At 42.4% G+C, this 144179-nt stretch overlaps 1 protein-coding gene across 1 annotated transcript; it reads left to right on the forward strand.

Annotated features, from left to right (window-relative positions):
- The first annotated feature begins 27154 nt into the window (after window positions 1–27154).
- Window positions 27155–98164, forward strand: LIN54 (lin-54 DREAM MuvB core complex component). The gene is made up of 14 exons (XM_089669997.1): window positions 27155–27244; window positions 33144–33750; window positions 38350–38464; window positions 44721–44869; window positions 49695–49850; window positions 53015–53228; window positions 57891–57964; window positions 59154–59351; window positions 66381–66472; window positions 67512–67583; window positions 77715–77817; window positions 78074–78211; window positions 80962–81164; window positions 90250–98164. Exons 2-14 carry the CDS (start codon window positions 33154–33156, stop codon window positions 90449–90451), a joined length of 2313 nt encoding a protein of 770 aa, XP_089526123.1. The 5' UTR covers window positions 27155–27244; window positions 33144–33153; the 3' UTR covers window positions 90452–98164.
- Window positions 98165–144179: the final 46015 nt, after the last annotated feature.

The following is a 144179-nucleotide window of genomic DNA, read 5'->3' on the forward strand; positions in this document are numbered from 1 at the left end:
GGTGAGAGTCTGATGTGAGGAGGTCACAAGAGCAGCGTCAGGCAGGCCGGGTCGGTAACAGTGGTGGCGGCATGGTACAAAATCAGCAGGCAGAGGAATAAACAGGTCACAAGCCGGGTTCGCTAACTGGAGATCAGAACGTGCGGGGTTAAGCAGGAGAATGGTCAGACAAGCAAGGGATCAGAGCAGGAGACAGACAGCAAATCAGGGTCAGCAACAAACAATCTACTAAACAGGAAACAGGTAAGACCATATGGCACTTGAGCATTGCAAGAGCTGGGTTTAAATAGGCCACCCAACTCCTGACAGGCGCTCCTGGGTCCTAGTGCCTGCCCGGTGCCGTCATTGGTGACAGGCGCGCCTGGGTCCTAGTGCCTGCCTGTATGTCTTGTCAGGATTCTACGCATGTGCAGATTCGATCGCCGAGGCGATCTTCCCATTCCCTGACAGTGTGTCACAGCAAGGGAGGTATGTGGCGGCGCTGCAGCGCCAGAGCGGCGTCCTAAGCGAGAAGTATCTGAATGAAGCGAGATTTAAGGCTGCAAAAAGCCGCAGTGTTACGGCGATGCGGGGTCCGGTGGAGGAGGCCTCCTCGGTGGAGGAATTGTCGGGGGAGTTGCTGGTGGAAGGCGAGCAGGGGCAGCCTGAGACCACAGCACCCTCAGAGGAAATGGCACCTAAAATGGAAGACAGCGTGGTCGCAGGATCATCAGAGTCCCTTCCCCCTGGGCAGCTGCCTGTGGATTGGGGGACCCAGGTGGAGGAGGCAGAGATGGCGGGCGGATTGCAGTTCCTGGCAGAGGCGGTTGCAGAGCTACGTGGAGCCGACTTCAGGTTTACGTCCGAGGACTCAGAGGAAGAAGCTGAAAGTGATGTCATCCCCCGCAAGCCGGCTAAGCCGGTGGTGAAAGAGCATGCTGCCTTTGTCATGCTGCAACGCATCCCCAAGGACGTGTTGGCAAAGGCAGGGGAGCCACTGGAAGGGGAGAAGGAAAAGGTCTCTGCTGATTGTGTTGGTGAGATGGTTCTGGACACTGGGGTAGCGGGTATAATGCCTGCAAAATTGTCTGAGGTGCAGGTTAGCCCTACAGTCCTGGCTAAGGGTGTTTCCCCTCCGGTGGTGGTCCCACTAGGCCCCGCCCCTTTGGGGGGCATGGTGACCTCTGGTGTGCAACCAGCAGGTCCCCCGGTTTCTCCTCAGGGGGCTCCAGGTTCTCAGGTCTAGGCTCCTGTGGGTCAGGCTCAGGTGGGTTCTCCTGCTGGTATGGGTGGTCCCCAGCCCCGGGCTACCCCAGGTCATGGCTCATCAGCGTCTGCCCCTTCAGTTGCTGCTGCTGGTGTAGTGGCTTCCCCTGGTCATGCCCCCTTGGTGTTGAGTGCCCCTGGGGCTAGATTGGGGCTCAGTTACTCTGCTGCAGTTAGGGGAGGTCAGGGGTCAGTGGGATCGGCCCGGGCAAGGGCAGGTAACCTACTCACTTCCGCCGCAAGGCGAAATGTTGTTCAGCTGAAATGGTCAGGGGAGGGCCCCCCCCTTAGCAGGAGAGAGGTCATAGACCGCATATTAGAAATGGGCTTCCGTGCCGTGGATATTTTCGCATTTATTGCTCCAGTTGGTACTGGAGAATATGACGTGTCCTTCATGCGGCCGGAATTGTTGGACCTCTTTTGGCAGAGGTATGAGGCCACCTTTGTCACCAGCCCTAGGTGGGTGGGCTTACCCCGAGGCTCGTCTCTTGCCAGTCCGATTAAAAAAATAACGGTGCTGGTGAGAAATGAATCCATCCCAGCATCAGATATTGTGGTCTGGCTAAGCAGATATGGGGATGTGATGGGGCCCCTTGGGAAGATCAAGGATGAGAGGGGAATATGGACAGGTGGGTGGACAACCACCGTCCGCTTAAAGGTGGTTGGAAATGTGCTCCAGCACATTCCCTCTTCCGCTTTTTTAGGGAAGGACCGCCTGATCATTTTTTATGCGGGTCAGCCGAGGGTCTGCCACCGGTGTGGGGGCAAGGGGCATTTTGTGGCCACCTGCCCCGTCATTAGATGTTCCCTGTGTCAGGAAATAGGACACCTGGCCAGGGACTGCAATGTCATCCGATGCAATCTCTGCGGGGAGCTCGGGCATTCATACAACCAGTGCCCGGAGGCCTTCCACAACCTTCCGGTGGGGGAGCTTGAAGCAGAGTTGGATTGGATAGATGCTGAAGAGGCGGAGGCGGCATTGGAGAGAGCGGCTTTGGTTGCTGTGGCGGCCCTTGTGAGGGAAGGGGAGGTTTCTGTGGCCCCTCCTGTCTCTGTCCCCCCTGTTTTGTCTACCCCTTTGAAGTCCCCTGTTGTTCCCCCTTGTGTGCCGGTTCCTCCTCCCAGGAGTAAGAAACAGCTGAGGGAGGCTGCTAAAGGGGCCGGGATGGTTGAGGCTAGGTCTAGTCCCTCAATGTCTGCTCCCCCCATGCTCTTGCCGCTGCGGCGGAGTGGGAAGCCCGGTAGGGAGTCCCAGGAGTCCCAAGGTTCTGCTCCAGTAGGGGCTCAGGTGGAGGAGGGGTGTTCCCTGGTGGGTAGGCGGAGTAAGCCGGTTTTGTCCTCAGCGGGGTCGGTGTCCTCTTTAGAGATGGGGGATGTGGCCCTGGGGAATAGGTTTGGGGCTTTGTCGGGGGTCAGGTGATCCCGCTTCCCCGATGGAGGACGAGGATGCTGGGGGGTCTCTTAAGAGAGTGAGGGACCCTGCCAAGAGAGTCAAGAGGAGGATTAAGAAACGTCCCTCTCAATTATCTTAATGGCAGTTCCCGCTCCGATAAAGGTGGCAACCATTAATGTTGCCAGCCTGAAGTCTGTAAGTGCTAGAGAAACAGCCTTATTTTTGATCAGTGGGATGGAAGCTGATATTTTCTTTTTGCAGGAGACCAGGTTGCCCACCTTGGCTGATGTCCATCTGGCCAAGCGTGAGTGGAGGCGTGGACCCTCCTACTGGTCTCTTGCGGCTGAGCCTTACAGCGGAGTTGCGGTGCTTTTTACCGGCATGGTAACGTGTCGGCGGATAATTGAGGTAGAGATCGGAAGATGTCTGATTCTGGATGTTCTTGTAAGGGGGCATGAGCTCCGTCTCATTAATATCTATGGCCCACAGTCCAAGTGGGACAGGAAGAACCTCTTTGCGAGGATTAAACCTTACCTCTTTACATCCCGGCTGGTAGTCTTTGGAGGTGATTTTAACACCATTACTAGGCCCAAGGACAGGAGAGGCTTCACTGACAGGCTGGGATATGATAGCAATTTTCTAAATGCTATAGTCAGGGAGGCAGGTCTGGTTTACGCTTGGATTCAAAGTGTCCCAGACGGCACGGGTTTCACCTATAGGAGAGGTAATAGCCAGAGTAGGATAGACAGGTTTTTTTTGAAGGAGAACTCTGCCTTCTCGGCACCTGAGTGTCGGGGCGGTGGAGTTTTCCGATCACCTTATGCTATCTGTCACCTTGAATATTTCAGACATGCCGCTGAGAGGAAAGGGCATCTGGAGGATGAATTCGTCTCTGCTGGAGGACGAGGAGGTGAGACGATCTTTAGAGGAATTCTTTCAGGCGCAGGAGACGATGCTGGATTTCTGCGGCAGTAAGTCTGAGTGGTGGGAGCTCACCAAACTGCGGATCAGCAGGTTTTTCAAGGCCATTGGTAAGAGACGGCAGTTTAAACAGTATACCGCCTACCAGCGGTTGCGGAGGAAGCTCGACCGCCTTGTTTCTAGCGGTGGGGATTCGGGGGCAATCTCGGAGGTGAAGCTTCTCCTTAGGAAACTCCAGTATGATCGGCGTGCCTCTTTGGTTCTGGAGAGGGATTATGGGAAATACCACTCACCCGACCCTTTCCAGAATTGCAAACAGAGTGCAGCAGTTAAGACGATCTCCGCTCTGAGGGATAGTACAGGGTCCTTGACTAAATTCAGGTCAGGGATTTTGGAGGTCTCCAGGTCCTTTTATGCGGATTTACTGAGTGAGAAGCACCTTGACCGGGCAGGGATGTCGAGCTTTTTGGAATCCACGCCTGGTCTGGACAGTGATGACCCTCTGGCGAGTTTGACTGGGGAGATTACTGCAGAAGAGGTGTCCAGAGCAATTGATAGTCTGGCCATTAAAAAGACTCCTGGGCCAGACGGTCTGACAGCCAAATTTTTTAAGGCTTTTAAATCCCGCCTGGCACCTCGTCTCCCGGAAGTGTATAACAGCTGTCTGGATGAGGGATCTCTCCCTCCTTCCATGAGACAGTCTGCAGTTATCTTCCTGTCAAAGGGTAAGGATCCTTCGGCTATTGAGAACTGGCGCCCCATCAGCCTCCTCAATGTCGATAGAAAGGTTCTGGTGAAGATCTTGTTCTGGCGCTTGTCGTCAGTGGCAGACAGTTTGCTTTCTCGTCAGCAGCATTGCTCGGTCCAGGGCAGGAGTACCTTTACAGCGGTGTTAGTTGTCCGAGAGGCTCTGGAGCGATGTAAGGCTGAAGGATGGGGAAAGTACTTGCTGGTGGTGGATCAGGCAAAGACCTTTGATCGAGTTGATCACAAGTACCTCTGGCATCTCCTGGACCGGTATGGTTTGGAGGGGAGGTTCATTGGCTGGTTGAAGACATTGTACCAAGGGGCAGAGAGCTTCATGTTGGTGAATGGTTGGGTTGGGCAGCCCTTTGAGGTTGGATCTGGGGTGCGCCAGGGGTGCCCGCTGAGTCCCTTGCTCTATGCCTTTGCCATCGACCCCTTCGTCAGGAGGCTAGATGGCGGGGCGGTGAGTGGGGTGGCGGTGGGTGCCACTGGAGATCCGCCTTTGAGAGTTGTGGCTTATGCTGATGACATTTCTGAGGACCAGAGGAGGTGCAGGAGGTGGTTTCAGTAATGGATCAGTATGCCGAGGCATCAGGTTCCAAGGTCAATCAGGACAAATGTGAAGTTCTCTGGATGGGTAGGGAGGGTGAGAGCTTCTCACTCCCGGACACCTTCCCGGTGCCTCAGCCGAACATCAAAGTGTTGGGCATCAATTTTGGCTCTGCTGATTACAGCAAGCAAAATTGGGAATCCAAGCTGTCAGATGCCGAGGTCAAAATGAGATGCTGGAAGGGGTGGCGGCTCTCCTTGAGGGAAAGGGTTGATTTGATCAAGACTTTCCTGCTTCCAGTCTTTTTGTACGTCAGCTTCGTTTGCCTCTTGCCAGAATCGCTCTATAAGAGGATCTATAGCTGTTTCTTCCAGATGTTATGGGGGAATCGGCTGAACCTTGTCAAGAGGGACGTGACTTACTCATCCAGGCGGGAGGGTGGCCTAGGTATGGTCAACCCGGTGGTCTTTTTCTCTCTGTTCTTGAAACATAACTTTGGTAACATGCTGGCAGAGAGACCGCCTGCATGGGTAGGACTGTTCCGGATCTGGTTTGGACCCTTTCTGCACAGTTGGGAGAGTGGCGGGCCAGTGAGAAGCCTGCGGGTCAAGCATGGTAAGCTCCCGGCTTATGTGGCCCCGTGCCTGAAGTTACTCCAGCGGTGGCATGTGACTGCGGAGGAGGTCCGGTCCCTCCCCAGGAGGCTCCTGGGTGAGAGGATTGTGGCATCTGCTTTCCATGCGCCGCTGGCTTTGAGAGATTGCCCGGGCCATGTTATGAGGGAGAGCTTGCGGTTGATAAATCTGGAGCGGATCCCCCTGAAGTTGCGGGACCAGGCCTGGCTCGCCTTCCATGGCAGGCTCTACGTGAGGGGTAACCTGAAGTACCGTCCTCAGGATGACCGTGGTTGTCTGAGGTCGGAGTGTGGGGGTGAAGTGGAGACTATGGACCACTTCTTGCTTCAGTGCCCCTTTAACGTGGAGGTGTATAAACAGGTGGGAGGGGCTCTGGGTGTTCCTTTCCTCCATCGCATGTCGTATGCGGAGTGGGTGTATGGAGCATTCGAGTGTTGCATGGGTTTTGATTTGGACACTTTGTTTTTAGTCAGCTTAGTTGTCCGTTATTACACTTGGATGGCACGGTGTCAGGTCTCCATTCGGCAGAAGGTCCTCCCTGTTCAGGTGGTGGCGAGTGACATCCTTGGTGAGGTGGGGAAAATTTGGGGTCTTGAGAAAGACAGGCTGCGGAGTAGGGCTTGGATGGAGGCGTGGAGGAACATCAAGCCTGTTGCTGCGGTCTGTTGATCTCGGGTGATGGGAACTGTCCCTGTTTTCTGCCTCTTGCACTCCCTAGCTTTTGCGTTTCGGTCTTTTTGGTAGCCTTTTGCATGGTAGGTTGTAGGGGTCAGACGTGGAAGATCTGCGGGTTCCTTAGCCCTCCCCCGTGGTGTACATAAGAGTGAGGTTGGTCTGCGTATAGTTAGGCCATATAGGCCGTAAGCAGTGGATATATATGTAAATTGCATATGGTTCAGTTTCATGTTTGGAGCCATAAAGGCCCTTCTATAATTCTTTTTTGTCTCGACCATAGAGGCCTCGTATATATCTGGTATATAGTTGTTTTTTTTTCCTCCAGGTTATGGACTTTTATGTTCTTTGTTTATTATTTCTCCCACAGGGGTCGTTGGGACTTTTTCAGTTTCTTTGTTTAGTTTTGTATTTATTTATTGTATTTTTGTACTTTTTTACTTTTATATATAAGTTAAGGATGGAAATGTATGATCATAATACATTTAACTAGCTGCCGACCGCAGATAGCCGAATGACGGCTGCATTGCGGCCAGCCAGTTCTGGGTGGACGTCATATGACGTCCTCCCAGAACACGCTCTCCTGCGCGCCCCAGGGAGCGCGCACCCGGCGATCTCCGTGATCGCTGTGTCCTACGGACACAGCTGATGACGTGATGTGGTAAAAGGCCAATCACAGCGGCCTTTTACCACGTGATCAGCGGTGTCCAATGACACGCTGATCAGAGGAAAATGCAAGTGCCGGTTCTCGGCTGCACTTTCCTCACGCTGTCAGATCGTGAGGAAAGTACTGCCGAGAACCGGCAGTTGTCAGAGCGGGGATCGGCACCGATCATCAGGGCACTGATGATCGGTGCCCAGCAGTGTCACCCGCAAGCTCCGCCCACCTGTGCCCAGCAGTGCGCCCACTAGCTCTGCCCACCTGTGCCCAGCAGTGTACCCACCTGTGCCCAACAGTGTACCCACCTGTGCCCAGCAGTGCACCCACCTGTGCCACTCTGCAGTGCCACCCACCTGTGCCCACCCACCTGTGCCCACCCACCAGTGCCACCAGTCAGTGCCCAGGGGTTGTGCCAGTCAGTGCCGCCAGTCAGTGCCGCCAGTCAGTGCCCAGCAGTGATGCCAGTCAGTGCCGTCTATCAGTACCCATCATCAGTGTCACCTATCAGTGCCGCCTATCAGTGCTGAATATTAGTGCCGCCTATCCGTGACACCTCATTAGTACTGCCTATCAGTGCCCTTTAGTGCTGCCTATCAGTGCCCATCAGTGCCGCCTATCAGTGCCCATCAGTGCTGCCTCATCAACGCACATCAGTGAAGGAGAAAAATTACCTGTTTGAAAAATTTTATAATAGAAACAAAGAAACTTTTTTTTTTTTCAAATTTTTTGCACTTTTTGTATTTATAGCGCAAAAAGTAAAATGCCCAGTGGCGATTAATTACCACCAAAAGAAAGCTCTATTTGTGAGAAAAAAATGATCAAAATTTCATATGGGTACAATGTTGCATGACCGCGCAATTGTCAATCAAAGTGCGGCAGCGCTGAAAGCTGAAAATTGGCCTGGTAAATAAGGGGGTATAAGTGCCTGGTAGGCAAGTGGTTAAATAAAAATCTCCATTCATGACAAGAAGGTTCTTAATGTATCAGCAGGACCAATATCTGTTCCTTTGTGCAAAGAGGAACAGGATGAGCACTACCAGAGCCCTACAAAATGACCTCCAGCAGGCCACTGGTGTGAATATCCCTGACCAAACAATTAGAAACAGACTTCATGAGGGTGGCCTGAGGGCCTGACGTCCTCTAGTGGACCCTGTGCTTACTGCCTGGCACCATGGAGCTCAATTGGCATTTCTCATTGAACACTTGAATTGGCAGATCTGCCACTGGCCCCCCTGTGCTTTTCACAGATGAGAGCAGGTTCACCCTGAGCACATGTGACAGATGTGAAAGCATGACCGTTTTGGTGGTGGGTCAGTGATGGTCTGGGGAGGCATATCCATGGAGGGACACATAGACCTCTACAGGCTAGACAATGGCACCCTGACTTCCATTAGGTATTTGGATGAAATCCTTGGACCCATTGTAAGACTGTACGCTGGTGCAGTAGGTTCTGGGTTCTTCCTGGTGCACGACAATGCCAGGCCTCACGTGGCAAGAGTATGCAGGCAGTTCCTGGAGGGTGAAGGAATAGATACCATTGAATGGCCCCTACGCTTGCCTGACTTAAATCCTATAGAATGCTTCTGGGTTATCATGTTTCGGTCCTTCCGACGCTGCCAGGTTGCTCCTCAGGAACTCAGTGATGCCCTGGTCCAGATCTGGGAGGAAATACCGCAGAACACCACCCGTAGTCTCATTAGGAGCATGCCCCAACGTTGTCAGGCATGCATACAAGCACATGGGGGCCATGCAAACTACAGGGTACCATTTTGAGTTGCTACAATTACATTTTTGCAAAATGGACTAGCCTGCTACATAATTTTTTCACTTTGATTTTCAGGGTGTCTTCGAATTCAGTCCTCTGTAGATTGATAATTTTCATTTCCATCAAACGATGGGGCATTCCTTACGTTCCTAACACATTACCCAGTCCATATCAGTATAGATATCCTGTATGATATTTTTCCTCATTGAGATCTGATGTGTTTCCAAAGTGTTCCCTTGATTTTTTTTGAGCAGTGTATTAAAGTGGAACTTTAGTCATAAAATTACATCCTGCTAGATCACTTCAGGCTAGCCTGTTTTGCAGGTATAGCTATGTAAAATATTAAAAATAAGTGCCTATACTGATTCAAATCCAGTAATACACTGTCTCAGCCTGCTCTGCATATGCTCAGTTGCTCTCTATTTTTTGTCACTGTACAAAAAATGTAAAGGGCGATCTGCTGAGAACCTAAAGATTTACTGTTGCTTAGGGGCACTGGGCTTAAGCAAAATGGCAGCCTCCAACAAGAAGAAAGAGGGGAACAATGCTGGAGGCAAATTAAAGCACAAATTAATTTTGGTAGCATAATTATTAATGTGGAATGTATGTTCCTTACTAAAGAACATTAAGTTGTTATAGGTAAAGTCTGCTTTAGGATTTTGATCTGCTTTAATCTTAGTGAGTGATTATTCAATCCATTCACTTTAGCTGGGTTTAAATCCAGTTGAACTTTTAAGTCCACTTTCCTTAAAGTCTGGTAAAATATCTGGAAGGAATTCCTCAAAAATGTTTCAACTGCATGTGTAGCAATGATTCCCAAAGGAGGTGCTAGATTTAACAGGCTTTCTTGCCTTCCCAATAGTGACTTGCCTTGTAGCTGCAACCCGCATTGCTAGCGGCAACAATCAGACAGACTTCTAGGCCCCCAATTATTGGCTCAATTGCCTATGGAGATGGTTTACAGGGTACCTCAAAACAGCAAAAAAAAAAAAAACCTTTTTAGTAGCAAAATTATTGATGACTCTAATGTCTCAGTGGCAGTTTAACAGTTACTAATTGATCCCTTTAAAGCTGCCACACCACTCCCAGTGTCACAGACCAAAGTAAGCCAGCAACAATCACCACCTCACCAATTCCAGCATTGCCAGACCAGCGCTGCCAGCAACAGTGTTCCTGATCGCCACCATGACAGTCCCAGTGTAGTTAGCAACAGTGTTTCGGATCGCTACCACACCAATGACAGTGTCACTGGACTAGTGGAGCCAGCAATAATGTTTCTGATCATTAGCCACACCAGTGTCAGTGTCACCACAGCCAGTGCATCCAGCAACTGTGTTCCTGATCACCACCACACCAGTGCAATGTCACATTTACTTGCCACCTGTACTGACCCTGGGATCCCACTGACTATGTTCTTGAGAGACACCAATCCCAGCCAACCCTTGAGGACAACTGCACCCCTGGAACCACAGGAAACAATTTGTTTACCATTTGTTCAGCCTTTTGTACATTTTGGCCAGTTAACATAGCATTCCTGGGGCAGCCAAATACCAGTAGACTAGGCTTGTTTGGCATATAGGAAAGGGGACTGCTATAGGTGAAGCTAATCTATATATGTGGTATAAACATACCTAGTAGGATGTATTTTGGGTGTACTTCTAAGTAAGTCCTTGCTGTATATGAAAAATATATTATTAAACTTATGACTTTATGTAAAACAATACATTTTTATTTTCTTTCCGCAAATTCCAAAAACTTGTGGCAAAAAAAATAAATCTGCAAAAGACTCACCATGCCTCTGAAAAAACATTGTTAGGTGTTTGCTTTAAAAATTTTGTCATTTTGTTGGTATTTTTTACTGTCCTAATGCTATGGGGCCTCCAAAAATGTAAAAGGTCTTCAAAAATGTAGTCAGGAAATTAGATGCATACTTTATGCCCCTTGCTTGAAGGTGCTTTTTGGATTTTTTGCGCCTCTTTGTAGCTAGGCTGCATAAAAATCTCACATGTATGGTATCCCATACTCAGGAAGAATAGAATGCATTTTTGGGTGCAATTGTAAGTGTTGCTGTGTTTTAGGAGTACGTCATTTATATAAATCCCAATATGTTACATTGCGCCTTTAAAAAAATATGAAATTATCAATTCCTAAACCACATAGTGTAGTAAAATATAAACTTGAATCACACAACTATAAGTGTAACATTAATTCAAAATGAACAAAACACTTATTAAAAAGTCCAACTCTAAAGGATCATTTCAACTCCCAAATACTAAGAGGTCTAATAGAGCTTTAGGTTCTGCCAGAGGCACTGGGGAACACCACCAATGATCATTCAGCCAAAGGTTCTCAGTCAGGAACAGCATACTAAATATTAAACATAGGAGAGAAAGCACAAAGGCTTCATGGTGCAGTACTATAAAAACACTGGCTTATTAAGTCAAGAAAAGGTACCCACAAGGTTAGACAATGAAAGAAGCCTGAGAACAGTGCTTCACTTGGTTGTGGAAGCGTGCATGATTAAGTCAGCATTACGCTCCACCCAATAGGTTTCGTCAAAAGGAACATCTTCAAAGGACTGATGGAAGGGCGGATATTTCACTATTTGTTTAAAAGGAAGAGTGCAACATATTTGAGTATATATATATATATATATATATACACATACACACACTGTACAGTATGTTATCTTATATTTGCGCATTTTATGAGTGCTGCCGCTCTGATAGTCACATTTATTTGTTTACATTTAATGTGTTTTGTTTTCCACTAAGCACAGATATTAGGAGTATCTCATTAGCCACTTGCCCTCCAGAGGATTTAACCCCCTTAATTCAACTGGTGATTACGCGGTCATGCAATGCTGTACCCAAATAAAATTGAAGTCCTTTTTTCCATACAAATAAAGCTTTCTTTCGGTGGTATTTTATCACCTGTGTGCTTTTTATTTTTCACACTATAAACAAAGAAAGACCGAAATTTTGAAGAAAAACGATATTTTTTACTTTCAGCTATAAAAAATATATAGTAATCTCAAAGCTAGTTATAAATTTAGGCCAAAATGTATTCTGCTGCATGTTTTTGGTAAAAAAATCCAAATAAGTGTATATTGATTGCTTTGTGTGAAAGTTATAGCGTCTACAAACTATGGTATAGATACTGCAATTTATGCCATTTTATGCTATGCAGCACTGCACTAGTTTAACTGTCAAAATATAATGAATATAAATAATTTTTTTTTGGTCATTTTCCAAAAACTTGTGGCAAAAAAAAAAATTCTTCTATTGATTCAACATGCCTCTCAGCAAATAGTTTGGGGTGTCTACTTTCCAAAAAGGGGTCATTTTGGGGGGTGGTGACATTTAATGGCCAGCAGAAGTTTATGCCCCACATCACTCACTCTTCTAACCACCTGAAGATCAAGCTTTTTCTGACACTTTTTTGTTCACATGAAAAAAATCATGAAATTAATTTAAACGTAAACCCCCACACATTATGCATATTTTTTTAAAGCAAACACCCTAGTGAATAAAATGGTGGGTGCTGCAATTTTTTATGTCACATAGTACTCACGCAGCGATTTTTCAAATGCAATAAAGAAAAACTTTTTAACTTTTAATGCACAAAAACACAATATATTGGGCAATTATTTAGTAAAATATAAAAGATGATGGTATGCCGAGTAAATAGATACCAAACATGACATGCTTTAAAACTGTGCATGCCCTGTGCAATGGCGACAAATTGCATATGTTGGGTTTTTAATATCCATAGGCAATGTTTTAAAAGCCTTTACAAGCTATCATTTTATATTTACAGAGGAGGTCTAGTGCTATAATTACTGCCCTTGATCTGATGTACATGGTGATACTTCACATGCATGGTGCAACCGCTGTTTACATACCGGCACAGGTTCAACGCTTGCGCACACAGGTTTGCGCGTGTGGGGAAATGGGGGGGGGGGTTAGGTTTTTTTTTTTGTTTTGTTTAAGTTATTTTGATTTTTTAAATTATTTTTACACTGTCCCTTTCATTTTTTTTTTATCACTTTTAATGCTATCACAGGGAATGCAAATATCCCCTATAACTTCAATGGGCATTGTAATATACCGTATTTGCCGGCGTATAAGACGACTTTTTGACCCTTGAAAATCTTCTCAAAAGTCGGGGGTCGTCTTATACGCCGGTACACATGTTTAGGGGGGCTGCGGCATTAAGTACAGGGGCTTGCAGGCGCTGATGTCTCTTACCTGGATCCAGTCCCACGACGATCCGGTCCAGGAAGCGCGGCGTCTCCTTCAGTTCGGCCACTGGATGTTCGTGCAGCTGCTCGGCTCCGCCTCCTCACCGGTGATTGACCGCCAGAACTGTAGCTCAGGAAAGGCACACAGGCGGCCAATCACCGGCAAGGGGGCGGAGCTGAGCGGCCCCGCGAAAATTGAGTGCCGGAGCAGCAGGTAAGTGTTCTGTGTAGAGGTGCTGCTGCAACCACATATGCTGGCTGCAGCAGCACCATACGAGAACAGGGTCAGCAAGTCTCAGTGGGAGGAATAGTGCCCCATCATTGGTGTCACTGATACCAATGATGGGGCACTATTCCTCCCACTGACACCAACGATGGGGCACTATTCCTCCCCCCCACTGACACCAATGATGGGGCACTATTCCCCCCCCCCCCCCACTGACACCAACGATGGGGCACTATTCCACCCCCCACTGACACCAATGATGGGGCACTATTCCACCCCTCACTGACACCAATGATGGGACACCATTCCTCCCACTGACATCAATGATGGGGCACTATTCCTCCCACTGACACCAATGATGGGGCACTATTCCTGCCACTGATACCAATGATGGGGCACCATTCCTGCCACTGATACCAATGATGGGGCACCTATTCCCCCCACTGATACCAATGATGGGGCACTATTCCTCCCACTGATACCAATGATGGGGCACTATTCCTGCCACTGATACCAATGATGGGGCACTATTCCTCCCACTGACACCAATGATGGGGCACTGTTCCTCCCACTGACACCAATGATGGAGCACTATTCCTCCACTGATACCAATGATAGGGCACTATTCCTGCCACTAATACCAATGATGGGGCACTATTCCTCCCACTGACATCAATGATGGGGCACTATTCCTCCCACTGGTGTGCACTGGAAGAGGGGTAGTCTTATACGGTGAGTATAGCCCAAACACTACATTTTAGCAGGAAAAGTAGGGGGGTCGTCTTATACGCCCAGTCGTCTTATACGCCGGCAAATACGGTATATTCTTTTTTGAGAAATCTGGGGTCTATCAGACTCTAGATATCTCCTCTGCTCTTACATTATCTAATATATATATATTTTTGAAGAAAACACCCTAGTGAATAAAATGGTGGGTGCTGCAATTTTTTATGTCACATAGTACTTGCGCAGCGATTTTTTTAAACGCAGTAAAAAAAATACACTTTTTTAACTTTTAATGCACAAAAACACAATATAGTGGCCAATTATTTGGTACAATATAAAAGATGATGGTATGCCGAGTAAATAGATACCAAACATGACATGCTTTAAAACTGCGCATGCCCCGTTATTGGTGTGATCAGATGCTTTCCCAATTTACAAATGGCGCTGTTTATATCCTGCGAAACTGAAGTGATAAAATGCTCATAGCTCCCGATTTCTTAGACTATATAGATGATTGGCATCATTCTGGTCTCCAATCAGCTCTATGGTCAGCTGGCAGAAACACCGACTACATTCTCAGGTTCCACCGATGGCACGGGACTGCCCAAGAAGGCCGTGGAAAGCAGCGGGGGAGGGGGGCATCATCTCCCGCTGCTTGTAAAAGCAATCCTGCAGCTAATTAGCCACTAGGATTGCTTTTACACGAAAGCCGATCACTGGCTGAAAAAAAGGATAGTAGGATGCCTGCAGCTGTAGGCATCATCCTGGTATAACCACTCAAAGTCCAGTGATGTATCAGTGCATCGCTGGTCCCTGGGTATATATGCTATGTTCTTTTTTATTTTTTGTATGTAGCCTGTGGGCTGAATGAAAAAAAGAGAAGGAATCTCTGCCAGAAAAAGTGTGTGGTATTCCCACCATTAGAATATACCACCCTGAATCCACCCACTTCTAATGGTGGGCACACATTAGGTCGCAAGGTGCCACATGCGCCAGTTTCAAGATTGTACAATTGTAAGTGTTGCTGTGTTTTAGGAGTACGTCATTTATATAAATCCCAATATGTTACATTGCGCCTTTAAAAAAATATGAAATTATCAATTCCTAAACCACATAGTGTAGTAAAATATAAACTTGAATCACACAACTATAAGTGTAACATTAATTCAAAATGAACAAAACACTTATTAAAAAGTCCAACTCTAAAGGATCATTTCAACTCCCAAATACTAAGAGGTCTAATAGAGCTTTAGGTTCTGCCAGAGGCACTGGGGAACACCACCAATGATCATTCAGCCAAAGGTTCTCAGTCAGGAACAGCATACTAAATATTAAACATAGGAGAGAAAGCACAAAGGCTTCATGGTGCAGTACTATAAAAACACTGGCTTATTAAGTCAAGAAAAGGTACCCACAAGGTTAGACAATGAAAGAAGCCTGAGAACAGTGCTTCACTTGGTTGTGGAAGCGTGCATGATTAAGTCAGCATTACGCTCCACCCAATAGGTTTCGTCAAAAGGAACATCTTCAAAGGACTGATGGAAGGGCGGATATTTCACTATTTGTTTAAAAGGAAGAGTGCAACATATTTGAGTATATATATATATATATATATATACACATACACACACTGTACAGTATGTTATCTTATATTTGCGCATTTTATGAGTGCTGCCGCTCTGATAGTCACATTTATTTGTTTACATTTAATGTGTTTTGTTTTCCACTAAGCACAGATATTAGGAGTATCTCATTAGCCACTTGCCCTCCAGAGGATTTAACCCCCTTAATTCAACTGGTGATTACGCGGTCATGCAATGCTGTACCCAAATAAAATTGAAGTCCTTTTTTCCATACAAATAAAGCTTTCTTTCGGTGGTATTTTATCACCTGTGTGCTTTTTATTTTTCACACTATAAACAAAGAAAGACCGAAATTTTGAAGAAAAACTATATTTTTTACTTTCAGCTATAAAAAATATATAGTAATCTCAAAGCTAGTTATAAATTTAGGCCAAAATGTATTCTGCTGCATGTTTTTGGTAAAAAAATCCAAATAAGTGTATATTGATTGCTTTGTGTGAAAGTTATAGCGTCTACAAACTATGGTATAGATACTGCAATTTATGCCATTTTATGCTATGCAGCACTGCACTAGTTTAACTGTCAAAATATAGTGAATATAAATAATTTTTTTTTGGTCATTTTCCAAAAACTTGTGGCAAAAAAAAAAATTCTTCTATTGATTCAACATGCCTCTCAGCAAATAGTTTGGGGTGTCTACTTTCCAAAAAGGGGTCATTTTGGGGGGTGGTGACATTTAATGGCCAGCAGAAGTTTATGCCCCACATCACTCACTCTTCTAACCACCTGAAGATCAAGCTTTTTCTGACACTTTTTTGTTCACATGAAAAAAATCATGAAATTAATTTAAACGTAAACCCCCACACATTATGCATATTTTTTTAAAGCAAACACCATAGTGAATAAAATGGTGGGTGCTGCAATTTTTTATGTCACATAGTACTCACGCAGCGATTTTTCAAATGCAATAAAGAAAAACTTTTTAACTTTTAATGCACAAAAACACAATATATTGGGCAATTATTTAGTAAAATATAAAAGATGATGGTATGCCGAGTAAATAGATACCAAACATGACATGCTTTAAAACTGTGCATGCCCTGTGCAATGGCGACAAATTGCATATGTTGGGTTTTTAATATCCATAGGCAATGTTTTAAAAGCCTTTACAAGCTATCATTTTATATTTACAGAGGAGGTCTAGTGCTATAATTACTGCCCTTGATCTGATGTACATGGTGATACTTCACATGCATGGTGCAACCGCTGTTTACATACCGGCACAGGTTCAACGCTTGCGCACACAGGTTTGCGCGTGTGGGGAAATGGGGGGGGGGGTTAGGTTTTTTTTTTTGTTTTGTTTAAGTTATTTTGATTTTTTAAATTATTTTTACACTGTCCCTTTCATTTTTTTTTTATCACTTTTAATGCTATCACAGGGAATGCAAATATCCCCTATAACTTCAATGGGCATTGTAATATACCGTATTTGCCGGCGTATAAGACGACTTTTTGACCCTTGAAAATCTTCTCAAAAGTCGGGGGTCGTCTTATACGCCGGTACACATGTTTAGGGGGGCTGCGGCATTAAGTACAGGGGCTTGCAGGGGCTGATGTCTCTTACCTGGATCCAGTCCCACGACGATCCGGTCCAGGAAGCGCGGCGTCTCCTTCAGTTCGGCCACTGGATGTTCGTGCAGCTGCTCGGCTCCGCCTCCTCACCGGTGATTGACCGCCAGAACTGTAGCTCAGGAAAGGCACACAGGCGGCCAATCACCGGCAAGGGGGCGGAGCCGAGCGGCCCCGCGAAAATTGAGTGCCGGAGCAGCAGGTAAGTGTTCTGTGTAGAGGTGCTGCTGCAACCACATATGCTGGCTGCAGCAGCACCATACGAGAACAGGGTCAGCAAGTCTCAGTGGGAGGAATAGTGCCCCATCATTGGTGTCACTGATACCAATGATGGGGCACTATTCCTCCCACTGACACCAACGATGGGGCACTATTCCTCCCCCCCACTGACACCAATGATGGGGCACTATTCCCCCCCCCCCCCACTGACACCAACGATGGGGCACTATTCCACCCCCCACTGACACCAATGATGGGGCACTATTCCACCCCTCACTGACACCAATGATGGGACACCATTCCTCCCACTGACATCAATGATGGGGCACTATTCCTCCCACTGACACCAATGATGGGGCACTATTCCTGCCACTGATACCAATGATGGGGCACCATTCCTGCCACTGATACCAATGATGGGGCACCTATTCCCCCCACTGATACCAATGATGGGGCACTATTCCTCCCACTGATACCAATGATGGGGCACTATTCCTGCCACTGATACCAATGATGGGGCACTATTCCTCCCACTGACACCAATGATGGGGCACTGTTCCTCCCACTGACACCAATGATGGAGCACTATTCCTCCACTGATACCAATGATAGGGCACTATTCCTGCCACTAATACCAATGATGGGGCACTATTCCTCCCACTGACATCAATGATGGGGCACTATTCCTCCCACTGGTGTGCACTGGAAGAGGGGTAGTCTTATACGGTGAGTATAGCCCAAACACTACATTTTAGCAGGAAAAGTAGGGGGGTCGTCTTATACGCCCAGTCGTCTTATACGCCGGCAAATACGGTATATTCTTTTTTGAGAAATCTGGGGTCTATCAGACTCTAGATATCTCCTCTGCTCTTACATTATCTAATATATATATATTTTTGAAGAAAACACCCTAGTGAATAAAATGGTGGGTGCTGCAATTTTTTATGTCACATAGTACTTGCGCAGCGATTTTTTTAAACGCAGTAAAAAAAATACACTTTTTTAACTTTTAATGCACAAAAACACAATATAGTGGCCAATTATTTGGTACAATATAAAAGATGATGGTATGCCGAGTAAATAGATACCAAACATGACATGCTTTAAAACTGCGCATGCCCCGTTATTGGTGTGATCAGATGCTTTCCCAATTTACAAATGGCGCTGTTTATATCCTGCGAAACTGAAGTGATAAAATGCTCATAGCTCCCGATTTCTTAGACTATATAGATGATTGGCATCATTCTGGTCTCCAATCAGCTCTATGGTCAGCTGGCAGAAACACCGACTACATTCTCAGGTTCCACCGATGGCACGGGACTGCCCAAGAAGGCCGTGGAAAGCAGCGGGGGAGGGGGGCATCATCTCCCGCTGCTTGTAAAAGCAATCCTGCAGCTAATTAGCCACTAGGATTGCTTTTACACGAAAGCCGATCACTGGCTGAAAAAAAGGATAGTAGGATGCCTGCAGCTGTAGGCATCATCCTGGTATAACCACTCAAAGTCCAGTGATGTATCAGTGCATCGCTGGTCCCTGGGTATATATGCTATGTTCTTTTTTATTTTTTGTATGTAGCCTGTGGGCTGAATGAAAAAAAGAGAAGGAATCTCTGCCAGAAAAAGTGTGTGGTATTCCCACCATTAGAATATACCACCCTGAATCCACCCACTTCTAATGGTGGGCACACATTAGGTCGCAAGGTGCCACATGCGCCAGTTTCAAGATTGTACAAATGTCTAAATAGTGGCACGCTTGAATAAAAATTTTCCACGTATAAGAGGTACCCCATATGGAAAAAGGATGACACCAAGTCCCAAACTATCTTACCACTACTCCCCATGTAGTCTGGGCATCCGGAGGGCTCCACGTGACTTGTGTAATAACATCAATATGCAAAAAGAAATTAATTCCTTGGTGCATTTTTACATTCTTCACTTTAATTTTTTTTCACCACATGCATTCTCCAATCACCTATTTCCATATCTCATCTAAATGTTTTGAGCCAACAATAGGTCTCATGTGGCTTCCACTTATTGTGGGGTCTCCTTTATCATGGTTGCTCTCTCTTTCTCCTTTCCACTGATGATCACAAGCCACCTCCATCCCCTGCAATCCCATGACATACATGTGAGATTCTCTCCAAACGTTATAAAATATATAGTGCTCTCCATTTAGGCAATAGTATTTTTATAAAAATATATCCAGACTCATAATATGAATAACCTCTAACAAAATGGCCACCCGCACACTTCTGGATTAGTAGCATGACGTCTCCAGCTCCTCCCTACATGTTACGTCCTCAAATTACGTGACTTTAAAAGAGAAAAAAGGGCCGGTGCATACAGGGTGCATTTTATATCAAAGTTATGGTTTAATTCCCATGGAAACCAAATGCTAATAGCAACAGCTGCCATTTGCCACATGGAAAAAAAACAAACATTCACAGCCGCTATTTGAATGGAGACCTTTCATATTAAAGAGATCCGTCTTACTCTTTGATAGCCATCTAGAAGCCCTACTCTTAATGTAGGATATTTAAATGTCCATGCCATACATATACTCCTAATGGATAAGGTATGAGAGATCACTTCCTTATGGGAGATATTTACATGCTCTGTTTGGACCAAAAGATAGTAGAGATTTGGGTACTTACTCCCAATCCAGTTGACCAATGGGGTGAAGGCTAGAGGGTAACATATGATCTACATATTTTGCAGTGGTACCTTACAAGATTATCCCTTGCCTTCCATAAGTGCAGGACAACACACTGGTGAGCTTACTGGAGAAGCCTGATCACAAAGAGATGTCTGACTGTACTCAGAAAACTAGGAGACACCACCTGCCACGCCCACAGGGAGATGCAATAGATACATAAATAAATATATTTATATGTAATTAATATGAGATATGGGCCAAAGTATGTTTTTGCCAGATTTTCCACTGTCTCTCAAAAGAACTGATCTGTTCTGTTGTGCCTCCATCAGTATGCTAAAGCCAAATGTTATGCATTATAATTAAGACTGCCCTTTGTCTTTAGAGGTGCTGTTGAATAGGTGGAGGCCATTTATTGGGCCAGTATGTCTCCATGGGTCATATAGCTTTGTCATGATAAACTGGTCAACTGATGTCCAAAGGTCCAGGTGTGATGTAAGATAGATAAGATTAGCGAATATATACTTGCAAGATACACCATGACTTTGAATAGTGAGAAAAGCTTAAATATTGTGGAAGAGTTATCACTTCAAAAGGGGCTTGAGTTCCATCCAACCACTTTCATGAGAAAGTTATGATTGTGTAGTTTGGAGTAATTAGAGATTACTATCAATGATAGCAAATGTAAGGATCTAGTCTAAGAATGGGGGAGAAAGACCTGAGAAGAGACCTGACAAGGCAGCTGACTGGAGGACAACCTGACAGCAAGACACCTAGTATACATAAAGGAGACCTGACAGGAACAGATTGGTAATACTGGAAACGCTTGTTGGCTGCTTGCCATACGGGTAAGCAGATATACTGAAAGGTCTGCAGGAGACCTGCATGGCATTAGTGATCTGCCAATCGCTGGTGCAATGCTTTACAGGCTCCTGCAACAAAAAATAATAAATGCATTTTTTTACCTGCAAAGAAAATGTGTATTTATTATTTTTTTGTCAAAAAGATGGACTTATTCTTTAAAGCAAGGGGTTTCATGACTTCATGAACACCCAATTCCCCATATTTGGTTAGTCTTTCTTCTGTGTTCCTAATGGATTGAAATCATAAATTCTACATAGGTTTTTTTTTAGAAAATTTTCATTATCTTCACTCAAAAGGTCTATTTTTAAAGAGCTGCATTTTTATTACTATACCCTGAAACACAGTGTCTGTATTTGTTCATCCATTACTTTTGATTTGCTTACTTTACTTCTTATGTGATTATACACTCCTAAGATGGTCATAGATGGATTGAATATCGGCCGGTTCAGCAGAGACTGACCATGGGCAGATGCAATCCATGGGCAGGCTGGTTGTATTAAAGTAGATCCATTGATCGACTTCAGTACAACCAGCCTGACGATTTTTTGCATATGAATACTGCTGGCAGCTATAGCCACCAGCAGTGATCATGGTGTTCTGCTGGCAGGGGAAGCTCTCTTCCAGCAGAACACAATAGCACTGTGGGAGGGATTCACCCATCAACACTGTGGTCAACCCGTGGTTGCAGGAAAAAAAATTGCATCAACGATAGCTTACATTACTGCATCTCACACACACAAAGGCCAATCTTGCTTTGCTTATTATCATTGCTATTATTGCTTTTACATATTTCTTTGTATGATTTCATGCATACTTCTATGCATGAAGGTGAAAAAAACTTGTGTGTAGCTCCCATCAGCCTCCCCTAATATTCACCTGAGCCACATCTTGATCCAGAGATGTGCCAAGAGCAGCAGCTTTCCAGGGTCTCTCCGTCTTTATTGGCTGAGAGACACCAGCAGGAGCCACTGGCTTCCACTGCAGTCAATTACAGCCAGTGAAGGAGCTGGGGGCAGAGCCTTATGACAAACAGCAGGGCTCACGAACGAGCACACAAGTGCCCGTTGATGAGGGGGGAGGCTAGGAGCACCGATGGGGGACCTGAGAAGTGGAGGATCAGGGATGCTCTGTGCAAAACGATTGCACAGGGAAAAAAAAATCCCTGATCCTATCAAAAATCTGTACTGGCTCAAAATGTTCAGATGTGAACTAGATCAAGAGGAAATCACGTTAAATGAATTGTAGTGCATTTTTGCAAACTGTAAAGCACACTGAAATCCACACAAGTGTGAACCTAGGGTCAGTATTTACTGTGTGTTTTACTAAGGGCTGTGCCGGTTTATTCCCAGCTTTACAGGGAGAAAAAAAGCAATACATCCCTGCTGTCAGGACAGAGCTTTATGTTGCTTACAATCACAGAGCTCTGTCCTGTCTTCCTCTTCACCGATTGGCAGGTCCAGGCCATCAATCATTGGTCAGGACCCGCTTCACAGCTTGTGCTGTAACTAATAACAGCACAGCCGGGGAGGTGGACACGCGTCCCCTACATGGGAGAGCTGGATCACGTATAAGATATGTGATCCAGCACAGAGAAGCCACATTGCTGCCATACTTGGAAGTGAGATAGTCAGCAAGCGGTTAGACCCAGAAGAGCAGGATCACACATCAGATATGTGATCCAGTGCACAGAAGCAACTTTGCTGCTATACTTGCAAGTGAGATAGTTGGCAAGCGGTTAGACTCTGAATAGCTGGATCACATATCAGATATGTGATCCAGCGCACAGAGGCCACTTCACTTGTCGACTGTTTCACTTCCAAGTATGGCAGCAGTTAGACTCAGAAAAACTGGATCACATATCAGATGTGTGATCCAGCGCAGAGAAGCCACTTTGCTGCCATACTTGTAAGTGAGATAGTCGGCAAGCGGTTAGACTCGGAAGAGCTGGATCACATATCAGATATGTGATCCAGGACACAGAGGCCACTTTGCTGCCATATTTGAAAGTGAGATAGTCGGCAAGTGGTTAGACTCGGAAGAGCTGGATCACATATCAGACATGTGATCCAGCGCACAGAAGCCACTTCGCTTGCCGACTATCTCACTTGCAAGTATGGCAGCAGTTAGACCTGGAGGAGATGGATCACATAACAGATATGTCATCCAGCGCAGAGAAGCCGGTTTGCTGCCATACTTGTGAGATAGTTGGCAAGTGGTTAAATGAACTTTATTGAGATGTCACAAATTTTAATTGCTGTCTGCGCACTAAGGTAAGTGGATTACTTCACACTAAGCTAATAAGTACTGCATGCAGTCCTTTTTTCCAGTGCACTGTGCCCACACGCCATCACAACACAATGGTGTGAACTGGGCACACAGGAGGTAAGGCATTTTGCCCTGTCCATATGGAGGGACAGTGCCAGCCAAAGTAGTTCCACCTTATGTTATGTGAACCAGCCCTAAACCATGGCCCTGCACAAGGCATGGATTAACCGCCTTCTGCCTGCCATATAAGGAAATTATGGGCAGGAGGCAGCTCTCTCTTTCTGGGAGGACATCATATGACATCCTCCCACTCTGTGCATGTGCACCCCCGGCACGGTGATTGGTGATGCACTGTATCCCTGGGACACAGCAGATCACCGATCACAGTAAAGAGCCCAAGACAAAGGCTCTAACATGTGATCAGCTGTGTCCAATCACAGCTGATCACGTTACATAGTTAGTCTGGCTGAAAAGACAAAAGTCCATACAATTCAACCATTAAAAAAAAGAAAGTTATAACCCTATATCCACAGTTGATCCAGAGGAAGGCAAAAAAAAGAGCAAAGCATGATCTAATTTGCTCCTGCAGGGAAAAAAATCCTTCCTGATCCCCCGAGAGGCAATCGGATATTCCCTGGATCAACTTTACCTTTAAATGTTAGTATCCAGTTATATTCTGTGTATCTAGGAAAGAATCCAGGCCTTTGTTTAAAGCAATCCACTGAGCTGGCCAGAACTAACTCTTGAGGGAGTCTATTCCACATTTTCACAGCTCTCACTGTGAAGAAACCTTTCCGTGTTTGGAGATTAAATCTCTTTTCCTACAGACGTAAAGAGTGACCCCTTGTCCTCTGTGATGACCTCAGGGTGAATAGCTCTACACCGAGTTCCCTATATGATCCACTGATGTTTTTATACATGTTGATCATATTCCCCCTTAACCACTTGCCTTCCTGAGGATTTACCCCCCTTAATGACCAGGCCTCTTTTTGCTACTCGGCGCTGCACTAATTCAACTGATAATTGCGCGGTCATGCAATGCTGCACCCAAACGAAATTTACGTCCTTTTTTTCACACAAATAGAGCTTTCTTTCGGTGGTATTTGATCACCTGTGCGCTTTTTATTTTTCATGCTATAAACAAAAAAAGACAAAAATTTTGAAGAAAAACAATATTTTTTACTTTCAGCTATAAAAAATATATAGTAAACTCAAAGTTAGTTATACATTTAGGCCAAAATATATTCTGCTACATGTTTTTGGTAAAAAAAATCCCAATAAGTGTATATTGATTGCTTTGTGTGAAAGTTATAGCGTCTGCAAACTATGGTATAGATACTGCAATTTATGCCATTTTTTGCTATACAGCGCTGTGCTAGTTTAACGGACAATTGCGCGGTCATGCAATACGGTACATAAATTAGATTTATTCCCTTTTTTCACACAAATATAGCTTTCTTTCGGTGGCATTTGATTGCCTGTGCGTTTTTTATTTTTTGCGCTATAAAAAAAAAAGGCTGACAATTTTGAGAAAAAAAAACATTATTTTGGACTTTTTGCTATAAAACATGTCCAGTAAAAAAAAATTTAAAAATCAAATTTCGTCATAAATTTCAGACAAAATGCATTCTGCGACATGTCTTTGCTAAAAAAAAAACCAATACGTGTAAATTAATTGGTTTACGTGAAAGTTATAGCGTTTACAAATGGCGAGAAAGATACTGGGATTTTTAACTTTTTTTTATACTAATAATGGCGCCGATCAGCGACTTATGGCAGTGATCAGAGACTTATGGCGGGACTGCGGCGGACATTCTGACACCGGGGGGGAACTGACCTGGGGTCACTGACATCCCCAGTGACACCAATACAGTGATCAGTGCAAAAAACAAAACACTGACACTGTACTAATGGCACTGGGGAGGAAGGGGTTAACTTTTTATTTACTGAAAGGGTTAACTGTGAGGGGAGTGTTTCACTAGGGGGCAGGGGTGTGTACTGCACTGGGGAGACATGCTGATCGGGAGAGATAAACTCTTCTCTCCCGATCAGCCTGTCAGGAGCTGACAGGGAACTGACAGAAAGCAGAGCTAGTGCATCCCTGCCCTCTGTCAGTGATTGCCGCTAAACGGCAGGACACAGCTGGTAACGACCAGCTGTGACCCGGCGACTGACATCCGCGGCTGTGATCGGCAGGACAGGTAGGGCGGTGGCGTGCCTACCTGTTTTGCAAACACACATTTTAAACCGTGGTTTTGCCCAGCTGCGCCGTCCTGCCGCCGTATTTCTACAGTGGCTGGGCGGCATGTGGTTAAACAAGGAAATGCCAATTATCAGCAGTCGAGGAGAGCCGGTAGCAGCATTCCTCAGAGGGGACATCTACACTGATCATCAGAGCACTGATGAAAAGTACCCTGATAATCAGTGTAGCCCCATCAATGCCACATATCAGAGCCATATATGAGTGCTGCCTTTCAGTGCCCATCAGTGATGCCTGTCAATGCCCATCAGTGCCACCTACCAGTACCTCCTCATCAGTGCTGCCTATCAGTGCCCATCAGTGAAGGAGAAAAATTACAAAATTTTATAACAGAAACTAAGAAATTTCCACTCTTTTTCAGTTTGTTTAGCAAAAAATAAAAAAACACAGTGGTGATTAACCAATTCAATACCGGGCAATTTTACACCTTCCTGCCCAGGCCAGTTTTCAGCGCTCTCACACTTTGAATGACAATTGCGCGGTCATACAACACTGTACCCAAACTAAAATTTTATCATTTTCTTCACACAACTAGAGCGTTCTTTTGGGGGTATTTAATCATCGCTGGGGTTTTTATTTTTTGCTAAATTAACAAAAAAAGACCAAAAATTTTGAAAAAAGAAAAAGTTTTTCTTTGTTTCTGTTATAAAAGTTTGCAAATAAATAATTGTTCTTCATAAATTTAGGCCGAGATGTATTCTACTACATGTCTTTGGTGAAAATAACCCAAATTAGGATGTATTTTTTAGTTTGTAGGAAAGTTATAGAGTTCACAAACTATGGTATAGATCTGAATATTGATCAATCCTGAAGTACTGACAGCCAATCTAATTTCTTAAGGTCCAAAATGACCCCTTTTTGCAGAGTAGACAGTCCAACGTACTTCATAAGAGGCATGGCAAGTTTTTGGAAGTTGTATTTTTTTTGTCATAATTTTTCAGAAAATTAAAAAAATTAGTTTCACTATTTTTTTTTTACATATTGTCACCAGTGCAGTACAGCGTCATCATATAACTGGCATGGTGGTGATCAGGTACACTGACTGGTGACAGTATGAAAAAAAATATATTTTTTTATTATTTATTAAATTTTTTTTTTTTTTTAAGATTTTTTTTTTCATATTTCACTGAGACCAAAGTAGTACAATGTTACCATAGTAACATTGTACTACTTTGGGGAAGTGATCAGCCATATGGCGTCCACCCGGGAATGCTGATGACATTTGCCACCCGCCATTCGGCCATAGGGTGGGCAGCAAATGGTTAAATACCACCAAAAGGTCTATATGGCAAAAAAAAAAAAAGCTAAAAATTGTGTTTGGGTAGTGTTGCATGACCGGTCATTCAAAGTGCAACAGGGCTGAAAGCTGAAAATTAGCCTGGACAGGAAGAGCATAAAAGTGCCCGGTAGGCAAGTGGTTAAAGTGCCCTATGTGAACAGGCCTGGGACTGTAATAAGTGACTTCCAGTAATTGCAGTCTCTAACAACTCCTATAGCATCTCTGCACCCATCTCACACAACACATTTGCAGGCAGCTTTCTATAACAGTTTGAAGTCCCTTTTGGTCATGAATGAAGCCGAAGCCGCACTTCACGCCCCAATATCAAGAAAGTCTAAACAGTGTACAGAGCTATGCTCTTCTGGTAAACCGTAACCATGGCCGGAGAGGAGTTCTCACTTCCTGCAAAGGGTAATGCCATTCTACACACTTATGAACGTTCCACTGTACGGAGCCTTAGCTCGCTCCCCACATACAACGTCGGTTGACTAGACTGCTAACATCCCGCTGAAGACCCAACAGAGAAACCCCCAAGCCCGCCTGACGTAACAGCCGCCCGCCCAATTACGGAAGCACCGAAAGCCTCGCGAGAAGAGACTATTTTTTTTTCTCCAGGAAGTAGAAGGGGAAAGGAGGCGGAGCTTGTCGTCCCGTGATCTAAGCAGAGCCCGGGAAGTCTTCAGTCAGCTCGCAAGCTGCTCCACAGCAGGTTTGTCCTGCGGGGGGGCAATTAGTGAGCGGAGGAGTCGGAGTAAAGTAGTAGTCGTGGCGTGGGGCATGCCTACGATAAGGGGCACGTATTTAATGAGAGGGCATAGGCTGGGGGCAGGTTGGTAATAAGTGGGGGCACGAGTGTAATGAACTGGTAGAGTGCAAGTGTATGCATGGAATGAGAGGGCACATTATTGAGGTGTTTGCTGTGAGGGGGGCACAGTTTTGGGCAGTGCATTATATGAGGGAAAGAGTATGTAGCCATGAATTGGAACGAGGATGTACAATAACGGGATGTGTAAGTCATAAGATGGCATAGTCTCTGGGGGGAGCAAGCTTCTGATGATGGGGACACCTATTCCACTTCTGAACCCCTCACCTATACCCAGTAAAGTGACTGGCTTCAAGTGATACACAGAGATGAAATAAACCCTCCTACACAAGTTGTAGCTGTTTATTTACATCTGTCTGTTTCCATACATCCATTTAAAGTGCAACATTTATAAAACTTGTTTAAGAGTTCAGAAAAAAGGGGGTGGTGAGCTGAAGTTACACTCTTGCAGAGCCCAGTAAAGAGAACTATGAGAGCTGATTGGAGGAAAGAGACACCCCCCTCCTCACAGGAACAGAGCTGAGGCTGTCAATCTGCTGGAGGTCGGATGTGCTTCATACTAATAGCAAAGGAACCAGGCACCAGACAGAAATGACACTTAGTGATAGAGACAAGTACTCATTATAGAGGGATATGGTCTGTTCTTATTTCATGTCTGAGGTTTACAACTACTGTTTGTGTCTGGTATATCGATCTGAATAAATAAAAGGTTATTAACCGCCATATAGTAATATGATGGACGCAAGGTGGTTCTCTCGTTCTCACCGCGCATGCGTGGCTCAGTGAGCACGTGGCAATTGGCAGTGCGCTGTGTCCCTCGGACACAGCGGATCACTGAAAGAGCCGAAGATGTTGACTCGGTCATGTGATCAGCTGTGTCCAAGCACAGCTGATCACATGTAAACTCTCCTCTCGAGCTGTCATGCTGACAGCTCGAGAGGAGAGCCGGTAATCGGCTTTCCGCGGAGGGGACATGTACACTGATCATCAGGGCACTGATAAGTGTGCCCTGATGATCAGTGTAGCCCCAGCAGTGCCACCTGTCAGTGTCCATCAGTGCCTTGTGCCAGTGCCCATTAGTGCCACATATTAGTGCCTACCAGTGCACATCAATGCCTATCTGAGCTGCCTTTCAGTGCCACCTATCAGTGGTGCCAATCAGTGCCGCCTAACAGTGCCATGTATCAGTGCAGCCTATCAGTGCCCATCACTGCAGCCTCATTAGCGCACATCAGTGAAGGAGAAAAATCATTTATTTAGAAAATTTTATAACAAAAACTAAGAAAAATGTTTTTTTTTCAAAATTTTCAGTGGTTTTTGGTTTAAGAAAAAATAAAAATCCCAGAGGTGATTAAATATCACCAAAATAAAGCTCTATCTGTCACAAAAAAATGATAAAATTTTCATATAGGTACAGTGTTGCATGACTGCGCAATTGTCATTCAAGGTGTGACAGCGCTGAAAGCTGGAAATTGGCCTGGGCAGGAAGGGGGTATAAGTGCCCTGAAGGCTTGTGGTTAAACTGACAAAAGTGTTCACTTCAAGTGAACCAGGGCTTCCGCTATGTCAAACAACAGGCTCACATGTAGGGGATCTACTGTGAGAAAAAAACGGAGGCTGCGATTGCGAACCTTGTGTTTTGGGAATGCTAGTTCCCTGGCTGTCACTCTGATGCTTTGAGTTCACTGCATACCGAGTTGCTGATCTGAAAGAAGTATACAGATATGGAGTTCTCAGCCTGCTAGCCTTTTTTGTTTGAAGTGCACTCTGAGGGTCCCAGTCATCAGTAGCAAGAGCGTTGATTTTTAAAGGGGCTTTTAATAGCAGTGGTCTCTCAAGGCTCGTTCACATGGGCGTGTGTCCACGCAAGGGCCATCTTTACCAGCCGAGGGGTTGCACAGGTGGTTCTGTTCATGTCATTTGGGACGCAGCGACTGCACTGACACAACCACTGCTTCCAGTTTGACATCCGTGTGGGTGGACAGCCCTGAATGCACACTGTTTGAGTTAGGAGTCATGCACCTTCACAGATGTCAAATTTGGAGCAGCAGCTGTGTCACTATCCCACTTGACATAAATGGGACTGCCTGATTAGGGTTGCTTGGAAAACTTGTGCGTCCCCATGCATGTGAATGTGACCCTTGCAAAGGTGTCCGCTGTAGCATGCCCATGCAAACTAGTCCTGATAGTTTAACAGAGAGGTAGGGCCAAATCTCTTGGCTATTTTTCTCCTTTGGGTCACAGGCGTCCACTTAGTTCACTGTACTTCTGTGACCTGTATTCAGCCGATTGCAAGCTAAAGACATCACTCAGCCAGTCCAGACTCTGGAGGGATATCAGCTTTAGCTCTCATGCACACGGGACGTTTTGATAACGCTGGTAACGTTAGCTGTGTAAAGTCATGTTAAAAACGTGAGTTTTTTAGCGTTTATCTGCATTTGTATTTTAGTGGGGTTTTTTTACAAAAAAAAAAATTTTTCTGATAAAAAAAAAATGTCCAAAAATGCCGGTTTGTGGCGTTTTACCACGTTTTTCAGTGTTAGAGCATTTTACAGCTAAAAAACTCACTAGTCCTGGGTTTTTTTCTAGCCAAAGAAGGTTGATTACAGTCTGTGCATGAATACATAAGATAACATGCTGGGGGGTTTACTGGCTGTGGAAAAAAATGTCAAAAGCCAAAAACAGCAGCTGTAAAAACGTCCAGTGTACATGAGGACTTAATGTCAGGATCCACCCAGCTGCCTGGATCAGCAGCTGGCTCAGCCTCTTCAGTGCACCGCTGAGAGCCTGAGCCAGCCATTCCCACCCCCTCCACACTCCAATGAGCAGTGAAGGGGCAGGGTAGAGTCGCTAGTTCTCTCCTCACTGAAGACCAAGAACTGAGCGATTATAGGCCTTTAATAGCTCAGTTCTCAGTGTTAGAAGCGGAGGGGGACAGATGCAGCATCATACTAATGCTGCATCCAGGGGTGGACTGACAACTCATGGGGCCCCCGGGCAATAGGGGATCATGGGGCCCCTTTGTCCTCACCAACGCCCAAAAAAGTCTATGAAAAAGCCAATGAAAGGTACCAGGGGCATCTCATGGGGCCCCCTACTGACCTCGGGCCCTCAGGCAGTGCCCTAGTGCTCGAATGGTCAGTCCGCCCCTGGCTGCATCCACCTAGGTGAGTATGATTTTTTTTTTTGTCTATCCCGCTCTTCTCTTTTAATGTAATAGGTACTTAGTCTCTGATTGTCTCCTTCAGCATGGTTCAGTCATCAGAAAACCTAAAAATGAAAACTAATGCAGCCACCACCACATCTTAGAGTCGGTTTAGTGGCAATTAATGTATTAAATATTTGATTTTGGGTTTAAGACTGACACTTTTATGTGGCACTATTTATAATATTATATGGGACCCTTTGGATACATTGGGGGCTACATTTGAGGCTCTGTTCCAGCTAAATGACAAAACAGCCAAGCATCAAGAATGTTCAGAAAAAGGCAAATGATAAAAACTTTTATATTTCTCTCAATACAAAGTCACTTTAACTGCACTAAATAAAAACCCAATTCACTAAATTTGAAACACTCAGAATCTGGGGCAGCTGTGCATAGTAACCAATCCACTTCAGCTAGTTCAATCAAAATTAGAAGCTGACTATGCACAGCTGCACCAGATTCTGTGTCCACCAGTTTTAGTAAATCTCCCCCATAGAGTGTAGCTCCTTACAGCTGTAAATCCACAGTCAGATTTTGGTCTGGCAAAACGAACAACATGTACTAGCATCTGGGTAGTCTGACAGTCTTCCAGAATGAGTAGAATATGAATGTGTTGCTTAGGTGGGGCGATGGTACAGATTTTAGTAAATTTTGCAAATGTGTCATCTTAAAGTAGTGTTAAATCCAAAACAAAAAAAAAAATATATATATAAATTATTGGAAGCGTAACTTCACTCTCTCAATCAACATGGACTATTTCTAATACTTATGCTGCTAGCATTAGTAAATAAATAGGAAAGTATACTACTTGTTTTAACCTTTTTATTTTTTTTTTTTTTTGCATTCCTTCATTTACTTCCTGGTTTCCATGCCTAGGCAAATAATGTCATACATTCCAGGAGTCTTCAGGAGGGGTGGGAAGGTTCTCAGCTCAGCCAGTGCCTCAGCTAAGGACAGATGAATTCAAGGAAGTAACTGCTACATGAATCATTTGCTCTTACTCAAGAGGGCCACAGTCAGAAATGCCAGGAGGTGTTTTTCAAAATGATTTCTTCGCAAAATAATGGAAACATGGATGGATGGAGGAGTTTGTTTCGAATATTAACCACTTTACAACCCGGCTATAGCCGAATGATAGCTACAGTGCGGTTGTCCAGTTTTGAGAGGACGTCTTATGACCTCCTCCTAGAACGTGCCCCCAGCGGCGCGCACCCGGCGCTGTCTGTGATCACATGACAAGGCAAAAGGCCAATCACAGCGGCCTTTTACTATGTGATCAGCTGTGCCCAATGACACAGCTGATCACAAAGTAAATACAGTTGCCAGTTTTCAGTAGCACTTTCCTCATGCTGTCAGAACGTGAGGAAAGTACTGCCAATAACCGGAAAGTATCACAGAGGACATCTGCACTGATTCAGTGCAGCTCCTAAAGTGCCCAGCAGTGCTGTATATCAGTGCCTCTTCAATTTCCACCAAAGCCGCCTCATCAGTGCAGCTTCATCAATGCATATCAGTAAAGGAGAAAATTTACCTATTTGCAAAATGTTATACTAGAAGCATAGAAAAATGTTTTGTTTTTTTTTCAAATTTTTTGCTCTTTTTTTGTTTATAGTGCTAAAAAAAAACAAAAAACAAAACTGGCGATTAAATACCACCAAAAGGAAGCTCTGTTTGTGTGAAAAAATGATAAAAATTTCTTTTGGGTAAAGTGTTGCTTGACTGCGCAATTGTCATTCAAAGTGCAACAGCTTTGAAAGCTAAAAATTGGCCGTGACAGGAAGGGGGTAAAAGTGCCCTGTAGGCAAGTGGTTAAAAATGAATTATAAAGCACATTGGTTTGTGGTACTCCGATGCAGTGCAGTCCCATTTTAAACATGATGGCTTCATTAGTTTTCTTTTTATAAGCTTTCCTTCATTTATTTTCACCTGCTGATTTTGCCAGTAACACCATTGCTGTTTCAGGGTGTCCTCCACTCTGCATGTAGAAGAAACAGATGCTTTCGAACAGCAGCATTGTCAACAGTTTTTTTTCCTTTTGGGACAAAAGGAAAAATAAATAAAAGCTGATCATTGTAAGCACCCCTGTGCAGACAGCTTGGTCTGTTGCACAAAGTTGAAAAAAATAGACTTACTGCTTGGATCACCAGGTGAAAATAAAGAGAAAAAAAACTCTTAGAAAAGGAAACAAATGCAGCTACCACATCTAAGAACAGTATAGGAGTACAGGAGACTGAAAGGATTATCTAAATACTGAGTACATGCATACTAGTGTTTTTAAAATTCTTTTTCAATTTAGAGATTTTTAATGAATACAAAACTAGAATGAATGTGCATGTCTACCTCACATTTTTTTAGTTTTGGATAAAAAGGGGAAAGGTTAGGTTGCTTCTCTTTTTTTTTTTTTTCCTTTCACTTTGCTGAAGCTGACCATTTTAAGTGTCCACAATTACATGAATATGTGTTTTTCACATAAAATATTGCTGTTTTTTTCCATTTCAAGTGATTGAGGTATGGAGGGGGTGGAGATTTGTCTGACCTAAAGCTTTGGGCACTAATAGAAACCCTTCTTTCTCATCTTAGAAAGTGAGACATGGATGACGACAGCATTGAAGCCATTACAATTTCCTCTCCCATTGCAGAGGAGGTGCCTATGGAAACAGAACTGGAGGAAATAGTAGAAGTAAATAGCAGTGGAGAATGCGTTAGTACATCTTTTGCTAAGGAAACCGTTCCAACCACTAGTAATCATGCCAGCCATCTGGCCGTAGTAAGTGTTGCTTCGAAGCCCAGCCCAGGACCTTCTGCTACAGCTATGAAAACTGTTCTACAAAGTGGCATACATAAATTGGGCACACAGTTGTCTGGACAAGTGCTTCTTAATAAGGCTTCTGATGTCACCTCTGGTAATAGATTTATGAAGCAGGAGAAGCTTATCGTAACAACTATAGGGAAGTCAAGCCATCCCATTGTACTGATTCCTCAAAATCAGGTGTCAGGTACACAGAAAGCCACTCCTCTCCAGCATGTAGATGGCAAAGGAGCACCACAGCAGATCAAGTTGGTTACTATTGGAAGCCGTTCTGATGTCAAGCCTGTACTGGGCATGTCCTCATTAACTTCTGCTCAACTTATTAGTTCCGCTGCCAAGTCTTCTGTTCTTCAGACACAGCAAGTACAGAACGTACAGGTAAAGTTTATACCCCACCTTCACCTAACTGCCGTTCTCCTTCATTCCTCCTACCACTCCATCCCCCACAGCCACTTCCTCCTGTACCACTACCCCCTCCCTCCTAGATTGTAAGTTCGAAAGAGTAGGGCCCTCTAACCCCTCGTGTGTTGTTTGTAGTTGCTGTACTGTTTCATGTATTGTCCCCCTCTATTGTACAGCGCTGAGCAAACCCTTTGGCGCTATATAAACTCGATGTAATGTAATATTAATGATTAAGCTATTTCTTTCTTGTTTTTTGAGGGACAGTCAAATTCTGTTGATTTACACTTCCGTCTACAGGTGTACAAAAATTATGGGGAAATTCTAACCATTTTAAATTTTTTTAAATTTTCTCAAGTTTTTTTTGTTTTTTATTCACTCAAAAGTTCTCGCTATGTTGGTGCTTGAACTGGTCTTTATGGTAGCTTTATGGATTGGCCTTTCTTCAGGCTAGCTTTGGAGTGCTGTACCTGGACTCTATTGGACTGGACGTTACGGGGCCAGTCTGGAAATTGCCTTTGGACTCAGGGTTCCACTATAGGCACTTTCCAGACTGTTATGGTAACTAATTAACCATGTAATGCTTTCCAGGTCCATAACCACGAGCATTGCCTCAATGCCTACCCTATCTCTGAAGACTCACTCTGTGAGTAGGCTGGCCCAACTGAGCACCAGGAGCTACCTCATTCTCTGCACCACTGGGTTCCTTTTTAAAGAGGTGTATATGAGCACAGTGGTACTGTATAACAGTCTGCGGGACCAGATAAAAGGCTGAGGCTTGAGGCCTGAGCAGTTGCACTGCAAGAGCCAGCCAGGAGGCAAAGGTCATTTATTTTTGTGTTTGAAGTGATGGCGGAAACCCCAGCAAAGGTCACCTTCCATTTGAGGCGTGTTGGAATTTTCCATTTAAATATAAACTGGGATCGTAAGCCCTAAACAGTATTTCCTGGCTGGAGTGAACAAACTGGAAATGTTCTGGACCCGAAGACCAGCAAAGAGCCAGGCCAGGTGAAGACAGCGCTGGATCCTGGGACAGGTAAGTGTCTATTTTTTAAACGTCAGCAGCTGCAGTATTTGTAGCTGCTGACTTTAAAATTTTTGTTTACAGGGTGAAGATCCTCTTTAAAGCGGAAATTCACTATCTCAATTAGCATTGACTATTTTAAACATTATGCTGCTAATATTAGTAAATAGATAGAAAAGTACATTGTATTTATTGTTGCAAACTTTTTTTTTACATTTCTTCCGTTACTTCCTGGTTTCCGTGCCTAGGCACATGATGTCATACTTCCCAGGAGTCTCCAGGAGGGAAGGAGGGGCTTTCTCAGCTAAGCACACACTCCTGCCTGGGCTAAGGGCAGATGGATTCCAGGAAATAAGTTAATCTGCCCTTACTTAGGATGGCTGTTGCCAGAAATGCTAGAGGGGTGTTTTTCAAAGTGATTTCTTTGCAAAATAAATCATGGAGACATAAATGAATAGGGACATTTGCTTTGAATATTCAAAATGAACAGTGTTTTTGGTTTGTGCTGCTCAGATGCAAAGTAGTTCTGGTTTAAATACCCCCACCCCCCACCCAATATCAATAAATCTTTAAAAACTACCGTATTTTTCGCTCCATAAGACGCACCTGACCATAAGACGCACCTAGGTTTTAGAGGCGAAAAACAATAAAAAAAAATATTCTGAACCAATGGACTGCAGACATAGTACAGGGGATGACCAGAGACTGCAGACACAGTACAGGAGATGACCAGAGACTGCGGACACAATACAGGAGATGACCAGAGACTGCGGACACAGTACAGGAGATGACCAGAGACTGTGGACACAGTACAGGGAATGACCAGAGACTGCGGACACAGTACAGGGGATGACCAAACACTGCGGACACAGTGCAGGAGATGACCAGAGACTGCGGACACAGTACAGGAGATGACCAGAGACTGCGGACATAGTGCAGGAGATGACCAGAGACTGCGGACACAGTGCAGGAGATGACCAGAGACTGCGGACATAGTACAGGAGATGACCAGAGACTGCGGACACAGTACCGGAGATGACCAGAGACTGCGGACACAGTGCAGGAGATGACCAGAGACTGCGAACACAGTACAGGGGATGACCAAAGACTGTGGACACAGTACAGGGAAAGACCAGAGACTGCGGACACAGTGCAGGAGATGACCAGAGACTGCGGACACAGTGCAGGGAATGACCAGAGACTGCGGACACAGTGCAGGGAATGACCAGAGACTGCAGACAGTGCAGGGAATGACCAGAGACTGCAGACAGTGCAGGGGATGACCAGAGACTTCTGACCTTTGGGGAGGGAGGGGGAGCGGGTACCTGAATTTGACAGGTACCCGCTCCCACTTCCGCGGAGTTGTCCTTCCCTCTTCTTCCTGGGCCGGCTTCTGTGACAGCCGGGTGCCCACTGCGCATGCGCGAGAAGCGCTGCGCTTTGTGAATGGCCCAGCGCCTTCTGGGACCTGTCATGTGTCCCAGAAGACACCGGAGCATTCACAAAGCGCAGCGGGCACCCGGCTGTCACAGAAGCCAGCGCGGGAAGACTGCAGCGCTGGAGCGAGGAACAGGTAAGGCCCTGCAGCAGAGAACAGCTGAGCGGCCGGCCCGGTATTCTGACATGGTGGCGGCAGAAATACCGGACCGGCCACTTTATATTCGCTCCATAAGACGCACTGACATTTTCCCCCCTTTTTTGGGGGGAAAAAAGTGTGTCTTATGGAGCGAAAAATACGGTATGTAAGAGCAAGTGCTTTTAACCCTTATGCCAGTGGGTTAAACAGTCCTAAAGCAGCTGTAAACACTTTAGTGTGGAAGTGATCTTGGCTTCTGTAAGGTTGCTTGGTCACTTCTACATATCAGTAAAGCTTGTATTTGTTGGTCTTTATGTTGAAATCCACATGTGTAAGTGCTAACAGTCATCAGTTCTCCCCATTGTCCCCTACATGGCCCAAAGCTTGCCAGCGATGCCTTAACTTCAAGTAGGAAACATCAGCTAGTTATTTCTTTTACCATCATAAATAGGTTCCTTTGTCTTCTAGGTAATGTCTTATAAATGAAGGTGTTAATACCAAATGTTGTGCTTCTGATGTTTGTATACTGTAGGGTTGAGGCATGGATTAAGATTCTCTGCATTCACTGCTTGTTTCAAATAAAGGGAAGTGAGTGGGAAAAGGAGAGGTTTGGGAGCTCATAAATAATGTTACAAGGAGGCAGAAAAGCAGAGTAAGAAACAGTTCCATGAAAATTAGATTACAGGGCCATTAATAAGTGGATGTGTTTGGATTATTTTTAAAAAATAAGGGTGTTGTTGACGGTCACTTTTAGGTGAATCACAAATCCCAGGAGGCATTGGGTGCACTGGATGTCATTCCATTCATTAACCTCCCTGGCGGTATTCCCGAGTGTAGCTCGGGGTAAAGTTTCAGTACCACAAGCGGTAACCCCGAGGTACACGTTGGCTTACCATGCGGCGCTGCTCCGGGATCTGTTCTTCTCTTACCTTGTCCTGCGCTCCCACGATGTCCCTCCTGCAGTGTCCCCTGTAATGTCCTCCGGTGGATGCCGGCATCTGTCTTCTGGGTTAAGTCCCCTGCGACGTCGGGACGTACAGGGGATGGAACGGAGGGAAATTTGAAAATGACAAAAAGTGACATTCACTAATTTCACTAAAATCATATAGTAAAACATTACTGTATCAAAGCATTTCACATACATTTTGTCCCTAGTGCTTTGTCCTGTGCCCTGCCTGCATTTTTATGTTCTTTCTGCCTTGAAACTGAGAAATGTCCATGGTGTCCAAAAAGCGTCCCTTTAGGTCAAAAGCGGTTTTAGACCAGCTAGAGAACAGCGATAGTAAATCAGAACCACTTGCAGAATTGAGTGATAATGATTCGTGGGGGAAATTCATCATTCATCAGACACTGAAAACGATTTTGCGACTTTGCTCAGTGATGTTTGAACTTGGCGCTATATTTCAAATTTCAGTGTTTTTGGTTTTAATAAATATTATTGAATTAAATTTAATATTATTATTTTTATGATTATTAAATTATAATTTATGATTTCGTGTTTCAAATTTTAACATACCCAAGAAGTTTACTAGACTCTTGTTTAGACAGATTTCAGTGAGTTATTCCTAAAAATTACAGGCCTACAATACAAAAAATACATATTTCCATGCAAAAAAATGTACTGCTTTGAGCACAGAAATATGGACATAATCAGACCACTAGGGAGGTTAAAGGAGTGGGGGGGGGGGGTGGCATGTCATTGAGAAGCAGCACCTGAACTTTGAAAAGCCAGAATCCTTCTGATGATGTCACAGGAGAAAATGGCAGCGTGGGACCAGAGGTGTGGCTGCAGAGAAGTGGATCTCAGTAGTACAACAATGGATCCTCTGGGTGGGTGAGTATCTGAACTATGCAGAACCCAGCATCAGGTAAGAAGGGAATATTAAAAAAAAAAAATGGGAGAAGGATTAGATTCCTATTTAATGTGCACTGTGCAATACCAGTGGGCTCATATCACAGGCAACTTATTGTTTTTCAGATTGCTAAGAAAGTTCCTGCTTCGTCTTCTGGTGCTGTTATTACCAAACTGATCATTGCAAAACCGTTGAACAGCAAACCTGGGCAGACTACCCAAGTATCATCTGTGTTTGCAGGTAAGGGCCAGTAGCTTTCCCTGCACCTGTATATGTTGCATCACCTTCTTTTAAATTAAATTTAAAAGTATATTATTATTGCACTACTACGGTAGAGTAGGGTTAGAACCTGTCTTTTTTTTTTTTTTTTTTTTTTTCTCTTTATCATTTGAGACAACAGGAAGTAGCAGGAAATCTTTCCCAGCTAAGGAAAATCCTCTCTTAGACAGATGACACCTTATTGGAAGATTTTTTTATTTCTTTAACTTTAAAATATTGCATATACAGTATAGAAAATGTAGTAAAAGTTGTATAACCACTAGTTGAGCTCAGCATTAGAGTTAGTATTGTTCAAACTCCTTACTTAACAACAGTTGCGGTAAGCTGTCCACACAGGGCCAACACATAAAGGTGGATTTACTGAACAAGTGAGAATCTTCACATTACTGGATATTTGACGTGAACTTTCACACAATTGTACAAACTCCTTTAGTAATTTTGTCCATTAAACTTGCATTGTAAGAAGCAGTATTAAAGTGGAACCAAACCCTCTTATTCTTATAGCCAAGGAAGCTGCCATCTTAGCCTCTGTTCTATCTGTAGTTGCCATGGTGCTGCACATGTGATCAGTTATGACACCAGAATTTGATGGCTTGTTCATTTGGTTGAGAGCACAGTCAACTATGACAGTTATCATTGGTGGCATGCCTTGAATTTAACTCTTTTGGGAAACCGTTAAATCAGTGGCTTTAGTTCCGATTTAAAGGCTAAGTTCCCCGTTTCCAGAAAATAGCCTATGCAGTCAAGGGGCCTTCATAGTTGTTTAAAAAACCTGTACAAAATAAATATCCTTTTGATATTGGACATAAAGCAATAGCATAGATACTGCACTCCATCTTTTTGTTTTGTTTTTTTTTAAATAATAATAATAATATAAGCATAAAATGTAATATATTTATGTAGGTAAAGAAAAAAAGAAAATTTATTTTAAAAATTATAAAATGTTTAATTAAAAAACAGACAAACTGTGCAGCTTTGTAAAATGTTCATTAATTTTGTGAATAACTCCCAGTTAACAATATCCACTCCCTGCCTTGTGACTAGGACCTGAAAACTGTTGGACGCTCACTAATGGTTTCAAAGTCCTAGCAACAAGGGAGCACATGGCGATTGCAAATTGAGAATGTTTAAGCTAGGCTTCCAGGAGGGCTCAAATGGCTTTACCGGTATGACAATAAAATTAATAAACATTTTTCAAAGCTGCACAAAATTTTAAATAGCTCTGGGACCCTCTGAATGTATAGGATATTTTCTACAAAAGGTGAACTTGGCCTTTAAACACGAGTATTGGTATTATATGCAAAACAAGAAGTAGAGCCACGTTATGTCAATAGCAGATTTCTTTCTCATCCATTCAGAGACACAGGAAGTCTTTAACGTTAAGGTTATACTGCTGCCTACAGGAGTATTTGACACTGAAAAAACACTGCGGGTGAGATTCGAACTGTCTATGGCTGGCTTTACTCTTGAGAATTACAGTCTTCAGCTACTACTCTAGAATTAGTAGACAGTTTCCACTGTTATTGAAGCAGTTCACAACACTCTGAAACTTGAGTATCAACATGCCCTTCATCCCTTTCTGGCTGTGACTGTAAAGCTAAACTTGGGGAAGAAATTTTATGATATAGTTTGTGTGTGTGTCTGTCTCTGTAGCTTTAAAAAAATTGTTGGTCTTACAGTGCACAGTCCAAAGTCTACCTGCTTGTCAGAAATCTTGGATTCTTCAGTGAAGAACCCGCTGCCCCCTTGATATCCTGTTCACCAAACTGGTGGCTGATATGCCCTCTATCCCCGCAGCTACCGGTCTGGTACGATCGCCACTGTAGGTTTTTGTAAAGGCAGGGGAAATCGCATTGCTGAACACTGCAGATGGTGATCCAACCATTGTGCTGTGTAGTTGGGTGGACGGGCCAGCACACTCCTATTTTTTCCCACCTTCTATGACCTCACATTTTCAATGACAGACCAGGACGTACACAACTCAGAGAAAGCGCCCGTCATCACATCCACATCTGATATTACACTGTGAGGAGACATAGTATAATGTTCTAACATAAAATAAAAAGGGACTGCAGAAGCCTATGAGTAGTACACTACTGATCCACCTCACACACATGATATCACTGGCTTTTGCTTAACTGACTATACAGGGCTATTGCATTGATTTAATCATCATTCCGGAGCTCTTCGGTAATTTTTCTAACCACGGCAGAATAGTCTAAATCTAAAAAGGGCTCTCTCAATATGGCAGTGGATCCTTCGCTGATAGAGTGTGTGGAGCAGATGGCTGAAGCTCAGCGTTTCATCTGTAGGGCCTGCTGAAAGCATCTCAGCATGTCCCTGGTATTGGTATCTTATGCACAGAGCACTCTGGTTAAAGTGCTAATTTGCATACCCTGCATCCAGAGAGTACGTGACCCACGTGACTTTTGAGGGACAGTGCCTCTTCTTAATAACCCTTGATATCATTATCATTATCAAGGGTGTCACTGGAGACAAGAAAACCCACCTGCCTCAGCGTAAGAAGCCTAGGGAATGATCTGCCAAGCACTTTTCATTTATACACTATTACTGTGGATTCACACATGTGCAGTGCAGATCGAAGCTCAGGATTCACAGCTAAATGACACAGTAGTTGTTCAGCGGTTCAGGTCAAGATTTTATACTGATCACAACTGATGACATGTGCGGTTCAGAAATGGTTCCCATAGAAGTCAATAGCCTATAATCCACACCTGAAGCGGGTCGCACTGCTCAGAAATTGTACAGTACTATTTTTCAATCTGCACTGAATCTGCACTGCCAGTGCATTGGACATATGTGAAGGGGCACCATAGGAAGAAATGTTATTTCAGCTGTCACCCAGTTTTAACTGCATCCAATCCACATATATGTGAACTGGCACTTAGAGTATGTAATTCTAGACCTCCTGGAGAGAAAACAGTTTGCACAGGATCTGTTGAACAATGTCTGTCTGATTGTCCAGATGTCTCAACAATTCGTTTGGATCCTGAATCTTCAGAATTTGGGGCTGGAATGTGCCTGGGGGGACCATCACGTGCAGGCAGCTTGGACCATCAGAATTCTTCGAAGAAACCCTTCAATGTATATGCTGTCATGTCCTTGACCTTCAGTCTAAGAGTTTCATCTCTGAGCTGCTGCATGAGAGTTGCGAGTCTGTGCGTAACCGTCTTGGAGGCAGCCTTGTTTCTCCAGTCTCTTCCCAGACTGTGTCAGCACCACACTCTTGTTTTGGGACGAGTTGACTGAGTCCTTGAGGATCAAATAGTTTGTGGTCTGTTGGATCAGTCTTCCAGCTTTGGAGTCGAAGAGGTTTTCCCTTCCCACCTTCTGTAAGATCTATCCTTAGGAGTCCGCCTATTGGACTGGGGAGAAAGTATAGGCACCTCACTGGCGCAGAGGCCTTTACTATCAGAGAGCTCTTATTTCCTGGCCTACATCATGGAGTTTCAGGAGATGTGGTTCCTTCTGCATTGTTGAGTCATCCCTTCAACAGCGTACCTGATCTGGATCCTGTTTGACAATGCCATGACACTGCCATACCTTAATCATCAAATGGGAACAGGAAATCTTGCTGCAACAAGTGTAGTTCAAATCTTGACATGGGCAGGACATCACATTCAAGTCTTGCTTACTGTGCTCATCTCATTTATGGACAGTGGGTGGACAGGTTTCACCATTAGTTACATCACAACATGGAGGAGCTATCCACCAGAGTGCGAGCTAGAAGCTGTATTGCAGGTGAAGAATGCTGGATGCAGTCACTCTATCTGCATTTAACTGCATGCTGGACAAATCTGTCTCCAGGTGTAGGAATCTTCTAGCGGTAACAGGCATTGCTCTGGTATCTCTGTGAGATCTACAGTGGGTACAGAAAAGAATTACACTCCTTTAAAATAATGACATTTTGTTTCATTGCACCCTGACATGTAGACAGACACAGTTTCTGTTTTATCCAGCTGTATTTACTTGCAACTTATAACATGAAAGTTCATTTAATTCTTAATAGCACCCAAACATAGGCATCTATGGCACATTTTTACATATATGCCTACAGGGCAGGATTGCAGCAGATCTGGACCGTAGTCCACTGTTTAGTGATGCCTGCTATAGATTAACTCAGGCAGATATACTTTGCCAATCTGGTGAGGTTCCTTACTGTTGCCCCATGGGCTCTTAACAGATCATTGAATTTGATGAGTCAGGAGCATTTCTAAATCTGTAATTTTTATGATGCTCATTCATGGGAAGGATATCCAGCTGAGGTGTCTTCCCTTCTTGCAGGTAGGTTGAGCTCTCAGTTTAATCAAATTTATTTTTTCAATGCTAGTTTTCAGATTAGAATGTTAACTTTTTATCTCTTCTCTAAATGGTTAGTTCAACTTTAAAAAACAAAACAAACCTGAACTAACACCCTATGCCCTCCCTGCCCCTGTTCCCTGCTGTACTTGCCTCCGTGGGTGATGAGCTATCAGTGCTCACACAGCTGGTATAGCAGTCTGGGGATCTGAAATCCACGCTCTTCTCCTTTTTTTTCTGCAGCACTTCCAGGGTGGATCAGAGCGATGCTGTGTGCTGACGCTGACCAATCAGAATTACTCTGATCCACCCTGGAAGTTTTGAGGGTAGGGCAGCCCATAAACGTGCATATGCACATCTGAACGGATTCTCAAATCACAATCCTGTTCTTACACTACTCTCATATTGCAATGCCCTTTACATCGCCCCCTCTTCCTGAGGTGTCTTCCCTTTTTGTAGGTAGGTTAGGTTATAGCTTGGCTCTCCGTTTGATCAAGCCTATATTTTCAATGTTATTTTTTTCAGATTAGAATGTTAACCTTCTATCTCTTGCCTAAAGAGTTAGTTCAACTTTTCAGAAAAACTGAACTAACATCATACACCCTCCTTGCTCCCAGTCCCTGCTATACTTGCCTCCGTGGGTAATGAGCTATCAGTGCTCACGCAGCTGGTTCTAGCAGTCTGAGGATTTGAAATCCTCGCTCTTCTACCTCCTTTTTTCTCCAACACTTCCAGGACGGATCAGAGCGATGCTCTGTGCTGACGTTGACAAATCAGAATTACTCTGATCCACCATGGAAGTCCTGCACAAAGAAGAGGGAGAACAGTGACAATTTTAAAACCTTGGACCACTGCGCTGGCTGCATAGGAAATGACAACACATCACACACAGGTACAGTAAGTACAATGGGGACTGAAGTGGGTGAGGAGGGTGTATCGCCTTGGTGTCCAATCTGTGGCCCGAAGGCCACATGCAGCCATTTGGTATATGATGTGCGGCCCTTGGATCTCAGCAATCTGTAGTGGGAACATTGATTAGGGTAATAGCAATGATCTCTACTAGCCTCTTGTAATATGTTCCCATTTTCATATTGTCTTCGGCAGCATGCTACAACTTTTTGTTTGCCATTGTCCTACTTTCCTGCACAAGCCAGTAAACCTTGAAGGTCAAAGATTTTCTGTGTGGCTCAATGGACTCCAAAAAAAAGAATTCACGGTGAATATATAATGATAGACTATACTGTGCATATTTGGATCATTATATTATTAACATTTGCATCAAATTGATCGCCTCCACACTCCCTCACTTAATCGAGCATTGTACCTGTCTGTAGCGGCTCTCCCCGCTGTCACAGGGCTTTGCCAATGACTCCCGCTGCTGTCAGTAAAATCCTGTGACGAAGGGGCAGGGCTGAACTGCACTGTTTATCTATAGACGCAAGCAACCAGGCTCGGGGTTGAGCCTGCAGGTGTGCCCCAATAGGAAGTCACTTCCTGTGGTGTTACATTGAGAAGAGGAAGCGTCAGGAGTGCTGGTGGGGAACCCCAGAAGAGGAAGCGTCAGGAGTGCTGGTGGGGAACCCCAGAAGAGGAAGCGTCAGGAGTGCTGGTGGGGAACCCCAGAAGAGGAGGGTTGGGGCCGCTCTTTGCAATTACATTGCACAAAGCAGGTAAGTATACCATGTTATAAAGAAAAAACAACAACTTTACAATCACTTTAAAGTGTGTTTCATTAAGGCAGTCAATTTTAGAGCATATTAATTTGAATGGGGTGCCTAATGCACCAAAAAAGGTGCATGCAGTAGTTTTTTTCTAACCCAATGCACCACTGCAGCCAGCAGTGATTTTCTATGTGTTGTGGCACATTGCAATGCAAGATGTTTCCTTTCTTTCATAGGCAAGGTTCTTTCTCATGCTAATTCTGCAACTCAGTCCAAGCCAATAGTTATCACTGAAAGTGGAGGAGTCACTGGGACATCCCTAGAGTCCACAACCCAGACGTCAAATAAAATTGCCATATCTCCTCTAAAGCCTCCTCCTACCAAGGTAATATAATATATATATATATATATATATATATTTATTTTTATTTTTTTAAAGATTGACTTTTATTCCATTCCACTGGTGCTTTTGACTTTGTACACATATTGTAAAAATGTTTTACTCCTGAAACAATGGTGTGTCTACTTTACAGCAGATTTGTGCCTTACCGATGCAGGACAAAGCAACAGGTTAATTTTAACGGCAACCTGGCTAACAGGAAATAAGTTCCTTCCCTACATTTCAGTTGCTGAGAGCAAATACAAATAATGAATTATTGCATATGTAAGGCGTATGATACTCAATCCCACAGCACTAGTGACCTGCAATTGACTGCTGATAATCCAGCTGGCCTAACTTCTGCTTGCTTGCTTCCTGCTTTCAAGCAGAGCTACAGAGGGGTAAAGGGAAGGCATTTGTGTCATTGGAGGGGCCAGCATTCAAGTTGAACTATTTTGTATTGAATTCTACAGGGCTGTCATTCGTATCCTTCACTACCCTGTGATTCCCTGATCTCAAACAAGGAGATTCATATCATGTTCGGACACCTTATGTGAACACTAGGCAGTCAAGGAAGGAAAGAATGACACCCATTCATCTTCAAAAACAAACCAGAAACAGTTGCTAAATTCCCCTCCATTTTTGTATTAGTGATTTTTTTTGCTTTTGTTGTTTTTTTATGCATTTTCTTTTTTACTTTTTTATTATTATTACCGTATTTTCCGGCGTATAAGACGACTTTTTGACCCTTGAAAATCTTCTCAAAAGTCGGGGGTCGTCTTATACGCCGGTATACGGCATGCTGACACTTTTTAGGGGGGCGGTGCGGTGCCGCCGCCGCCCCCCCCCCTTCCAACAGAAGTGAAACTAAGTACAGGGGTGGGCAGGGGCTTCTGTTTCTTACCTGGCTCTGGTCCCACGACGATCCGGTCCAGGAAGCGCAGCTGCTCCTTCCTTCAGTTCGGCCACTGGATATTCGTGCGGCTGCTCGGCTCCGCCTCCTCACCGGTGATTGGCCGCCAGAACTGTAGCTCAGGAAAGGCACACAGGCGGCCAATCACCGGGGAGGAGGCGGAGCCGAGCGGCCCCGCGAAAATCAAGTGAAGGTAAGTGTGCCGTGCACAGGTGCTGCTGCAACCATATATGCTTGCTGCAGCAGCACCATACTGAACAGGGGTCAGCAAGTGTCAGTGGGAGGAATAGTGCCCCATCATTGGTGTCACTGATACCAATGATGGGGCATTATTCCTCCCACTGACACCGACGATGGGGCACTTTTCCTCCCCCCCACTGACACCAACGATGGGTCACTATTCTCCCCCCCCCCCCCCACTGACACCAATGATGGGGCACTATTCCACCCCCCACTGACACCACTGATGGGACACTATTCCTCCCACTGACACCAATGATGGGGCACGATTCCTCACACTGACGCCAATGATGGGGTGCTATTCCTCCCACTGACACCAATGATGAGGTGCTATTCCTCCCACTGACACCAATGATGGGACACTATTCCTCCCACTGACACCAATGATGGGGTGCTATTCCTCCCACTGACACCAATGATGGGACGCTATTCCTCCCACTGACACCAATGATGGGGCACGATTCCTCACACTGACACCAATGATGGGGCGCTACTCCTCCCACTGACGCCAATGATGGGGCACTATTCCTCCCACTGATACCAATGAAGCGGCACTATTCCTCCCACTGATACCAATGATGGGGCACGATTCCTCACACTGACACCAATGATGGGGCGCTATTCCTCCCACTGACGCCAATGATGGGGTGCTATTCCTCCCACTGACACCAATGATGGGGCACTATTCCTCCCACTGACACCAATGATGGGACACTATTCCTCCCACTGACACCAATGATGGGGTGCTATTCCTGCCACTGACACCAATGACTGGGCACTATTCCTCCCACTGATACTAATGATGGGGCACGATTCTTCCCACTGGTGTGCATTGGAAGAGGGGTAGTCTTATACGGCGAGTATAGCCCAAACACTACATTTTAACAGGAAAAGTAGGGGGGTCATCTTATACGCCCAGTCGTCTTATACGCCGGAAAATACGGTATTTTAGTTAAAATACCTATCTATGAATAAATTTACTATGTGTTACATAATGTGCCATAATAAATGGGGCAAGTAGTAGAATAAAGTATATGCCTAGTACATACAGTAACCTAAAAGTGTATGTAAACCTAAATAATAAACTTCAATTATTTGCCCCTTTTGGTCTATTGAAGTTGTAGTAAACCCCAGTGGTTTTTTTTTTCGTTTAACGCATTGAGCACAGCAAAATATACTGTATATTCCTCAGTTTAATTATTTGGTAAAAGTTTACCACAGAGCTTGCAGTTTACAACTTTCAGTGCTGCTGGCACCTGCTGTTTTAATGCTACATCTCTGAGCTTCCAGTCTTCACAGGAAAGAAGTAACAGTGGGCAGTGCAGTTTTGAGTCAGTCTGTTAACTTGGAAAAGAGGGGAGGGAAGCATGGGAGTGCCTTGCCATCCCTGGCTATGGGACTGTGTGATTCTATTGATGTGCACACAGTGTAGAGATGCATAGCATTAGTACCACCATGCAAGGGTGTTTCCATGGAATGCTGTAATTGAAAGAGCCACCCCAAAACAGGAAACCTGGGAATGTGTTCACTGTACCCCCTTAAACTGGAATATAGGAGAGGATTAAAGGATGAAGCAGCTGCATACTCCGTTAGATCTGAGGAGCCTTTTTTATTTTTTTCTGCCTCTAAACATCCTTCAATATATGCCTATGTGTCCATACACACATAGGCGTTTACAGGCTTTTAGAGGCAGGGTTGTTTAGGGACAGAAATATGGATGCACCAAAATCACATTCAAGAGAGGCGCTTTTGGGCAGAAAGAATGTGTGAAGCATCTAAATGCTAGGGGTGTTTATAATAAATTACCATTCTGACCAATGAAATAAATAAACGCCCAAACGCTTAACGCACCTGAACACATTTGAAAATCGTGGCTTTCAGTGCAGTTTTAACACTGATTTTCTCCTGTCATGAGAAAGGCGTTCAGAATAGTATATTGCATGAGGCCTAAGTGCTTAAAAATACAATTGAAAGCATTTTGTTATTTCTGTTTGATAAGTGCAAAAAAGCATGTTAATCCTGCCAGATATCCCGTGCTGTCCTGTGCACTTTGCCGTGTTATGTCAAAGTTCAGGAAGTACATTAGATATATAACCCCCCATGGGGTTATAAAAAGCCTGCAAAACAGAAACCTAATGCAGACAACACATTTTATTAGATACACTTTGTAAATTTTTCTAAAATGTAAAAACAAAGTAACTCCATGATTGGGTAACATATGTAGTGATAAAGTTATTGCCAAAACAGTAGGCTTTTATGTTAAAAAAAAATTCCAGAAGAGGTGTGTGTGCGTGCGTGCGTGCGCGCGCTGAAGTGTTTAACCATTTCACTGCCAAATCTGGGCTTATGATGGAGAACTGCTTCCAGCTGACCTTCTCAGCAAGCCTTACATCCTCTGCATTCCCTTCTGCTATTCATTGACCATGAACCTTTAACAAAAAGGTCCTCTAGACTCCTCTTATGTCTTACTAATGAGTAACTGATCAACAGATGGTGCACCCTACTGCTGCTACTGCCAGCCTTCTGTGTTGCCTGTCTGCCACTATCTTCCATGTCACCTTCTCAACTTACTCTTTCTTGTATGCCCTCTGATACCCACCTCCCTTTGTGTGTGCTGCTACAGGCAGAGGATAAGCAGCAGAAGGTTGTGAAGGGACAGTGACTGGAGGATACTGCTGAGCACACTAGTGTTACATTATGTCTGAAGAGATAGTAAACATGAATGGCATGTTTACTATCTTGTCTCTTTGTGAATTAACAGCTAAGTTCTCTGTACAGAGCACTTCCTGTTCAGTAGGAAGTGCAGAGGAGGAGGGGATTAAGGAATCTGTGTCATCTATTTCCTTCCTTCCCTATTACAGAAAGAAATATTTTTTATTTCATAAAAGTCCTACTAGAATTGAAAAATATAGTTAACAACCCCAATAAATTCTCAGTTCACTTCTGTGCGATCCACAATATCATACATTTCATCCCATGAAAATGTGCATTCTTCTTGGGGCACTGTGGTGCTATACATTGTTAATAGTATTTCAATTAACCTTAATACGCACATGCGTTGTAGCGCACCAGAACAAATGGTGATTTAGTAAAACGCATTATGGTGTGTTACATTTTAAAAAAAAAAGTTCATGCACTCTAAGGGCTGTTCACACCAGTGGGCATGACTAATGTTGAACTGGTCTGTGTTGTAATAATGTACTGCAGCACACATGCGATGCATCGCAACACATTGCAGTGCTTTGATTTTTTTTTTTTTTACTTTTAAAAAATTACATTAATTCATCTATGCGCATAACCACACTGCAACACAATGCCACATGTTGTAACGTGCTGCTTCGAGATAAAATGTATGCTTGGTTCATTTTATCTCAATGCACACCAATGCAGTGCATGCACGGCCACAAGGCATAAGTGTGAAGCCATCTTCCAGATGTTTTACGTAAGTTGCCTATTTAAAGTTTTGCGTACCTGTTTCACTTTTTTGCAAAAATGCACAATTTAAAACTCACCTATATTTACAATTTACTAGCAACACAGTTTATCTTTGGATTTAATTGAAATTTTATAAGTTAATTTGTGTTTCCATACACAGTATATGGGTTAATGTGGAGATTACTTCTTTTTTTTTTTTTCTTTATTTCAGCATTTTTAAATCTATCTTGTAATGCTCCTCAGGTCACAGTGGTATCTGTTGCATCCCAGCCCGCCAGCTCTCCTCAAAAGACAGTTGGTGTGCCCATAAGCATGGCTCTTGGTCAGCAGCTTCTGAGTGTTCAGACATCCACTTCCTCTTCTCCTGCAAAGGCTGTTACTAACAGTACAACTGCTCAGGTAATCACTTTGGTTTTACTTATGCCAATAAGTCTATATTTTTCTTTTTCATTTTGCAAAAAAAGATCAAGAGACCAGAAGTAAGTGGTTTTGTAACTGTTTGTTTCAATATTTCAATGCAATATTTATGTGTTTGTGATTATAATACAGTCAATTCAGGAACATGGGAAACCGTGTACTGTCGGGTAATTCTACCACCTACAGAAGGAATGGACACTGGCAAACAGAAAAAATGTGGGCCAGACCAGGATAAACCCCTCCTAATGCCAGCATACCTTTTTTTTTTTTTTGCTAGTGCCAAAGGAGGAGGGATGTCTTGGCTCTGCTGAAAAAGGTTCAACCTTTTTGTTCTCTACTGTTTTCTTCAATCAAGATTCCTGCCACATTTCTGCTAAGTTTTATGTAACTATCTGAATCAGCCTTTCCTAAGCATTGTGGTGTGGAGCTAGCCTTCATTGTGGCTCTTTCTAGCTACCTCAAGATTAGGAACACTCAACCCCTTTTGAAAGAGGAATTGGGCACTAACAACTGATGAGTGAAGTGTTGTGTTTGATTCTAGACATAGGGAACGGTCCTGCTGCATCGGGTACCTTCAGCTCACACTCTACTAAGGGTTCTGGTGCTGCCTTCAGTGTGCCCCTTGAGATTCCTAACACTAACAGCCTGGATTTTTGCCCTCTACTAGAAATTATGCCATCCTGGGAGTCTTCTTTAGCTCAGTCAGACCTGGCCGCCTTCTCTCCATGGAGGATTTTACTGCAGTCTTGTAAGATTGTTTGGGCCAAATAGCACTAGTAATTGCTGACTATGACTACAGAATCCATAGCATGCTTCTATGTTTTCAACTACAGAGTCTGTTTGTAGACCTATGTATAAAAGGGCATAGCACCAATGAACCTGAATGTCTTAATTTCCTAGCACATCAGCGTTTCCTTAGATTTGCATTGGGCCCTCTGCACTTGCCTTTTTTTGTACCTCGGGCATTTAACAAGGTGCTGACCTCAGAAAGTCTTACTGCACTTTCAGGTCATCCCTATTGTAGGATATCTTGACATGCTTCTGCTGAGGGTGAACAGTCAGCTATGGTTCTGGTGGACTACATTCTTCTAAAGAAGTTTGGCTGTGCCTAAACCTTCAGAAATCGGTGCTGGAGAACCAACTCATCATTTGGAAAATCTGTATCTAATCCTAGACACATCCCAAGCCAGAGATTTTCTTCCCCAGAGGAAACTTCGAACTCTCGGCTCTCAATTTCTTCAGGTCAGGAGTTGCTTGATTCTTTGCTTTTGCATGAGATTCCTGGGGCTGATTGCAGCCTCCTTCAAGGCAATCCATTTTGCCCCATTCCACAACACAATATTTTTTTAATCTTGGGACAAATCAGTGAAATCCAGTTCTGGCACTGAAGACCAGGTTGTTCCTGGCTTGGTGGCTCAGGAATCTAACTCCAGAGTTAGAGAAATTCTTCCTTCCCTTCTTTTGGAGAATCCTCATGTTGCATGCCAGCCTGGTCCTGAGCAAACCTGTCTGTACAGGAGTTTTGAATGTTGGAGGAATCTCATCTCTGGAGTTTTGGGCAATTTGGTTATACTTGCAGCACTTGATTGTCCAGTTGGAGGATCACCTGATCCAGATTCTTGGACAGTGCCACAGTAGTGGCATATTCCAACAAAGAAAACTTGATGTAATGCAAATTACCTGGAAGACTGGGAACTGGTCCTCTGGTCCAAATGCCTTTGGAATGTAGCAATAATCCTGTCATACAATGAAACCTGCTACTTTGTAACATCCATTGCATCAGTACTTTATTGGCTACATGGCAGAATACAGCAATAACATTTTTCAGCCAAAGCCTTACACATAGCATATTTGTACAGACACTCACTAAAATTGGAAACTTCTTCCTTCAAACACATTAGGGAGTAGGTCAATCTAGTGTGTGGATGACATAGCAGTGGCTACAACAACCAAAATAAGTTGTGATAATGAAATCTCACATATTAGGGTAGCTTGCTTCATTGTATAAAAGGATTATTGCTACACTGTATACATCAACCACCAGAGAGGAAACAGCAGTCTTTCCAGGACAAGGGGGGTTGTGTGGATCCAATCCCTTCGCTGGCTTCCACTAACCCAACGTGTAAAATTCAAAATACTAACCACAACATACAAAGCCATCCACAACACTGCCCCTAGCTACACCACCAACCTCATCTGTAGATATCGTCCAAATCGCCCACTCTGCTCCTCCCAAGACATATTGCTCTCTAGCTCCCTCGTCACCTCCTCCTACGCTTACCTCCAGGACTTCTCCAGAGCCTCTTCCATCACAGCCAGTAAGCCAAAGAGGACAGAGAGGGGACGTGGCCGAGATGCTCTCTGTGTGTGGATGGACACGCAGAGCTGCATGCTGTGGTAGCACTCAGCCAGGAGCACCAGTTGGGGACCCAAGAAGAGGAGGATCGGGACTGCTCTGTGCAAAACCACTGCACAGAGAAGGTAAGTATAACATGTTTATTATTTTTTTTAATCAGATTACTGTTTCCCAGATTTGCAAGGCTGGTCTCTGGTTCACAGATTTTCTAAGTTTTACCAGGTTCAATATTTAGGCTTTATCCAGTGCCAGTTTCTAGCACAAAGTCCTTCAGGCAGCTCTTTTACTTGCAGGCAGTCTTATTTTTTTTTGTTTAGTGGTCCTATTAGCATTTGTTTGCTGTTGCCCACCCCTCATTTGACTGGTTTTGGAAGTCCTGAAAGTTAAACTCATTCTGTGACGCTCAGTGGATGAGAGAGAAAACAGGGTCTTTTTTTTACTCCCTGTAAAATCCATTTCTTGAAGTCTGTTGAGGGACACAGGTCTCACCTATCTGTGTTTATGATCATACTCTTAGTACTGATACAAAACTGTGTCATGCTAGTAGTAAGAGGGCTTATCCTGGGCTGGATTTAATTTTTTCTGTTGTTTTTTTTTTTTTTTTGTTTGCCACTGTCCAACTCTGATCTCTGTAAAACCCGAAGGGTAGTGTATTCCTGTGTCTGTCAATGGATTTTACGATGAGTGCAATTTTTATTTTTATTTTTTAATGCAAAGGTGTGTTTATACTATTATACTATTACTATTATACTATTAAACTCTCATTTGTCTCGTGCTTTTTTTTCTTCAGACTGTAAAACCAGCAGTTCAGACAATAACAGTTGGTGGTGTTAATACAACACCACAGTTCAAAACTATCATACCGCTTGCAGCAGCTCCAAATGTACAGCAGATTCAAGTCCCCGGAAGCAAGTTTCATTATGTAAGACTTGTTACTGCATCAACAGCAAGCAGCTCCACACCTAGTCAGAACCCAAGCACCAGCACTCAGCCTCTCCAGCAAGGTATGCTTTTCTGTGCTTAGCCTGTATGTATATGTATATGGCTGCTTCTCTTCCAGGTAGAATATAATGCATGATTACTGTGGTTTTTTGGGTTTTTTTATTTTTTTTTTTGGACAGTGACCAAGAAGTGTAGTTATACACCCTAATCAGCTTTTCATTCCCTCTCCAAGCCCTATATGTACACTTGAAATTCATGTGTGGTTGACATCTGCAGCCTAGAATCTGTATGCCCCCTGCTCCTAGGATCTGGGCCATCTGCTGTATCTAAGGAGGCTTATTCTTTAGTCATGCGTTACTTTATTGGTCAAATGGCACAACTGTTTATCAATTATTAATTGAGAGGCACAAGTGCACTCCTACTAATTCCCCTGCAGATTCTATATCAGATCTGCCCGTGACCTCTGCGCCATCAGCTGCTGAGACTGCCTGATGCTGAATCTCTCCGGCCTTACTGAATGGACGTGCCTATGAGGAGTTGCGATCTTCAACCATCACTCCCAAATTATGAGACCATTTGAGCTGTTCTTGATGAGGTGTGCATCATGGTAAAACTTGAGAGTCGGCCTGTTGATTTTAGCAGCCATGTCCCCGATCTAGGATTCTTTATCTCTCTTAATACTGCCAAGACCTTTCTGATACACTCACTGTTCCATGTCTTCCTTTATGAAGACTGGAAATATTCTGACCAAATATTTGTACCAGAGTTTGAGGAGGACTTTGTTAAAATGTGGTCTTCTCTTTTTGTGGATCCGGCAGTATGCTGTCTTAAAAAGCACTATTCTGATGGAGGATGTACTTGTCCCCAAGGACCCCATCATCAATAGTCTAGAGGCTTTTTTTAGAGCCTTGTCCTGGCTGGCAGACCTTTGCATCCTTTTTTGTGTGACCTTATCTAACTGGTTTAAGACTATCAGAAGGGATCTGATCACGATGGTGGTTGGTCCCTTTGTCCTAGAACGTTTGGATCAAATGTCTGTAGCTTTGAACTACTGTGTTGATTGGCCACTGGAGGTTTCCTTACAGTTACAGTTCATGTATACGTTTCATGTCAGCTCACACGTAAAAAACACTTTCGCTAAGTGTTGGACTGCTGACTCCAAATTTAAGAAGCACTTGCTTCATATGGCCTGTGAGGAAGAACATCTTGAGGTATGCTACTGATGGCAACAACACCTGTCTTCCTCAGTCAAAAAAACCCTAAGGCCCAGTTTAAAAAGGCTCATCCCTCGGAGGTCAAGCATAGTCTTTCTTTACTTTGCAGAAAGAAACTCTTAAAGGATAAGTTCACCTTTAGTAACATGTTACACCCATATTTAGGGTGTAACATGTTACTAAATGAGCATCCCCTGCATCCCCATTGTGACAGCGGTCCAGGAATCTTCTCCCTGGGACTGTGACTGGGAGAACTGCAACTACCGTCAGCCATTTTGACTGATGGCTTGTAGTTCTTAATGAGCTACCAGGGCACTGATGAGCACTCCAGGTAGTTAATTGATCCTTTCTGTAACTGTCTGCCCCTATCAGAAGCACAAGCAGACATCTACACTGACAGTCTGCAGGAGCCTGAGATTGCACCCACGATCTGTTGATCATGGGTGTAATGCTTTACAGGCTCCTAATAAAAAAATATTAAATGTACAATTTTTTTTTTACCTGCAAAAAAGATGTGCATTTAGTATTGTTTTAGGTGAACTTGTCCTTTAAGTTAACACTCAAGCCGAATTCCCAGGCCTCATGCAATTTCTGGAACTCTGCCAAACCCTCAGATAAACCATCTTCAGCTGGAAGGTGCTTTTTCCAGAGCCGGGATGTCTGTTAGTCTTTGAGGACATTTGAAGGGGTTGCATTTTAGATATTTGGGTGCAAGAGGTAGTTTCCAGCAGCTACACACTAGATATTCTCTCCTAGCCCCCTCCTCAGTTTATCAGTTCCAACCATCTGTGTCACCACACAGATTAGCTCTCCAGGCATCCCAGCATGTCTTATTGAACAGGGTTTCACTGCTCCAGAGGCAGGCATCCACCCATCTTGGACGAAAGGGCATTCGGGCCGAAATTCTGCATTGACTTACCCTGGTCCTCCTTGCATAAGGGAGATTTTCTGGCTACATGTAGCTAGATGTCCTCATCTTTTCAGCACATCAGAAATTATGCAGTGCTGTGGATCCTCTGCATTTTCAGTGTTTTGGCCTTTCACCTCAGGTGTTGGTGCTGGCCTCTGTAATACCCTTACTATGCTCTTGGAGCATTCCCTGTTGTGGGATATCGAGATTAAATGGCTGCTGAAGGAACAGCTGGCGCATTATAACCTTGACTGTCCGGACCCTGCAGAGGTTTGACAAGATCTTGAACCTTCAAAAATCAGCACCAGAACTCATTATTTTGAATATCTGGGTCTAGTCCTAAACACGGCTCTAGCCAGAGTTTTTCTTCCCTAGGAAAAAATTCAGTTTCTAGACTCATGCTTTTCCGTTCTGGATTTGCCTGACATCCTGCTTCTGCATGAGAGTCCTGGGGTTGCTGTTGGCCTCCTTTGACGCATACCCATTTCTACAGTTTCACTCCCAACCCCTCTAACTCAACAGTCTGTAATTGCGGGACAAGCAAGTCAAGTCCTTCGAAAGAATAATGTGAGTGGCACCTGAGCACAAGGTTCTCTCCGGTTTGGGTAGCTCAGGAATTTGTTTCTTAAATCAGGGATGTTCTTTCATCCTGTGTTTTTGAAAATCATCACGGCAAATGCCAGCATACTTCTGCATGAGATTTATGGGACTATTAGTAGCCTCCTTTTGAGGCCTCAGTTCCCTTGTTTTCAGTGGGCCTTTTAGGGTTTTTGCTGTATTTCCCACCCCTCAGTTGGATTGCTTTTGGACAATATGAAAGGTGACTTCTTTGTTCCTCAGTGGACAAAAAGAAATTATGATTTTTGTACTCTTTAAAAAATATTTTCTTGATGTCTGTTCAGGGGGACAGGTCCTCCCCCATTTGTGTTTATAATCATGCCCTTGGTACTGCTAACTACAAAATTAGGCATGCTGGGAGTAGGAGTTGCCCTGGGCTGGTCCACAATTGTTTTGGTTGCCATCCAATATCCTCTTGTAAGAAGCAGTACAACCTAATAGTTAATAACTTCCTGTGTCCCTCAATAAACTCCAACAAAAAAAAAGGGTTTTATGGTGAGTACAAAAAAAGGAGTTTCTTAGTCTTCAATCAACCATATCTACAACCCCAATTCCGAAAAAGTTGGGGCGCTGTGTAAAATCTACATGATGTTGCTAACAGAATGCAATGATCTCATTAACCCATGTTTTATTCACAGAAGAAAATAGAAAACATATCAAATATGTAAACTCAGAAAATGTAGTGTTTTAAGAAAAAAATAAGGTAGTTTTTAAATTGATGGCCGCAACCGGTCTCAAAAAAATATGAATGCACTCACATCTGGCATAAAACGACAGCTCAGGCCACGTGGAAGGTCAACGGCCATCTTTGACTCTGTTTTATGCCAGATGTGAGTGCATTCATATGATGTGTATTTACCCATACCTTTAATAAAAATACTGCACAATTAGAAGTTTCTTCTCTGGCTCGTTTATTACGAGCCCCCCCAAGGTGGATTCCTGTTACTCCTGACTTACCTTCATGAGTGGTTCCCCCTGCTGGATGGATGTTCATTCCTGGAGCCTGGAGAGTGACGCTGTGTATTACCTGTCTTGCTGAGGTTTGCCAGATAATCCCCTGAGTTACCTTTCCAGATCCAGATGACCAGGAGTGGTCTGATTTACTCGAATGCGCATTATAATGCGCTTTCTGGTTAGTGCAATATACATTCATTTACAGCCACTGGAATCACAGAATTCACCTGATGATATTTTATTGAACTTGGAATCTTTATATTGCCTTTGTGTCACTTGTGCACTTTAAACGTCAATACCAAGACGTTATTTACATTATTGGTTATAGCGCTCCACGTAAACCAATTAATTTACACGTATTGGGATTTTTTTTTTAGCAAAGACATGTAGCAGAATACATTTTGCCCAAAATTTATGACGAAATTAGATTTTTACAATTTTTTTACTGGATATGTTTAATAGCAAAAAGTCAAAAATATTGTTTTTTTCCCAAAATTGTCGGCCTTTTTTTTTTATTATTAAAAACAGGCGATCAAATACCAATGAAAGAAAGCTCAATTCATGGGGGGGGAAAAAAAGGACGTAAATTTAATTTGAGTGCAGCATTGCATGACCGCGCAATTGCCAATCAAAGTAACGCAGCGCCGTATCGCAAAAAATAGCCTGGTCAGGAAGGGGGGTAAATCCTCAGGAGGGCAAGTGGTTAATCTATACACAAATGTTTTGCCTTTCGTTTCCATTTTAAACGTAATGGGTTGTTTCACAAGACAAGGGTATGCATATATTTTAAGGCAATTCTTATGGCAGATGCAGGCCATTGAGGGCAAGGGTCCTTATTGTAGTTGCTGACAAATTTTTTCAGGGGGATATTAAGTCAGTCTTCTCAAAGGTTTTGGTTAGATTATTATGGATTGGCTTTTCCTTTTTATTTTAGGGTTATTTGAAAAGATGTGGACAACATGTGAAACAAATAATTTTAAGTATTTTAGATTTTAGTAAAATAATACAAGTAATATCCTTTTTTCCAGCTAAACCAGTAGTGGTAAATGCTACGCCAGTGCGGATGTCTGTTCCTATAGTTCAAGCACAGGCTGTCAAACAAGTGAGTGCAATTTTTCTTTACATTTGAATCTCTGAGAAATAGTTGACAAATCACTCCACTGTGAGGGACGATTAACTGATATTAATTTATTCTTCCTGTAGATGAGGTGTTTAAAAGTGAGACTTGATAACCTTGTGTAAATACATGAACAGTCCATATTTCAAACTTGGTGAGAGGTTTATCAATTTAAGGTCTTTGCAGATGGCAAGGGCATAAAGATGTTTAACCCTTGCATACAGAAAGGTTTCTTTACAGAGCTGTGAAAATGTAAAATATACATCCACAGTAGCTAGTTCTAGCTAACTTTGTAGATTGTTTAAATAATATTAAAAAAAGCTGGATGTGTTTTGAAATGTGGAAAGAATAGCTGCCTACAGTATTTGTAACAAAGTACCACTCTAGATTGGTTATCCATTGAGGATCCAGAAGGACTTTAACTGCTGGAAAAAATCGTATGATGATTTAGTTAATCAGCACATTTAGGGTTTCTAGGATGCAAACTTTTTATTTATTTACCTTTTCCTTCATTTGAACTCCATGGACATGTGCCTTTTATCAGGTTAACTATTTAACACTCCTCTTGCACTATAGCTGTATAGGTGGCTGTATTTAAACATAGATATGTGCAGATGCCCTTGAAAACACTTTGTTGCAACACTGAAAGGTGAAAAGTTATTTATAGTTAAACATTTATCAGGAACAAGTTAAACCCCTGGTGCCCAACCTGCAGCCCTAGGTCCCCGGTTGCAGCACTTTTTATGCAGACCATGGGGCCCCTGCAGACACTAATGCTGTGTTTTTCTATTGCCCTGTTATAGAAGTGATTTCTAGCAGCCTAATGCAATATATCTCTAGTCTATAATTGTGTCCTGAAACATGTCCCCAGTCTGCATCAACAACTATGGCATGTTCGCAGTCTGTCCGCTTTCTCTGACAAGCTCTTATGTCCACTGTCTCTGACATTTTTCTATATCATGTCTATCTCTGACCATCTTTGGTATCATGCCCATGTCCTTTTGTGTGTCTGTTGTCTCTAATAATGATTATTCACTGAATTTTATTTGTGACCCTTTGGTGATGTTGAGGGAAGCGCTTGAGGTAAACATTTTGACAAAGACTTTGCATCTTTATATTCCACCTAAAGCTATTAGTGGTGTATATGTGCTTATCAGTATCTTTCTCTTTTTAGGTGGCCCCAAAACCAATAAATGCACCTTCACAGATAGTGACCACCAGCCAACCACAGCAGCGACTTCTCATGCCTGCTACACCATTGGCACAAATTCAGCCCAATCTCACTAATCTTCCTCCAGGTACTGTTCTGACACCTGCTCCAGGAACTGGAAACGTTGGCTATGCCGTCCTACCTGCTCAGTATGTGACTCAGGTTAGTTATTAGTTATCTGTTCAGCCTCTCCCAATTTGGGCCACAACTTCCTGTTCAGTCCTTAAAAAAGACCACATATTCACGGCTATAATGTGTGTGAGTGTTTATGCAGCATGTGGGCCCTTTAAGTGGGGATCACATTTTGGGTGGCCTAAGGTGTCTTTCTGTTTTTATTCTTAGAGCCAGTGGTGCTCAGTTTGTGTCTCCTGTACTCCTGCAGATATCTAGTTAGGTACTGCTGACTATTTGTGTCAACCCCCTTTATGCTTCGAGTTGTTTCTATTGCTGTGTGCGCAAACACACGCCAGGGTGTTTGCACACACTGGGAGTAGAAACGTGTCAGGTCCAAAGGACTCTGGTGATAGTCCCACTGATTTTGTGGCAGGTGCATTTGAGCCAATATATCTGTGATATTGTGGCCGGTGCAGGGGCATCAACTTCAGCTTATTTCAGTAAGGATGACTTGGCTTCTGCTTTGACTGGCCTAAAGAAAAAGATTGCTGGCATGCTCGCCTCCATGGGGCAGGGTGGTAAGAAGTGAGAACATCCCCCTTTGCCAGATCCTCCTCTAGTTGTAGATAAATAATGGGTAGATATAGATGAGGAGCTGGTAGGGGAAGAACTTGAAGAGGATCAGACAGTGAAATCCATGTCGCAGGCTTATGAACCTGAAGACATACAGGGGCTAGAAAGGAAAACCAATTACCACCTGCGCTCAGAAACCCAGATCAGGCAAATATGGATGAATCTTCATTGTCATGATAGAGCCACCAACTATGGGCAACGCTATGTAGCACTTTTGAAAGGCTGGGGAAGCCCAAATTGAAACTTCAAAGTGAAAAAAAAGGCGCACAAGCCTTGCGCATTACTTCAGCAGCAACATATTTATTAAAAAAATAAAATAGATGTATACTTACAAACACCAAATAATTATAAGCATATCATATCTAACGCTGGAAATGTAGTTCAGAATACTGTGTGAGTCCCAGATAAAGGAAGATGCTGGAAGGTTGGCTGACGTGTTTTGAAGGGGATCCTTTCTTCCTCAGAGCCCTGGGCTCTGGGGACAGTGTTAGGGCGCCCCCACTCATTCGAGGGGGGGCTAGGGGCTGCTGGCTTTTCTGGAGGCCTGGCAAAAAGTGACTTTTGGGTCATTTTCACAGTGTACAAGTACAGATTGGAATTTCTGACCTTTCCTCCTCCACAGTTTAAGAGGATAAATGTGCCTGTAGATCAGAGGAAGAGGGCGTTTCTGTTTCAGGCGCTCAATCCTCTGCTGGCACAGGAGGTAATCAGAACGGTCCAAGTAGATAAACACCAATTCTCCTGCACCTGCAAGTAAGAATAAAGCAAAACAGAGGGAGCACTGGCCTAGTGCATTATCCTTAAAACATATTTTTATGTATGTAAAAGTGGTATTATACTCACGAAATAGCGAATATCATAAGTTTATCATATAAAAACAGCACAGTCCAATCCACGATTCGTTATATCACATGACCAGGCAATAGGACCTCCAAAACACGTTTTGGCTCTGAGGAAAAGGCTAGTCATCGAAACACGTTAGCTTTGTTGGAGGTCCTATAGCCTGTTGGAGGTCCTATTGCCTTATGTTTTAAGGATAATGCACTAGCCAGTGCTCTCTCTGTGTTGCTTTATGCTTACGGTAATCGGAACAGCTCCTGTGACCGAAAGGTTCCTCAGATTTTACTCCAATCTCTTCAGAGTCCTAAAGCTAAATGGCGATGTCTGAACAGGTTTTTCAAAATCTGGACATTTCGTATAGAGTTGGTTTGTTCAGTGGTGGACTTTCTTGCATCAGTGGATGTAAGGAATGTATATCTCCATTTTCCAATTTTATCCATGCATCAGAAATTTTTACGATTTGAGAAAGAAGACCGGCTTTTTTCAATTTGTGACTCTACCATTTAGACTGGCCAAACCCCTTCGGGTTTTCACAAAGGTGTTAACTCCAGGGCTGGGCCTGTTAAAGTAGAGCTATAGGCAACATTTTTTTTTTACATTTTGGATGGAGTAAGGGGGTTATAACACCTGTCAGTTTTTTTGTCCATCACTGTCCCATTATGGAGACTTCCTGTCCTATAGCCAAAACAGTGAGAAAGAAATCCTTGCAAATTAAGGGAATCCCTTAGGGCCCTCCAGGTCACCAGGACTAGTGTCCCCATTGGAAGATTTCCTATCTACTTTTTTGGGGACACCCCAAAATTTGGGATTTTCTTTTACTTTTTCTTTCAATGATAATGGTAAACAGGAAAAATAGAGTGGGTGAATCTCCCTAATGGGGGCAGAGACAGCATTAAGTACTGATGGATGTTCTAATCCCTCTCAACTCTATCCACAACTAAAAAAAAAAAAAATGATGGCATTAGTTATACTTTAAGGGTTCAGGGAGTATCCTTTCTTGGGTATATGGATGACCTGTTGTTCAGAGGACAGTCGGCTCCTCTCTGTATGAGACTGCTGGAGAAGAAGGTTGCCACGTTTGAGGCAGTTCCATAGGCTTCGTCCCATTCCAGGCCATTACAGAGAACTGTGCAGTCAGACAATGCAACAACAGTCCATCAATCATCAGGGAGGCACCAGGAGTCGGGCTGCCCAGATGCAGGGAGATTGCATTTTGCCATGAGCAGAGCATCATGTTCTGGCTCTGTTGTCAGCACATAGCTCAGGTGTGGAGAATTGAGAGGCAGATTTCCTCAGTTGCCAGCAATTCTGCAGGCCATTGGTGTGGACGCCCTAGTTTCACCTTGGGATGGTTTCTCCCTAATTCATGCCTTCCCTTCGGTTCAGCTTTTTCTGCGTCTGTTACTCAGGGTTGGAGAGGAAGTAACACTAGTAATTCTAGTTGCACCAGCTTGGCCCAGGAGAACATGGTATATGACATCATAAACCTGGTGGTGGACAGCCCTTGGATGCTTCCAGCTCTGAAGGACCAATATTGCATCTTGCTTTACAGTCCCTGGATTTAATGGCTTGGTTATTGAGACCCAAGTATTGAAGCATTTGAAGGGTTTTGAACGCGGGTATTCCTACATTAGTGAAGGGCCAGGAAGCCCTCTTCTAGGAAGATTTATCATAGGACCTGGAGGTCTTATGTGGTTTGATATGAGGCTAGAAAGTTTCATCCCTGTAAATATATGATTGGACGTATTTTGGATTTTCTCCAATCCGGGGTGGAATTGAATTTGGCCTTGAGCACATAAAAGGCCAGGTACTGGCCCTGGCAGTTTTTTGTCAGACCAATTGCTTCTCATTCTTTTGGTATGTACAATTTTCAGGAAGTAACTCCTACGGTTCCAATTGCTAGGTTACTCTTGTGTTCGTGGGATTTGAATTTTGTCCTCTCTGTTTTACAGAAACCATCTTTTGAGCCAATCTGTGAGATTCCATTAGTTCTTTTGACTCGGAAGGTTGTCGTTTTGTTTGCAATCACTTTGGCAAGAGGAGTATCGGAATTGGTGGCTCTGTTTTTGGTACTAGGGGACTGCATCCCCTTCCATCGTTTTTGCTAAAGGTGGTTTTGAATTTTCTTCTTAAGGCCTTATGCACACAGGACGTTTTAAAAACGCTCCTTCTCTTGGTAGCAGCATTTTGGCAGAAAAAAACGCCTGATGCTTGTAAAAGTGTCTGCGTCTTTACAGGTGTCAAGTATTTGGGCATTAATTCTTTTAATTGGCCAGAATAATAATTTATTATTGCCATTGAAATGAATTAACGCTCAACTGTTAAACGCGCCTACCGTTAATGCGTGTTTAGATGCATTTACACGAGTCAAGCATTTTTTCTGCTGATGCTCCTGGATGCACTGGCAGTGGGTTTTTTTTACAGCTCCTAAAGGCTCCTGCCACTAAAAGCTTCTAAAAGTCTATGTGTGCATGGACACATAGGATAACCTGGAGGGGTGTTTGGAAGCTGTAAAAAAAACCAAACCGCCTGACGCCCCTAAAAGTGGCTGTAAAAACGCCCTGTGTGCATGAGGCCTAATCAGGACATTGTTTTGCCTTCATTTTTTCCTAGGCTTTAGTTGCTAGGAGAAAAAGCCCGGCATACATTAGATGTGGTTTGGGCAGTTAGGATGTATTCGAAAGTGTCTGCAGCAATCCGTAAGATTCATTATATCCCAATACTTTTGGCAATATAGTGTGTGTGTGTGTGTGTGTGTGTATATATATATATATATATACACATATATACAGTGGGGATCGAAAGTTTGGGCACCCCAGCTAAAAATTTGTATTAATGTGCATAAAGAAGCCAAGGAAAGATGGAAAAATCTCCAAAAGGCATCAAATTACAGATTAGACATTCTTATAATATGTCAACAAAAGTTCGATTTTATTTCCATCATTTACACTTTCAAAATAACAGAAAACAAAAAAATGATGTCTGCAAAAGTTTGGGCACCCTGCAGAGTTAATATCTTGTACTGCCCCCTTTGGCAAGTATCACAGCTTGTAAACGCTTTTTGTAGCCAGCCAAGAGTCTTTCAATTCTTGTTTGAGGTATCTTTGCCCATTCTTCCTTACAAAAGTCTTCCAGTTCTTTGAGATTTCTCGGCTGTCTGTCACGCACTGCTCTTTTAAGGTCTATCCATAGATTTTCAATTATGTTGAGGTCAGGAGATTGTGAAGGCCATGGCAAAACCTTCAGTTTACGCCTCTTGATGTAATCCCCCGTGGATTTCGAGGTGTGTTTAGGATCATTATCCATTTGTAGAAGCCATCCTCTCTTTAACTTCAGCTTTTTCACAGATGGCATCAAGTTACCATCCAAAATTTGCTGAAATTTTATTGAATCCATTTTCCCTTCTACTCGTGAGATGTTCCCTGTGCCACTGGCTGCAACACAACCCCAAAGCATGATTGATCCAACCCCATGCTTAACAGTTGGACAGAGGTTCTTTTCATTAAATTCTGTGCCCCTTCTTCTCCAAACGTACCTTTGCTCCTTCTGGCCAAAAAGTTCAATTTTAACCTCATCGGTCCACAGAACTTGTTTCCAAAATGCATCAGGCTTGTCTATATGTTCATTTGCAAAGTTCAAATGATGATTTTTGTGGTGAGGACGTAGAAGAGGTTTTCTTCTGATGACTCTTCCATGAAGACCATATTTGTACAAGTACCTCTTTATAGTGGAATAGTGGACCACAACTCCAGTGTCTGCCAGATCTTTCTGGAGGGATCGTGCAGTCAAATGTGGGTTTTGAATTGTTTTTCTCACAATCCTGCGAGCTGTTCTGTCTGATATTTTTCTTGGTCTTCCAGATCTTGCTTTAACTTCCACTGTTCCTGATGACTGCCATTTCTTAATTACATTCCAAACAGAGGATATTGACATCTGAAAACGCTTTGCTATCTTCTTATAGCCTTCTCCAGCTTTGTGAGCGTCAACTATTTTCAGTTTCAGTTTTCTAGACAACTGCTTAGAAGAACCCATGGTGCTGATTGTTGGGGCAAGGTCAGATGAGTCTGGGCACTTAAAACCTTTGAGATTGACATCACCTGGTCTTCCCAGACGATGATTGAGAACAATCCATGACACTGGCAGGTCTCAGCTTTGCAAAGGGGGCAGTGCATGCTATAAATTCTGCAGGGTGCCCAAACTTTAGCAGATGCCATTTTTTGTTTTCTGTTATTTTGAAAGTGTAAGTGATGGAAATAAAATCTAACTTTTGTTGACATATTATAAGAATGTCTAATCTGTAATTTGATGCCTTTTGGAGATTTTTCCATCTTTCCTTGGCTTCTTTATGCACATTAATACAAATTTTTAGCTGGGGTGCCCAAACTTTCGATCCCCACTGTGTATATATATATATATATATATATATATATATATATATATATACACACACATACACACACACACACATAATCTCTGTTCTTAGTTGCATAAGGCTCTTAGAGAGCTGGGGGTTATCAAACAGCAGGACCCTGATCTTCTCAGTGAATGGATGTGCAGTGGGCATGTTGGCATAAGTCTGACAATTGGAGGTTAGGCAGGCTGTGCTCCCAGCACATCCAGAAAGCTTGACTATACTGTGATGTTTGTGCTCTTATGCCTGGCATTGTCACTTTGAAATAAGACTGGCAGGATCACTAGGTATTTCACGTAAAAGAAGCAATATGAAGAGCACAGGATACTTTTTAACATGGATACATGGTACAACAAACACATCAGGTATATGAAATGTTGGGGTAACATATTCTTTAAATAAGCAAACTACAAGTTCTGTTAGGATTTATTGCAGTGTATGTTCCTGTAGGGAAGACTTTCCTTGCTGCCTGTTACCAGAACAAAATGGAAGGTAGATATGGCAATAAACACCTCTTGACTGTAGTCCTCCTTCAGGTTCACAATGTAAAGTGACACTGCAGTCATACTTTAATATTTAGCATGGTACTACATTAGGGGTCATAACTTGCTTATTAGTGTCCTGCCATACCAATTCTTCTACTGTGTTAAGCATTCTAGTCACTGGTAACCTAAAACAATTAATTCCAAGCATTATGTTTTGTGGCTTGGGGGTTTTCAAATGCGCTCTTCAAACTTTCCATACAGTTTAATTAAATAATTGGAGCCCAGCTCTGGCAATTTAAAAAAAAAACTTTTTGTTTTGATCACAATGGAGAATGGTTAGATTTTTTTTTCTTTTTAGGGAGATTCCTCTCATTTCCTATGCTGTTCGCAGGATGCCAACAGGAAGCGAGGGAGAATCTCCTTAATGGGGTTATAGACTGCTTTTGAAACCTGAATAGATTAAGTTTCACATTTAGTTCCACTACATCTGCAGAAGTTACAATGACCAATTGTAGATAAATGTCAGAGTTGGGCATTGCTTATGTGGTTTCAGTATGGACTTACTATAACAGCCTATTTGTGTTTTCACTGACCAGGTTTTGTCAGTTTGTATGGCTCAGCTGCATAATTTACTAATCTGTCAAGTATAGATTTTGAAATGTTTGTTTGTACATACTAGTTAATTTATTTTGTGTTACGTTTATACAGTTGCAGCAGTCTTCATATGTTTCCATAGCAAGCAATGCAGGATTATCTGCTACTCAGAGTTCACAGAATCAGCCCCGGGGACCGTTAAATGGGTGAGTATAACTTTTGTTTTGTCATTTTTTAAACTGATAGATTTTTAAGCAATTGGACATTTTATAAGCAAGCTTTTATTATATAGCAAAAGTAGCATATACACTGGTATGTTTTTATGAATATTTTATGGTTAATGAAAACTCCAGGTAATGTTAAAAGTGAACCTTTTATTTCATGTTAAAGTTGCTAAATTGGCAACAGTCATGTAAAGCACTTGAAGGTGCTTGCAGGTGTATTGTAGAGCTCAAAATCGTGGATTGCTTTAATCTGCAAAAAGCTATTTCAGTAACTGAAGTTCCCTGGTGACAACACCATTTGCCGGATAGTGCTTTGTATAGTTTATCTGTTTACCGTAATACAGATCTGTGTGTGTGTGTGCGTGCGTAGAGAAGGCCCAGGTTAAACAATATCTTTTCTGCTTTCATTCCTATAAGGTCGCTTTTTAAATAGAATAATAATGAAGAGATTATCCCTCTTAGTCTGCAGTAATAATGTAGTTTGGAAGATCTTATGTGACAAATAACAAAAAGATGCTTATGCCCAGTGTGTAATTATTCTTTTATATCCTTGAAGGTTTAATTTGCTCTTTTGGCCATACTTCTATTATGGGTTACTGGAGTGCCCTTACTTGCGCTCTCCTGTGACCAGCTGTCAGCTGACATCACAGAGCCTTTCCAGACTCTAGAGGGATCCCAACAGCAATGTCAGGATCCACCCAGATTCCTAACTGGCAGTTGGCTCTGCCTCTCAGCACTCTGTAGAGAGCCTGAGCTATCTGCTGCTGCCGCCCCCTCTCTTTCCTGGTGCTCCAGTGAGCGCTGGGGGGGGGGCAGAGCACTTCTTTAACAAATTAAATTATACACCACTAATTGGAAGATTTGGTGCTTTTGATACTGTTTGAAAACAATGAAGTGTAAGCTTAACATCCCATTGAAAAGTGAAGATTTTGAAGATAAATATATATTTTCTGTTTAGTTTGGAAACAGAGAAATTTTAAATTATAATACTTGTCATCTTTCTGGTCTTTCACCTTCATAGCATAATTTCTTCAGAATCAACAAGTCGACCAAGAAAGCCATGTAATTGTACAAAATCATTGTGCCTGAAACTGTGAGTAGTTTATTCTATGTACTTGTTTAGAAGCTGCTGATTTTCATACATTGCATTATTTATTCAAACAAGAAATGTATATTGAAAAAAAGGGGTCTGTTTTTTAAAGCAGCTGTATGGCCTTGCTGCGGCACATATACAAGGCACAGTGCTATGCTTTACAAATGTGTTTAGTGCTTTTTTTGCTTTAGGACTCCAAAGGAAGCAAACCTCCATTCAAATGGACAGACATCTGTGAGGAGGAGAGCTCACTGATATGATCTCTCAGTAATGTGACTGGCTTCTCAACCTATTAAACATCTTTGCAAAATTCTGCAGAGGATATTTCAGGAGACACCATAGCCTGTATTTTATGGATATCTGAATGGGGCATGGGCAGATGAATGATGCATTCGTAGATACAAGTACAGCTTATATGAATGACAGATCTGGCAGGAAAGGGCAGGCATAGTCAAGCTCTCTTGATGAGAGCTCACCACGCCTGAATATTTAGGGTGGGGGGTTGTCAGGACAGAGGAAGAATTCTACTGAAAGAAGAATCAACACATCATTAAACTGTGTCCCCTGTGCTGATTTTATGTTTTTATTTTTAGCTAAACTTCGGCTTTAAACTGAAAGCCACAAACACATCTAGATCTCTGTTTGTCAGATCAACAAATGTTATCAGTGAAGGAGAATCTATTCAAGTTATGTTTAACCGCCTCCCACCCACTATATATGGAAATCATGGGCGCAAGGTGGTTCTCTTGTTCTAGGAGGACATCATATGACGTCCTCCCACTCTAACTGCGCATGCACATCCCGGGGGTGTGCTGTGTCCCTGGGGCACAGCGGACCACCGATCAGCAGAAAGAGCGGAGTGGAGTGTTAGGTGGACTAGCAGATATAGGTACACTAACAAACTGAAGCCAAATTCCAGCTAACACTTTGCAATTACAGTGAACCGTTTTTTTTCCATTGGGGATAAAGGTTTTACATACAGTAAATAAATAAAAGCTGGTCATTTTAACCGTCTCTCGCCCGCCATATAAGGAAATGATTGGCGCAAGGCGGCTCTCTCATTCTGGGAGGACATCGTATGACATCCTCCCACTCTAACCGGGCGTGCAACGCGACGATCGGTGGTGCGCTGTGTCCCTGGGATATAGCAGATCACCGATCAATGGAAAGAGCCAATGACTTCTGCTCTGTCATGTGATCAGCTGTGTCCAATCACAGCTGATCGCATGTAAATAAGGAAATTTCGGTTGTCGGCATTTCTCTCCTCACGCGCTGACAGCGCGTGAGGAGAGCCGGTAATCGGCATTCCTCAAAGGGGACATCTACACTGATCATCAGGGCACTAATGATCAGTGTAGCCCCATCAGTGCCACCTGTCAGTGCCCTTCTATGCCACCACCTGTTTTTGCCCATCAATGCCACCTGTCAGTGCCCATCAGTGCACATCAATGCCACATATCAGTGCCTACCAGTATACATCAATGCCACATATCATTGCCCATCTGAGCTGCCTTTCAGTGCTGCCTGTCAGTGCCGCCAATCAGTGCGAGTCAGTGCCGCCTGTCAGTGCCATATATAAGTACTGCCTTTCAGTGCCCATCAGTGATGTCTGTGAATTCCCACCAGTGATGCCTGTCAATGCCCATCAGTGCCTCCTCATCAGTGCCCATCAGTGCAGCCTCATTAGAGCACATCAGGGAAGGAGAAAAATTACTCATCTACAAAATTTTATAACAGAAACTAAGAAAAAAACCAAAAAAACTTTTTTTTCAAATTTTTCTGTTGTTTTTGGTTTGTTTAGCAAAAAATCAAAAACCCAGAGGTGATTAAATACCAACAAAAGAAAGCTCTATCTGTCTCAAAAAAATTATAAAAATTTCATGTGGGTATAGTGTTGCATGACTGTGCAATTGTCATTCAAAGTGCAACAGCGCTGAAAGCTGAAAATTGGCCTGGGCAGGAAGGGGGTGAAAGTGCCCGGTAGGCTAGTGGTTAAAGGGGTAACTTGTTGCTCTATACGGTTATTGGTAAACGTTGATCTGAAGATTTGCAGCCTGCTTTTGTGAACAATTGCTTGGAATGTGACAGTGCATAGCTAAATACTTTGTTCTAGATCCTATGGAAAGTGTATGATTTGCCCATGCATATTGAAGCAGAAGGATTTTTATTGCGATAGAGACATAATATAGGGTCAATGTATAAAACATATGTTTTGCGAATGCGACAAACATCCACACAGTCAGGATGAAAATTGCTGTACTTCCTCTATTATGTATGGTTCCTATATCATCATCACCATCATCTCCATTTCATGGCCACAAAATGCTTTTGTTTCCTGAGGAATTTCTGGGAGGGGGAAAAGGCATTTTGGCCACTAGGTAGTGCTGACGATATAGGAACTACACATATTAGAGATACTACAGCAATTTTGTCTGGATGTTTGCCATATAGGCACAGCAAACATTTTATACATAAACTCATAGATCTTTTTTCAGCATACACGTCTTGCACTCATCCTTGCAAGATGCTTTTGCATGTACACTGAGCTACACATGCAAAATAGAGAGCTGGGCAGGTAGTTTTTCTCTTCCTTTAGCCCTGCTGCGGGCAAGCAGCAGGCTCACCTGTCAGGTGAAGCAGTCGGCGGCAGCGCTGCCGCCGATTGCTTTCACACAGTGCCAGTCTCTCCGCACCCCTGATGTGAGGTTTCTCAGGCTCCCCTTGCCTATCTGTGGGCCCGGCTCGCCATCGGCTAGAGAGGAGGGAGAAGAGCAAACAAGTCCACTCCCCTCCCCTTCTTGTGCTGACCCGAAAGATATGTTACGATGTCACTTCCAGGTCCCCGTTGAGAGATTGTAATACAATCCCCAGGAATGAATGTAATTTGGTGCAGATGTGCATCACATTACATTCAGTGGAGCAGAGGGGAGCCATGCAGGGTCTTTTAGACCTTGGATGTCTCAAAGAGAACCTGTCACCAAAAATCATCACATAGGGGACTTTGTGATGGAAAATTTTTTTTTTTTATTGTAAAAAATGAAAGTTACACCCAAGCACATACCATCCCCCCAGAAAAAAGGCCCCCATCCCCACATATACACACGTACAAATGTAAACACACCCGCTGGGGTGCCTATGCATGAAACCGTTGATTGCAATACACATGTTGCATATCACCGCGCACGCTGGGATAAGAGCAATAATTCTAGCACCAGACCTCCTCCGTAACACTAAGCTGGTGACATATTATTATTATTATACAGGATTTATATTGCGACAACAGTTTGCTCAGTGCTTTACAATATAATGGGAGACAATACAGTTCAATACAAGAGGGAAAGGAGGGCCCTGCTCCTTGGAGCTTACAATCTAGGAGACTTATAAGGAGCTTTAAATGTGTCGTCTATAGAAAATATAGGGTACTGAAGTTCGCCTCCATTTCACGAGCGCGCACAAATTTAAGGTTTGACAAGTTGGTTATCTATTTACTTGGTGCAACCTCATCTTTTATATTTTACAAAAAAAATAGGGGAATGTATTGCTTTTTTTTGTGCCGTAAAATTAACTTACTTGTACTTCTTACAAAAATTTTGCGGTAATATCATGTGATGTAAAAAATTGGAACTACCACTGTTTTATTCTCTAGGATCTCTGCTTTCAGAAAATATATCCTGTTTTGGGGTTTTATGTAATCTTCAGGCCTAAAATGATTTTTTTAAACGTGTGCAAAAAATGCAAATATGTCTCTGGCAGCGAAAGGGATAAATTATAAGCCCCGACCCTCCCTTTCCTAAGGAGCACCCAATCGGTGCTCATTACACTGCAAGGTCTCTCCTCCCTGCTAGTTCCCGGTTGCAGTGCTGGAGAGAGGCAGGGAGGGTTGGAGGAGATAAACAGCGCAATGTTAAACATATTACACGTGTAAGTCGCTATAAAGCCTCTTTTGTTTTTAAATACCCAACATTCCTAAAATCACCTCCGATTTAAATATGGGTTTGGTAAAAAAAAAAAAATGTTATCAGGATTAGTCCCTGGACAAGTAGTTTTTTTCAAAAATTTCCACACCCCTGCTAAACGGTAGCCTACAGCCTGCAGGCCAGGAAGAAATGGCCTGTAAGCTTGCCAGTTGGGACTGGATCGTATGAGCATAATCTCCAGGGTACAATGAGCCAGGTGAACTTGCTGTCAGGGTGCTTTTTGGGTTGGGGACAGTGATCCAATGAAGGGCCCATTTGCCATTAGTTCCTTTGATGGTGGAGTAAGTGGAAATTTTCCCTTAGTATTCCTTTTGTTTTTCCCGCAGAGGAGTTCCGCTGACAGACATTTGAGGGGCAACCTAGGCTTAGCTTACACTTAGCACTACACCACAGTAGCAGTGTTTCAATGAGATGGATCAGCATGTGCATGATGATGTCACTTTGTGTGACTGCGCATGCTCAAACACCAGTTTCCGGCTTCCTAGAAGCAGCTACATATAATCGAAGAGCCTGTGATTGCACTTCTGAACATTACAGCTGCAGAGGTTTTACTGCTCTCAGCCTCATCCCCTGCACAGCTGCAGCAGCCTACAGCACAGTCAGTGCCAGGGCACAGCAAGTATTGGCACTCTTATCTGTATTGGCGTGTCTTGCCACTTAGGTGTTCCGACTTGGGCCAACACTCCTCTCAGCTGGGAGGCCACTCCTCTATAGGGTATTATAAGTCAATGAACCCTCAGCAAGCAGTGGACTTGCACAGGTAAAGAGGTGGGGAAAGGAAAAATGGGTGGGCTCCCAAATCCCTTCTATCAGGTAGGGAGAACCCCCTGCAAAGTTCTCCCTCTAATAGCTCCTCTAAGGGTCAGATTAGCTCTGAATACTGTCCATTATCTGGTTCTCGCTGGTTTGGAATGCCTGGGACTCTGGGCGTGGGCACTCTCTTCTCCTTTTGCAGGAGGATGAGGCATCAGAGGATCCTCAGAAAGAGGAGGAAGATGTTGATCGGGTATCCTCTGTAGATGAATCTATCAGGAATCTCAAGGTCTGGGGCTGTTTCGAACACAGACTGTCACAATGGATTTCCTGGTGGATGTGGTGCACACTAAATTTATGTTACCATGTTATCTGGCCTCTGTACTGTAAAAGTTACCTGGTTTGAGTCCTGGTAGCCGCCAAAACATCCCAAATCCTTCTCAGTACACCCTCACTTGCAGGAAGTGATGTATGGTGATTTGGCTAACCTGGAGAGACAGAGGAAGCTATTTACTCAGCAATACCCAATTGAGGAGGCAATCTTCAAGAAGCCAGGTTCCTCTGGTTGTTCTCCTGGTCATATCCTACTTGAATTAGGCTCTGATGGTCCCGGTGGATGAGGTCCCAGTCTCTAAAGATGCCACACATAAAAAGTTGTTTGAAGATTTCTTTAAGTTGTCCTTTCCTCTGGTAGGCGTGGCTGTGCAGCCTGCTGTGACTACAATAGAGGTTTGCCAAGCATTCAATGCGTATTCTTCGTTCCAGAGAATTGGATCCAGGGGATCCTGCCAAATGGCAGTTCATGGAATATTTTTCTAGAGCATTCAATTTCTCAGTAAATGCCTTGGAAAGTTCCATAAAGTAGCTTTCTTGGTTGCGCACCATGTCTGTCCACATCAGCAGGATCGTCTGTCTCAAATATCTGTCAGCGGAACTCCTCCGCAGGAAGAACATTAAGGGGATTTTCTTTGAGGGCAAATACTTGTTTGGACCATCCTTGGATGCCTGTGTGGCAAAACATGCTCTTAACCCTAAGGAAGGTCAAGGTGACTGGTCAAAAACCTGTGATACCTTCGGAATCCAAGAAGAGTTAATTTCGCAAGCAGCAAGTCTAGGGTGGAGTTTCGCAGCTTTCCTCCTCCACACTTGGGGTATATTTGGAGCAAAAAAGAGGTTTTCTTGCAGCTCTGGAAAGGTTGATGTCCCAGGGGGTCATTGCACCTGTACCAGAGGGGGAGAGGTCTTATGTCTTCTATTCCAACCTTTTTATAGTTTCTATGTCAATCAAAGATGCCTAGCCTGTTGGACCTCAAAAAGTCTCAACAAATTCCTGAACGTACTAAATTCAGGAATAGACCCAGTTGGTGGTATGTTTACCTCATCAGAGGGGATTTCCTGGTATCAGTGGATATCAAGGTTGCCTATATACACATTCTGATTTTCCAGCTTCGCCAAGGGTTTTTCTGATTCACAGTGGGTGACTGCCACGGTCTGTTTTCAGTGTTGCCTTTCAGCCTATAAACAGCTTCCTATAATGTTTATTATGTTGACGTCTCTTGGCTTGGGGTTGTTGGACACCTGAATATTCTCATCGCAGGGTACCTAGATGACCTGCTTCTCAGGGAGCAATTGTCTCAGAAGCTGTCATCAAATGTCCAGTAGATGGTACAGGGCCTGGAAAGGTTCCGTTAATGCTTAACATTCAGAAGTCGACCTTGTTTTTCGACACATCTGGAGTATTTAGGCTTGGTTGTCAACACAGCAATTTTGACTTGTATAAAGGTGCTGGGAAACATGGTAACCATCTTTGGTTCTGTCCCCTATTCCCACTTTCACTCCAGTGTTCTTCAACTCAGTGATGGGCCGAACACCCCTGTGTTCGGTTTGCGGTCGCATGCTTGAACCTAATGAACGTTTAACCGCTAATTTCGAACTCAACGCAAGTCTATGGGACTCGAACTTGTAAATTCAAAAGTGCCCGTTTTGAAGGCTTATGCAAGTTATTGGCCATAAAAGGGGTATAGGGACTCGGGTATTGCCCTGAGGAACATGAATCAGTGAAAAAAAAAAATTCAAAAAGGACAGCTTTTAAAGGGGCAGTCATTTATCATTGCTTAAAGTAAAAAAAAAAAAAAGTAAATGAAAAATTCCTTTAACTATCATGCCTGGGGGTCCCCTTAAACTACCTGCAAAGTTGCACATCTGTACAATGTATAGAACCTGCTGCAGCAAGGCTGACAAAAAAAAAAACAGCATGGGTTGCCCCCCTAATGCATTACCCTTTAGGTCTGGTAGGAAGTTTAGGAGGGACCCCACAGTAAGAACTTTAAAAAAAAAAGTGCATGGGGCTCAGGCCTGGTAGGACGGGGAACCCCACCCCCCAAAAATGGGGGGGGGGGGTGCGTAGGGTTTCCCCTAAAAGCCATACCAGACTCTTTAAGTCTGGTAAGAATTTTAAGGGCAACCCCACCCCCCAAAAATGAGGGGGGTCCCCCCTAAATTCCTACCAGACCCTTGATCCAAGCACAGGCCTGGCAGGGCAGGAAAGGAGGAGACAATTGAGCGTCCCCCCCCCCCCCCCCCCCGCCATGGCTTAGAATGACACATGCCCTGGGGATGATGTCCCCATGCCGATGGGGACAAGGCCTCTTCCCCACAACCCTGGCCCAGTGGTTGGGGGGGTCTGCAGGCAGGGGGCCTCATTAGCATCGGGGAACCCCTTTAACCACTTCAATAGCGGGCACTTTTACCCCCTTCCTGTCCAGGCCAATTTTCAGGTTTCAGCGCTCACACTTTGAATGACAATTGCGCGGTCATGCAACACTGTACCCAAACTAAAATTTTATCATTTTGTTCACACAATTAGAGCTTTCTTTTGGTGGTATTTAATCATCGCTGGGATTTTTATTTTTCGCTAAAGTAACAAAAAAAGACAGAAAATTTTGGGGGAAAAAGCCCAAGTTTTTCTTTGTTTCTGTTATAAAAGTTTGCAAATAAATAATTGTTCTTCATAAATTTAGGCCAAGATGTATTCTGCTACATTTCCTTGGTGAAAATAACCCAAATCAGTATTTATTATTTAGTCTGTAGGAAAGTTATAGAGTTCACAAATTATGGGATATATCTGAAAATTGATCAATCCTGAAGTACTGACATCTAATTTCTTGAGGCCCAAAAATGTCAGAACAGTACAGATATCCCCCAAATGACCCCTTTTTGCAAAGTAGACAGTCCGACGTATTTCATAAGAGGCATGGCGAGGTTTTTGAAATTGTAATTTTTTTGTCATAATTTTTTGGAAAATTAAGAGATTAAAAAAATTATTTTCACTATCATTTTTTCACATACTGTCACTAATGCAGTACAGCATCATCATATAACTGGTGTGCTGTGATCAGGAACACTGACTGGTGAACGTATGAAAAAAAAATTTTTTTTCTTTTTTTTTAAGATTTTTTTTTTCATATTACACTATGACCAAAGTAGTATAATGTTACCATAGTAACATTGTACTACTTTGGGGAAGTGATCAGTATTTGTTTTTTTTTTATACAATTTGATTGCTTATAGCAAAGAATTTCTTTGCTATAAGCAAGCATTTAACTGAATGAAATCGATTCATTCAGGTTTTTTTTGTTGTGATTAGCTGTGATTGGCCACGGCTAATCACATGACACAGATGGGCTATGATTGGCCCAGCCTGTGACCATTCACAGCTAGACACATTTGTATACAATGGATGGCATGAAAGGAAGCCATCCATTGTATACAACTGCCATGTGACCTGCTGTGATTGGTTACAGCAGGTCACATGTTACTGGCAACAGGGCAGTTATACAGATCTGTCATCAGCCGTGTCAGATCTCGCACAGTGCGGCCCTGAGGGCACGCGCAAGGCGCGATCTGGGAAGAACGTCATATGACGCCCTACCGGAGGGACGAGGTGTTCGCCCGGCTGTCATTTGACTATAGGTTGGGCGGCAAGTGGTTAAATAAGGGGGCACTGTGATGCTGCCAATGACCCCCCTTTGTGCATGAGTAAGGGTTAAGTTTAGGAAAAAATAGATGTAAGACTTTTGAAAGGTTCCTTTAATTGAAAAAAAAAAAACCCCCACAGTTTTTAACAAGTCCTTTAATTAAAAAAAAAAAATGGTTCCATCATTGTAATCCATTTGCAATCATGGCGTCCAGCGTTATCACGATGACACCGACTCATTGAAATAAAACCCCATGCCCACTGAGCACTCGCCACAATCTGACAAGTCTGGAATTTGCAGGCTACATGTAAGCAATTGGGCGGAGCTAGCAGAGCAGTTGTGCTGTGATTGGCTATAGTCAGGTGCATTGCTTTGGCCGATCATGGCTCTCGCAGTGCATTGTGTGGCGCTCGGCGGGCGAACACACAAATGGCCGATGTTCGAGTCGAACTTACATTCGACTTGAACATGAAGCCTATCCCTACCTGTCATTATAGGATTAGGAATCCTTGGACCTGCCCCTACTCACAAGACCAGGTCAGCTGTGGAATGGTGAATATGTGCAGAGATGTTGGATACAGGAAAATCCTTCATTCTGATTAGTGTCTTAGTGATCGATGTCAGCCTGTTGAACTGGGGAGGTGTTTCAGAGAACCTCTTAGTTTGGGCAATGTGGTTGTCAAGGAGTGCAATTTGCCAGTCAACATCCTGGAACTTTAGGCGATTCAGTTGACTTTCCTACACTGGTCTGCCTACCTTCGGGTCTCCCTGTCATGGTGCACTCAGACAGTGACATGGCTGTGGCATGCATCAACCATCAAGGAAGGACAAGAAGTCACGCTGCTCAGGAAGAAACAGACTTGCTCCTTTCTTGGGAAAAATACATTCCAGTCCTCTGTGCCTCAGAAAAATGGCAGCTGGACTTTCTCAAATGTAAGCAGTTGAAGCCAGGAGAATGGGCCCTTCACCCGGAGGTGTTTGCAGAGATTTGTCGGCTGTAGGGGACGCCAAATGTGGATCTCTTGGCATCCAGATTCAATGACAAGAATAGACAGCTTTGTGTTCAGGGTTCCTCAGCTTCTTTCTTTCTTCCCCTCTGTGTTTTTCTTTGCTTTCTACAAAACTGGGTTAACATAATTAAAATAGTCAAAAAGTGCCCTGTTCCCATGTCGTGTGATATGCTCCCAGTAAAGGATTTTATTTTCACAGTAGATCTACAAACTAAGAGATATATTCTGTTACATGCTAACATGATGACCAGTCGCTTCATGTGTACTGCATCTGTCACCATAATTGTGCTAGTTTTTAACATGAATTGAAAGTTTACTGATCTTTTTTTAAGTACAATTAAATATTGCTGATCTTTTTTAAGTTAGACTTTTGATTGACTTTGGATTTTTAAAATTCATTTTTATATATTTTAGCTACTGTGACTGCTTTGCTAATGGAGAGTTTTGCAACAACTGCAACTGTACAAATTGCTACAATAACCTAGAACATGAAAACGAAAGACAAAAAGCAATCAAGGTGAGAACAATGGAATTTGTTAGTTATTTTAGACATATGGATCCTTTGGTGACGTTTTTTTTGCAACTACCTGATTTCCTCCCTATTTATATGGATTTAAAACAAAATAATCATGATTTGACTTTAAGGCAGCAGCATTGCTGATGAATATTTTGCTTGTAATGTTTTTGATTTATTGCACCCCATATGGTTTTGTAAATAGATATTTATTCCTCATGCCTTTACAGCCTCTTTCCATTTTCCAATCTTCTTCCAGGCTTGTCTAGATAGAAATCCTGAAGCTTTCAAACCAAAAATTGGTAAAGGAAAGGAAGGAGAGTCTGATAGAAGACACAGCAAAGGATGCAACTGTAAACGTTCTGGATGTTTAAAAAACTACTGTGAATGCTATGAGGTAAGATTGATTCCCCAAGTTATAGGGAGTAATCTAAGCATACAGTACTGACTTGAAGATCCAAAATATGCAAACTGTATTATTGCAATGTGTGGGTTACCTTCTACTGGGACGTGATCAGTAAATTAATAGTCCTGAGTAAACTACCGTTAGGATTAAAATTAAATGTAGTGGGATATCATGAGCCAAAAAACAAAAATATCACCTATTCTTCATATTAAATCCATGGGGATACCATCCTTATATGTAGGGTCTTACTCCCTCTACCCCCACGAAATAGCGAGGCAAAAACCGCCAAAACTGTCAATGACGTAATGCCCCAACAGGTTCAAAAGGATAGGGGCTTAATGCAGTAAATTAAATATAATCCCCCTTATATTATCCATGCTTTGCAGTCAATTAATTCAAACCAAAAGTGGTGTTTTTTGCCTTGCTGGTTTAAGATGGAGTAAGATCCTACTAATTCAGAAGAATGAGACACGAACAAGCCCACAATTTAAGCGCTAATTCTGGAGAAGCGAAGTAATGTCACAAAATGCATTGATATAGAGCAATGTTGAAAAGGCTTTGGTATTAAGAACCATTGTAATGTAAATCAGGGCTCAAAACTTCAAGTCCTGAGCTACTAGGCAGGACTTAAGAGTTACTCGCCACCAGTTTCCCTACCCAACCCCTAACCTTTCCCGCCCCTAAACACGCCTTCATAAATGATCTCATGAAATGACACTGTTAAATGTTTTATGCAGAATAAAGGAAGGGAAGGAAGAAAGGAAATGGAAGGAAGGGAGGGGTGAAAGGAAGAATGGGAGGGAGGGGTGGAAAGAAGGGAGGGAGGAGTGGAAGGAAGGAAAGATGGGAAGAGTGGAAGGAAGGGAAGATGGGAGGAGTGAAAGGAAGGGAAGGGTGGCTGGAAGGAAGGAACGAGGTAAGGGAAGGGTGGAAGGAAGGATCGGAGGGAAGGGCAGGGTGGGTGGAGGGAGGGGTGGATGAAAGGAAGGGAGGGATGGGTGACAGGAAGGAAAGTGTTGGTGGAAGGGAGGTCGGACTGACATGTCCCGTTTCCCGCCCACACTCCCTGCAGCTTCAGAGGATGTGTGGGTGGGAAACTGAACACAGAGCAGCCAACAGCTGTGATGCTTCTGAATAAGCATGTCTGTCCCACAGGGGGGGAGGCAGAGCAGATCCAACCTCTCTCTCCTTCAATGAGGCAGCTGAAAGCCGCAGGAGAGAGAGAAGGAGAAAGGGCTTCCAGCTGCTTCATTGAAAGTCATACAGGAGATCACTGCTTGTCACCGCCGCCCCTCCCACACACCCCTGGTCCCGGTGCTGCTCACCCCCACCTTACCCACCTTATTTCCACTCGCCCAATGCGAGCGTGCGAGAAAATTTTCGAGGGCTGATGTATATTACATATTAAGTGATGTCCATGTCATTTAATTGTTTTAATTGTCTATATTTTTAACATATGTATATATAATTTCTTTTTTTTTGTTGTTGTATATGTAGTTGTTGTTCACTATATGGATTGGTGATATCCCTGGGGAGACACAATAAAGTCCCCGGTTTGCTTCATACTCCTCTTTTCAGGAATAGGTCTTTATTCAAGTTTAAACTGCCATTACCTTTAGGTAAAATGCAGGTTTTGCTTTTACTTTTGTTTTGCGTTTTGCAGTAATATACTAATAAATTGTTATTACAGGAACCCTAGAAGCCATTTGCTGTCTGGGGCATTTTTTTTACATTTTCACATTCGTGTTAAAAACAGAATTTTTTGCTAGACAATTACCTAGATCCCCCTAATATATGTTTCCTGAAAGCAGAGGCCCTAGAAGTGAAATGGTGACTGTTGCAAATTCATGCACCTGAGAAATAAAGTCAAACTACGGTACATAGGATTTTTCAAAGGCAACACTTTAGAAGCCTTTACAGATTATCAGTATAGAGTTGATTTTGATTGAGAGCCATTAGAACATTTGCTCTGATGTTCACGGTGCTACCTCATGCATGGTTCTTTCAGTGTTTACATACGTGTGCGGGACTTGCGTACCCGTTTGCATTTGCAGAGGTGCTTTTAATTTTTTTTTTTTTTCAACTATTTTTATTTATGTACACTTTTTTTTTCATTTATATCTTTCATTTAACTTTTAAGTAACTAGGCCCTGAGAGTTTTTACGGTGCCATTGTTAAAAAAAAACATGTATGGGTGTTATTTGCAAGAATAAACATAATGCCATAATCTAAACCTTTTCTGAGAAAAACATAATGGCTTTCGTTGCTGACCTCCTGGAAATGCTAGGTGCAATTATGTGGAACCCCTATCTTCAATGTTTTTACTTAACCGGAAAGAGTATGCAGATAAAGAAAGCCAGCGTAAAGCCAAAAGTATCATCATAATTGTTCAGGGAGTATTTAAGCCTGAGGGTCAGCATGACAACGAGGCAACGTTTATTTTTTTACTTTTTACTTCTGCATTGGCAGCCTCCATGTTTCTCTTGGGAAAGGTTTACATTAATTGTTGTTGCATTCATACTCTACATTAGCCCCAGATGTTTTACTAAAATGTGTTACTATTCAGAATTGTAGAGATAAAAAAGGATTACAATGTCCTTCTGTTTTTGGAAAGTCCTTTCACAATGCATTTATTTAAATTTTAATAGTTTGGTTTTAATGCTTCCATAACTCTATGACTGGTTTTATTGCTGTTTGCTTCCTTTCTCTCCACTCATGATGTCTGTTTATTTTTCCCACAGGCTAAAATCATGTGCTCATCAATATGTAAGTGTATAGGTTGCAAAAATTTTGAAGAGAGCCCAGAACGTAAGACACTAATGCATCTGGCAGATGCAGCAGAAGTGAGAGTGCAGCAGCAAACTGCAGCCAAAACTAAGCTCTCCTCACAGATCTCTGATTTGCTCACAAGGCCAGCACCATCGTTAACAAGTGGTGGGGGAAAGTAAGTGGTTTATTTTACCATTTATGTCTTATGAATTTAAACATTATATGTCACATAAAAATTTAAATCACAACGGTTTATAATTTCATAGCTCATGCAGTGGCATGTCTATCACATAGGTTTTTGTGAACTGTTCTAAGGGTTTTGATAACACATGCAATAGATAGATTGGAATACAATAAGTAAATACAGATACAGTGCCTACCCCTTGAAATTTTCCACATTTTGTCATGTTACAGCCAAAAACATAAATGTATTTTATTGGGATTTTATGTGATAGACCAACACAAAGTGGCACATAATTGTGAAGTGGAAGAAAAATGATAAATGTTTTTCAATTTTTTTTACAAATAAATATCTGAAAAGTGTGGTGTGCATTTGTATTCAACCTCCTTTACTCTGATACCCCCTAACTAAAATCTAGTGGAACCAATTACACACAGAGTCCATCTGTGTGTAATTTAATCTTAGTATAAATACAGCTGTTCTGTGAAGCCGTCAGAAGTTTGTTAGAGAACATTAGTGAACAAACAGCTTAATGAAGGCCAGGGAACACACCAAGCAGGTCAGGGATAAAGGTGTAGAGAAATTTAAGCAGTGAAAGGTTATAAAAAAAATATCCCAAGTTTTGAACATCTCACGGAGCACTGTTCAATTCATCATCCGAAAATGGAAAGAGTGTGGCACAACTGCAAACCTACCAAGACATGGCTGTCCACCTGACAGGCTGGGGCATAGAGAGCATTTATCAGAGAAGCAGCCAAGAGGCCCATGGTAACTGGAGGAGCTGCAGAGATCCACAGCTCATGTGAGAGAATCTGTCCACAGGACAACTGTTAGTTGTGCACGCCACAAATCTGGTCATTATGGAAGAGTGGCAAGAAGAAAGCCATTGTTAAAGAAAGCCATAAGAAGTGTTGTTTGAAGATTGGGGGAAGCCATGTGGGGGACACAGCAAACATGTGGAAGAAGGTGCTCTGGTCAGATGAGACCAAAATTTTACATTTTGGCCTAAAAGCAAAACACTATGTGTGGCAGAAGAATAACACTGCACATCACCCTGAACACACCATCCCCACCGTGAAAGATGGTGGTGGCAGCATCATGTTGTGGGGATGCTTTTCTTCAGCAGGGACAGGGCAGCCAGTCAGAGTTGATGGGAAGATGGATGGAGCCAAATACAGGGCAATCTTAGAAGAAAACCTGTTAGAGTCTGCAAAAGATTTGAGACTGGGGTGGAGGTTCACCTTCCAGCAGGACAACGACCTAAACATACAGCTAGAACTACAATGGAATGGTTTAGATCAAAGCATATTCATGTGTTAGAATGGCCCAGTCAAAGTCCAGACCTAGATCCAATTGAGAATCTGTGGCAAAACTTGAAAATTGCTGTTCACAGACGCCTGCCATCCAGGGTGACAGAGCTTGAGCTATTTTGCAAAGAAGAATTGGCAAAAATTTCACTCTGTAGATGTGCAAAGCTGGCAGAGACATCCCCAAAAGACTTGCAGCTGTAATTGCAGCAAAAAATGGTTCTACAAAAGTATTGACTCGGGGGACTGAATACAAATGCACGCCACACTTTTCAGATATTTATTTGTAAAAAGAAAAAAATCTGTGAACCATTTATCATTTTTCTTCCACTTCACAATTGTGTGCCATTTTGTGTTGGTCTATCACAGAAAATCCCAATAAACTACATTTACGTTTTTGGTTGTATTATGACAAAATGTGGAAAATACAAGGATTTGAATACTTTATCAAGACACTGTGCAAGGCGAACACTGGTTTTGGGGTTAGTCATTTAATCTGGCTTCACAACCCTGCATTACACGAACAGCATGCACAGTAACTCACGTTATTCTCTGCCTTGCCATTCTGAATTGCATCGCAACTCACAAATACAGAAGGGCTCACACACCTGCCTAGGATTGTGGCTGCAGTACATGACACACTCTTGTGACACTCCATGAATGGTAGAATTTGTTTGGAACTCATTGCAAGGGATAATATTATTTGATGATATTTGCAACTCATGAAATGGGACTATTTATATGTATAGAAATATTTATCGCATGTATGAATTTGCACCATATTATGTTATTTATGAGTCAAGATGTCTAATGATTATTATTATTATACAGTATTTATATAGCGCCAAAAGGTTTGCTCAGCACTGTACATTATAGGGGGGACAGTACATGAGACAATACAGTAACAAAACAGTACACAAGGGGTTCGAGGGCCCTGCTCTTTTGAGCTTACAATCTAGGAGGGAGGGGATAGTGGTACAGGAGGAAGTGGCTGTGGGGGATGGAGTAGTAGGAGGAGTGGAGGAGATCAGCTGTTAGGTGAGAGTAGGGTAGGCTTCCCTGAAGAGATGGGTTTTCAGGGTGCGCCTAAAGATGAGGAGGGCAGATGACAGTCTGATGGATTGGGGTAGTGAGTTCCAGAGGATGGGGGAAGTCCTGGAGAAGTCCTGAAGTCGGGTGTGGGAGGAGCAGACCAGGGAGCTAGAAAGTAGGAGGTCTAGTAAGGAGCGAAGAGTACGGGTTGGGTGGTATTTGGATATCAGGTCGGTGAGGTAGTTTGGGGCAGCGTTATGAATGGCTTTGTATGTCAATGTTAGTAGTTTGAATTTAATGCATTGGGCAATCGGAAGCCAGTGGAGGGAATGACAGAGGGTGGTGGCAGAAGCAGAGCGGTTGGTAAGGTGGATGAGTCTGGCCGCTGAGTTCAGGATAGACTGAAGCGGGGATAGCCTGTGTTGGGGTAGGCCGGTGAGAAGGGAGTTGCAGTAGTCCACACTTGAGATAATAAGGGAGTGAACGAGTTGTTTAGTAGTGTCTGGGGTTAGGAACGTACGTATTTTGGAGATGTTGCGGAGGTGGAGCCTGCATGAGTTTGCCAGCGATTGGACATGGGGTTGGAAGGACAGGTTTGAGTCTTGAGTGACACCTAGGACTTTGGCTTGCGGGGTGGGACTGATGCTGGCGTTGTTGGTCGTGATGGAGAGGATGGGGGGGGCAGACAGGGGGGAAAATTAGGAGCTCGGTTTTGGAAAGGTTCAATTTGAGGAAATGGAGCAACATCCAGTCTGATATGTCGTTCAGTAGGTGAGTGATACGGGCGGAGACTGAAGGGGTGAGGTGAGAGGTGGAGAGGTAAATTTGCGTGTCATCGGCGTAGAGGTGATAGTTGAAGCCGTGGGAGTGTATCAGTTTGCCGAGGGAGGAGGTGTAGATGGAGAAGAGAAGGGGCCCGAGGACAGAGCCTTGGGGGACCCGGGAGAGAGGGAGAGGTGGTAGCATTATAGGTAACACTGATGGAGCGTTGGGATAGATAGGAGGAGAGCCAGGAGAGAGCGGAGTCTCTGATGCCAAGGGAGTGTAGTTTATTAAGGAGGAAGGGGTGGTCAACTGTGTCGAAGGCCGCAGAGAGGTCGAGGAGTAGGAGGACTGAGTAGTGGCCATTAGCTTTGGCGGTTAGCAGGTCATTAATGATTTTGAGTAGGGCGATTTCAGTGAAGTGTAGGGGACGGAAGCCAGACTGTAGTGGATCGAGGAGTTTTTTGTCAGTGAGGTGGGAGTTTAGGCGATTGTAGACTTAAGCGCTCAAGGATCTTGGATGTAAATGGCAGCAGGGAGATAGGTCTAAGATTGTTCAGGTCGGTGGGGTCCAGGGAGGGTTTTTTGAGTATGGGGGTGATGTGCGCGTGCTTTAGGGGGGAGGGGAATGCGCCAGTAGAGAGGGAGAGATTGAAGATGTGGGTGAGGGAGCGTAGGATGGAGGAGGAGGGTGACCGGAGGAGTTGTGTGGGGACAGGGTCAAGGGGGCAAGTGGTGAGGCGGGCTTCTGAGAACACCTTAATGACCTCCTCAGTGGTAGCGAGGCTGAGGGAACGGAGTGTTGGGGAGGTTATAGTGTGAGGGATGCTAAGCGTGGTTGGGGGCAGGGCGGTTGCAAGGTCAGAGGAGGGGAGAGTTGAGGGGGTTATCGTGGGAGGGAGGCTAGGTGGGGAGGTAGATTGAGCATTGGCGATGTCTTTACGGATTGCGTCGATCTTGTTTTGGAAATGATTGGCAATCTCGTGGGCGGTGAGTGAGGTACTGGGTGGAGGTGGGGGGGGGGAGAGAGTAGGGAGTGGAAAGTGGAGAAGAGCCAGCGAGGACAGGTGGAGAGGGTGTTGATGAGGGTTACGAAGTAGGCTTGTTTGGCGGTGTGGAGGGAGGAGGTGTAGGTGAGGAAGGTGGATTTGTAGAGGGAGAACGCTCGAGAGGATCTGGTTTTGCGGCATAATCGCTCCAGCGTGCGACTGCGTCGTTTAAGATTTTTAGTGTGGTCGTTCTGCCAGGGTTGAAGCGGTTGGGGTCTAATGCTGCGTGTGGTTAGGGGTCCTAAGGAGTCTAAGGCAGCTGACAGCGAGTCGTTATACGCAGTAGTGGCCAGGTCAGGGCATGACAGTGGAAGGATACTGTCGTACAGACGGTCAGCTGCAGAGTGGAGAGGGGCCGGGTTCAGGTTGCGGAGGTTACGGCTGGTGATGGTTTGACGTTTGGGGGGGAGGTGTTAGAGGATGGGTAAGACGGAGAACATAATGAGGTTGTGGTCAGAGAGAGGGAAAGGGGTGTTTTGAGGTTGTGGAGGGTGCAGAGGTGAGAGAAAACGAGGTCCAGGGTGTTCCTGTCGGTGTGGGTGGAGGACTGTGTGCACTGTGTGAGTGCAAAAGAAGAGCTTAAGTGGAGGAGTTGGGATGTAGCTGGGCTGTTGACGTTGATAGGGATATTGAAGTCACCAAGGATGATGGTGGGTAGTTCAGAGGAGAGGAAGAAGGGTAGCCAGGCGGAAAAGTCGTTTAGGAAGCGGGGTACGGGTCCAGGAGGCCGATAGATTACTGTAATCCTCAGAGGGGTGGGAGAGAAGAGCCGGATGCAGTGGGCCTCGAAGGAGGAGAAGGCCGACCCCACCACCTCTATGACCACTTGGTCTGGGTGAATGGGACCAGACGAGACCTCCATAGGAGAGTGCCGCAGGGGAGGTGGAGTCAGTGGCTTGGATCCAGGTTTCCGTGACCGCTAGGAGGTTGAGGGAGTGGGAGATAAAGAGTTTATGGATGGCGGTGAGCTTGTTGCATTGTTGCTTGTTGCGGGCATTCAGGAGTGCAACCGAGAGTGGAGGGGTGGATGCGGGGAGGAGGGGGACAGGTATAAGGTTGAGGGGGTTGTGGCGGTTTGAGGAAGTAGGAGGGTGCCTAGTGAGGTGGGGAGGGGCCAGGGTTTAGGGAGATGTCCCCGGCGGTTAGGAGAAGAAGAAGGGTGAGAAAGGTGGCATGGGAGTGGGAAGGGCGTGTGGGTCTATTAGTGGTGGCGTGTGGGTCGGTGGGAGAGTGGAGTATCAGGAGGAGGTGGTGAGAGCCGTAGTGGGGAGATGGAAGTAGTGAGGGTGCGATGTATAGTTGTTTTGGGGGAGTAGGGGGGTAGAGGGAGGAGATTTTGGGAATGGAGTACGAAGAGGAGGAGTGCATGTGGCATATTAGGAGGGTGAGCGGAGTGCTGGTCAATTGAGGGAAGTGAAAGGTTTCACATTGATGCGGAGAGTCTAACGCACAGTGGCAGAGGTTGAGTCGGGTCTCGTAGGCCAGGTTCATCTGTGGGAGGAGAGGGATAGTGGTGGGCAGCTGGGTCAACTGCTGGCTAGTCGTGGCGGTCTGTGGGTGCTGTAGGCCGGCGTCTGTAGGTGCTGTAAGGCAAGGCGTCTGGAGGTGCTGTAGGGCACGGCATCTGTAGGTGCTGTGGGCCGGTGTCTGTAGGTGCTGTAAGGCAAGGCGTCTGGAGGTGCTGTAGGGCACGGCGTCTGGAGGTGCTGTAGGGCAAGGCGTCTGTAGGTGCTGTAGGGCCTGGCGTCTGTAGTTGCTATAGGCTAGGCGTCGGTAGGTGTTGTAGGGCCCGGCGTCCATGGGTGTTGTGGGCCAGCGCCTGTGGGTGCTGTAGGGTACGGCGTCTGTAGGTGTTGTAGGGCCCTGTGTCTGTGGGTGTTGTAGGCCGCGTGGCAGGCTCACCTCCACCGGATTGGATGGGGCTGTGCGGTGGCAACATTTGGGTGGCAGCGCTGCCGCCCGAATACTTCCACACAGTGCCATCCTCTCTGCCCCCCCGCCCTCCCATGTGAAGGTCCCCCTGCCCACTTTCTCCCAGGCTCTGCTTACCCATCTGTGGGCCCAGGACCAGCTCACCGCGAGTGACTAGAGGGGAGGGAGCAGACTACCCTCCCCTTCTTGTCCTGACCCGGAAGTGACATTATGATGTCGCTCCCGGGTCCCCCTTGAGGCCCGGGAAAGATGTGCACTGCATTGCATTCACGGAAGACATCCAGGGTCTTTTAGAACTTGGATGTTTCAATAAAGAGAACCTGTCACCAAAAAATCCTCACATAGGGAACATTGTCCCCTATGTGATGGGAAAAAAGAATTAAGTAAAAAAAGAAAGTAATTTTTTTAATTGTAAAAAAACTGAAGATACACCCAAGCACATAACATTCCCCTGCCCCCCCTACATATAACCATGTGCAAACATAAAAGCGCGTGCTGGGGCGCCTATGCATGAAAACATTGATTGCGATACTCATGTTACCTATTGCCCATACGCCAGAATGAGAGCAATAATTCTAGCAGCTGACCTCCTCCGTAACACTATACTGATGACCTAGAAGGGGCTTTAAAAGCGTCACCTATAGAAAATATAGGGTTCTGAAGTTCGTCGCCATTTCACGAGTGCGCACAAATTTAAGGTTTTATAAGTTGGATGTCTATTTACTCGCTGCAACCTCATCTTTTATATGTTACAAAAAATAGGTAATTTATTGCTTTTTTGTGCCCTGAAATTAACCAACTTATATTTTTTACTGAAATTTTGCGGTAATATCATGCAACATAAATAATTTAAACTACCACTGTTTTATTCTCTAGGGTCTCTGATTTCAGAAAATATATCATGTTTGGGGGTTTTGTGTAATATTCAGGGCTAAAATGATTTTTTAATCTTGTGCAAAAAACGCAAAAACGGCTCTGGCAGCGAAAGGGATAAAAGATCAGCCCGACAACTCCCCTTTCCTGACAAGTAGCCAATCAGTGCTCATTACACTGCAAGGTCTCTCTGCTTCCTGCTAGTCCCTGGGTGCGGTGCTGGAGAGAGGGAGGGGAGGAGGAGATAAACATTTAATATTTTTAACATTGCGTTGTTTGAGTCACCATAAAAGCCCTTTTGTTTTTAAAACATTCCTGATATCACCTCCGATTTAAATACGGTTTTGGTTACAAAAAAAAAAAATCTGGGCAAGTAGATTGGGACACCAGTTTAGTCCCTTGAAAAATTAGTTTTTTTTCAAAAATATCCACACCCCTGTTACGATTCCAGTGGAGGATGCGCCTGCCTTAAGACCCAACCAGTAAGCAGTTGTAAGCTCTTTCTAGTTCTTTTTGGTCCTGCCCTTCACCCTGTCTTGGTTGTGACCTTAATTTGTAAAACCATGTCTGACTGGGCAATATCGCTGAAAAGAGATCTCGCCACTGCTGTGGTTGATTGTTTGCTTATTGAACACATGGAGCAGATGGCTGTACTGTTACATGAGAAAGCGGTGAGACTTCTGGTTTCCAACAAATCATCAAAACTGAAATGTATGTCATGTCGGTGCTAAGCTGTAGGACCTTTCTGCAAGAAGCAATTGATCTGGGGGACAGTGTTATTTCGGATTGGCCCTTGATAATATCAAGGTTACTACTAGGAGTACCCATTTTCCTCAGTGGAAGAAACCAAAAGAAAAGACTGCAACGTCTTCTCTGTCTGACTGTTAAAAAAAAAAAAAAAATCTCTTTTGTTTCTCTATACCCTCAACTCCCCAGTGAGACCCTCTATGCTTGGCTCCCTATCTACCCGTAAGACCTGGTACTCAAAGTCTGCGAAATCCTCAAGCAACCTTCCTCTGAATGAAGGTGCTCCCTCACATTTCAAGGTAGGGGGACCTTGGTTAGTTTGTTGACCTTGGTAGATGCTTGAATAGCTTGCATCACAGACACTTGGGTGCAGGAGAAACCTTAGCTGCTCTCTTCCCCCTTCTCTGTTTCTCATAACCAACTTTCTTATTTTACTGCACAGACTATCACTACTCCATTAAACTTTCTTGGATGTTCTGAATCAAAGTTTCATTGCCCTAGTCCTTGTGGCAGAGCGGTTTTGGGGTTTTACTCAATTTTGTTCACTGTTCTCAAATCCAAAGGGGGCATTTGCCATATCTTGGCTCTGTCTTCATTCTGGTAAAAAAAAATTCCCAATCAAATCTACCAAATCTTTCATTGCCTCCCTTCACCTTTCTGGTCTCTGTGGACATCAAAAATGCTTACCCATTTTCTCATCTTTCCAGCACATCAGCAATTCCTATGGTTAGCTGTTGGACCCTTTTACTACCAGTTTGTGACACTATCCGTCAACCTCTCTCCAGCTTCTCGGGTATTTACCACAGGTCTGTCCCCAGTATTAGCTTTGCTGCACTGTCGTGTAAGATAGTTAGACAACCTCCTGTTGAGCAAATAGTCCTATTTCTGCCTGTCCTATATCAGCTTGATCCCGAGATGCACTGTATGCGTCTATTGATACAGTGTGGCTTAGCCCCACCCCCCATACCCTCGTCATTGGATTTGATTGACCGCATCAGGATCCAATGGATCCCACTACTTTTACTGAGCCTAATGAGGAGGGAGAGAGAGAGCAGCGTTGGATCACAATCAGGCTCATGTAAGTATTTGGGGGGGGGGGAAGCAGAAAATGCATTAAGATAGAAAAAAAAATAGCCTTTACAACCACTTTAAATATTCCATTAAAGGTGTTCTATTTATATCTTAAAAAAAATGCGTTACTGACAGGATCACCAGGCAAAAATAAAGGTAAATAGCCTGATAAAAGAAAACTAATGCAGCTACCACATCTAGAGACTATTAAGCTGCTTTATTTAGCATTTTTCAGCTGGCTGAGATTTACTTTGTTTTTAATGTTGTAAAATGTATGACTTATATGTGGTTTCAATCATTTTTAAGGCTGCCGTTTACTTTTGTCACAAGAGAAGTTGCTGAAGCCACATGCGAATGCCTTCTTGCCCAGGCTGAGCAGGGAGAAAAGCTCTCAAAATCCCAAGCTGCCACAGAGAGGATGATCCTAGAAGAGTTTGGACGTTGCCTAATGAGGGTCATCAACTCTGCAGGAAAAGCAAAAAGTGACCCTTGTACGATGACTTGTTAAGTGTGGCTGACTGACTAGCATGAGTGATCAGAAATTGTGACTGCACAGAAGAGAGGTCTACAAGATAATGTACAAAGAATACACTGCCACACAATTCTGAAGTCTTCAATTACCATCCATATATGTGCCAGAATTCCTGTGTGTTTTGTATGTGGCAATTTTCAATGTGTTTTGCAACAAAGTGAGATTTTATGGTAAACCTATTATTTTAAATATTGCACCCATCTGTCACCCCTAAATTATTGACGACACCCAGTGGTGAATCCTTTTTAGTGTAATTCTCAAACTCCTATACCAACTCTCATTTTTCTAGTTTGAACAAGTGGGTTTTTTTTAGTTCAAATGTGTGTACCTGGAAGCAGTTTTTGGTCTGATAGAATGGAAATGTGGAGTGCATTGCTGTGATCTTTGTAATCAATGGATAATCTTTGTAATAAACATCAGGTCATAGAATACATTATGAAGACTGGTGGAAAGTGTCAGGAATGTTTATGTCTGATTAGGTAGAGAATAGCATGGATGTAGATAACTGTACCAGGCACTGTTTTCATTTGAAGTGTACTAAAGTGGAACTGTATAGAGAAGTGGATATAACTATGACTCACCCTTATCTAGTGTTAGCTAAATCTAGTGCCAGGAGCAATATAATACTATCTTGCAGAATATATTGTTTTTGAAATATATGCATTGTGCCTTCTGTGCTCTTAATAATACATAATGCTTGTTATATTTTCATATTTATATTGGGATTATGTAAGCTATAATATGGGAGCATGATTTTAGGCTGGTGGTTTTTATGGAGTTAGTTTCATAGTTTTACATGACTTAAAGTTGTCATCCCCAATTATTCTTCTGTATCGTTTGAGGAGAAATGTATCCAAAATCCATTAACATCAACCTAAGAATAATATTTCATTTCCATGATGTTAAAATATCTTAGATATCGTTTAAAGCTGAGTTCCAGTTATGTTGAAAATAAAAAGTCAACAGCTACAAAAACTGTAGCTGCTGACTTTTAAAAAAACAGCCACTCACCTGTCCCTTGGTCCCGCAGTGTCCTCCCCTCCAGCATCTTCAATGTGGGCACCCAGCTGTGACAGCTTCCGGCTTCACAGCTGGGTGCCCACTGTAAATGCGTGAATAGCGCTGCGCATTCTGAGTGGTCCCAAAGTCTTCTGGGTCCTGTCACATGTCCCAGAAGACTACGGGCAAGGAAGGAGGGAGGACAACTTCCGCTTCTGAACACCTAGGTGATCGCAGTGGGAGTGGGTACCTGTCAATTTCGAGTACCCGCTTCCCAAAGGTGCCAATCCTTAATGGGGAGTGGGGGACCAGTCTTTAAAACGGAACTTCCCCTTTTGGGTGGAGCTCCGCTTTAAGGTTGAATTGACATATTTTCACTATTTTTGATACCCCAAGTATAAGCTTTAAAAAGGAGCTAGGTGAAGACATATTGGGGTTGATTTAGTAAAACTAGTGCGGCTGTGCATGGTAGTCAATCCGCATCTAACTTTGGCTTGTTCAATTAAACTTTGTCAAAAAAAAAAAACCTGGAAGCTGCTTGGTTTCTGTGCAGAGCTGCACCAGATTTTGCACTCTCCAGTTTTACTAAATCAATCCCTGTTGTATTTAAACCCCAATGGTTTACCCAGGTGGTAAGATTGATTGTTTCAGTCCTAAAGGTAAGATACAGATTTTCCGTTGGGGCATTTCATACAGAAGCATTCATCCTGTGGTGATTTGGGTTTGGTTAACATCCTAAGAAAACTCACAAAATATATACAATGCACAGTAAGTTTGGTTTGTTGTCACCACTGCATAATGTTACTAATAGATATCACATAAACATTTACCCATTTCAACAGTTCTTGGAAAACCATCGAAATCTGAAAGGACCCTTACCCACCACAGAATGCATTTCCACAACTGCCGCTATTACAAAAAAAAGCTGTATGGTTATAAATGTACAGATCAGTAACTTGTCTTCTCCTGTTCTATGCAGAGATACTAGCCAGTTGGGTAGACCACTGACACCTGCATGCTTGTTTCCTTTATATGACTATTGAGGGTGGGGGTAATTCCGTTTTTGAGATTGGATCCTTTCTTAACATCCAAATTTTATCTCCTCCCCCATAAAGCTAGCTTATTTTGTTTTTCTCTCTGAATGTAATTTTTAATACTGTGATTATCACTAATACAGGCTGTATTAATGGTATCCATTTACCTCAGCATCACAGTTCTATTATGTCTACACTGTTTTGGAGGGATTATCATGTTAACTTGCAATAGTTTGAGATGGTCTGCACTGGGGCAGGATATCTTGGTAAAGCAGCCATCTGTTAGATATGATTTTATGTTTTAACTCCTTTGACTCTAAATTTAACGGATCCTTTTCTTCAGATTGTTTTGAAATAACAACAGAGGTTTTCTTACTTACTGAATCTCATCCATTTATTTCAATAAAGCTATAGCACTGTCATGCTTTTCTATTTGAGTTAATATACTTAGTTGTAAAGGTAATGTAAGCCTTTGTTCTGTTTCTTAAAAGTGGTGGCCTGTTCAAGAAACTACATGTAGAATTCTTTAAGTGTACTCCATCTTTTTTGTTGGTTTGGATAGAGTAGAAAGGAAGGTTTGAACCCCTCTATAGGTTTTTATTGCTATCTGGTTCCCTGTAGAGGCGGTGTCCTAGTGACAATTGTTGGTAGGATTATCTTTCTAGTGGAGACACAGTCAACAGTAGAAATTTGACACAGATCCTACCTTTTAACCATTGCTGTAAGTGCCCCTTTTAGTTCTTTCTTGGTAGCCACTGTCTTTTGTTCAGAATGTGAGGTAGGTTTTACCACAAAGTGAACACAGAGCAGTAAACAGAGGCCCTATCCCCACCCAACTTTTTTCATACTAAAATAAAAAGGTTTGGGTTCGGTTCTATTTAAAGTTGAATTTATATTATTGTATCTGGTTAAAAAGTAATTAAATTCCACTTTACTTACCTCCACTCCAGAGATGTGATGTCCACAAGCTCCCTCGTCACTGCCGAAATTCTTGCCTGACCTTCTGTTTCTCTATCTTCAGCCATCTTTATTGAATGGCCTGGGATGACATAACTCCCACGCATGCGCACTGTGATTGTACACTGTGAGCTGCACATGTAAGGCTCAGTATGCAATATTGCAGGCAGGTTAAAGGATTTTAATGCAGGAGACATGTACAACAACTATTCTGCAAAAAAGGCTTTGCTGGTAGCATTTTTTAAGGTAAAGTTCCCTTCTTCACTAAAGGTTGTGTGTACGTTCATTGTATGACAATTCAGAAAATGAAACATAGAAAAACAGGGTAAACAGAAAACATGCAATAAAGCCCAACTACACCTTCAGTTCAAATTGGCTAAATACTTTCCAAGTGCATCAAAACAAAAGGTGTTCAATCTGTTACAGTTCATTTTCTTTCTAAAGCAGCCACAGTCTGAGTAGAAAAACCTGTCCTCTGCTAGAAGCTGCAGAGTGGGATGCTGCCCTCTGTGGAAAGCATTGATCTCATTGCAGAGGTCCAAAACACCCATCATTGAGTCATACCTTTTAGCTCTGCAATCAGCAAAGCTTAAGTCCCCCTGTGATTGTTAAGCTCAAGTTTTAGTACACGAGTCTAAATGACACCTTACACTCACTCTGACTTAATACTCTGAATTAAGAATTTTTGACACATTTTAAATGTTAGCAGCTTGCATCCTACTTATCTATCCTATAGATTGTGATGTCCTAATGCTAAACCTGTATTCATTGTATTACAATGTGAAGTATGACTGCAGGTATTTGCTTAATCTTGTCCCCAGCATCTTTAGCTGTATCTCAACTGACTTACACAGTTTTACATTTCAAATTGATATTATGTAACAGTAATTTTTGTATACAGTAGAAACATAGAGGCTTTATTTTGTTTTGTTCTGGTTTTTTTTCTTCATAAAAGTGAGCACTTAGCATACTTCTGCCAAAAAGGGGATTTTTTTTGTTCACAAAAGTCATCATCTCTGTCCTTCTGCTTCTGATCTCAAAATCAACTTTATAAGAGTAAAAAGGGAACTGACTAGTGGAAGTAAATGATCTCTCTGTCTGTGAGATAACTAAGTGTGCATAGCATTAACTCTGTGACTGTCCACATTCGGTCAAGTAACTATGTATAAATGTAAATTAGTTTGTGTAGATTGCAAAAGATTTCACTATTTGTGTATTTGTTTTGTAGAGCAAAAGCTAATAGTGTTGTAAATAGTGTAGTGCTTAAACCCAGTATGGCACCTTTTTTGTGATGTGTATTTATACGTGCAAGAAAATGTGAATTTTAAATGACACTTGTAGATTATGTATAAAGAGTCTTTGACTTATAAATTGAAGGTGCAAACAATACTTCCCATAGGTTTTAAACAATAGTTCTAATGTTAGCTTTACTATGCCAGTGTTACATAGAGTGGAACTAAATGCAGCTGACTGAAGATTTTGGCAATGGGCTGCAGTAAGAACAGACCAGTAAAGTTGTTGTTATAACTCCGATGACTATATTACAGAACAAGACAATGTATGGGGCTGGTAAGTCTTTACAAGAGTTAGCTGTATGTGGCCAAATCTGTCAAATGTGGATGTTAGACACCCAGAGAACTTTTGTAAGGATGTACAGTGATTTGGTGTTATGCTCTTCATACACAAGATAATGACCAATGTAGGTCTAATTGTGACCTATTTTGGACAGTGATTGGCTAGCATATGGTTCAGTTTACTCTTAGATGCTTTAAGAGGATCTGAAGCTCTGCTTCTCTTCTAGTTCCAAGAATAAAATATTTTTTAATCAGTAAATGGTTAGTAAAACTAGAACTCTAAACCAAAACTTTATTTTTATTTGCATTCTTGATAGAGCGTGGAAGGGTGTAAACAACACTTAGGCTCGGTTCACACTGCTGCAACATAGGATCTGACTTGTGAAACCCCAGGTCAGATGATATGTGAACTTCAGTGTTTCCTTATGAGGGCCATCTTAACTGATACTACACAAGTCAGTTCGACTTTAGAAAAGGTTCCTGCAGTACTTTGGTTTGAATTTGATATGACTTCAATGCCAAAGAATATAAAAAGTCACATCAAAGTCATATCAAAGTCTGACTCTAAAGTTGCACGACTTTGGAGTCGGGCTAGTGTGAACCAAGCCTTAAAGCGGAGTTCCAGTGAAAATTTAAAAAAAAAAAAGTCAACAGCTAAAAAAATTGTATCTGCTGACTTTTAAAAAAAGGACACTTACCTGTCCCTCAATCCAGCAGTGTGTCCCCTCACAGCCAGTTTCAACGGCCGCCCTGTGTTCCCGGCGCCAGCATCTTCAGTGTGGGCATCCAGCTGTGACAGCTTGTGGCCTCACTGCCAGGTGCTCACTGCACATGCATGAGTAGTGTTGCACTTTGTGAATGGTCCCATAGTCTTCTAGGACAGGGGTGGGCAAACTGCAGCTCTCCAGCTGTTTTGGAACTACATTTCCCATGAGGCATTGCAACATTACAAAACTGACAGTTTTTGCAGAGGCATGATGGAACCTGTAGTCCTGCAACAGCTGGAGAGCCGCAGTTCGCCCACCCCTGTTCTAGTACCTGTCACGTGTCCCAGAAGACTACGGGAAGAGGACAACTTCCGCTTCTGATTGCCTAGACCACGGGTCCCCAAACTTCCTAAACAAAGGGTCAGTTTACTGTCCTTCAGACTTTAGGGGTCCAGACTGTGGGTGTTGGGAATAAAAAAGGTCCTGACGTCAGTGGGAATAAACCATGCCCCTTCTTTCGTGTCAGTGGGAGGAATGGCAGCCTATCGTTGGAGTCCTTTTGAGGAATTGTGCCCCATAAATGGTGTCAGTGGAGGGAATTTTGCCCCATTGTTGGTATCAGTGGATGAAATAGTAGCCCAAGGGCCGAATAAAAGCAAGCACAGGGCCACATCTGACCCCCAGGCTGGAGACCTCAGGCCTAGGCGATCGCAGCGGAAGTGGGAGCAATTTCGGGTACCCGCTCCGCAAATGTGCCAATTCTTATCGAGGAGCAGGGGACCAATCCTTAAAGTGGAACTTCCCCTTTTGCTTGGAGCTCCGCTTTAAGGATTTTTTTGCCATCTGCATCCCTATTTAGAAGGATTTCTCACTTTCTGCCTTAAGCAGGAGGTTAGCAAGACAGAAGATTTGGCGGGTATGTGTCGATCTATCCTGTTGAGGGAAATTCTGTCAGTGATGGTGGTGGTCTCTGTGACAAAGTGGAGGAAATATCTCCAACAGTGATCCAAATGATAATTAAAATCTTGGATAGTGTAGGGATTTAAGCTGTCCGTTTTTAAAAATATTTTCAGTGGAGTTCTACTTTTTCTGTTTTTGAAATCCCAACTGAATCTATGTTTTTATCATGGTGGTGCTGTCAGGCTGCCTACAAGCTTAAAGCCTGTCAGTCATTTTTTTTTGTTATGTTTTATTACTGCAGGTTATGTTAAAAACCTGTGCAGTAGCAGCACACTGGAGATTTAAACCCCTTTCACACAGAGAATAGCAATCTAAATCTCGGGCAGCCGCCAGACATGCCCCCTGCACAGTGCTCCAATAACCAATGCTCATGGTCCCTGAGGAAAATTGAGAACTGTTTCATTGGGCTTTAGGACCAGGATAGTAAAGAACACTAGTTTATTTTTCTATAATATATCGTTCAATGTCCTGTAAGGTGTCTGTCCAATCAAATCAATATTCCACTGGATTTTTTAGACTACCTAATGGTTTCTCATTCCTCTGGCATTATGATGGTGAGATCTGTCCTTGAGTTCCCAGGTGAACATACCTACCAAGGCCACTATGGTGGTTAGGGGTGGGGGACACTACCTTCTCGCCTGGATTTCTAATTTGTACATACTGAAAATTAATTTTTTGGAAAATTTAAAAGGAAGGATGGTATTCTAAGATGGAAAATGAGAGGCAGAAGTTGTTCAGTGTTGAAATAAATCCAGCAATAGTAGACGTAAATTGACTTTGTGGGTGGTCTGACCTTCAAAATGTAAACTTTTGTTTGCATCTAGTTCCACTTTAATTCTGTACTCAGGACATTGCTCCCAAAGGTATAGTTTAAAATCTGCAAGGGGAGTATAAAAGGATCAGTCAGTGATGTGTGATCTAATTAAATTATCTGCATTCACAACCTCTAGAGTGGTGTGTCTTATGTTCATGAGATCTTCAGATTTGTGTTGAAAGGCTCAGATTAGTTTCTGAAATTACACAATAACATGTAATGGCTGTATGTCACTGATTTCCTTTATAATGAAAGACATCCAAAAGGGTTGTTTTATGAAAGGTTGAGTGTACAGTGGTGAGATTCAAGTGGTGAGTGGGCAACAGCTCCACTATTTTTTGCAAATTTTCATAAATTGCCCCCAAAATAGAGTTGAGTGATGGATTTCAAAGTTGTTAAACTTGATCTTACTGTAAAATGAACCTTTTTTTGTACCCCTACTTAAAAACTTCTGAACAAATTAATTGGATGGCAATGTGTATTCTGCTTATATTTAACAATCCCTTTGTCTTTTTCTAGTTCTGTGTACATCTGAAGGTAGAATAACAGACAAAGTTTATATTTACTAGGACTATTGAAAAAATAACTTTCTATATTGTACAAAGAAATCACAGAAAAAAAATAAACATTTATACTATTCTGTATTGCTTTTCTTCGTTTCAGTATGTATGTCTTCACTACAGTGTCATCTGTTTATAGAACAAAATAAAAGAGATTGTGACACTGCAGATGGCTAAATACACAAGCCATAGCCAGTAGAAAGTCAAGAGTGCCCAATAATACCTTTCCCTAGTGTAAAATATCGTATTGTCTCGATATTTTATTAACTTGTATTGGTGAGAAATGTTCAGATAGAAAGTCCTTCAACTGCTTGTATAAACTCAAAAAGATGGTTTAATAATAACGTTGCATAAAATTAGAAATAAAATATTGGCATACAGAATGTTTAAATAATGTCCAAAAAATATAGGTAAGTTCTTGATAATAAGATTGTATATATGTATATGTGTGTGTATGTGTGTGTGTATGTCTGTCGCATCAAGGCTGCTATAGAGTGAGACAGACTCAAACCTTTGTTCTGCTACCAAAAGAGCAATCCAGCCCCCACCAACCTAAAAGTGGGTTGGTATTCTCTTGTAGTTCTACTAAGATAATTGCTTCTCTCAAAGTCTGAGTGTAACTTTATCTCTTACATAGATGGGGGAGGATGGGGGAAGGTATAGCTAATTGCTCTCATATGTGGCTTGAATGTAAAGGAAAAACCCAAGATATATGTTCACAGACTATGAAGTCTAATTACTTACTTTTCCCAATCTAGAACAAATATAAATATAATAACTCAATTATTCTATTAAGATCCAACTCATTCATACTTATGTTAGTACTGTTAATAAGAAGATATTAGGTTAAGGAAAGCTTCTAACATTTCCCTCTCAAAATGATCGATTTTATCGAATCTTAATCATTTTCCTTATCTTAATCCATTTATACACATTCTCGTCACTTTCGTATCCATTCATGCGTTTTTGGATCTTAAGATAATTGATCTGCACATATCTTTAATTTGATTCTATAATGGGAAAACAAATTCTTTGATAAACCTTTTGTTATGTATCACATAAAAATATTTTTACCCTTATTATTTTCCTTTTACCAAATAATTCATCCCCTTAATAAATGTATAACTGTAACATTATAGTACAATACTTTAAAATATGGCACTTAAAAAATAGATGTTTCATATTTTCCCTCCAAAATGTGTGTAGCACACAGTTCTAAAATCCATACATTTTTCAAATTACCTTATTGACATTTAAACATAACATATGTTCCCTAGCTTCAATCCATACATGTATATCGAATGATTTTTTTTTTAAAAAAACATACATATAACAATGTAAAGCTTGCCTAAGTTTTTCTATATGTACCTTAGAAAAACTTATCGCTAGCTTAATTAACAACAGATGTTCTAACTAAGAGTGACTCTGTTGTAACAAAAGTTTAACCTCTTCACTTCTGAAAGTACATAGGGTGTGATTGCAAATGTTCATGTGAAAACTGATCTCATCTTAATATGGTAAACATATTATGTCAAAATAAAATGTACACACAAAAAAAAAACAATATATCTGATGAATGAATTATTTCATCAGTAGTCAAAAAGTCAATTGTTTTATACGTTCTTCCTCTATGAGATGCCTTGAGATGTCTTGTCTTCTTTTAGCGCTCTGTAAAGTTAAAATAACTTTATTGAACATAAAAAGAACAACAAAAACAATGATGAATGAAATTCTTGTTGCAAAGCTTCTTCCAGAATAAATTTCCTTCTTGGAAAATGTATTATCATCTGAAAGGTTTAGAAATTTTTGAGTTTTCTTCCTTTAACAGTTACTCTTAGGTCATTTCCTGTAACAGAAATGCAGTATCATTATTTTGGCATTGATAATTTTACATGGATTAATCCTCTTACATTTATCTGTTAATATTACATATCATAATCACAAACATTTCTAGTCATGACATGGAAGACATATTTTCATTATAACACTTCTTATTGACTTGTAGTGTTCTATTTTAGAATGCGGGCACTTCCGCCTAACAATACTAGGGTTGCTGATGCAAATCCCAACCATGGCATCACCTGCCTGGAGTTTGTATGTTCTCCCTGTGCTTGTGTGGGTTTTCTCCAGGTACTCCGGTTTCCTTCCACACTCCAAAGACATGTTGGTAGGAGAATTGGCTCCTATCTAAATTGGCCCTAGTATGTGTATGTATGACTGTGAATTAGGGACCTTAGAATGTACACCTCTTGAGGGTTAGGGACTTATGTGAATGTACTATATATGTAAAAAGCACTACATAAATTCACAACGCTATATAAGTACCTGAAATAAACAAAAATAAATATAACAGGACGCTACATCTCCATTATTGGTCATGATTCAAAACCTTGGTTTCAAAACCAAAGAAAGGTTTTGTATCAACCCAGAGATGACAAAGGATCATGCCTTTGATCTTATCTCTATAAAATTGGAAATATGCGTAGCTGTTTTGTGTGTTGGCTCACTTCTTGTAGTGTAAGACTGATCTGCAGTAATACATACTGGTTTCAAACTTTTCTCAGTTCCTATGTTGAAAACATGAGGTACAAACTTCTCACTTACAGCTGTACAAATATGTGTTGGTATGTTTTCCTGAAAATGTCTTTTTGTTACATCTATTTGAATGTGTTTGGAAGACAGTGTTTTGTACCATATAGGATAATTTTCACGATACTTTTCTGTTGAACCATCTTCCCCTAGGAGTTTCAGTGATGAATCAGGTGTCTGTAATATGATCTTACTTGATCTCACAATGTATTCAGTCACCTTGACTGCAAAGAAAACACTTAACAATTTTTTCATATGTGCATCAAAGTTTTTCTCCATATTTGTCAAAGTTCTTGAGAAGAAACCTATTATTTTCTGATTACCTTCTTTTAATTGTGACAAAGTTGCTGAGATTGCATTATTGGAAACATTGGTTTCTAAAACAAAAGGAATTTTACTACAAAACTCAACAGTATTTAATGTAGTAGCATTCTGCAAATCCCATTTCAATAGTTCAAAAGCTTCTTTCTCAGTTTGATCCCATTGATCAAATACTCCATCTTTTTGTCTCAAACGATCAAATAATGATCTAGACTTTTCTGCAAAATTGGGTATAAAATCTTTACAATGATTTACTTCACTCAAAAACTGACGCAAAGCCTTGCGATTTGTTGGAATTGGATAAGCAGAAATAATTCTAACTTTTTCTTGCAACAACTGTCTCTGTCCATGACTAATTTGCATATGAAGGAATTCCACCTGTCTTTTCATCAACTGAACTTTCTCTGTATTCAATTTCAATCCTGCTGTTTGTAACAACGTAAATATTTCAGACAAAAGAGAGATATGCTCAGTTATATTTTGTGTAGACAAGAGAAGCTTGTCTACATGCTGGACAATACATTCTGGCCTAGAGAATTTAGATAATATTTTTCCCAAATACTCATGAACAATGCCATCACTTAAATCTAAGCCTGGGGCTAATCTTGTGAATGTATAAGTTTCTTTGTTGAAGCTAAAAGCAAGTTTATATTGACAACTCTTAGCTAAGGGTACTGACAAATGGCTATTGGCAATTTCAAGTACAGAGAATATTTTGGCCTTGGCATCCAGATGTGACATTATGTTACAATCAGGAACAATAGATTTGTTATTTGTGATGCATTTGTTCAATGTCCTGAAATCAACTGATAAAGAATATGAATTATCAACTTTGATAGGCCAAATACAATTATTCACCACTGATTGTACTTTCTTTAAAATTCCTTGCTGTAAAAACTCATCTACAATGGAAGAGATTGGATTAATTGATTCTAATGGCAATTTGTATTGAGGTTGAGGCTTAGGGTCTCTATCTTCTATGTCAACTTCAAAATTTGTAAACAAACCTACATCATTTTTGCTTTGACTCCAAAGATCCTTATGTGATATAACCAATTGTTCCAATTCAAGATTGGTTCCTGTATGTGGCCATTTATGATCTGAAGACATGTCAGCAGTTGCTGTACAAATACTTCCAACATTACCGTACATGGAAGAATCAATTGATGTTGATTTGGGCCTTCCACTTTCATCCAATAAATTTGGAGCAACATATTCCAACAGTAAAGAAGAATCTCGATTTGAACCTGATTTAAATTTCGGCAATGGCAATAAACCATTCCTGTTAATGACAACAGCACTGTTTACCATATTGTTTAAGCTGTTGTTGACTCTCAGTGAACTGATCTTTTTAACTTCTGAGGCATAAGGCAACTCAGACAGACTATTGTTGGAACATGGAGGAGCAGATTGTTCAGAAATTATATTTTGGTCTTCTAATTCCAAAGCTTTTCTTTGTAAATCTAATTTATAATGAATACAATCTCTTTTCAAATGACCAAATCGTTTACAATAGAAACAAATAGTATTTCCTGTCTGCTCTGAGACTCTCGTCCTGCCTGTGACGTATTCATCATCATAACTGGGTGTGGCTAAGCACATGGTCTCTCTCTCTTCTCCATTTTGAACAATTAAACTTTCCTTCTTCTGATTATTTAATTTAAGTTGTCTCCTAACTGTATCTATAACTTTGGCTGCGTGATCTAAATCATTTTTTCCAGTAGCAATAATAAAAGATGCTGAATCAAGATACTTGAATTTTTTAACAAAAGCATTTACCATAGAAGGAGTCTCATTGTCTAAATTAAATATCATTTTGTATACTTTAGAAAATCTATTTTTAAATTCAAAAGGATCATCATTAATCGTAGCTCTTAAGGAGTCTAAGATTTCCAAAGAAGGTGTTTCCTCTCCAGTAGTAAATTTCAATAATTGACGTAGTCGGTCTGATGCATTGCTATGCATTTCCTCATCATCCTCAATATATGGCGTTTTGATTAATCTACATGCCATAACACTGGGGAGCCATAAACAGAATAGAAAATTTCTTTGCTCCTGATTTAAACAAAAATTATTACAAAAATTTTCATAAACCTCCATGTTATAGAAAGCATCGGCGTCCATATCATAGGCTGGCATATCCTTCAAAATTTTCATGAGCTGATCAAGGATTTTAAGATTAAGTTTTGCAGCTTTATTCCTTAATTTTCTCTTACACATTTCTTCCTGATCTATAGGGTCTCCTTCTATAGACTGGATCTCTGGTACAAAAGATTTTTGTTTCTCTGCCTTAGTATTCACACAAGTTCTTTTTACATCATTCTGCAGGTCAGATAACTGAATGTCTTTTGTTTGAATTGCACTTTGCATATCATCTATTTGCTCAGTCAAAATCTGGCAATTAGCACATACACTGCTCTGATCTTGCTTCATTACACAAGTAGCAGTCTTAGGAACATCAAAAATCATGGCGTTAAAAACATTAACTAACTTCATTACATTTCTAACTTGTTTGCTCAGTTTCTTAAAGGAAAACTTAGATTTTTCTATCTCAATATTAGCCTGTAAGCACTCATTATACATGTACCGCCAAAGTTCATTATCTTTAACAAATGTAGACAGATTCTTGAATTCTAACTTACTCTCTCTAGATAATTCATCAATAAAATCCATTACTTACCAATTAAGAAGGTCTTTCTTTACATAACGCGTCTTTTCTCTCTTGGCGGGAAATGACATCACCAAGGAACAGCGTTTCTTGCAATTGCGCAAAATTCTCACCAATTCTGCTTTTAGGTTCTCGATTATGCCGACGATTCATCTGTTGCAGACTTTACTTCTCCTGAAAGCTTGACTTCATATTTTGTTGACTTACAAACAGCTTCCCTCTCAGCAAGATGAAAGAGAAAAAAAAGTCAAAAATAAGCGATCGGCGGAAACGAATCGAACTGGAGGCTCGCCACTGTAAAATATCGTATTGTCTCGATATTTTATTAACTTGTATTGGTGAGAAATGTTCAGATAGAAAGTCCTTCAACTGCTTGTATAAACTCAAAAAGATGGTTTAATAATAACGTTGCATAAAATTAGAAATAAAATATTGGCATACAGAATGTTTAAATAAGGTCCAAAAAATATAGGTAAGTTCTTGATAATAAGATTGTATATATGTATATGTGTGTGTATGTGTGTGTGTGTATGTCTGTCGCATCAAGGCTGCTATAGAGTGAGACAGACTCAAACCTTTGTTCTGCTACCAAAAGAGCAATCCAGCCCCCACCAACCTAAAAGTGGGTTGGTATTCTCTTGTAGTTCTACTAAGATAATTGCTTCTCTCAAAGTCTGAGTGTAACTTTATCTCTTACATAGATGGGGGAGGATGGGGGAAGGTATAGCTAATTGCTCTCATATGTGGCTTGAATGTAAAGGAAAAACCCAAGATATATGTTCACAGACTATGAAGTCTAATTACTTACTTTTCCCAATCTAGAACAAATATAAATATAATAACTCAATTATTCTATTAAGATCCAACTCATTCATACTTATGTTAGTACTGTTAATAAGAAGATATTAGGTATTAGGTTAAGGAAAGCTTCTAACACCTAGTATTAGGTTTTTATGGCCATACTGCAGCATCGATGACAAAACATCAGAAAGAGAAAAGAGCAACAAAAACCTGGCAAATATTCTAGCACTTCCCCACTCTACTAATACAAAGGCTTTTTTTTAAATTATATCTTTATTAATTTTTTTTGTTCAAACAACTCAATTTCAAACCAACATCATACAATACAATAAACCATACTTAAATACCCCTGTTTTACTCCCCCCCCATCTCCACCCTCCCCCTGACCTCCTATCAGTTCAATTGTTCCGTTTACTGCTTAAGCTTCCTTTATAAATCCATCTTACTATTCCCCTTCCTTATCTTTTCCCTTTCTATTATTCCCCACTCCTTATTTATTCCCCTACACTCCAACCACTTCTAAAATCTTTTTGATTTTTTAAAATACACCATCCTTCCCAGACCTTCTTAAATTTTAATTATCTATATGGTATAATTCTTCCATCATACATATATATATATATATATATATATATATACATACAGTGGGGATCGAAAGTTTGGGCACCCCAGCTAAAAAATTTTATTAATGTGCATAAAGAAGCCAAGGAAAGATGGAAAAATCTCCAAAAGGCATCAAATTACAGATTAGACATTCTTATAATATGTCAACAAAAGTTAGATTTTATTTCCATCATTTACACTTTCAAAATAACAGAAAACAAAAAAATGGCGTCTGCAAAAGTTTGGGCACCCTGCAGAATTTATAGCATGCACTGCCCCCTTTGCAAAGCTGAGACCTGCCAGTGTCATGGATTGTTCTCAATCATCGTCTGGGAAGACCAGGTGATGTCAATCTCAAAGGTTTTAAATGCCCAGACTCATCTGACCTTGCCCCAACAATCAGCACCATGGGTTCTTCTATGCAGTTGTCTAGAAAACTGAAAATAGTTGACGCTCACAAAGCTGGAGAAGGCTATAAGAAGATAGCAAAGCGTTTTCAGATGTCAATATCCTCTGTTCGGAATGTAATTAAGAAATGGCAGTCATCAGGAACAGTGGAAGTTAAAGCAAGATCTGGAAGACGAAGAAAAATATCAGACAGAACAGCTCGCAGGATTGTTAGAAAAACAATTCAAAACCCACGTTTGACTGCACAATCCCTCCAGAAAGATCTGGCAGACACTGGAGTTCTGGTACACTATTCCACTATAAAGAGATACTTGTACAAATATGGTCTTCATGGAAGAGTCATCAGAAGAAAACCTCTTCTACGTCCTCACCACAAAAATCATCGTTTGAACTTTGCAAATGAACATATAGACAAGCCTGATGCATTTTGGAAACAAGTTCTGTGGACCGATGAGGTTAAAATTGAACTTTTTGGCCGGAATGAGCAAAAGTACGTTTGGAGAAGAAGGGGCACAGAATTTAATGAAAAGAACCTCTGTCCAACTGTTAAGCATGGGGTTGGATCAATCATGCTTTGGGGTTTTGTTGCAGCCAGTGGCACAGGGAACATCTCACGAGTAGAAGGAAAAATGGATTCAATAAAATTTCAGCAAATTTTGGATGGTAACTTGATGCCATCTGTGAAAAAGCTGAAGTTAAAGAGAGGATGGCTTCTACAAATGGATAATGATCCTAAACACACCTCGAAATCCACGGGGGATTACATCAAGAGGCGTAAACTGAAGGTTTTGCCATGGCCTTCACAATCTCCTGACCTCAACATAATTGAAAATCTATGGATAGACCTTAAAAGAGCAGTGCGTGACAGACAGCCCAAAAATCTCAAAGAACTGGAAGACTTTTGTAAGGAAGAATGGGCAAAGATACCTCAAACAAGAATTGAAAGACTCTTGGCTGGCTACAAAAAGCGTTTACAAGCTGTGATACTTGCCAAAGGGGCAGTACAAGATATTAACTCTGCAGGGTGCCCAAACTTTTGCAGACGCCATTTTTTTTGTTTTCTGTTATTTTGAAAGTGTAAATGATGGAAATAAAATCTAACTTTTGTTGACATATTATAAGAATGTCTAATCTATAATTTGATGCCTTTTGGATATTTTTCCATCTTTCCTTGGCTTCTTTATGCACAGTAATACAAATTTTTAGCTGGGGTGCCCAAACTTTCGATCCCCACTGTGTATATATATATATACAGTGGGGATCGAAAGTTTGGGCACCCCAGCTAAAAATTTGTATTAATGTGCATAAAGAAGCCAAGGAAAGATGGAAAAATCTCCAAAAGGCATCAAATTACAGATTAGACATTCTTATAATATGTCAACAAAAGTTAGATTTTATTTCCATCATTTACACTTTCAAAATAACAGAAAACAAAAAAATGGCATCTGCAAAAGTTTGGGCACCCTGCAGAGTTAATATCTTGTACTGCCCCCTTTGGCAAGTATCGCAGCTTGTAAACGCTTTTTGTAGCCAGCCAAGAGTCTTTCAATTCTTGTTTGAGGTATCTTTGCCCATTCTTCCTTACAAAAGTCTTCCAGTTCTTTGAGATTTCTGGGCTGTCTGTCACGCACTGCTCTTTTAAGGTCTATCCATAGATTTTCAATTATGTTGAGGTCAGGAGATTGTGAAGGCCATGGCAAAACCTTCAGTTTACGCCTCTTGATGTAATCCCCTGTGGATTTCGAGGTGTGTTTAGGATCATTATCCATTTGTAGAAGCCATCCTCTCTTTAACTTCAGCTTTTTCACGGATGGCATCAAGTTACCATCCAAAATTTGCTGAAATTTTATTGAATCCATTTTTCCTTCTACTCGTGAGATGTTCCCTGTGCCACTGGCTGCAACACAACCCCAAAGCATGATTGATCCAACCCCATGCTTAACAGTTGGACAGAGGTTCTTTTCATTAAATTCTGTGCCTCTTCTTCTCCAAACGTACCTTTGCTCATTCTGGCCAAAAAGTTCACTTTTACCCTCATCGGTCCACAGAACTTGTTTCCAAATGCATCAGGCTTGTCTATATGTTCATTTGCAAAGTTCAAACGATGATTTTTGTGGTGAGGACGTAGAAGAGGTTTTCTTCTGATGACTCTTCCATGAAGACCATATTTGTACAAGTATCTCTTTATAGTGGAATAGTGTACTACAACTCCAGTGTCTGCCAGATCTTTCTGGAGGGATCATGCAGTCAAACGTGGGTTTTGAATTGTTTTTCTCACAATCCTGCGAGCTGTTCTGTCTGATATTTTTCTTGGTCTTCCAGATGTTGCTTTAACTTCCACTGTTCCTGATGACTGCCATTTCTTAATTACATTCCGAACAGAGGATATTGACATCTGAAAATGCTTTGCTATCTTCTTATAGCCTTCTCCAGCTTTGTGAGCGTCAACTATTTTCAGTTTCAGTTTTCTAGACAACTGCTTAGAAGAACCCATGGTGCTGATTGTTGGGGCAAGGTCAGATGAGTCTGGGCATTTAAAACCTTTGAGATTGACATCACCTGGTCTTCCCAGACGATGATTGAGAACAATCCATGACACTGGCAGGTCTCAGCTTTGCAAAGGGGGCAGTGCATGCTATAAATTCTGCAGGGTACCCAAACTTTTGCAGACGCCATTTTTTTGTTTTCTGTTATTTTGAAAGTGTAAATGATGGAAATAAAATCTAACTTTTGTTGACATATTATAAGAATGTCTAATCTGTAATTTGATGCCTTTTGGAGATTTTTCCATCTTTCCTTGGCTTCTTTATGCACATTAATACAAATTTTTAGCTGGGGTGCCCAAACTTTCGATCTCCACTGTATATATATATATATATATATATACATATATACACACTCAACTCTTTCCAGCCAGTCCTTTATTTTTGGGGCTTCTGTTATTTGCCAATATTTAGAAATCAGACCTTTGGCTGCATTTAATAGATGGAACAATATCATATTTTTATATTGCTTCACCGAGAGCTCTGACCTATGAAATAGGCAAACTCACGGGTCCATTGGTACATTGATTTTCTGGATCTCTTGTATAAATGGCACTATCTCCCTCCAAAACTCCTGTATTTTAGGACAATCCCACCACGTGCCATTGTACCTTCACTCCCACAACCTCCCCAAAAGCGAGATGAAACCTCGCCTTAATTTATGCATCTTGTTAGGAGTAATATACAATCTAACCAGACATTTATCATTAATTTCCACTATATTCATATTCACCGGTCAATGTGTTAAACTAAACATTTTACTTTTTTGTTGCTCATTCAATTTTGTTCCAAGCTCCGTTTCCCACTTTTCTAAACATTTTTGGGATACCGATCCCTCCATTTTCAGTTAGGATTCTATATATTCTAGAGTTGGTATGTATTTGTATTTTGTTTGTCCTCAGCAATTGTTCTAGGGGATACATTTCTGCCTCGGACTTTAGTGGTTGTGGGAGCTTTGCAACAAATGTCTTATTTGACCATACCTCCTCTCATCTAGTGTATAAAATGTTTCCTTCTTATTCCTTAAACCATATAAAGAACATACAACCCTTTTATCCACAATGTCTTTTAAACATGCATTCTTCTCAATAATCCATTTCCTTGAAATATCATTACCGGGTGGAAAAAATTTTTTCCCGCCAACGGGATTGACAGTGAATTAACCACTTCAATACAGGGCACTTTTACCCCTTTCCTGCCCAGGCCATTTTTCAGGTTTCAGCGCTCTCACACTTGGAATGGCTATTGCGCAGTCATGCAACACTGTACCCAAACTAAATTTTCATCATTTTGTTCACACAACTAGAGTTTTCTTTTGGAGGTATGTAATCACCACTGGGGTTTTTATTTTTTGGTAAATTAAAAAAAAATGTTTTTGAAAAAAAGCCCACGTTTTTCTTTGTTTCTGTTGTAAAAGTTTTAAAATAAATAATTCTTCATAAATTTAGGCCAAGATGTATTCTGCTACATTTCTTTGGTGAAAATAACCCAAATCAGTATTTATTATTTAGTCTGTAGGAAAGTTATAGAGTTCACAAACCATGGAATATATCTGAAAATTGATCAGTCCTGAAGTACTGATGGCCAATCTAATTTCTTGAGGCCCAAAAATGTGAGAACAGTACAGATATCCCCCAAATTACCCCTTTTTGCAAAGTAGACAGTCCGACGTATTTCATAAGAGGCATGGCAAGGTTTTTGAAGTTGTAATTTCTTTGTCATAATTTTTGGGAAAATTAAGAAATTCAAAAAATTATTTTCACAATTTTTTTTACATACTGTCACCAGTGCGGTACAGCGGCATCATATAACTGGTGTGGCGGTGATTAGGGACACTGGTGACAGTACGGAAAAAAAAACTGATCATTTTATTTCCTTTTTTATTTTATTTTTTTATTACATTTTTTTCTCTTTTTTTAAGATTTGTTTTTCACATTACACTATGACCAAAGTAGTATGATGTTACCATAGTAACATTTTACTTCTTTGGGGAAGCGATCAGTATTTTTTTTTTTTTGTACACAATTTGATTGCTTATAGCAAATCATTTCTTTGCTATAAGCAAGCATTTAACTGAATGAAATCGATTCATTCAGGTTTTTTTGTTTGTGATTAGCTGTGATTGGCCACGGCTAATCACAAGACACAGATGGGCTGGGATTGGTCCAGCCTGTGCATGTGATCACTGTGACCATTCACAGTCAGACAATGGATGGCATGGGAAGTGATTAAACTTCCACTCCTTGCTTGTGTAGTTCTTCCCAAATCTTAAAAACATTCTGTGTCAAAGTACTTGTATTCTCATCCCACGTGCAAAATTCCTGTGGTATCCAAGTATATTTATTTAGTGGTGCCTTACTAAGTGAACTCTCCATTTTTACCCAACTTCTCCCCTGTGCATTATATATATATCCACTCTTCAATACGTGATCATAACACCGAATTATAATATCTCTAGAAATCTGGCATATTTAGTCCCCATTTTTTTTTTTTATTACTACATAAAACTTAAAATGTAACTTTTGGTTTTCTATTAACCCACACATCTGAGTATAATTTCTTTTAAGAAACAAAAAGACCCCAGAAGAAGTATTGGGAGCATATTAAATTTATATAAGACTTTTGGTACTATTATCATTTTAATTATATTTATCCGCCCTATCCAGGACTATTTTCCCGTAGAAGCTTTCCTCAAATCATTCTTTATCTTATTTATTAACGGAATATAATCTGCCTGATACAAATTTTTTATGGATGGTGTTAAATTTATTGCCAAATACTTTAGTTCTTTTTCTCTCCATTTGAAGGGGAATTCTTTTTGTAAAATTTGTTTCTCAGCTTTTTGGACATTTATATTTAAGATCTCACTTTTTGAGGGGTTAATTTTAACGTTCTCCATACTCTTTCAATTTTCTCATTAAATTTGGTAATGTTATTCTGGGGTTTGCTATAGAAAACAGCAGATCATCTGCGTATGCTGCCACTTTATGTTCTATATGCCCTATCCGCATTCCCTTGACATCTACACTATTTCTAACAGTTGCTAATAATGGTTCTAAAGAGATCACAAATAGCAATGGGGATAGGGGACATCCCTGTCTAGTTCCATTATATATCCTAAAAAATTTGGATAGCAAGCTGTTTACTTTTACTGCCGCTGAAGGACACCTATATAGCTCTTTTATCCACTGCATCATTCTAGGCTCGATTCCTAATATTCTCAATGCATCGATCATAAATCCCCAATCTACTCTATCAAAGGCCTTTTCAGCGTCAACCAACAGAAGTATTCCCAGAGCCTCTCCTCTTTAATTTTTTTGAAAAATAAGCAATGTTCTTAAACCATTATCTTTTCCATCTCTTCCCGGGATAAATCCCACTTGGTCTAAGTGTATCCAGTCGGACATCGGCTCTTTCATCCTTGTCGCCATACCTTTGCATACAATTTTGTATCAGTGTTCAACAAAGATATAGGTCTGTAACTGGTACACTAAGAGCAATCTTTTCCTTCCTTAGGTATGACCATAATATATGCCTGTATATTTTATATAAATACACAGTTTAGGGAAAAAGTGTTCTTTAAACTCCTTATAATATCCCACTGTGAATCCATCGGGTCCTGGGATCTTCCCTGTAGCTGTGCCCTTCAATGCTAAAATAACTTCTTCATTTGATATTGGGCTATCTAAAGCTGTTAATCTGGCTTTATCCAGTCTAGGCATACCGGCCTCATTCAAATAAATCAGCCTCTTCTTCTTTCTCTCTTCTTCTGATTCCTTCGGATGTTTACCTTCTGACCCATATAGTCTACTGTAAAATCTCTGAAATGTGTTGGTGATATCTGTGGTTGTATACACTATCTCTCCTTTTGCATCTTTAAGTCTATCTATAAAGTTGTTTGATTTCTTTTCCTTCAACTTCCTCAATAAATATTTTCCTGGTTTATTTCCCCACCGATATCTTTCCTTCGAAACCCCATTAAAAATTTTCTTTGTTTCTTGTTTCATAAAGTTCTTTAATTCCTCCCTGTCACGATCGCGGCGTCAGACCCCAGACCTTCTCACCCAAACTCGTGACCGAAGGGCTAGCCGATCTAAAACCATGATGGGACGTGCGTAACAATGCCACACCCAGCTGCACCCTGCACAATGATTTTCCAGATAATGGATACAGATCGATGTACCGGCAGCCTGAGCGATGGTTACTGGGTCAGGTTAATTATGCAATTAATCCTTCACACTGCCACCACCTCCTTTTTGTACAGAGAAAGAGGAAACTCGGCGTTATCAGCCATAACTCTATAATGATCGAGATAATCATCTGTATAAAACGGTCCGCAGGCCGGTTATACAGAGGTTTAAACAACCACAGTAGCGTCTCTTTAGAGGTAGGAATTCTTGAGTTGCAATACAGAGCTATAGAAACAGTTCAACACTTTCAGAAAGAAAGATTTATTACTAAAAGGTCAAGCAGGAGCAATAAAAATATTTACAGAACAAAGATGTAACTAAGATATATATATATATATATATACATATACATACATACAAAGAACCATAGCACAGCAAAGAGGTATCAGAGAGAGGTGAAAGGGTTAAGGTACTTGCCAAAGTCCTGGGTTAGTAGATCCAAGTTTCAGAACAGAAGGGTGCTTTGATCTCCCTATGTTAGAATGGAAAAATGGGAGAATTCTTCAACTTCTCCTCTTAGGCCTGACAGCCTGTTTTAAATACCTCAGCAGGGGGGTGGCTCTGCAGTCAAGGGCCAATCTCCACTTAGGGCGTGGAAATATGAGTGGATGCCTCAACTAGAGCAAAAATCTCCCATAACTCCTTTTTGCCTATAACTTTTCATCTGCACAAGTGACAGTCCACCCGCGGGTAGATTATTATGCAGACAAGGCTGAGGATTAATTCGATATGAAATATGAAATGATATACTGCACTGTTCACTAGATCTATGTTTCTGCTTCCCTGAGTGTCCGAGACAAGGCGAGTGACCCATCAAACTGTTTGTCCGCTCATTGGCCATCTGACGAGGTGTCCGGTTTTTATGTACGTCTCTCAAATGCCAAGATATGAGACATAGGGGAAAAATGGATTTACCAGAAGTTATCTGATTCTGTCACCTACACAGAGTTAGGTTTTATGAGGTTAGAATCTCTTTCAACTCCTGAGAAAGCTTGCCTTACAATTGGCAGGTTCTGTGGACGGAGAGACTCCAACTCTCTTGGGTTCTTTTACAGCTCCTATGACCCTCCTGTGACATTCCTAACTCACACACATACTGGCCACATGTCGCTGGGCCTCTCAGGAAGGAGGGGGAAGGAGAATAAGGGAGAAATGGATACTCTTCACAAAATGGAGTCTGCGTCCTTCACTGTGTGTTGCTCACGTTTGCGACACTCCCTTTTTAATATCTTTTGTTGTAACTATATTTATCTTCTTTGTATCTAATTGTTCTAGCTGATAAAGTTCTTCCATTAATATCCTAATTCTTTTTCCCCACTTTCTTTATTTCTTCCCCTATTGGTATCAAAATTCCCCTAATATAGGCCTTATGTGCTTCCCATACCGTGGCGGTAGAGACTTCCTCAGACTCATTTATCTTAAAATATTGATCTATTTCCTGTCTTACTCTCCTTTCCTCTTTCGGAGTTTGTAAAATGGTCTAATTTAATCTCCACATATTTATTTTACTCTGTTCTCTTCAGCACCGTAGTCTCATTGTGACAGGGGCATGGTCCGATATAGATATTACATCTATCTTAGTTTTCACCAAAGACTCCAAGAATTTATGATCAATCAGCATAAAGTCCAGTTGTCACAAGTTAGCTTGCAGGTTCTTGTTTGTGTATTCTTACCTCCTTGCTGCAATGCTGTTCCTGATCCCTTTCACGTGTGTGTTTGTCTGTGCTCACCTACGGGCGTCGTCTGCTGTTCTCTGGGTTTTATTTCCTTTCCTTCCATCACTTCCTGGCCCGCCTCCTTGTTTGCCTGCCTATATAAGACATGCTCAGTCTAGGCCACCTTGTCTGAGCAACTTCCTAGTTGTCTGAGCTCCTGTGTGTTGCTATTGCCTGTATCCTGCATTGACTACTTGTGTACTAACCCCGGCTTCGTTCTCTGACTGTGCTTGTTTTCCACCTGTCCTGACCTCGGCTAGTCTATCGGATTCCGTTTGTCTCCTCCCATTGTACTCTGCTCCTGCGAGCGGTCTCCTCATCCTCAGCTGGGCGTACCTAGGGGCTGTGACCTGGTCCCAGCTTGCTGCAAGTCCATCCCCACCATCAGGGGCTCTGGTGAAGAAGCAGGTTGGGGCTTAGACTCCGCACCCTGGGGAACCCCAAGTTGAGTATCTACAAGGGCTCACTACCACAGGTGCTGACACCAGTGTTGAATACCTCCTGTGCGTCATAGAGAAGTAGGTAAAGTCCCTTTCCTTTTGAGTGATCAACCCTCCAAGTATCTATCAACTGACACTGATGTAGCTTTTTTTTTTAATATTCCTTAAACTCCTATCTCCCTCTCCTCTGGCGCACGAAGAGGTATCCATCCCTGGGTCCATGCAAAAATTTAAATCACCTGCCACAATCACACTACCCCTTTTAAAGTCTAAGTTTTACCAATATTCCTTCCAAGTAGAACGTCAGGTTTTTATTAGGGCAGATTTCCTCTTAAAAATAAATAGCGGCCTGCTGGATCTGCCAGCTTTTCATCCAGAGTAAACTTTATATTTTTTCCAAAACCTTTTGCCACTCACTTTGCCCGTCTTATTGGAGAGTCCTTATAATACCAGTTTGTAAAGAATTTAAAGTATAACTTAATATTTGAATCCGGGGATATATGCGTTTCCTAAAAAAACAATACTTGTATAGATCATTGGTGTATTTCCTTTAAAACCTTATATCTTTTTATTGGAGTATTTAATCCTTTTACATTATATGTCATAAAGTTGACTGTATCCATTCCTCCCATTTTAAGTTTCCTTTTATGTATCCTTTGTAGGGATAGAAGTAAACTGAATTTTGGAATATGTAGACCTTTCCTTTCTGCTCACCCCCCCTCTCCCCTCCAAGAATCCCACTGACCTATGTTTAGTACTTGAATCAACTGTGTCCCGCAACCACAGTTGATTCCTTCTTTTTGGAAAGGCTCTAAACACATACACCCTCTCAGACCCTGATGTCCATTATTGGTTCCGAGAATTAGCAGTGTGATAGGCTTCCCTATTACCCACCATGGTGCTCCCCCTTCTTCCCCCGCCTGCCCAATCTTCTTCATGGCCATTCTCTTCTCTAACACATATCTTCCTAACCCTTAGGACCCCATATAACCTATCTTCAGATGGAGGGGATTTTGCCTCCGGGGCTTTACCAGGCACATGTGGAGGATATGGCGGCAAGAGGAACAGTGAGAGAGAAAGGGAAAAAAAAAAAAAGGAGATGCCCCATTTGGATCTTCCACCTCTCACTTCTCCCATGCCTACCATCCCCTCCCATCCCACTATCTCTTTTTAGAAACTCTTTGCCATTTGTCCCCCACTGATCTTATATTCTCTTTCCTGAAGACCACCCATTAATTTTTAAAGACTGTAATTCTAATTTTTCACAAACGTCATTTAGTTCTTCTGGGAATCTCCGTATCACTGATTTCCCATCTTTCCACCCAATCAAGAATGCCGGAAATCCCCAGTTATAGCAGATATTTTTGTTCTTCATCTGTTCTAACAATGGTTTCAGTAATCTTGCTAGAGTCTCCTGCGCTATATCTGCATAAATTTGCACTTTCGTCTCCCTGAACTTTATATCTGGCATCCCGCGTAGTTTTTTCTAGATGATTTCTCTATCTTCATAGTGGTGAAATCTTATTATCACATCCCTAGGGGTATCTGGTGAAACTTTTTGAGATCTTATCTTATGCACTCTATCTTCAATTGCTCGATTTCTCTTCTCCCCATTATTGGGTTAAACAATCTCCTCATAATGTCCTTTAGGTCTTCCCCCTGAGCCATTTCTGGTATACCTCTAAACCTTAAGTTGTTCCTTCTGTCTCTGTTTTCCTGGTCTTCTAATTTATAGGATAGCAATCTCTGCTCTCTTTTCATCTCCTCCATTTGCTCTTCTAACTTATTGATTTCTTGTGCTTGTTTCTCCAGCTTCCCCTCCATCTCATCTACTCATGATTTTAGTTGTGATGGCTTACCGGAAACTTCTTGCTTGCTGTCTTGCATTGGTCTTCTGTCTGTGCATTTAGGCAGGGCTCTGTGGCAAAAGTGCTGTACTGTGGATCTCTTTAGCAAGAAGTGATTACTCTGCATCCCTTTGAGGAATAAAGTTTCTTCAGGTCAACTTTGGATGCTATCATCAAGAGTGCCACTAGGGGCAGGAGTACTCGCCTTCTACAGCTGAAAAGCATGAGAAGTAGGCTTGCAAGTTTTCTTCCTTTGCTACTTCTCAAAAGCAGCCCTTTCACTTGACTACAACTTCCACTTTGAAACCCTTCAAGCTTGGTTCTCCTTCCATCAACAAGACCTGGCTGTCAGGGCAGGAGCGGTGGAATGGACAGGCAGGCCTTATGGTAAGGTCACGCAGCGACTGACGACAGCCGCTACTCACAGACCAGAGTCCCTCAGGGCGCGGAGTCTAAGCCCCAGGCTACCCTTCACCAGGGCCCCTGAAGGTGTGGATGGACTTGACGCAGCCTGTGACCAGGTCGCAGCCCCTGAGTAACCCCAGCTGCGGTAACGACTGCCGCCAATGGCGTACAGCTGGTGGGAGCCAGATGGAAAACGTATAGCGTGGTCGGACAGGCCCAGTCGATAACAATGGAGCAAACAGTACAAGACGGTAGACAAGAATACGCAGGTCACGGGCCGGGTTCAGCAACGGGAGGTCAGGTAATGGGATAAAGCAGAGAATAGTCTTGTCCAAGCCGAGTCGGTTACCAGGAGAGCAACGAGAACAGAATAAGAGCTTGCTGCAAAGGAACATACAGGACACGAATGCAAAGAGTAACTGCAGACAGAAGGCTTAAATGTGTTCAGCCACACCCTTCTGGAGGAGGAGCTGCAGAGGCCTGAAAGCATAAAGGCTCCCACCATGCTTTGCAGGAACTTAAGATGGATGCCAGCACATGGAGCAACACAATCTCTGAGGAAAGGTAGGACCTTGACACTGGCATTCCAAATTCACCAACCCCCCTCTCCCTTTCAATTAAGATATGCCCCTACTTTCCAGAGTGGGGAAATGCGTGACAGCTTTTGCTGCAGCTTGGAGGTCTTGCATGCTCAGTACCTGGGTGCAAGAAGTGGTGTGCCATGGTTAAAAGCTTGTGCTTGTTCCCTGCTTTCTTGTTTCTCACCTCCAATCTCTGAATAGCTCCTCAGGGACTGGTTGTGGTCCCTGTACTCTTGAAACAAGGGGTCATCCGTGCAGACCCTGCTGCAGATTGTTTTCAGGTTTTTATCCCCAACATGTTCACTTATACCAAAACCTAAATGCTTACATGTTTCCAAAATTTTTGTATGGAGTCCATGAGATCCATTGTTGATTTTGCATCAAGGGAGCTTTCTAGCCTCAGTGGACATAAAGGATGCCTACTTGCACAATAACATAGATGGGTTGAAAAAAGACACTAGTCCATTGAGTTATTACAATATGTAAAAACCAAGGATAAATCAATAGAAAATCTCCATAAATAGAGCCCTGTACCCACAGTTGATCAATAGAAAGGTAAAAAAACCCAAATTTTCTCCTTGTTTTATGAGGGGGTTGGGCAGCTGTGTTTGCAGGAAGATCTTAATTACCAGCTGTTAACTAGATTTGAACACGGTCTTTCTTAACCACTTAGTAACCGCGCTATAGCCTAATGATGGCTACAGTGCGGTTATCTAGTTCTGGAAGCGTCATATGAACGCGCGCACCCGGCGATCTCCATGATCTCTGTGTCCTACGGACAGAGCTGATCATGTGATGAGGTAAAAGGCCAAGGTCGCCAGCGGCCTTTTACCACGTGATTAGCTGTGTCCAATGACACAGCAAATCACAGAGTAAATACAGTTGCTGATTATCGGTCGCACTTTCCTCGCGCTGTCACAGTGTGAGGAAAGAACTGCCGATAATCGGCAGCTGTCACAGCAGATCAACACTGATGATCAGTGCCGCCCAGCAGCGCCACCCACCAGTGGCTACATTTCTACATTTCTTTGGTGAAAATAACCCAAATCAGTGTTTATTATTTAGTCTGTAGGAAAGTTACACAAACTATGGTATATACAGTATCTGAAAATTGATCAATCCTGAAGTAGTGACGGCCAATCTAATTTCTTGAGGCTCAAAAATGTCAGAACAGTACATATATCTCCCAAATTATCTCTTTTTGCAAAGTAGACAGTTTGACATATTTCATAAGAGGCTTTGAAGTTGTAATTTTTTCTGTCATTTTTCAGAAAATGGAAGAAATTATAAAATGTATTTAAAAAATTTTTTTTTACATACTGTCACCAGTGCAATACAGTGTCATCATATATACTGGTGTGACAGTGAACAGGGACACTGGTGACAGTATGAAAAAAAAAATATATTTTTTTCTTTTTTTTTTAAAGATTTTTTTTCATATTACACTATGACCAAAGTAGTATAACATTATCGAATGAAATAGATTCATTCAGCTTTTTTTGCTGTGATTAGCTGTGTTTGGCCACAGGTAATCACATGATACAGATGGGCTGTGACCATTCACAGCTAGACACAATTGTATACAATGGATGGCATGAAAGGAAGCCATCCATTGTATACAACTGTCATGTGACCTGCTGTGATTGGTCACAGCAGGTCACATGGTACTGGCATGGAGCCGGTACACAGATCTGTCATCAGCAGTGTCCGAGGTACACAGCTGGTGACAGATCTCGCATAAGCGTGGCCCTGTGGGCATGCGCAAGGCGCAATCCCGGAAGGACGTCATATGATGCCCTACCGGAGGGAAGAGAGGTTAGCCCAGCTATCGTTTTACTATAGGCCAGGCCGGAAGTAGTTAACTAAGTGAGTTCATGTGTACATGAAGCCTTAGGAGCAAAGCTAAATTTTAGACAACAAAATCCTAATTAACAAGAATTCAGCTACAGGTGAGTCTAATTATTCATTAAACAGGCGTCCAGTTGATTATAAAAGGGTGTTACTTAACCAAGAAAACCCCTTCCATTTCATGCTGTCAGCAATGGTACGACATGGAAGAGAAATGTCACAAGGCCTGAGAAAGAAAACATTTCTTTACGCAAGTAAGCTGAAGGTTACAAGAAGATCAGCAAAGCTTTACTTATTAGTCAGAATACTGTAGCAAAAGTGATACAAACATTTAACAAAGATGTAACTGCAACCATTTCACAGACACATCCAGGCAGTCCATGGAAGTTAACACCTCGAGAGTCTTCTGATGAAGGGTTGAAGAAAATCGCCATGCAAGTTCACAGCAGTTAGCTAAAGAAGTAGACAGCCAAACTGGGGTGATTGTTTCCCGTGATACAATACGGCGTGCACTGTGGAGGAATGGCATACAATACGGCATGCACTGTGGAGGAAGCCTCTCCTAAAGCTCATACACAAAAAAAGCCCACCTAGAATTTGCCAGGGCTCATGCTGAAAAAGAAGACTACTGGGACTCTGTACTCTGGAGTGATGAGACCAAGATAAATGTTTTTGGAACTGATGGCTCCAAACTGTATGGCGTCGCAAAGGTGAAGAGTACAAAAAGAGCACGGTGCCTACAGTGAAATATGGTGGTGGCAATGTCCTTCTGTGGGGCTGCATGAGTGCTGCTGGTGTCGGAGAGCTGCATTTCATTAATGGTATCATGACTTCACAGATGTACTGCTCTATATTGAAAGGGAAGATGCTACCATCACTCCATGCCCTTGGTCATCGTGCACTTTTCCAACAGGACAATGATCCAAAACACACGTCTAAGGCCACTGTTGAATTTCTGAAGAACAGGGAGAAAATGATTCAGTGGCCAAGTATGTCTCCTGATCTGAACCCAATTGAACACCTATGGAGAATTCTGAAGAGACAAGTTTAGAATCTCTCTCCATCCAGCATCCAGGCTCTGAAAGAAGTAATTCTTGAAGAATGGAAAAAGATAATGTTGCAATATGTCACCAACTTATTCATTCCATGCCTAGAAGACTTAGTGCTGTCCTTCAAAATCATCGAGGTTATACAAAATACTAGATGGAGTAGTGTTTGTAGTGGGGTATATTCAATTATCCATCAACTATTTTGAGTAAAATGGAAGATTTTGTAATCTAAGTTATATTATTAACCTTACTTTCATGTAATGAGCTAAAGAAATCTTCTATAAAACTCAGTTTTGTCAAAATTGTGAAAATTGTTCTTATGTTCTTTAAGATATTAATTAAAATCTTACTTTTCAAAAGGGCTGTATTCATTTATGCTGAGCACTGTATATCACAAAAAGAAAATTCTTTGCCTGATTTAGCTATGTACATGCCTTTATAATAAAGAAATATACAGTTGGACTTCATTCTGAATGTCAGCCATTCTTGTTCTTATCTTGATCTGAGTCTTGGCAGCCTCCAGGTCTGAGCACCGGGTGGAGCAGCAATTGAAGGAGGTGGTAGCGTCCTTACTAGTGATGGGCCAAACACCCCCGTGTTCGGTTCGCGAACGATTGTTCGAACCTAATGAACGATCGATTTCAAACTCAATGCAAAGCTATGGGACTCGAACTTGTAAATTCAAAAGTGTCCATTGTGAAGGCTTATATGCAAGTTATTGGCCATAAAAGGGGTATGGGGACTCGGGTACTGCCCTGAGGGACATAAACTGGTGAAAAAAAAACAATTTAAAAAGTACAGTTTTAAAGTGGCAGTCATATTTCTTTGCTTAAAGTAAAACAATAAAATTACAAATTCCTTTAAATATCATGCCTGAGGTCCCCTTAAACTACCTGCAACGTTGCACATCTGTACAATGTATAAAACCTGCTGCAGCAGGACTGACTTTTTTAAAAAAACAAAGTTTATAAACCTCCAATCCATACCAGACATAAAGGTTAGGAGGGACCCCACAGTACAAAAATAGTTTTAAGAAGTGCATGGGGGTTCCCACTAAAAGCCATAACAGACCCTTTAGGCCCAGTAGGACTTTTAAGGGGAACCCCATCTCCCACTTTTAGAGGGAACCCTATACACTTTTCTTTTAAATTCTTTACTGTGGGGTCCCTCCTAACCTTCCTACCAGACCTAAAGGTCATGGTATGGAGTAGAAGCTGTTTAGTTTTTTTTTGTTTTATTAATATTTTTTATTATTTTTTTTTTCGGGGAGAGTATCCTTTCCTCTGTCTTCGGCAGTGTCCAACTACACAAGGCTGCTGTGTAAACAACCTTATACAGTGTGGGGCATGGACTAAGTCATGAGCAATGATTGTCACGGTGACTGGCCAATCTCGGCTCTCACAGTGCATTGTGCTGTGATTGGACAAAGCATTGCACCTGACCTGTGGTCAGGTGAATTGCTTTGGCCAGTCATGGCTCTCACAATGCACTGTGAGAGTGCAGTGCAATGTGGGGCGCTTACGCTCTTACTGTTACTCTTACTGTTTGTGTGTTCGGCGAACACGAACGGTCGATGTTTGAGTCAAACTTACGTTCGACTCAAACATTGAGTCCTACACTAGTTCTTACACCTGTTTTTCCTTCATCTTTTTTCATGTTTGACTGCAAAATTTAAAATATACTTGAAGGCAATCAGATATTTCCTTGATCAACAATCTCTGGTATTATTACCTGTAAATGCTATAACCATTTATATGCTGTGCATTTAATAATACATCCAACTTAAAGAAGTACATTGGTGGGTTCTCACGGCAGACCCCAGGTGGTAGTGGGGTCTCACGGTGGACCCCATGTGTCCGTGGGGTCTCAAGGCAAGCCCTGCGATTTTGTGGTGTCTCAAGGTGAACCCCGCATTTTCGTGGTGTCTCAAGCCAAACCCCACGTTTTCGTGGTGTTTCAAGGTGAACCCTGCATTTTCATGGTGTCTCAAGGCGAACCCTGCATTTTTATGGTGTCTCAAGATGAACCCTGCATTTTCATGGTGTCTCAAGGCGGACCCCGCTTGTTGATGGGGTCTAAAGTCGAACCCCAGGAGTTGGTGTGGTCTCAAGTCAGACTCTGCGTGTTGGTGGGGTCTCAAGGCAAACCCCAGGTGGTGGTGGGGTCTCAAGGCGGACCCCAGGTGGTGGTGGTGTCTCAAGGCGAACCCCGCATTTTCGTGGTGTCGCAAGGTGAAACCCACGTTTTCGTGGTGTTTCAAGGTGAACCCTGCATTTTCGTGGTGTCTCAAGGCGAACCCTGCATTTTGATGGTGTCTCAAGATGAACCCTGCATTTTCATGGTGTCTCAAGGCGGACCCCGTGTGTCAATTATTTTAGTAAATATAAACTGCTAAATACCTCATTCTCATCAGCAGTATATAGCAGTCTTGAGACTTTCAGTGTTCATCAAAGCACTGGGTTACAGTTTGTAGGAGTTTTCTTTCTGCTCTAGGAGGATGCTGATCCCCTGCCCTCTGTTTGGATAGTACTGATTGGCCCTGTGTTGATCACATGCACTCTTCCAAGAAAAAAACTTTCTAGCAATACACACCAAACTGAGCATGTGCAGAGTGTCTTCACACAATATGTCTTATCAGGACATAATAGGGGGCACACAAAGAGGGGGAGGATCAGAGAAGTCAGGATCAAATGGCATTTTTACACAATGCAGAGGATTAACCCCTTAGGTTCCACAAGGAGTATATCAAGCATGCTTTACTGCATATGCAGACAGACTTTACTGTTGTGGGTTTAGTAACTCTTTAAGGCAAGATCCCAGGGAATGCAGAGTATCCCCAATCTTACAATAATATGCTCCCACACTGTGCGGGATTATTATCTCATGGGATTTCATGAGGTCAGCTATCCCTGGCATCAGCCCCTGTAGTACATAAGATGGAGTTATATTTATTTTTATTTTTCACTACATCCTCTTCTTTTTTAATTACATGATACTGTTTAGTATGGGGGTCTTATGTACTGTATGTCAAGCAGAACTTGCTTTTTACTGCAAGGTGTGCTTGCAGCTTTTTTTTTTTTTTGCAGACATTTTGTTCAATTAAATGTATGTTGAGAAGAATAGAAAAAACAGCTAAACAGAATAGAAAAAAAATTAATAAATATTTAAAGAAAAAAGAAAAAACAGCTGTTCATAATCCTATAAACGTGTTTAGTGAAGCAAATTAGTTCAGCCTGTAAAATAACTCACTGTATTCTGTATACAATGCCAGGAAATCACAGCATTAGGCTGAAAGCAATACTTTGCAGCATACCTATACCAAATGTACTAAAGTACTAACAATTTGCTCTAGATGGCGCCATCAAATCATACATTTATTTGTGTTCTAGTGGAAGTTGTACTTTTCAAGCTACATAGTGTGTGTGTAATCTATATCACACACGTGCTTAAACGTTTGCTTACCCTGGCAGAAATTGTGAAATTTTGGTATTGATATTGAAAATACAACTGATCATGCCAAAAAACTTCCTTTTTGTTTACAGATAGTGATCATATGAAGCCAAATCATAATGATAACATAAATCACCCAAATGGCCCTGATCAAAAGTTTACATACCCTGGAATGTTTTGCCTTGGTACAGACACACAAGTTGGCACACAGGTTAAAATGGCAATTAAAGTTTTTAACACTCCACCTCTGTGGCTTTTTAAATTGCAATTAGTGACTTTGTATAAATAGTCAATGTGTTTGCAGTCGTGTATGTACTGAGCCATGGGGAGCAGAAAAGAACTGTCAAAAGACCTGTGTAAGATAATGGTCGAGTTGGCAGAAACCTTCACTGTGCCACAAAAAAAGGCCAGTGAGGCATGTCAAGGTGTTGTTCGGCATATTTTAACAGGACTTTTTTATGGCATTGGTGCAGTAAAGGCTTTTTTTTCTGGCAACTTGACCATGCAGCTAATTTTTGTTCAAGTATCTTTGTATTGTGCTCCTCAAAACAACCACACCATCCTTTTCCAGAGCAGCCCCGTATTTCTCCTGAGATTACCTGTGGGTTTTCCTTTGTATCCTGAACAATTCTTCAGGCAGTTGTGGTTGCAATCTTTCTTGATCTACCTGACCTTGGCTCAAGAGATCCCTGAATTTTCCACTTCCTAATAAGTGATTGAACAGTACTGATGGGCATGTTCAAGGTTTAGGATACTTTTTCATATCCTTTTCCATGTTTATAAAGTTCCATTCTCTTCTTACACAGGTCTTTTCAATGCAACCACGTGAGAGATAAGCAAACTTTTGAGCACAAATATATACACTCACCGGCCACTTTACTAGGAACACCTTGCTAGTACCGGGTTGGACCCCCTTTGACCTTCAAAACTGCCTTAACCACCTGCCTTCTAGAGGATTTACCCCCCTTAATGACCAGGCCTCTTTTTGCTACTTGGCGCTGCACTAATTTAACTGATAATTTCACGGTAATGCAATGCTGTAACCAAACAAAATTTATATCCTTTTTTCAAACAAATAGAGCTTTCTTTTGGTGGCATTTGATCACCTGTGAGCTTTTTATTTTTTGCACTATAAACAAAAGAAGACCGGGAACACAGAGTATCCCCAATCTTGCAATAATATGCTCCCACACTGTGCGGGATTATTATCTCATGGGATTTCATGAGGTCAGCTATCCCTGGCATCAGCCCCTGTAGTACATAAGATGGAGTTATATTTATTTTTATTTTTCACTACATCCTCTTTTTTAATTACATGATACTGTTTAGTATGGGGGTCTTATGTACTGTATGTCAAGCAGAACTCCAGCTGCTTGTAAAAGCAATCCTGCAACTAATTAGACACTAGGATTGCTTTTACATGAAAGTTGATCGCCGGCTGAAAAAAACGATACCAGGATGATGCAGCTGTAGGCATCATCCTGGTACAACCATTCAAAGTCCAGTGATGTACCAGTACGTCGCTGGTCCTTGTTGGGTGGCTCGGTTTACGAATTTAATTTGTTCTGCAGGACATTTCGTGTAGTGAAAAATTTGTAAACCGAAACACTGTTTCCCATAGGAATGCATTGAAAACCAATTAATCTGTTCCGAAGGTCAGAAAAACAGTAAACGCTACTAAAATACCTCATGAGTTATTTTATTAACTCATGCGGTATTTTAGTAGTGACAACCATGTGTTAATGTTTCAGCTGTCAACGGGGCTCCCCACTGACAGCTGAATGTAAAAGAATTGCTGGCAATTAAAAAAAAAAATTTTAATTGCCGGGAATTCACTCAGCTGTCAGGTACCAGTTTTTAAATGTAATTACCATTTTTTGTTTTTTTTTCTTCACTATACAGTAGTTCAGAAATTCATCTGTCACTTTCCCCCTCCAGCTAAAAGAGAGAAAGTTTCTTTTAGTTTATTTCCCCAACTTAAAAGAAACAATGTTTCCTTTCAGTTTCTTAAAATATACAAAGTATCCTTTAGCTCCAGGGAAACTGACAGCTAATGTTGTGAGCTATAGTGAAGAAAAAAAAAAGACGGCAATTGCATTTAAAAATCAGCACTGACATACACTTCGTATTGTGAAAAAAATTAGTAAACCGAGGCATTATTTTCAATTGATTTTCATTCGTAAACCGAAAATTACGTTGACAGAGTCATTCGTAAACCAAGGTATTACTGTATATGCTATGTTCTTTTTTGTTTTGTATGCAGCCTGTGGACTGAATGAAAAATAGAGAAGAAATCTCTGCCAGAAAAAGTGTGTGGTATGCCCACCATTAGAATATACCGCCCTGCATCCACCCACTTCTAATGGTGGGCACACTTTAGGTCACACTTTGCCACATGCGCCAGTTCCAAAATTGTACAAATGTCTAAATTGTGGCACGCTTGAATAAAAATTGTCCACCTATAAGTGGTACCGCATATGGAAAAAGGATGACACCAAGTCCCAAACTATCTTGCCACTACTCCCCATGTAGTCTCGGCATCTGGGGGGCTCCATGTGACTATCTTTTCCCTCGTAAATCCGAAACTTATAAGTATAGCCTGTTGTCCTCTCACAGGTCTTCTACATCTTGACCCCATATCTGGCACGCTTGCTGGGGAGAAATTGTTTGAATGCAAGGCGGCCAGAAAAATTAATGAGGGACTCATCAACGCAGATTTTTTGCTGGGGAGTATAGCCATCTGCAAATTTTTGGTTAAGGTGATTTGTGAAGGGCTGAATTTTGTGGAGCCGGTCAAATTCAGGGTCACCCCAAGGACAACAGAGTGTATTGTCTTTGAAATGCATAAACATATTATAGTCTCATATCTATTCCTGGCCATGGCAACAGAGAACACAGGATATGATGAATCGGGTCTGTGGACCAATACAACTGCAATTAATTTTTTTTAGTAATGCCCATGTTGAGGGTTGGGTCCAAAAAAAAATTTAAATTCGGAACCGTAATGAGTTTCCATGCGAATGGTCTGGAAGGTTTCAATATGGGTTGGCGGCGATTAATTATTGTGCATATAAAATGCTTTGATCCACAATCAATGCATACAGATCTTCCGTGAAAAACAGCTCCAAAAAATCAAGGGGAGTAGTTAATTTGCTATTTCCACCTGAATTCAGTGAATGGGGGAAGTACGGGTGCTGCAGAATTTTTGGGCTGCTAATCAGGATTTGCAAGCACATATGGAAGGATACTTGGGGCTCTACAGGCCTGTGTGCGAATTCTTGGTGGTTGTGGGACAATACTTGTCTCGCCACCACACCAGCTTGTACTGCACTTATGGGACTCGCCATGTCACCAAGTCATACTGCAGTGCTGGTATTATTATTGTTATTATTATTATTCACGAATTATACAGCGCCAACAGTTTGCTCAGCACTTAACAATATAACGGGAGACAATACAGCAACAATACAGTTCAATACAAGAGGGTTAGGAGGGCCCTGCTCCTTGGAGCTTACAATCTAAGAGGTATGCGAAAGACCAGGATGTACTAGGCCACTAGTACTTGCCAGTTTACGAAAAGGAAGCGCGGCTCTAGTACTGGCATTCTGCTGCATATGAGAGTCATCAAAATTTACCGGCAAGTGCTAACAGAGATCAGGCCTGATTCTGCGAATACTGCGGTTTTGTGTGCAATGTATCAAGTGACAGTGACCTACTGACACTGCACTTGTTGGGGGAGAAGGGGGGGTAAGCGTAGGGACTAAATGCAGGTGCTGGCAGGGGCCGATCCCGCTAACGCTGCTTTTTTGGGGACGCTATACTAATGTGAACGCTGGTATAGTGCTGATCTGATCAAAGATATTGATCAGTTCAGACACTATTCTAGCAATGAAGGTTTATTGTGTATGAGCGTCTTCCTGGCAATCAAGGGGTTAAATGTGATGACTGGTGTACTGACGGGCAATCTGACGCTATCTGGGAGGGGCATGAAAACCATGGGAGTGAGAATCACGTATATATATGTGATTTTGCGCACCTGTGCCACCCTGTAGCAGTATTTATGCTATAGGGCGGTCAGGAAGCGGTTACATAAGTGGTTTGTGTTATAGCGCTGCGTCACTTTAACTGACAATTCCGCGGTCATGCAACGCTGCACCAAAATAAAATTTACATCCTTTTTTCCCCATGAATTGGGCTTTCTTTCGGTGGTATTTGATCACCTGTGCATTTTTTTATGTTTTGCGCTATAAAAAAAAAAAAAAAAGGAAAAATTTCATCATGAATTTATGCCAAAATGTATTCTGTGACATGTATTTGCTAAAAAAAAATCCCAATATGTGTAAATTAATTGGTTTACGTGAAAGTTATAGCGTTTACAAATAGCGGTATAGATACTGGATTTTTTTTGTATACTAATAATAGCAGCGATCAGCGACTTATGGCAGCAATCAGTGACTTATGGCAGGACTGTGGCGGACATTCTGACACTGGGGGGGGGGGGGGCAGACTTGGGGTCACTGACATCCCCAGTGACACCAATACAGTGATCAGTGCAAAAAAAGCACTGACACTGTGCTAATGGCACTGGGCAGGAAGGGGTTAACATTTTTAGGCAATCAAAACTGTTAACTGTGTGAGGGAAGTGTTTTGCTAGTGGTGGTGGGGGTGTGTGTTCTTTACTGTTGCACATTGTCCCAGAAAGCTAAGCTCTGCTCTCCAGAACAGTGTGCTGGAAACTGACAGGGAGCAGAGCTACATTGAAAACAATGCAGCTGTGCTCCGTGTCTGTGTTCTCCGGCAATCACCGTCCGGGATCCAGTGATTGACATTGGCGGCCGCGATCAGTGCCACAGGCAGTGCGGTCGCACACCTTGTGCGCGCCCACTACCATGTAAACAGGATGACGTTTATAAATGTGATCCTGCCTACAGGGGCTGCTTTGCCGCAGTAAATGTAATGTGGGCAGTCCCCTAGTGGTTTAAGTGACGCTAAAGCTTTGTTTTTGTTTGTTTGTTTTTTTTTTAAATAGCAAACCCGTCACACTTACCTGCTCTGTGCAGCCCTGATCTTCTTCTTTTTGGGTCCTTGCTGGCGCTTGTCCTCCTTCTCAAGCAGTGACCCCAGGGAAAGCCACTCACCCTGGAGGCACCGCTACCTGCTCGTCCCTGAGCCACTGCACTTTGCATCTATAAGACACATAGAGCTGTGGCTTGGCCCTGCTCTCTCCTCATTGGCCCACTAGCTGTGATTGACAGCAGTGGGAGCCAATGAGCTCCCGCCACTGTCTCAGCCAATGAGGAAGAGTCCCCAGACAGCAGTGGCTGTCAAGAACATCGCTGGATCGGAAGGGGCTCGGGTAAGGATTGGGGGGGGGGGGGCAGCTGCACACAAGGTTTTTTTTTTACCTTCTAACATGAAGGTAAAACACCTTGAACCTTTAATTCTCCATGGCATAGATTCAACAAGATATTGGAAGCATTCCTCAGAGATTTTGGTCCATATTGACATGGTAGCATCATGCAGTTGCTGCAGAATTGTCGGCTGCACATCCATGATGAGAATCTCCCGTTCTACCACATCCCAAAGGGAGCTCTATTAGATTGAGAACTGGTGACTGTGGAGGCCATTGGAGTACAGTGAAGTCATTGTCATGTTCAAGAAACCAGTTTGAGATGATTTGAGCTTTGTGACATTTTATCCTGCTGGAAGTAGCCATCAGAAGATGGGTACACTGTAGTCATAAAGGGATGGACATGGTTAGCAACAATACTCAGGTAAGCCGTGGCATTTAAACAATGCTCTACTGGTACTAAGGGTCCCAAAGTGTGCTAAGAAAATATCCCCACACCATTACACCACCAGCAGCCTGAACCATTGATACAAGGCAGGATGATTCCTTGCATTCATGTTTACGCCAAATTCTGACTCTATCCTCTGAATGTTGCAGCTGAATTCGAAACCCATCAGACCATGCAATGTTTTTCTAATCTTCTATTGTCTAATTTTGGTGAGCCTCTGTGAATTGTAGTCTCCATTTCCTGTTCTTAGCTGACAGGACTGGCACCTGTTGTGGTCTTCTCCTACTGAAGCCCATTTGTTTCAAGGTTCGACATGTTGTGCGTTCAGAGATGGTATTCTGTATACCTTGGTTGAACTGAGTGGTTATTTGAGTTACTGTTGCCTTTCTATCATCTCCAACCATTCTGCCCATTCTACTTTGACATCAACAAGGAATGTTCATCCGCACAACTGCCACTCACTGCATATTTTCTCTTTTTCGGACCATTCTCTGTAGAGATGATTGTGCGTGAAAATGCCAGAAGATCAGCAGTTTTTTAAATACTGAGACCAGCCCATCTGGCACCAACAACCATGCCAAGTCACTTAAATCCCCATTATGATGCTCATTGTTTTCACCACGTCTAGATGCCTAAATGGATTGAGTTGCTGTTATGTGATTGGCTGATAAGCAATTTGTGTTACCAAGCAATTGAACAGGTGTAACTAATAAAGTGGCCAGTGAGTCTATATCTGTGGTGGCAATCCAGTACTCTCAATACGCTCTAGATGGTGCCAGAAAATAAATTCTGTAAAAGACACAACCGAGTCAGTAGATAAGTAGTGTATATACAATAAAGTAGACAGTTACCTAATATCTTGCCTTGCATACTAAGAATGCCATATGAGGAATATAATCTAACTCCACACCACCCTTGGTATAGTTATAGGTGTCAGCATGCAGAACTAGATGAATACTGGAGAAGCAATAAATACTTAATTCTGAGTGTGTACTGATGCTATAACTTTCATGTAAACCAATTAAATACATTTATTGGGATTATTTTTACCAAACACACATAGCAGTATACATTTTGGCCTAGGTTTATAAAGAAATATTTTTTTTTTTAATCTATAGTGCAAAAAATAAAAAAGTGATGATTAAATACCATCAAAAGAAAGCTCTTTGTGTGAAAAAAAATTATATAAATTGAATTTGTGCACAGTGTTGCGTGACCGCAAAACTGTCAGTTAAAGTAGTGCAGAAAATGGCCTGGGAAAGGGGGGGGGGCAACTGGTTAAAGAATTATTATTAAAGCAGTTTATTTAAAATAATAAACATGTAATACACACCTGTTCTGTGCAATGGTTTTGCACAGAGTGACCCTTAGTCTTTTCCTCCAGGGTCCCTCACTGTCAGTGTGGGCTCCTCCTCTTCTCAGTGTGCTCCCATAGTAAGCCACTTGTGTACTCGTTCCCAAGCTGTGTATGTCTATGGAGCCACACTCCATAGACACACACTATGCCACGTGGCCCCACCCCTGCTTCCACCTCAGAGCATTTTGATTGACAGTGGCAGGAGCCAATGGCTCACCCTGCTGTCCGAGTCCCTGTATGAAGAGGAGAGAGAAAAGATGCAGCAATGCACAGCGCTGACTCGATTGAGGACCCAGGTAAGTATATTGGGAGGTGGGGAGGACAGAAAGCTGTCAGGGGAATGCAATGTTTTGGCTTTAGAACCAATTTAATCCGAATCTGGCTTTGATTAATCAGAGCAGAATTGCTTTTTACTGGGAGAGGGGGGACAGGGCAGAAGGACTGGACATGCTTCACACGCCCTATGTACAATGATTACCTTTTTAGGCTATACACACCCAAAGTCTGGAACTAGTTAAAGTGGCTCAAAATCTAAGTTTTTTTGTTTTGGTTTGGTTTTTTTCCCAAAATGGAAAATATGGTATACTTCCCTGCTCTATACAATGGTTTTGCAAAGAGCAACCTTGAACCTCCTCTTCTGGGGTTCTCTGATGGTGCTCTCCACTCCTTCTTTGTCAAGTGGCCCAATAGCAAGCGGCTTTCCATGGGTTGCTATGGGGCACTTGTGCGGGCTCGATCCCGAGCTGGGCTATGTGCTTCTATAGCCACACATAGCATGGATTGGCCCCACCCCCGCTCCCTCCACACAGGATTTAATTGACAGCAACAGGAGTCAGTGGCTCCAGCTGCTATCAGCAAAGCCTGTGAGACCAGGAACGGGAGAAGAGTGGATTAAGGTGGTCCCAGCTGCCTGGAGATCATTGACAACATCCTCACGTGTAGTTCTGGGATGATTCCTCACTGTTCTCATGATCATTGACACTCCACGAGGTGAGATCTTGCATGGTGCCCCAGACCTAGGGAGTCTGACAGTTGTTTTGTGTTTCTTCCATTTTTCTTTCCATTGTCACCTTTTCACCAAGCTGCTTGGCGATAGTTTGGTAGCCCAGTCCAGCCTTGTGTAGGTCTACAATCTTGTCCCTGACATCCTTGGAGAGCTATCCATAAGGATAGTTAAAAAAGGAGAGGGGGGCAGGCCAAAGACCTAAAAATCACTAATAAAACATTTAAGGTCAAACTCGATATTCAGTTTTAAGGGGGCCATAGTATCCATCGTATAAATCCATCGGGATTTTGCCTGACTTAGAACCCGAATTGTATCATTGCCTCTCCAATGGAGTTGGAATTTCTCAATACCCCAAAATAACAAGGAGGAGGGGTATTGGGGCCCTCCTATAGATAAACTTCGGTTGGGCTGGGAGAATCTCCTTCAGTTGTTTGTCTGCCCTCAGGAGTGGCCAGTATCTTTTAAAAATTCTCTCTACTATTTTATGATGTGCATTAAAATCCATAATAGGTATTTGGTCACATGATGCATCCTCCTTCATCCTATCTTGAATCAGGGTATTTCTGCCCAGTTTTGGGGTATTGAGAAATTCCAACCCCATTGGAGAGGCAATGATACAGTTCGGGTTCTAAGTCAGGCAGAATCCCGATAGATTTATACAATGGATACTATGGCCCCCTTAGGACTGAATATCGAGTTTGACCTTAATTGTTTTATTAGTAATTTTAAGGTCCTTGGCCTGCCCCCCTCTCCTTTTTTAACTCTCCTTATTGATTTCCCCTGTGTTTTCGCTTTATTCTATTTTTGGATTTATTTTTATTCTCTGGTTTTCACATTTATTTATTGTCTGCCCCTTTAAGGCGTACTATACATGTTGTTTAGTCACATTTTTATGGGTTGTTTTTTCTTTTATGCCTTTTATGTGAGGTTTATCCAATATTTGCTAGGTTTTTATTCATGTAATGAGGATGGACGATTCTGAGGATTTTATACTGTGCTCTTTTTTTTTTTTTTTTTTTTTATGCCCATTAGCCATTTTTAGCCGTTTTTTATTACACTCCTTTATCTCATTTATTGTATTTATCCCTAGATTAATATATGATAAGAGTCTAGTTATGTTCTTATTTATTTCTATGCCCTTAGATGGTCCGTTTTGCTCTGTTCTTTATTGTTTATTTCTTTCCTCTGTTAAAGTGTTTAGTGTCTGGTAGAAGCATTAAGGCTATGTTTCCCTGGAGTCTCTTCCCCAGGACTCCGAGAAAATAGCCGCTGTACTCTGCCCCTGAGTGATTTCAGGTGTGGGCTCTGTATATATGGAGTTCGTTTGTTACCACTCTCCGAGCCTGAGGAAGTGACGTGACCTGTTACGTAATGCATAGGACGGAAGAGTGGTGACGTTTTTCCGGTACGGACAGCGACCGCGATCTTGGTACTCCCAAACCAATACACCTTCCCTGCCGTTTTTTTACTGCAAATTTTTTTCCTATTTTAGTCTGCGGACCTATTTTAAATGTGAGTAGTAATTTTTAGATGTTGTTTAACCGCTTCCATACAGGGCAATTTTACCCCCTTCCTGCCCAGGCCATTTTTCAGGTTTCAGCGCTCTCACACTTTGAATGACAATTGCGCGGTCATACAACATTGTACCCAAACTAAAATTTTATCATTTTCTTCATACAACTAGAGCTTTCTTTTGGTGGTATTTAATCACCACTGGGGTTTTTATTTTTTCCTAAAAAACCCACAAATTTTCCAAAAAAAACATTTTCTTTGTTTCTGTTATAAACGTTTGCAAATATATACCGTATTTGCCGGCGTATAAGACGACTTTTTACCCCTTGAAAATCTTCTCAAAAGTCGGGGGTCGTCTTATACGCCGGTATACGGCATACTGACACTTTTTAGGGGGGCGGCGCGTTGCCGCCGCCGCCCCCCCCTTCCCCCAATGGAAGGGACACTAAGTACAGGGGTGGGCAGCGGCTGTTTCTTACCTGGTTCCGGTCCCACGACGATCCGGTCCAGGAAGCGCGGCTGCGCCTTCAGTTCGGCCACTGGATGTTCGTGCGGCTGCTCGGCTCCGCCTCCTCACCAGTGATTGGCCGCCAGAACTGTAGCTCAGGAAAGGCACACAGGTGGCCAATCACCGGCGAGGGAGTGGAGCCGAGCGGCCCCGCGAAAATCGAGTGCAGGACCAGCAGGTAAGTGGTCAGTGTAGAGGTGCTGCTGCAACCACATATGCTGGCTGCAGCAGCACCATACGAGAACAGGGTCAGCAAGTGTCAGTGGGAGGAATAGTGCCCCATCATTGGTGTCACTGATACCAATGATGGAGCACTATTCCTCCCACTGATACCAATGATGGGGCACTATTCCTCCCACTGACACCAACGATGGGGCACTATTCCTCCCACTGACACCAACGATGGGGCACTATTCCTCCCCCCCACTGACACCAACGATGGGGCACTATTCCTCCCCCCCACTGACATCAACGATGGGGCACTATTCCCCCCCCCCCCCACTGACACCAATGATGGGGCACTATTCCACCCCCCACTGACACCAATGATGGGACACCATTCCTCCTACTGACACCAATGTTGGGACACCATTCCTCCCACTGGCACCAATGATGGGGCACTATTCCCCCCACTGATACCAATGATGGGGCACTATTCCCCCCACTGATACTAATGATGGGGCACTATTCCTGCCACTGATACCAATGATGGGGCACTATTCCCCCCACTGATACTAATGATGGGGCACTATTCCTCCCACTGACACCAATGATGGGGCACTATTCCCCCCACTGATACTAATGATGGGGCACTATTCCTCCCACTGACACCAATGATGGGGCACTATTCCTCCCACTGATACTAATGATGGGGCACTATTCCTGCCACTAATGCCAATGATGGGGCACTATTCCTGCCACTGATACCAATGATGGGGCACTATTCCTGCCACTGATACCAATGATGGGGCACTATTCCTCCCACTGATACCAATGATGGGGCACTATTCCTGCCACTGATACCAATGATGGGGCACTATTCCTGCCACTGATACCAATGATGGGGCACTATTCCTGCCACTGGTGTGCATTGGAAGAGGGGTAGTCTTATACGGCGAGTATAGCTCAAACACTAAATTTTAGCAGGAAAAGTAGGGGGGTCGTCTTATACGCCCAGTCGTCTTATACGCCGGCAAATACGGTAATTGTTCTTCATAAATTTAGGCCAAGATGTATTCTGCTACATGTCTTTGGTGAAAATAACCCAATTAGGATGTATTATTTAGTTTGTAGGAAAGTTATAGAGTTCACAAACTATGGTATATATCTGAATATTGATCAATCCAGAAGTACTGACGGCCAATCTAATTTCTTAGTTTTTTGAAGTGGTAATTTTTTTGTCATCATTTTTCCGAAAATGAAAAAATAAAAAATATTATTTTCACTATTTTTTTTTTACATACTGTCACCAGTGCAGTACAGTGTCATCATATAACTGGCATGGCGGTGATCAGGGACACTGACTGGTGACAGTACGAAAAAAAAAATTATAATTTTTTAAAAAAATTTTTAATTTTTTTATTAGTTTTAATTTTTTTTTTCTCTCTTTTTTTAAGATATTTTTTTCATATTTCACTATGACCAAAGTAGTATAATGTTACGATAGTAACATTGTACTACTTTGGGGAAGTGATCAGTATTTTGGGGTTTTTTTACACAATTTGCTTATAGCAAAGAATTACTTTGCTATAAGCAAGCATTTACCTGAATGGCATCGATTCATTCAGGGCTTTTTTTTTGTGATTTGGCCACAGCTAATCATATGACACCGCTGGGCTATGATTAGCCCAGCTTGTGCATGTGATCGCTGTGACCATTCACAGCTAGAAACACTAGTATACAATGGATGGCATGAAAGGAAGCCATCCATTGTATACAACTGTCATGTAACCTGCTGTGATTGGTCACAGCAGGTCACATGGTACTGGAAACGGATCTGTCATCTGTCATCGGCTGTGTCCAAGTTACACGGCCGGTGACAGATTGCTCCGCAGAGTGGCCCTGCAGGCAGGCAAACTGCGCATGCCTGAAAGGACGCCATATTGCGTCCACCCGGAGGGACGAGCTGCTCGCCTGGCCGCCTTTGTGCTATTGGCCAGACGGGAACTGGTTAAAATAAAGTTTGTGACCTATTACACTATGGGAGTTTTCTTGCTTGCATCGTCTATGTGAGGCATTGGGGATAACAGAGGTCTGAGGCCATTTCTAGAGCATGTTTGAGAGTGTTTGTCAGTGCTATTGGAGATGTCCTTTGTCTTGGAAATCATCGTTTGAGGCTTTCTATGCTTTGTGACTCCTTGTGAGTCGAATTGTGAAGGTGAGCACGCACGCTAGCCGGTGGAGGATTTGTTCGTTTATGTTTGCAGCGCTGGATGTGTCATGGCATGCACTGAAGATTCACTGCATATTTTTTTCTGAATTTTTGGGACTGTCTTATTTATTTTGGGACTGAGTCACTTTTTGATGTTTTTGAATTGATTCACTCAATTAATTTTGATTGATTATTTGAGACTGAGTCACTTTTATATACAGTGGGGCAAACAAGTATTTAGTCAGTGTCAGGGATCGCGGCGTCCTGTCGGCCGGCGCATGCGCGCTGGCGACGGCTCACGCCGGGACACAGGCACTAGGTCCCGGCGAGCCGTGGATGACAGGATGCCGCGCATGCGCAGTGGGACCCGCGGGCGCGCCTCGGGCGGCCAATGACAGCCCGGGGGCGCGTCCCGAGCGGCCAATGACAGTGCAGGGCGCAATATTTAAAGATGCCCTGCACTGTCAGTAATCGCCGCAAGGTCTATCTGAGTTCCTGAGTCCTGTAACTGTGTTTTTGACCCTGATTGACCCTGACTACGCTGCCTACTCCTGTGTTGACCCGGATTGTCCTGACTACTCTGCCTTCTCCCATCCTGATCCTCGGCTTGTTTTGACCTCTCTACGGACTGACTTATCCTGCTGACCCTGCGTGTGACCTGACTACTCTCCGCCTGCCGACTCTGTACCTCGCCTACCCCACGGGACCCCCGCTCGTGATCCATCCTGCTAGGTCCTGCCGTCCTCCTCACATCTGGCTCTCCCGGTACCAATACATCCCCGGAGGTTGCCCCTGCCACTGGTGGGCCTACTCGGAGGTCGTGACCTGGTCCCGGTCTGTTTCAAGTCCATCCCCACCATCAGGGGCCCTGGTGAAAGCACAAACCGGGACTTAGACTCCACGCTTTGGGTAGGTCTGTCAAGTGGGCAAGAACCTGGTGGGTTCTAACAGTCAGCCACCAATTGTGTAAGATCTCCCTCTTAAAAAGATGAGAGAGGCCTGTAATTGGCATTATAGGTAGACATCAACTATGAGAGACAAAATGAGAAAAAAATCCAGACAATCACATTGGCTGATTTGGAAAGAATTTATTTGCAAATTATGGTGGAAAATAAGTATTTGGTCACCTACAAACAAGCAAGATTTCTGGCTCTCACAGACCTGTACCTTCTTCTTTAAGAGGCTGCTCTGTCCTGCACTCATTACCTGTATCAATGGCACCTGTTTGAACTTGTTATCAGTATAAAAGACACCTGTCCACAACCTCAAACAGTCACACTCCAAACTCCACTATGGTGAAGACCAAAGAGCTGTCGAAGGACACCAGAAACAAAATTGTAGACTTGCACCAGGCTGGGAAGACTGAATCTGCAATAGGCAAGCAGCTTGGTGTGAACAAATCAACTGTGGGAGCAATAATTAGAAAATGGAAGACATACAAGACCACTGATAATCTCACCCCGTGGGGTCAAAATGATCACAAGAACGGTGAGCAAAAATCCCAGGACCACACGGGGGGACCTAGTGAATGACCTGCAGTGAGCTGGGACCAACATAACAAAGGCTACCATCAGTAACACACTACGCCACCAGGGACTCAGATACTGCAGTGCCAGACGTGTCCCCCTGCTTTACCAGTACATGTCCGGGCCCATCTGAAGTTTGCTAGAGAGCATTTGGATGATCCAGAAGAGGATTGGGAGAATGTCATATGGTCAGATGAAACCAAAATAGAACTGTTTGGTAGAAACACAACTCGTCATGTTTGGAGGAGAGAGAATGCTGAGTTGTATCCAAAGAACACCATACCTACTGTGAAGCATGGGGGTGGCAACATCATGCTTTGGGGCTGTTTCTCCACAAAGGGACCAGGACGACTGATCCATGTACAGGACAGAATGAATGGGGCCATGTATCGTGAGATTTTGAGTGCAAACCTCCTTCCATCAGCAAGGGCATTGAAGAAGAAACGTGGCTGGGTCTTCCAACATGACAATGATCCCAAACATATCGCCCGGGCAATGAAGGAGTGGCTTCGTAAGACGCATGTCAAGGTCCTGGAGTGGCCTAGCCAGTCTCCAGATCTCAACCCCATAGAAAACCTTTGGAGGGAGTTGAAAGTCTGTGTTGCCCAGCGACAGCCCCAAAACATCACTGCTCTAGAGGAGATCTGCATGGAGGAATGGGCCAACATACCAGCAACAGTGTGTGCCAACCTTGTGAAGACTTACAGGAAACGTTTGACCTCTGTCATTGCCAACAAAGGATATATAACAAAGTATTGAGATGAACTTGTGATATTGACCAAATACTTATTTTCCACCATAATTTGCAAATAAATTCTTTCCAAATCAGCCAATGTGATTGTCTGGATTTTTTTTCTCATTTTGTCTCTCATAGTTGAGGTCTACCTATGATGCCAATTACAGGCCTCTCTCATCTTTTTAAGTGGGAGAACTTGCACAATTGGTGGCTGACTACTTTTTTGCCCCACTGTACATCAGCCACTGATTTATTCACTTGTGTCACTAGCACTTCATAGCCATTTTTCTGCAGCCGGTACTGTCACTTGGCATTTTTGCACCATTTATGTATTTATATGTTATGTTCACACCCGGATGAGGGACTTATATATTTAGTTTGTCATTCATTTTTTCACTTATCAGTCACTTAGTAGCGCAGCACCCTGTCACGCTTTTAATATGACATGTGATGTTATGTTCACACCCGGATGAGGGACTTATATATTTAGTTTGTCATTAATTTTTTCATGTGATGTGATGTTATGTTCACACCTGGTTGAGGGACTTATATATTTAGTTTGTAATTCATTTTTTCACTTATCAGTCACTTAGTAGCGCAGCACCCTGTCACGCTTTTAATATGACATGTGATAGGTATATTTTGCATCCAGCAGATGTATAATACTATTCTAAAACCCAACACTCCCTCTTAGGGACTGACCTCATTTTAGGTATCAGAGAAATGTTGCCCTATGTTAATAAATATGTATACTAGGGGGTCTATCTTACCACTCGGCTATGGTCATAGGGTTGATGGCCTGATCAGTTAAGTCTAAGAGCTTTTACCTGCTGTCTACATATTCTGATTTACAAGTGACAAGAATACAGTGGAATTCTTTTAATGGAGACAATTCTCTGAGACTTCAAGAGTTTTTCTCTCATTTCCTATTATAAATTAATTTGAGGAACATTTTCAGTTCACTTCCCATCTTTAAACAAGCATTCATGTAAAGTACGGTGTTTATTGAGATTGGGAAGATGTAGAGTGGTTTTTAAATAGTAATGAATTGTGGTCTAGTAGCTGTGTGTTTTGTTTATTTCTGTTTGGCTTTTTTTTTTTGTTAACTGCTTGCCCGCCACCCTATAGCAGAGTACTGCTATAGGGCGGCAGGCTGCGCTAAATCACGTGTGTGTGTATGTGTATGTATATATATGTGATTTGCATTTCTGGGTAGGGGGCGCACATGCATGCCACCTTACCTGCGGTGCCATTGTCAGCTACGGATGTCAATCACTGGCACCCGGAGATCACCGAGTACCACTGACAGGGGAGAGACCTGTGTGTAATAACATAGGTCTCTCTCCTGCCAGCAAGCACATGCTGCTGTGTTTTTCTCTGCACAGCAGAGAAATACACAGCAGCATGTTTCCCTAGTAAAACACACAGCACATTATGTAAAACAGCACACAGTTAACCCTTTATCACCCCAGATGTTAACTCCTTCCTGCCCAGTGTCATTAGTACAGTGTTGGTGCTTTTTATTAGCACTGATCACTATTAGTGTCATTGGGATGTCAGTGACAGTCAGCCCCCCCCCCAGTGGCAGAATGCCCACCGCAGTCCCACTATAAGTCGCTGATCGCCACCATTACTAGTATAAAACATGAAATTAAAAATAAAATTCCAGTATATATACCACCATTTGTAGATGCTATAACTTCCACGTAAACCAATTAATTTACATGTATTGGGATTTTTCTTCTTTTTTTTTTTTTTTAGCAACGACGTAGCAGAATACATTTTGCCCTAAATTTATGAGGAAATTTGATTTTTAATTTTTTTTTCTGGATGTTTTATAGCAAAAAGTGCCCTAAATTTATGAGGAAATTTGATTTTTAATTTTTTTTTCTGGATGTTTTATAGCAAAAAGTGTGTGTGTTTATAGTGCAAAAAATAAGACACACAGGTGATCAAAGAACACCGAACGAAAGCTCTATTTGTGGGAAACAAAGGACATAAATTTAATTTATGTACAGTGTAGGATGACCGCACAATTGTCAGTTAAAGAAACTCAGCGCCATATCACAAAAAATGGCCTGGTCAGGAAGGGGGGGGGGGTTTGGTAATTCCTCTGGAGGGCAAGTGGTTAATATGGCTTTCTAAATTGGCCCCTAATTAATCTACAGCTCTCGGTACATGTCTGTCAGCTGTACCATGCTGACCCTCAATAGCTGCTAGAATGATTAAAGTTCCTTTTCTGGAAGAACAGGGGGAGCAGGTGCTCGTTGGGATGCAGTATTTGCAGAAGACCACCTGTGCCAACATCATCAATGGTAAAGGAAGAAAGCAAGCTGTTTTACAAGCATACCTCCTGCTCCTATTTCTGCACCCATGCCTATATTCTTCCACTTTGTTTGACTAGTTAGTGCCATTCTGTGTGAATACCTACCTTGTTTATCTGGGTACCCTTGTGTTCCTTCCTGTGCACTGGGCTGTATTTAGCATAGTGGTGCTTGTGGTCCAGTGCCTCGGGCAGCTGGATGAGATGGAAGATACCTTTCTTTGTTTCCCTCCCTCTGCAGCTCAAAGAGGCCACAGCTGATGAGGCAGAGGTAGCTGGGCTAGTGATTCACAGATAAACGAGAGGCCTGAAAACAGGATGCTGGCAGGATCCTCATAGCATGCAGCTTCTCTCAAAAACTCGGCTACTACAGAGAGCTCGTCCCCAATTGCTACCAGAGTGAGTTCCAATGGGGTGGAACTTCATACAGGGTCTTTCCAGCTGTTCATCTGTGTAGCCCAAACTACCCTGGACTTTATTGTAAGGTACGCTGTCTGAGGATAACATACCACCCAACTGTCCCTCATTTGGGGGGACTGTCCCTCCCTACTTTTCAATTTTCCTCATTTTGTTCTGATGGTTAGATCTCTATTAAATTTACTATTGTAGCTATCAACATGTTGTTCTGTCCTAGACTTGTCATCCTTCATGTTGGTGCAGCTTTCATATGTTTTACAGCTTTCATTATTCTGCAGTGTATACATGGTTTTTTCATCCTGCTTAGTAAGCTGAGAGTTAGTTACTCTCTGATCTTTAATGAATTTTTAAAAAAAGACAATGTCCCTTTACCATATGAGCCATACCCCTTAAATAACAGCACATTATGTAGATTAGACATACCCACTTCCTACGCTATTTCTTAATCACCCTTGTAAGCTTCTCCCTGGGTTGACATAGATTGAGTGGGGGAACTTTGTATAAATATATAAATGGTTTATATACTAAATGTGTTGCTAAGTTGTTTATTCCAAAAGACAAGGGGGACGTTTTACATCTGACAAAAAGACATTTAAGACATGAAGGTTTTTTCAGATTAAGAGCTATAAAAATGTGTAATAGACTTCCATAGGAACCAGTTTTCTGTAACTTAGATTGCTGGCTGTATCTGTTTCTAAATACACAGAGTATAACTGGCTATTATTATTTATGGAATTAAATTATTATAGTATTAACACTGTAAATTGTTTATCCAGGGAATATCCGATTGCCGAAGTGGATGTGTTATAACATTTTGTTTTTTACTCTGGATCAATTGCAGGTCTAGGGTTATGAGGATGAAAAGGTTTTAATGGTTTGATTTCTCATGTTGTCATGAGAATGTTTTTCAACCTGACTAGCTATGTAACTTTGTCTGTACAGCTGAAAAGTAGTTCTTTATGTAAAGCAGACAGCATGATTTCTGTGTATTTTAGCAGTAGTTTTTACTAAAATAATCATGACATAAGAAGAGTTTGTATAAAAGGACATCATCAGTCAGGTGTGCCTAGAACAAACAGCCTTCATATACCCCTTTCTAAAGCTGGCCATGACTCCAATATAAAACATGAACACATCTTAAGGCTTATGCTTGCATAATGGTTTGGTGATTTAACAGTCATCACCTAACTACTTTTGATTCTAAAAATATTTGAGCACTTCACAGAGCATAATTTTGCAGCAACTCAAGAAGGAACAACGATTAAATGTGTATGAATTAATGTCTGGTTTCTACGTTTTTTTTAGGCTGCAAGCCCATGACCTAATTGTAGATGTGTTTTGACAGTACTAGTAGCCAACCTGTGTATGATTTTAGAGGAAAAAAGCTAATCTGACTGTAAAATAACTTTAAGTCTTCATACCCATGTGGAGCATATTGATTTATCATGTGACTCTATAGCAAAATGTTCTTGCCCCCCCCCCAGTGATTTCGTTCAGAGGCACCCTGTAGTGTCAATTGTTACAATACATGTCGCAGATCTTAAAGTGGCCCTTAAAATACAGTTTAAAGGTCTGCCAATGTCACCTCCTCCTGTAAAAATCACATGATGGTAGTATCTGTAAAATATAAACATGTGGAACCAATGTAGCGCTACTCGCTTAAATTAAAATAAACATGTGAACCAAAATACCTAGTGGATAAATATCAAATAAGAAATAAGTGTCCACTAATGTGAAATCATGCACATAAAACATATATGTGATTAAACCTAAATCACTAAAGTGAACATAATCATATCAACTAAAAAATAATACGTGCTTGTTGCAAATGAATATATATATATATACACATACATCAACAATGTGCATTAACACATATATATAAACCCCATAAAGTGAAACGATCCAAACGTGCATATATGTGAACTCAATACGTGCACCTGCACACAAACAACATATATTTCCGTGTATATAAAGTCCAAAATAAAGATGATCACACTCAGGTGAACACAAAACACTCGTGCTGATATTTGTATATAGAAGTGAGTTGATAGTTGAGCAGAACATCATCCGAACACCGGCTGAATCAGCCTCTCACCTTAAGGATTCGACCCTTACGAGTCAAAGCGTTTGTTAGGATCCCTCTCACAGATCCTCCAGGTAAGTATCACTCCAAACGACTGCTCACATTGTACATGAATCTCCCCCCAGGGATCAGCACTTCAATACTGGCTCCTTCTCCAAGTAAGGTTAAATGCTGCGCCAACCACTCATATGGAACATAAAACACAAGCTTCCATTGTGTAATATGTTTATTACCAAGTGTCACAAACAATAGAAAGCGCACTTACATTAAAATTAGTAACAGTTCAGGGCTCCAATCCCACGCTTTTGGATATAATCTGCATGGGTGTACAAGGGTATACACAGGTGTACCAAAATGGCCACCACGCCGGAAATGCGTCACTACGTTGGGCCGACGCTTTGCGTCACAGTGTAATGTGACTTCCTCAGGGCTCTGAGCGCAGGAGGTTCACACCATATCTGTAAAATATACCTGTAGAGAAAAATAAAAAGTTATTTTATGCTTATGTTTTCAGTCTCCCACAGCACTGGCTGGGATGTCTCAATTCTTCTGGGAGGATTCCTGGGAAATGCAGCCCAAATCCCACAATTTACTCATTAATAGTGTCTTCTTGTGAGATTTGGACTGCTGTGCATTTCTGGAAAGATGATGATGTTGTCACAATCATGCCCACAGGGAGAGGTGTGGTTCTCCATTTTGCTCCAAACTTCTACATTTTGGTATTGCTCTTAAACTCATATGCCATCACCTGAAGGGGGGGGGATGTGTAGTAATCGTGCATACAAGAGCCAGGCACGGCTCTCATTGTATTAAGAAGTCTTCATGTATCCCCTCATTCCCTGTCCCTCAGGAATGCATTCAGTGTAGCTGTCTATGCCATCCTTTTCCCAAATAAGGCAATAGGCTTGTCTGTTGTAAGAAGATACCAATTGATTTTTGTAGAAAAGAAGCTGTTATGCTTTGTGTGTAGTCAGAGAAGTGCGGACCGTCTGCGTTTTAAC

Source organism: Staurois parvus, unplaced genomic scaffold (genome assembly GCF_062004578.1).
Source record: "Staurois parvus isolate SC_StPar_1 unplaced genomic scaffold, SC_StPar_1.0 ptg000086l, whole genome shotgun sequence".
Lineage (NCBI taxonomy): Eukaryota > Metazoa > Chordata > Amphibia > Anura > Ranidae > Staurois > Staurois parvus.

Coding starts and splice junctions, on each gene's coding strand:
- LIN54 (XM_089669997.1), top strand. CDS start 33,154: ATGGATGACGACAGCATTGAAGCCATTACAATTTCCTCTCCCATTGCA. Junction 78,212..80,961: donor ACTACTGTGAATGCTATGAG/GTAAGATTGATT, acceptor TTTTTCCCACAG/GCTAAAATCATGTGCTCATC. Junction 81,165..90,249: donor TTAACAAGTGGTGGGGGAAA/GTAAGTGGTTTA, acceptor ATCATTTTTAAG/GCTGCCGTTTACTTTTGTCA.